The sequence below is a fragment of the Euwallacea fornicatus genome, chromosome 31 (assembly GCF_040115645.1).
Source record: "Euwallacea fornicatus isolate EFF26 chromosome 31, ASM4011564v1, whole genome shotgun sequence".
Classification (NCBI taxonomy): Eukaryota; Metazoa; Arthropoda; class Insecta; order Coleoptera; family Curculionidae; genus Euwallacea; species Euwallacea fornicatus.
In genome coordinates this window covers 534,957-667,739 of record NC_089571.1, presented here as the reverse complement: position 1 = coordinate 667,739, position 132,783 = coordinate 534,957, and the positions used below count along the sequence as shown (strand labels likewise).

The 132,783-nt window shown below is 35.3% G+C and overlaps 14 protein-coding genes across 25 annotated transcripts; 8 read left to right on the top strand and 6 right to left on the bottom strand.

Annotated features, from left to right (window-relative positions):
• Positions 1-16,504: 16,504 nt before the first annotated feature.
• Vha44 (V-type proton ATPase subunit Vha44) lies at positions 16,505-25,768 on the top strand. 2 transcript variants are annotated; one of them, XM_066298671.1, is made up of 9 exons: positions 16,581-16,637; positions 17,108-17,145; positions 17,206-17,383; positions 17,437-17,590; positions 24,106-24,391; positions 24,450-24,705; positions 24,759-24,856; positions 24,905-25,040; positions 25,131-25,768. In XM_066298671.1, the coding sequence occupies exons 3-9, from the start codon at positions 17,252-17,254 to the stop codon at positions 25,227-25,229; spliced, it is 1,161 nt and encodes a 386-aa protein (XP_066154768.1). In that variant the 5' UTR covers positions 16,581-16,637; positions 17,108-17,145; positions 17,206-17,251; the 3' UTR covers positions 25,230-25,768. The 2 variants fall into 2 exon arrangements, with proteins under 2 accessions (XP_066154767.1, XP_066154768.1); XM_066298670.1 differs by lacking the exon at positions 17,108-17,145 and having other exon boundaries at positions 16,505-16,637.
• A 520-nt stretch (positions 25,769-26,288) lies between these two features.
• Positions 26,289-28,777, bottom strand: LOC136348098 (trafficking protein particle complex subunit 2-like protein). The gene is made up of 5 exons (XM_066298673.1): positions 28,625-28,777; positions 28,236-28,408; positions 28,093-28,180; positions 26,689-26,768; positions 26,289-26,627 (listed from the first exon to the last, which is right to left on the bottom strand). The coding sequence occupies exons 1-5, from the start codon at positions 28,655-28,657 to the stop codon at positions 26,582-26,584; spliced, it is 420 nt and encodes a 139-aa protein (XP_066154770.1). The 5' UTR covers positions 28,658-28,777; the 3' UTR covers positions 26,289-26,581.
• LOC136348097 (uncharacterized) lies at positions 27,053-28,091 on the top strand. The gene has a single exon (XM_066298672.1). It carries the CDS (start codon positions 27,240-27,242, stop codon positions 28,056-28,058), a length of 819 nt encoding a protein of 272 aa, XP_066154769.1. The 5' UTR covers positions 27,053-27,239; the 3' UTR covers positions 28,059-28,091.
• An 865-nt stretch (positions 28,778-29,642) lies between the features above and the next one.
• On the top strand, positions 29,643-32,833 carry LOC136348094 (stromal membrane-associated protein 1-like). The gene is made up of 4 exons (XM_066298669.1): positions 29,643-30,089; positions 30,645-30,849; positions 30,911-31,532; positions 31,583-32,833. The coding sequence occupies exons 1-4, from the start codon at positions 29,972-29,974 to the stop codon at positions 31,886-31,888; spliced, it is 1,251 nt and encodes a 416-aa protein (XP_066154766.1). The 5' UTR covers positions 29,643-29,971; the 3' UTR covers positions 31,889-32,833.
• Positions 32,834-34,351: 1,518 nt separating this feature from the next.
• Positions 34,352-40,066, bottom strand: l(1)G0007 (ATP-dependent RNA helicase l(1)G0007). The gene is made up of 7 exons (XM_066298726.1): positions 38,545-40,066; positions 38,262-38,393; positions 37,123-37,733; positions 35,913-36,161; positions 35,577-35,862; positions 34,872-35,519; positions 34,352-34,816 (listed from the first exon to the last, which is right to left on the bottom strand). Exons 1-7 carry the CDS (start codon positions 39,971-39,973, stop codon positions 34,614-34,616), a joined length of 3,558 nt encoding a protein of 1,185 aa, XP_066154823.1. The 5' UTR covers positions 39,974-40,066; the 3' UTR covers positions 34,352-34,613.
• A 128-nt stretch (positions 40,067-40,194) lies between these two features.
• LOC136348139 (uncharacterized) lies at positions 40,195-41,631 on the top strand. 2 transcript variants are annotated; one of them, XM_066298750.1, is made up of 5 exons: positions 40,195-40,258; positions 40,770-40,965; positions 41,018-41,180; positions 41,229-41,361; positions 41,452-41,631. In XM_066298750.1, exons 2-5 carry the CDS (start codon positions 40,826-40,828, stop codon positions 41,487-41,489), a joined length of 474 nt encoding a protein of 157 aa, XP_066154847.1. In that variant the 5' UTR covers positions 40,195-40,258; positions 40,770-40,825; the 3' UTR covers positions 41,490-41,631. The 2 variants fall into 2 exon arrangements, with proteins under 2 accessions (XP_066154847.1, XP_066154846.1); XM_066298749.1 differs by having other exon boundaries at positions 40,209-40,713; positions 41,229-41,383.
• Positions 41,369-61,456, bottom strand: DNApol-alpha73 (DNA polymerase alpha subunit B). The gene is made up of 9 exons (XM_066298736.1): positions 61,258-61,456; positions 60,993-61,197; positions 60,824-60,899; positions 55,768-55,862; positions 54,087-54,366; positions 53,758-54,028; positions 42,319-42,751; positions 41,670-41,865; positions 41,369-41,570 (listed from the first exon to the last, which is right to left on the bottom strand). The coding sequence occupies exons 1-9, from the start codon at positions 61,334-61,336 to the stop codon at positions 41,430-41,432; spliced, it is 1,776 nt and encodes a 591-aa protein (XP_066154833.1). The 5' UTR covers positions 61,337-61,456; the 3' UTR covers positions 41,369-41,429.
• On the top strand, positions 49,867-51,770 carry LOC136348137 (uncharacterized). The gene is made up of 2 exons (XM_066298745.1): positions 49,867-50,170; positions 50,732-51,770. The coding sequence occupies exons 1-2, from the start codon at positions 50,038-50,040 to the stop codon at positions 51,619-51,621; spliced, it is 1,023 nt and encodes a 340-aa protein (XP_066154842.1). The 5' UTR covers positions 49,867-50,037; the 3' UTR covers positions 51,622-51,770.
• A 632-nt stretch (positions 61,457-62,088) lies between the features above and the next one.
• Positions 62,089-67,593, bottom strand: LOC136348129 (probable ATP-dependent RNA helicase DDX43). The gene is made up of 4 exons (XM_066298733.1): positions 67,340-67,593; positions 64,016-65,768; positions 63,762-63,924; positions 62,089-63,710 (listed from the first exon to the last, which is right to left on the bottom strand). Exons 1-4 carry the CDS (start codon positions 67,419-67,421, stop codon positions 63,576-63,578), a joined length of 2,133 nt encoding a protein of 710 aa, XP_066154830.1. The 5' UTR covers positions 67,422-67,593; the 3' UTR covers positions 62,089-63,575.
• A 353-nt stretch (positions 67,594-67,946) lies between these two features.
• On the top strand, positions 67,947-77,493 carry LOC136348100 (PX domain-containing protein kinase-like protein). Of its 2 annotated transcripts, none has more exons than XM_066298679.1 (9): positions 67,947-68,045; positions 68,097-68,277; positions 68,387-68,672; positions 68,738-68,964; positions 73,509-73,752; positions 73,810-74,055; positions 74,105-74,397; positions 74,850-74,991; positions 75,057-77,493. In XM_066298679.1, exons 2-9 carry the CDS (start codon positions 68,176-68,178, stop codon positions 75,221-75,223), a joined length of 1,707 nt encoding a protein of 568 aa, XP_066154776.1. In that variant the 5' UTR covers positions 67,947-68,045; positions 68,097-68,175; the 3' UTR covers positions 75,224-77,493. The 2 variants fall into 2 exon arrangements, with proteins under 2 accessions (XP_066154776.1, XP_066154777.1); XM_066298680.1 differs by lacking the exon at positions 67,947-68,045 and having other exon boundaries at positions 68,054-68,277; positions 75,057-75,263; positions 75,318-77,493.
• A 3,045-nt stretch (positions 77,494-80,538) lies between these two features.
• Positions 80,539-96,816, bottom strand: Klp3A (kinesin-like protein 3A). 4 transcript variants are annotated; one of them, XM_066298674.1, is made up of 14 exons: positions 96,596-96,816; positions 94,241-94,510; positions 93,528-94,187; positions 91,934-92,143; positions 90,955-91,850; positions 90,494-90,860; positions 88,516-88,667; positions 87,642-87,786; positions 87,422-87,543; positions 87,037-87,138; positions 86,841-86,940; positions 85,163-85,341; positions 83,549-83,607; positions 80,539-81,110 (listed from the first exon to the last, which is right to left on the bottom strand). In XM_066298674.1, exons 1-14 carry the CDS (start codon positions 96,648-96,650, stop codon positions 81,041-81,043), a joined length of 3,387 nt encoding a protein of 1,128 aa, XP_066154771.1. In that variant the 5' UTR covers positions 96,651-96,816; the 3' UTR covers positions 80,539-81,040. The 4 variants fall into 4 exon arrangements, with proteins under 4 accessions (XP_066154771.1, XP_066154773.1, XP_066154774.1 ...); XM_066298676.1 differs by having other exon boundaries at positions 87,422-87,540; XM_066298677.1 differs by having other exon boundaries at positions 96,569-96,812.
• Positions 96,817-97,283: 467 nt separating this feature from the next.
• Positions 97,284-100,327, top strand: ReepB (Receptor expression enhancing protein B). 2 transcript variants are annotated; one of them, XM_066298681.1, is made up of 4 exons: positions 97,284-97,516; positions 99,093-99,325; positions 99,420-99,555; positions 99,612-100,327. In XM_066298681.1, the coding sequence occupies exons 1-4, from the start codon at positions 97,390-97,392 to the stop codon at positions 99,638-99,640; spliced, it is 525 nt and encodes a 174-aa protein (XP_066154778.1). In that variant the 5' UTR covers positions 97,284-97,389; the 3' UTR covers positions 99,641-100,327. The 2 variants fall into 2 exon arrangements, with proteins under 2 accessions (XP_066154778.1, XP_066154779.1); XM_066298682.1 differs by lacking the exon at positions 97,284-97,516 and adding an exon at positions 97,614-97,852.
• A 3,451-nt stretch (positions 100,328-103,778) lies between these two features.
• On the bottom strand, positions 103,779-131,275 carry lig (lingerer). 5 transcript variants are annotated; one of them, XM_066298659.1, is made up of 18 exons: positions 131,225-131,275; positions 130,528-130,645; positions 130,181-130,371; positions 127,407-127,571; positions 125,259-125,422; positions 124,641-124,961; positions 124,381-124,585; positions 123,602-123,955; positions 119,930-120,075; positions 119,584-119,734; positions 119,223-119,528; positions 116,970-117,375; positions 116,512-116,663; positions 114,128-114,421; positions 112,353-112,634; positions 107,001-107,153; positions 106,461-106,490; positions 103,779-104,922 (listed from the first exon to the last, which is right to left on the bottom strand). In XM_066298659.1, exons 2-18 carry the CDS (start codon positions 130,601-130,603, stop codon positions 104,821-104,823), a joined length of 3,498 nt encoding a protein of 1,165 aa, XP_066154756.1. In that variant the 5' UTR covers positions 130,604-130,645; positions 131,225-131,275; the 3' UTR covers positions 103,779-104,820. The 5 variants fall into 5 exon arrangements, with proteins under 5 accessions (XP_066154756.1, XP_066154754.1, XP_066154758.1 ...); XM_066298657.1 differs by having other exon boundaries at positions 131,163-131,266; XM_066298661.1 differs by having other exon boundaries at positions 114,128-114,391; positions 131,163-131,266.
• Positions 131,276-131,647: 372 nt separating this feature from the next.
• On the top strand, positions 131,648-132,531 carry mRpS16 (mitochondrial ribosomal protein S16). The gene is made up of 2 exons (XM_066298638.1): positions 131,648-131,878; positions 131,937-132,531. Exons 1-2 carry the CDS (start codon positions 131,765-131,767, stop codon positions 132,222-132,224), a joined length of 402 nt encoding a protein of 133 aa, XP_066154735.1. The 5' UTR covers positions 131,648-131,764; the 3' UTR covers positions 132,225-132,531.
• Positions 132,532-132,783: the final 252 nt, after the last annotated feature.

The window sequence follows — 132,783 nt, the reverse complement described above, 5'->3', positions numbered from 1 at the left end:
TTGGCGACAACGCGCGGTCGGCAGCAGAAGCTGCGGCAAAATGCAGAATTCAACATCAGACATCCAAATAGACCAGTGAGTAGCAAGGCAAAATGGACGTCGTGGACCGTTTCTAAATAACAACGAAATTTTGCAATATTTCAACGGCAATCCCCGAAATAGTATTAAAATGGCGAGTTGGGGCCTTAATATACCCAGAGAAAGTATAAGAAGGTGCAAGTAAGTACCCAGTGTGCATTTTTAATTCTTCTACAAAATCGTTATTACTCAAAAATTTTCATTAAAATTTTGCATAAGCCCGTCTTGAAGAGTGGTCGATCCAGTGGCGTGCACGGATTTTTTCTAAAAAAATTGCTAATATGATTTATTAAAAACTGTCACAGTAGGCCTTGAATTTTATGTCAACGAGGCCATTTTTGATGAAAATGTGCAGTTTATCAAGCTCTATAATTTTTAAAAAATTCGGGCTAAATCGCACAATCAATAAATATTTTACAAATTGAGCCCAAAAGAAATGGGTCACACTGTATATATATTTTGTTAACATTGAAATCCTCAAGGTCTCCCCTTATGGTTGGTATTAAAATAGTTCCATTTCCGACTACGGGTTTTGGTATTTAAGTTGCCTATTTCCGCCATTTTCGCTGAACAACTCAGAAGATTTTGAATTTCTGAGTAAGTTTTGCCCTCATTACGCGATTTTTTTTAAAATTAAATATTGATTTTCTGCAGAACAATGCTTTTTTCTTCTCATCATCTTTTTGAAAACAGAAATGCTTGCTCATAATTTTGGACATAATACAAAAATAAGAATCGCTTAAGAATAAACAAAATAAAACTTGTACAAATCCCAGAAAATTTCGAATATTGCTCGTATTTTGTCCATTTAAAATTGGGCATCACTATGGTATACTATTGGAGTTTTGTTTATTCATATTTTTTTTTAATAGTTTTTTTGGGTGATATTTGAAATGTATCTTGATAAATTTAAATATTGTACTTTTTTGCATTGAGAGAATTTTTAAATGCAAAACCTACATGTTTTGCAACTTCATTGAGGTACTGCTATTATTTTTACCACAACCGTAAATCGACGCTGGTACTATCACTATCATTTTTCTTGTACCGCATTTTCAATATTCCTTTTGTGTACTATCAAATAATGTCTTTTGATATTATCTGGCCTTCTTCCACTTAATCGTTTCCCACAATTTTCAAATAAACATGTTGATTTATCTTCAATTTGATTGTAAATGACAAAGTCGTTTATATTCATATTTTATCGCTTAAACGTTTTTCAAAGCAGAACTTAACAAACAGACAAAACGGAACACTAATAAACACACCTACGTTTTATTTTACAATTATGTAGATTCACTTCACGATAGCCGCACTAAATATTTGCGCTCTACTAACAGCGGGATGACAAGAACAAACCTGTACGGACGATGGTTACTATGTCCGTGCGGAAACGAGTCGACTCGGAGCGGCTCAAGTGTGCTTTTAAGGACACTTTTAACTCTCGTTCGTGAGACGTACGTTTTAAGTTTTGAGCAAGTGCGTTGATACAGCACACGAATAGTTTGGAAAATGCTCGCTGTCCCGAGAAGAAAACGACACGCGAGTAGGCATGCGGGTAGACACGCGAGTAGGTATGCGGGTAGACACGCGAGTATTTCCGACCCCTGATTACAAGTTTAGAGGCACTAATTTTTAGATTATATTTAACTTGTGTCAATATCTCATCTTGCGCTGTTAACTTCTTTTACGACTGACTCGAACCTTATTGAATATGAAATGAAAGCTTTTATACCGTTCTATTATTGACTGAATAGTAGTATTGCTCTTGTTCAGTATGTCGCTTTTCTTTGACTTTTTCCTTGATTATAATGAAAAATTACAAGCTTTCTTTCTTCGATAGTACTCTGCTTTTTTCCAATTATTATTTAGAATTTCTTAACAAATCTTAAACAAAATTATCAACGATTGACACCTAATAAAGTAATTTAATTAAATCTGTAAGTAGAACAAAAATATCCATAATTTAATCACCGAACACTGCACGATTTCGACTGAGAGCTAACACCAACCGGTAACATGTTTTTTTATGCCTAAGGTACCTTAATGTTTACGGATTTAGTTGATATTTTTGAAAACATAATAAAAGGTCACCAATAATCATGAAAATAAGCATTGTTTATTTGAAGGTTCAAAATTTTAATTAAAATGCATATAATTTAAATGAGCGCACGATTTTGAATGTGACTCACTGCCAGTGCAAATCTGTCCACTGCTTTTCAGTCCACACGTGTTGTTTTGTCATCAAACCACAAGCAATTCTGCAGAAACTAAAATCAGCATCTCGTTATTGTGTAACTAAATATTTCTATATCAATTTTTTCTGGCCACATATCTTCCAGGGAAAGATGTGCGTCTTTCAGAACTCCATTAAAATAATAAAGAAGTCTCAACAAAGCCATAAGCTCTTCTCTATTTGTTTCTTGCAGGTATCGCTGTTCCGAATTCTATCTGGATTGCGCGCAGTTATATTTCTTTATCTGTATCACTCCCTATTGTAACTAAAATCTGGTTCGTAAAAAGTTTTCATATTTCTTTCAAGCTTACAGTGCATTTGGCTTTTTCTTTTGGACTATGTACATGTCCAAAAATATTTTTGGAAAAAATCCTTGTTCTTTTTGAAGTTAATGGCTATGAATACCATTTCAAGTTATTACGACCAAAAAATTCAGCACCATCCTCTGAAATTATGGTATCCGTGGCGTCTTCACATTTTTTTAATTTCCTCTTGTAGTTCTTGCGCGCAATATTCATCATATATAAAAAAGTAATTTATTAAAACATCATCTTCGTTTTCACTATCTTTTTCGCTACAAAGTTTCATGTCTTGTGTATCGTCATCTGGTTCCTCCTCTTTGTATAGCTGTTCTAAAAGTTCCTCCAGCTTAAAAGAGCGCATTATTCCTTGCCTTACTAGTTTTTTAGCAGCTTCTAACGTTTTACCACTCATTTTACTACAACAATAATAATAATGAGAACCTGCCAAAAAAAGGGCTGAACTTACCGTCAAAAGTTAAAACGTAAAGCACAACATGGACTCGAAATACAATGAACAACTTATTATTGGAGATTGCGAAAATCTATCCAATTGACACATACGAATTTCACAAGCTATCAATAAGCATTAAAGCTACATAGAAGGTATGATGCGGTGTGTTACCTGCGTGCAGGCGTACTTAAGGAAAACCAAACTGCTGGGTCGCAGGCGAGGGTTAAAGGGTTGCAGGGTTAAATACTTTTAGCTCAAATTGAAAGGGCACCTGATAATTGTCGTTAACTACAACCCTAATAACTATTTTTCATTTTACTAAAGAACTAATTTACAATAATTGCATAGGCGCCATAAGTGCTCACGGAAAATTATGAGGAAGAATGATGCGGTTAGAACGGTTAAGGGCGGCGTTATCTTGTCTTTCCTCTCTGGACATCATATATGCGTCTTTGCATAAGATGATGCAATAGGATGATATAGAATGAAGTGCAGATGATCACAGAATAACACAAATGGCCCATGACGGTACAGATGGCTACATAACTCCATTTGTCCAAACTTTTAAAGTATTTTCGCCTGAAAATGATTTTAACATTAACTTGTCATATATTATTAAATATCAAAAAATATTTTTAATCAAAAAATTCAAAAAAAAGTTGTTACAGTGTATTTTAAATTATGAAGTCGACACCTGAAACAGAAGAAATTGAGCTAAAAAAAATAAATTTTGACGTTCCTTAGCAGTCTGAAAAATATCGTTTCATTTGGTTTTTATTTAATTAAAGTCTGTTCATAAATAACTGAGTTACAGCTTCGCCCGCTTTTTTTGGGACACCCTGTATATTTACCCATTTTTTTATAGCACAAGGAGCTACAATTTGTAAATTACTTGAGATAAAGATTAGCGGTTTGCACTTTTGCATCTTATGGCGAATTGGGAAACCTGACGCAGCGCGAAATTAGTGCGGTAATGAGACGGATAAAAATATCCGTGCTTGTCTAACATGTTAACGAACGTTGCATTAACACAAGGCCAGTCGAAAATGTTGGCTATATTACTGCGCTCAGTGTCCACAAGTTTCGTCATCTTAAAATAAAATAAAAATACGAGTGTCACTCTTTTTTGAGACATCCCTTGCATATTTACATGTAATTTTAAAATATAGGCAGCATTCCTTTGTATTGGTCTCGTTGCTGTAATCTGATGGGTCCCAGATAAGGGATTCTGTCAGCCAACAATTTAGGCCGAATCAGAATTCGTAATGATATAAATGTGTTTATCGGCCGTTTTAACATCTGTGAATGTGTATGTTCATTTTCACATATGTTGTTATGCAAATTGTCAACGAAGCAATCAATTAAACTGCCAACCAAAAAAAAAAAGTCTGCGGGGACCCTAAAGCTGAAAGGTAATAGCAATTAATTGCTCATTTTCGAAACTAGCAATCTGGCAGGACTGGATGTAGTTAACAATTCTTGACATTCTACTAAAGTTGGTCCTAGTTTGTTTAAACGGAAAGCCTGCCTGTATTGGTACCCTACGATCGCCTTTTAGCGCCAGAAGTGTTTCATATATCGACGCAATCGGCCCATATAGAGAGTGTTCCCTAACCATATGACACAATTTTAAGGAGATATTTCCTTGGTTAAAATAAGAAAAAAAAGGACCTAGAAGCGTATGTCCGTAGTCGCTTAATTCCCGTAATAGAAGGTGTTAAAAAAGTTAAAAAGGATCGAGTATGTGGATTCTTTTACTTTTAATGCCTGAACAGTAAAAAACTAAAACTTTTACTGCTATTTATCCATTAAATTTGTAGTTATTGAAAAATCGTTTAATACCAAAGCAATAAAGAGGTTATTTTAAAGGTCAGCATTAAAAGTGCCGCCTGCGTTGCGTCATTAAAAATGCTCTATTTTTTTCAAAATCGAACGAAAATAGAATTTCCATGTTAAAATCTACAATTTTTATTTTCTTTAATAACTAGCACTAACGAGGCTACATCAATTCATGCTTCTTCTAAGTGGTTACTAAATTCTTTCAAAAACACTAAGGTTTTTTTAACACCCTATATTTCAGAAATTATATTATAGAAATTTCTTATTTTGTCCCAGGATATTGCGCCATATATTAAATCTGTGTCGTACACTTATTAACATCCTGTGTATGTACAAGTCTCTAAGACGCCACGGAGACGTCACTTTTTCCGATTTCATTGCCATAGATTTGCAACAAATTTGCCCAAATTGGAAGATAAAACTGTAAAAAAAAACCAGTGCTACTGTCCCTAGATGGTTAGTTGGGACATCTTCTAGTAGGTACAATACAAAGCTAACATCAACAAAAGGTAATCCATCTACATTAATCCTGTGAACGTGACCGGTTGTAAACATTTGTGTGACTTTATACTGTTAAGGGTGAAGTGCCTCAACGTAAAAAAAAACCAAAAAAGGCCTGTTTTGTACTTTTGTAATATTTGCGCCCTTCCTATCGAAAATACGTACCTAGAATCTAGTTTATAAGAATAATTAGCTGTCACCACCCTCTTAATAATAAACTAAACCACTTCACCTAATCTAGCAACAAAATTAGATATATGTTGTTTTTAATGAGCTCAGATTCGGCAAAATGATAAACAGTGTCCCGGAACAATATTTTGGGAGGGATGCTAAGGTCAAAATAAGAAAAAAATCAACATAGGTCCGACAGTACCTCCCGAACAAGCTGCAGCCATTTGGATCTGGCACCCAACGTGTTTTCTCCCTCAATATTTTCTGCAAATTTCATTCGCACCCATTCTGCACTTAAATTGAATAATTTCGTTATCAGGTACCAATTATAACCACATTAATCGACAATCGTAGAAATTTTATTGCCACAAAATTTCTCTCGTCGTCTACGACTCAAACAATCTACAAATACGTAGTATTTGATTTATGAAATTCTTCTCCGAATATCACTCTTATATTAAAAATTATATACAGGGTAGCCGCTTAAAACTGAAATATTCGTAGGACTGAACTACTACGAGTATTTACGAAAAAACGCTGAGACAAGTAAAACTTATTTTTAGGAGGAACATTTTTGGCCAATTAGGATTGCCCTATCTGCAACCCCTTAAGCGGAAGGATGTTCGCCGCAAAATCTTAAATGGAAAAGGGGATCGACTGCCACCTAATTTTTAAGATATTTTAATGTACTTTAAAACCCCCCGAGTTTCAAGTCTGCTCTCAGCACAGCCAAGATGGAGGCTTCACAAAAATTTCATGTTTAATTCGAGTTAATAATAATTTTTCAAATTTCTGTTGGGGTGACATATTTGATAGGAAAATCCATTGGCGGTGGACTGTCGAGGAAATTGTTTATTTCAATTTGGAATTCATTTTCATTATCCGGGACCATATCGTGTGGTATGTTGGTCGAGTGGGTAGCAAATACCTCGGCTTTATCCATCATCTTTCCTGGCCCACCCTGCGTCGGTTCTGATGGGTGACAAAAACTAGACAAACATTGCTTGAAAAGGATTGGTAATAAACCTAATTCTATTAGAGGTCACGGTGAATCACCGGCATTTGGTATTGCTAGCTACGTAGAATATAATTTTGTGTTTCTCGATCGATAAATATTTAGTATGAAAACGTTTCTTAATAAGCATGATTTATAAAATGACTAGATGGCGCTTTTTAGCAAAAAAAAATCCGGGAAAATACCGGGATTAACAATCCGCAATTTTTCTGCGGAATCCCGGGATTTGATCCCTACTACCGACCTAATTTTCTTTTTTTTTTTAGCGTAATAAAAACAATGCAAAGAAGATAACACTCAATTTACTATGGTGAAGTAAAAGTACTATAGTAAGGGAAAACACGAACGTAAAAAACTCAATTTGCGCATCTTTGAGAAGCCGCCATCTTGCTTCTGTTGATACCAGAGACTTGAAACTCGGTATAAAGTACATTAAATTATCTTCAAAATGAGATGTCCCTCGACCCGCTTTTCCATTTGAGATTTTGTTAGATGAACATCCTCCCGCTTAACGGGTTGCAGATAGGGGAACCTGAATTAGCACAAAAGTTTCCCCCTCAGAAACAAAAATTACGTAACCGAGCGTCTTTTCATACATTTTTAGCTGTTCAGAACTGTATGAGTTTAACGGTCATCCTGTATATAATCCAGAGCAACATACGTTTATGAAATCTGCATCACAAAAAAAACACTTGTGCAGTATGTGCAGAAATGCTTTTTTCATCTCAACTCCATTGTTCTAAAATTTATCGATAATATTCAAAGCACTTGTTACATTTCATATGATCATCTCTCATTATAGTTAATACTACATAAAACAAATTTTGCACTGGAAGACTATTTTTACTATAAGTCCATTGTCGGTACTAGGAAATTTGTAACTGACGCAGTATTCAAAATACAGAATGCTTTGACATACAAAATTGTAATTATTCTCGATAAAATTATATATTTTTGCATAAAAATTTTCGTAGAATTGTTTTTTTGTATCAAAATATGCGTTACTTCCCATACACAAGAAAACTGCGATTTTTCAGTCCTTTGATTCTATGTCATTAGTGACTAATTTGCAATTTTTACTATAAACAAGTTTATGTATAAACCTTTTTTATATTGACCTATGAAATCACTTCATGATGCACGTTACTTCCGGGTACACTCTACGTATGTATATGTTGTTGCAATTTATTACAAATCAAGCATCGCCATGAAATCAACTGTTTTCCAGCTGTATTAGTAAGAAACAGCGACAGTAATAGAATTTGACACATAAATCAGTTTAGACATATATGAAATATTATATTTTATTACGGTTGTTCTGAATTTCTAACCTCACTATGTGAAATATTAATACAAAAATTTGGCACGTCCCTAGTAAAATTTGACATTCCTTAAACTTCTAATTTCTACCTATAAAAACTGCCTTGATGCATTACGGATTCCCTGAAATAGGTGAAAATCAATCTTGCATGGTTCTGATTTTGTCAAAATTTTATTGAAATCAAGGCGAAAATAGAAGGATGCGTACTTGCTAAATGTCAGAGAATTTGAAAAACACTTCACACAAGAAAAAGTTGTCGAACAAATTTCTTCAGTTATAAAACTTTTAGAAAGTAGAAAATTCACGTTTCCCATAAAAAATTTAGCAGGCTATATCGATAAGTTTTATCAGCAAAAAAGTCATCAAAGGAATGTAGCTCAAATAATCTGTAATGAACATTTAAATAAGTGAAATTCAGCGTAAAAAAAAAAAAATTAATAAAAAAATTAAAAAACTTAACTTGACGCTTTCACATGTTCATAGAGACAAAGTCTTTTCATTAGCTGTTATTTATCGTGGCAAAACGATTTCCATTGCACAGCTGAATTTTTAATATATATTGGAACAGCATATACAGGGTGTCCCGAAAATAATGGGACAAACAGCAATGGCAAATTGCTGTCATTAAAATATTAAAACCCAGAGCGACTGTATTCCGAGAGTTAATATTAAGAAAAATGCGATGTTAAAGTTTAATTTTTTTAAATATTTTATTTCATATTTTCAGACTTTTGACTTATGGCATTGAAGAAAAAATATTGATAGTGACTTTGACAAGCTACGGCTCTGTCATTGACAAAGCGGTATTCAGTTTAAAAATGGCGCTCATGTAAACAAGACAAACACCTACTTACTTCGTTTGACCTCGGCAGCTCTCGGCTCTATTCGAGAATACATACATACGAACAAACATGAGGCATTAAACCAGCAAATATCTCGAAAACGGTAACGTTTTAAAGCTACCAATAGGTATATATTGTTTATTCGGAATGATAAACATAATGATATTTTTTACTAATAGGGGTAGGCGAACTACCTAAAAAACAAATTAAAGCTCTTTTGACTAGCCAAGACGGTTTCAAGTGGAACTCCCTATTAGTTGCAATAATATATATAACAGTACTCTGTTTGCCACAGCCGAAAACCCCGGTATACCAAATTCCAGTACCATGGGCCAAAAGACTGTGCAGATACGAAATAAAATATTTTAAAAAATTAAACTTTAACACTCTGGATCTTTATTAATATTAACTTACGGAGTTCAACAATTGCGCCGAATCTCAATATTTTGATGGCAGAACCTGCCATTGCTATCTATTCCATTAGTTTTGGGACACCTCGTACATCTGTGTGTGACATGTAGTTTTGCTGCTAAGAGGGTGTTAACTTAATATAACCAATATAATGATGAAATTATGTATTTATTTATTATGTAACTAAATAATATACTTATTGTTTTCCAGTTTTAAATTTTGTATATTGTAAATAATAAAATAGTTTTCCAATAAATTAGACGGTTTTGACTGTTCACTGTCCATTTCCAGTGTTGATTAATAATTTTCTGGAAAACTTGCCTCAACCGTCTACTCCCATTGTCCTGACCTGTACATGGAACCATCTAATCTCTCTTCGCTTAGAGCAGTTCCAACCCCGTAACACCTTAGCCCTTACATCCTATCGCCCTTCCCTATATTAAATCGTGGTTTCTTGTGAGAGCAAACGTGAAAAAGTTCTACTTTGCACTCACGGAAGAATGAGCCATAATTTGCGACAAAAGGTTTTAAAGGAATCAATCAGCTGGATAGATTATTGCGTTCACAATATGTGTCCATAGAACTTCAATCCCTTTTTTTTAACCAAGAAGTACCAGTAAAAAGGCTGCTTCGCAGAGTTTAGTTCTGAAATGCTCTAAAAAGTGCAGAGAAATTCCATTGTTAAACTCTCTAATTTTCTACTCTCTATTTTCTTGATGATGGCATACCTAATGTTTAGGCCAGGAGCTTCCTGAGTTCCTGCCTAACAGTAGTGACGGCCTCACTAGGCACCCACAGAGGAATCCAAATACGCTGGCGAGGTTTCGTAGTTGAGTCGAAGGACCAGACGGGCTACCGTCATAAAATAATGGGGTTCCAAAGGTTCGAGAAGCTATATAAACTCTGTTACACAAATTACATTAAATTTAATTACAGACTAGTTGAATTACAGGGTGAGTTGTGATTAACTTATTAACAATGATGCCCGTGTATAGGGTTCTATGGCAACGAGATCGAGAGAAGTTTGCTGTCGACGCGACGGGGTGAAAAAAGGTTCTACTCGTCTCCTCCAAGAGGGTTCGTGCCCCTTCCCGAAAAACGCAGGTTCCCGAGTTTGGTTTCCCACGATTTCATGAGAAAATCACCACCTTGATGCTTTCACACCATTACCTTATCGCTAACACCCTCTGGTTCATGACCACTTGCGAGTTTGTTGCTACATTTTATCCTAATTTACTGCTGCCCTTAATCTGTTTGGGCAATTTGCACTTCATAAATCAGGGTGGATGTGCACCAGACGAGAGGTGATTAGCGCGGTACCCATGGTTTGGCACCCAGTGGTATGTCGAGCTTTGGTTTCTGATTTCTCTCTTTACCAGATTTATTTCCCAGATGTTAGAGCAATGCGTGAGAGCGATCTTTATGTTGGAGTTTTTCCAACACCTAGCAAACACAAAATTCGTGCCTTTCCAGGCAGAAACCTACCTTCTTAAACGATTTTATTTCGAAACAACAAGGAGTTATGAAGTTATTTATTTCGTGTATTCCAACTTCTACATCTTTAGAAAGAGAATGACAGCAAAAAATCGGATTCTTTGTTTCATGATATTGGATATTATAAAATCAAAAACGCTGAAAAAGTCTTGAAAATACAAAAAAACTTCGATTTTGTACATACCTGACGAACAGGTTTTTTGTACTCTTTCCAGATATGTGCACCCTACTTTTTGCCAGTTTATTTCCCAGGATAGGGAGGTTCTGTGTTCGATATTATTTCTGGATTTTACGTTGTAAAGCAATCGAAAAGGTGTTTCCCTAGCGTTAATGGCGGATTATGTAGTAATTAGCCATGGATTCGTTAATACCATGTCAGTTTTCTAGCCGGTTAATATCAACTTTACAGTATTTCTGTCACTGCAAATTCCCCCCAAAACTTCACTCGTCGATTAATTGAGACCTTACACTATTCATTCATTTCATCCATCTACAAGAAAAATATCCAAATTTATTTTTATATTAAATATGTATATCTATTATGAATGTGGGAAAATTAGACAAAAGAGAGTTTGATGGTAGCTATTGCCGCTGAAAAAGGTTTATTTGTTTAGGACCAATAGATTGAAGTCCTGAAAATATTATACCAAAGATAATCCCCACGCAAATTGACCAGGACCCTGTATTTTCATTTACCGTTTGCATGGAAATAATTAACCTTCTGATGAAGTTAGTAACGTGATCTGCAAGGTTACTTGAACGTCGTGGGCGCGGCGTCGGTGCTTCCCGGGGCCTTTCTGCCTCTGCTTCCCGGGTGGTACTAGGGGAATCAATCCCCTCTAACAATAACTGGAATAGTTCCAGCCTGTTTCCAATCTCATTCCCGTACGCCATTTCAAACGCAAGAATTCAAAAAACTTGATAGCGTTGAAAAAAGAATTCAATGATCTTTAAAATGAGGCATCGCTTTACCCCTAACCCCTTTAAATTTTAAGGGTTGCACCTTCCCCCGCCAAGGGGTTGAAAGTGGCAAGGTTGACAATGGTAGCAAAAGATTTCCCCCTCGAAATAAAAATCGACGGGTCTCAGCGATTTTTTTTTAGTGGCAAATATGAGAAATCAACTTCGTTTCATTGGCCCACCCTGTATATTTTTGTTTCGCTACGGTCTTCTGGACCACCCTCCAATTTCGAAAATATTAAAAAATAAAAATTCATGGGAAACTGAATAACTTTTATATTAAACTCTTTTTTGTAAACCTTAAGGTTTTTGAAATAAGGCAAAGGACCGTCCTACCTGAATGACCCTGTGCCTGAAAGCTTCCTGGTGACAGGTGTTTCGGAAATCAGAGATATCCACTTTCTTGTACTTGTGACCATTAGAAATATATACAGGGTGTTTCCTAGCTACGTGTAAAAAATTTAAAGGCGTAATCCTCGACTGATTTTGAGTAAAAAATGTCTAATAAACATATGTCCGCAAATGCCTTGTTTCCAAGATACAGGGTGTTGACTGAAAGACGTTGAAAAAGGTTTTAAAGGTTTCTAAAGGTTTGGTGGTATTTACTAACTTGTTTATTGTTAGTTTTTTTTGCTACTTCCACTACTATAAACAAAATAGTCAGTGTTATTTTGGTGTTTTACTCTCTAAAGTGAAAAAATTTAGTTCTGTGTCCCAAAAATCAGATTATACCTCAGTTTTGAAAATTTTTCAAATGCCTAATTACACTAATCAAGAAATGGCCAATATGGTTTTTGTTTACGGCCTTGCTGATGGTAAGTGTTTGGCAGCGAGGCGCATTTACATGGAAAGGTTTCCAAACCACCAAGCTCCCAACCACCAAACCTTTAAAAACCTCTTTCAGCATCTTTGTGATACAGGATCTCTTATGAAAACTCCAGGAGGAGGAAAGCCAATAACACGTCGAACACCAAAAGTGGAGGAAGAAATCTTAAGACGTATTGAAGAAAACCCCGGAACCCCCGGAATTGTTTTTTCTAAAATTCAAACACCCAAATTGAGTCATTTTGGAAATAAAATCTTTTTCTTGTCACATTTCAACACCCTGTATCTTGGAAACAAGGCATTTGCGGACATATATTTATTAGACATTTTTTACTCAAAATCAGTCGAGGATTACGCCTTTAAATTTTTTTCACGTAGTTAGGAAACACCCTATATATGCACAAATATTTTGGGAACCAGTCTGATTGGAGATAGTAGGCAAGTCATAGAAATTTAATTTTACCCATCTTAAGTAATAAAACCTACAATAATTCTCTGGAAGTTCTCATATATATTTGTGTGAATAGATTGGGGAAGTTCTCTATAATTGATAAATGTGAATTTATTAACAAAATATCGAAAGACAAATTAACGAATTTAGTATTACTCGACTACACCTCCTCCTTTCTATATATTGACTGCCCATTTGCTGAAAACCAAAAGGGGATTCATCGACACTTAGCCATCTAGTAACAACAGTAGTAACGTTCTCATTCGACAATTCATCCAAAAGATGGCTCTACCAGTTTGCTTGTCATCATTTTATTGCCAACGGTAATACCTTAATATTAAAACTTATGAACTACTAAATCTCTGAGATATTCATGAAAAATAAGGACAATTTTCAAAAATTTTCAGGTACCTGATTAGGAGAGATTTCCTAACGTGACCGCAATAATTGTTGTGTATTTAGACAGCGTCATAGATGATGTGTGCAATAAAGAAAAACTTCAATTAAATATCGTCAAATTCAAAATTCACGTTAAAAATTTAAAAACATTTTAACGGCTCTAAAGCGGCAATAATTCAACATGAGTTGTTCGGAGAGGGACTTTAACAAGGAATATCCATCAGCCGGGACGAAGCCAACCTCGGACCCTCTAGGACTAAAACCTGAACATAAAAAGAAAACTAAAAGTCATGAGTAAGTGAAAACTGAAACTTTCCCATTTAGGTACGTAGCATTGTGCAGGATGTCCGAAGTAAGATGTCCCCTCCTTTTCCATCCACGTTGGTAAATATAAAAAATTGCCAGGTTTTAGTGCAAAGTTTGTTATATTTTTACATACATATAGAGGGTGTCTCAGGAAAGCGTCCACCATGACTGTACAGTAATAGGAAGGGCGGTGTCATTTGGTGAAAAAGTTGCTTTCAAAATGTCATCCCTCTACCACTGGGACCACCCCTTTGAAATTTTCAAATTGGAAAGCGGCTATATTGTGCCTCGTTTGAAAGGCAATTTTATGCTCTACATGATCAAGCTTTTACTTATTACTTTTGTACGTCGGTCTGGTAGAAATTAAACAAAAACCAAACAACTCGCTTTTAACCATGAATGTTATTGTGATGAACGCTGAAAGTGTACAGTTAGATTCAAAACGTCACCACGCCCCAAATGCATGTATAACATTCCATTTAAAATTGATAAATCTTCATTTTTTTGGAGAAATAATTTATTGATATTCTCCTCTATTTAAAAGTTTTAGTACTTCCTGGCAAGACATCACTTTCCAGATAGTTCAATTTTCAATTTGATTAAAACGATTTACACTTTATAAGAGAGAATCGATATTGCGAGTGTATATTATAAAAACAATAATTCTGCAAGAGCAGCAATTCGTATCTTCAATTCAAATCATCCTGAGAAACTGATGTGCCATCCTTACGTATCGGAGTTATCAAAGAAATTCAACGAGACTGATTCGGTCCAGAGTAAAAAATAAGAAATTGACCGTCCAATGAAAGGTAATGAACAATCCAAATTGCGGTTTTGGGACAATCTCAAATGGACAACCGAACATTTGTACGAAAGATTGCTGAGGTATCCGGTGTTTCAGAAAGATACTGTTCATAGAATTTTAAAAAAAGTAAAATTTAATCCTTATATAGTAAATCTAAGACTGGAATTAAATGAGAATGATTTCGACCGTTAATTAGAATTCTGCGAGTCCTTTAGTACCACGTTACATTTAAACAGAAATTTGTTGTATAATACAACATTTTTCGATGAATGTTTGTTCTTTTTAAATGGAGAAGTTAACAGGCACAACTGTCGTTAGTTGTGTGACGTCATTCCTCATTTCTTTTGAAAAATCCATATTCAACAACTTCAAAAATTGAATATTTGGACAGGAATTTTAGGTGATCACATTGTCAGACCATTTTTCATTCCAGGATAACTAAAATACTTGAACGCTTCTTAGAACAAGGCTTAGTTTTTCAACAAATGAAGCTCCCCCATACTAGAGAACAGCAGTCAGAAAATTTTTAGATGAAGATTTCCCTGGAAGATGAATTCACAGAAAAGGTTAATTGGAGTGGCCCCCGAGATCCTCTTACCCTAGTCCCCTACATTTTTTATGAGGACATTTACAGACCAATAAATTATGACACAATAAATCAGACCAAAAAATCTATGACACACAATCTGATTCCTTCGAGGAGTTATGTATGTGCGCAAATCGTCGAAGGGTGCAGATCAATAACATCAGAAATATTAGATAATGTGCAATGACGTTTTGAGGAAGAACTGTACATGTGCATGGAAGCCAATGGAGGTCACTTTTAGCATTTCTTACGACAAAATAAATATCAGTAAAAAAAAATTAAAATCAAGTTATTTGGTTTTTGTTTAATTTCTACAAAGCCGATGTACAAAAATAACAAATAAAAGCTTAACCATATAGAGAATAAAATTACCTTTCAAACAATGTATAAAACGATCTCTCTGTCAATTAAAAAATTTCAAAAAAATAGTTTTCATGGGTAGAGAGATAATATTTCCAAAACAACTTTTTTTTATCAAATGGTGCCTCCCTTCAATAATAGTTTTTTTTAAGAAACAATAGAAAAGATATTCAGCATGGACACCTTTCCTTAGGACACACTGTATAATTTAAGATACAAACACGCTCTATTTGGGACTTGCAATTATAGTTTAAGGAAAATGTACGAAAATGTATATTTTTTATTTGAAAAGGAAACTATTTCTTTTACACATTCACCTTATATGGCAACTACAAGCCTCCTACCGAGCGTAATATAATTATTACTTACAAAAATTTTAATGGAACGGGGGATTAGGTGATACCTTATTATTTTTACAGCTCTTTTCATCTATAAATATAGATTCTAATCACGAGTTTTATTATTCGAGTAATACTTTTGGGGCACAACTAATATCTTCCTCCCTTATCACACCAACATCCAGTCAGCGTCTTCTCAGAGATTCAACAACTTAGAGACAAAAAATTGAGGCTATAAAACAAGCACGACGGTCAATTTCAGTTTTTGCCAAGTAAAATATATATTTTCTCTGATTGATACTAATTGAACCGTTTTCCTGCGATTAATCAAATAAGTAATTGTGTAAAAAAGTGCAAATGACACAAAATATCAGGAGGTACAATGTAACTTGTATGGCCAAGGTAATAAAAGTGCTACTTTACTGCCAGGGCATTAAAAGTAAAAAAATTCAGACTGTTAAAACTTCACAGTCTCTTATATAATTAAAGACTAACTTTTTTTGTCAATTAAAAAACAAATTTATAGTCCTACACGGTTTCTGATTTATTGCTCTGGAATTACTCAAAAATAGACTGTTTAAGGTCATTTATCGACTTAAAATCGCTCGCGTTTGGGTTTGCACTTAATATCTTTATATCGCTGCGATTGTAAAGTCAAACACGTTTTAATAAATGATTAGATTTGCAATTTTAAATTTGATCACGCGACAATGTTGCCAATTCAAATATTACGGCTTATTCAATTATGTGCATGTTCTGTGTCGATAAACGCCGCGACTGTTGAAGACCATGTAGTGCCATCTTCTGGAGAATTATCGCCGAGAAACCGTTTATGATTGTATGTCAATTATGACAGTCACGTGAAAATAACGATCAGCTGTGTCCGCGGGAGTGGTTTCGGTGGTGAATATTTGGGGTTTTTTTCGTAATATCATCCCCTAAAAAGGTAAGTAATTAATCCTTTAGGCTCTTTACCATTCCGTATATAAAATGGTATATTGTGTAAAATCTTTCATCATGAAGATTTGCATATTAACGAGTTTATTGATTTTGATGCGTCAAGGGTCTTCTCACCCCTGTTTTGACCTAAATAGGGCGTTAAATTATTGGAGGGTTGAGAAAAGTTAAATAAAAATGGTATGGCGTTGACGATTACAGTTTATTTTAGCTCGATATGTTTGTATTTGCCTCTAACATTAGTGTAATGTTTAAGTGCTTGTTTTTTGTAGGGTGGTTGGCATTAGACCCTTGGCACATATAAAACCGAAAGCCTAAAGAGCCTTAAATTTATCGTTACAACTTCCCTTCAACGAACTGTTTCACACCTTACATTTATCTTGCCAAACAACTTATAATTCAACAGTCATGTGACTGAAAAGTGTGACTACATGAGTTCATGTTTAACATTTATTTTAGGCTAATTTTATTAATATTGGAGTGATTGAAGACCTGTCGTAAGCCTCATTTACTATGTCTTCCTTATTTTTGCTCTAATATAATAAATATTTCTTTAGAAGAGACACTATCAGCTTAGTGTCAAGATCTGAAGGCAACTTCAGCATGACGGAATATTGGCTGATATCGGCCCCTGGTGACAAAACTTGCCAGCAGACATGGGAGACCATGAATAATGTAACTGCTAAGCAGAATGGCTTGTGCACAAATTACAAATTTCAAATTCCAGATCTTAAGGTATTAATTTGAAAGTTTTTTACTTTGAAGGTTTGTCAAGTGGCTAACTTTAGGTGGGTACCTTAGATCAGCTGGTGGGACTGTCTGATGATTTGGGCAAGTTGGATGCTTTTGTTGAACAGGTGACTCGTAAAGTAGCCTCGTACTTGGGTGAAGTATTGGAAGACCAGCGTGACAAGTTGCAGGAGAACTTGACAGCAAACAACAGTAAGTTTTTACTTTCATTAATTGTCCAGAAATAATGGTTCTTGAACTCTGCCCAGTGAGGCATGTCTACTGGACTTGTAGCAGTATGTGTGTGAGAGTTAGTGTAGGATTTAATAGGTGGCTTGATATGGACTAATTTGGAGGATGTATTTTCAATAACTTATTAGTTTCTTTTTGTTTCAATTTGGGGGAAAACAAAAACTTTAAAAGGCAAGTGTCTTAGATCTTTTTAGAGAATGTACAAAACTGGATTTTAGACAGTTTTACCAAGTTACAATGTTATGGGAATGGTTTTTTTGTAATAATAATTGATTTATGAGACATGCACACCTTCCAACACAAAAATAAGTACTTACTTTGCAAAGTACTTTAGTAACTTTGAAGATGGAAAAAGACTTCTCAAAGCATTTTTTTTAATTAGCAAAATTTTATAACCTTTGTGGTTTGAATAAGTATTTATTTGTTAAAAAATTATATTAGAATTTTAACTAATGTCTAATTTTATTAGGTATGTGTTAAATTTCTTACCTCATTTGTTCATGACAGTCTGAGGTAGTGAACTTGCCCAATAAAATCAGACATCTTTTATTTTTGATAACTTTTATTACTTGTAGTTTAACCAAAAATTACATCAACTTAATTATTTTTCTTGTTAAGAATGACCTGAAAATTGTCCTAGGAATGATTTCAAGTTGTTTGGAGAATAGCAGCATAGAACACTTTAAAATATCAAATTTTCAAAATGGCCACAAATAGGGTAGAGGTACTATTATAGTTTGGCCACATTAAGAAAGATTTTAGTTTGGTAGTTGGTATTAAAACAAAATTTCAAGTTTTCTATATTACAAAACGTTTTTAACATTTTACATGATAAAAATGTTACTGAAAAAGTATGTGTTTTTGACTTGTGGTCGTAACATTTCTCTAGTAATAGTTAAATAGTTATTTGATTAAAAAAACATGAAAGACAAAAAAATTAAATATTAAAAACTTTTATGAATTTTTTAATGCAGAATAATAAATTTAAAAAATTCTGTTTCTAGAATTATGTGCTACCTGCATAACTGCCTACTAACCATTTTTTATCAATATCAGTAGATGTGAAAAAAAAACATTTTCGATTTTGTCCGTTTTGAACTTTTTAAAGTCTAACAATTTGTTGATAATAATATGGGATTCATGCAAAATTGAAATGTCTTTTCTGTATATGGTCTCCCATTTATCATTGCAAATTTAAAGAAATATTTCTTCAGTAAAAAAAAGTTTCTATTAATGTATGGTCGACGTCTTTTCATTTCTGAAATAGAGGGTATTGAAGTGTAGAAAAAAAATCACTTATTTGAACCTAAATAACTTCTAAACTTATTTTCCAATTTGAAAAAAATCCATCATGTCTATATTTGCTGAATGGTTTTTTTGTCTGCATTTTTTCCCAAATATTTCAATATTTAATAAATAATGGTGACTTAAACAAAGTAAGAAACTGTGCTAATTTTGTTTAGAGGTTCATAACTCTTTCACTATTAGAGATATTGAAGTGAACCAAAAAATAAATTGCTGACAAAATTGCGCCTTGAATTTGGTTTAAAATGCAAATTATGGAAGACGCTATAATAATCCACAGAAGTCTTCAAAATTTAGGAAAAAATATGGAATGTTTGGTTCACTCAGTATACAATCACTTTAACTAAAAATGTAATGATATGATGTGATTCATAAAGAGTGGACCTACTATTGAATCGAAATATTACTCAAATCAAATAATAAATGTTAAAAGATGTTACATCAAAGTATTGATCAATAACATCTCGTATCTTTAACGGATTTAATCATCAGAATTGTATTTTTTATATGGCTTATGGCTTATAGAGAAAATTGTCAATAACTTCAATGCTATTTTCTTTCTTTTTCGATTCCCTTCTTTCAGAACTTGACTCAATCGAGATCTGTTTAGGTATCTTTCCTGATTTTTTTTAGGTCTATTTGCTATTTTGCTTCCTCTCTCAACGGCCTTTCTTGTTTTGTTCTGACTTTGTCTATGCTTTTATGTTTCTCTCTTCCTCCAGTTCTTCTTTTTCATTAAGATTATGACGCTGTATCTAAAAATTAGATTAGATCTCACAATTCTGGGTGGTGTTTTTTCCATTGATTTAAAGGGATTTTTTGCTGGAACTGTGTCATTCAAAATATTTGCTTAAAATCGTAAAAGGACAGTCTTTGAGGACGTTTATTTGCCTGATCGTGAAAATACCGGTTCGTCCTTTAATCAACTAAACATCGGTGACCAATTATTATGTATTTATCTTTAAAAGTAAATGATGTTTAACAACCTTCAAAAACAAATGATTTAATTTCCACTGTTTTTTAACAACACTTTGAACAATAACGGGCATTTCAAAGTTAATTGAATTCCGAAATGACAGTTTCAACTTTTTCATATCGCTGGGGCATCCTCTGATGATTGAATGCTAAAGTAGCAGAACACGAAGGATCCTGTAACAGTGAAAGCCATTGAATTGAAAGATTAATAGAACAAAATCTGTGTAAAAATAGTAATGTAACGACCACAAATGAGGTGATGGTCATAACTGGTGCCGCTACCCTACATGTGATCAGTTTCACGTTAATTCCATGTACCAACACCTCATTAAAGAGGACATAAGAAAGAAATTTTCAGTTGTGTAATGACATGATAACGTTAATTTTTGATAGTTTTGTAATATAAAATTTATGGTATATACAAATATATTAAAGCTTTCACTTAAAATAGTGAAGGTAAATGTCACTTGCTGCAAAACCAAGGGCCGGTGGGCATTGGACATACCTTATATCGTAAAATAGCAAACTTTTTGTTTGAACAAATTTTCAACATTTGGAGGCCCATCACTTTCCAACAACACGTGGTATTGATTTAACTCATTTATACTTATACTAGAAGTCCTAGAGAAAAGAAAAATAATAAATACTGGTGTTTCACTAGTAGTTATGAAATTGGTGTAGTATGCCCAGTCTTAGTTTCTTTTTGACATAATATATCTAAAGAAAGAAAATGTAATCCAATATCTGGATCTAAATCCGACTCATTCATTAAACATTTCCCGACCAACAAATATATCGCCAAAGCACTCACTTTTGAATACGTTAAAACAATGCATTAAATTCGATCGTCTCAGACGGTCAACGGCGACCGAAACAACACCCCCGCAAACGTTTCTCGTTGAAACGGCAGCAGCACAGTGCCACCCGCCGGCATATGCGCGTTCTTGGGTGTGGTGGTGCCTGCGACGGCTGCCTGGGGCTGTTGAGCAGCGGAGGTCGACCCCCCGATCCAAAAAATTCCCGCTGTTCATCCAATGATAATAAAAAAACCAGCAGTAGCTCTGGAGATGAGGACGATGACAACCAGGAGGAGAAGGATGAGGAGGATGTAGGAGAAGAGGAGGAGGTAGAAGAGGATCTGGACACCAGAACAATCCGCAACCACCTGCTGGTTGGGCCAGGTCAGTCGGTGGCCGTGTCGAGGACCGACTACTCTGCGTTGAGCGCACCTTGTAGGGCTTGTTATTTTTTCACGCTGTTGTGCGAAGAGGAGGAACGAGGCACCCTTTCCACGTGCGGTAATATTGATTTTAAATCACAAGGACAAATTATCCCCTAATTATTTGTTTTGAAGCAGATGCTCTCGAGTCTTGAGTGTAAGTCAAACATTAGTAGAGACGTCATTGCCCCTGTGCGTGAGCTGGAAGGGTGTTTGCGTTGTCCATCCGAAAAAGTCCTATTTATTAGTTTCTTATCTATGGCCTTTTGTTTTGTCCTGACTGACTGAAGGCTGTGGCGATGTTCACTTATTGTTCACAACGATCCAGACAGTGTTTTCGGACCATATAATAATTTAATTCGCGAGAACTTTTTTATCGACATATCCACACCTACACATACCACACCTTTAATGTATTAGCTTCTACCATGTTTCCTTTTTTTTTTTAGTTTGGTCCTTTGAATGCGACTTTTATTATTTTTCCGTTAACTGAGCGAAATCAGCCTTTTAAGTGGTTTGTTTTAATCAACATCTGTCTGGCAGTGCGCCCTAAAGGCTGATTTTTAGTTGGAGAGGTCTTGTCAGCTTGTTGCCTATTCTTGCCAAAAATAATGGTCTGGTGGTAAAAACTTGGCTAACCCTGCTCTTCGGTCAGGTTGTACTCAATGACAATTTGGACAACGCGTCTTATCTCTGCCGTCTAGGGCGGCTCCAATCAAAGAGTTCCTGTTAGGTGACGCAGAGGCTGTTTATAGAGGCTTATTTTACTTGTAGTAGGCGTTATCAAGCACTATTTTTTGTTCCTTTAGTTTGATGTAAACGATCTCCTAATGATTGACCACTGGCATGTGGTAAAGGTATACCTATGTACCAATTCTCCGTAAGATAAGAAACGAAAGATTTTTATGGTTGTTTCCTAAACTCGTATTTGCTAGTTCACTAACTTCCTACAGTAACGGTCCACAATCCTTAGGAGATTGTTTACCCATGCTACTTACCTATATTTCGTAGAATGTAGAGAGGAGACGGTTGCCTGAAGCATAGTCTTAAGGCAAGTGGCTCTCGAATTCATCCAAATTACAACTCAGAATCCACTTTAAACTCCGTTGTTTTTTTATCGTTTTGTGTTCAAACGTACACCCAAATCCCAGTGCACATTAAAAAAAAAATGAGTTTTGGGTCCATGACACAGTCATCACACTCGCCTGGTTCAACCAGAACGTGTTGTCCCTTTGGTCAGACCGAAGGTCCATCTCTGTCTAGCTAGCATTTTCATTGGTCCGTCGAATGTTCTGTCATGAGTTTTTAGCGTTTTTCGTTTAGGTCATAAGCGGACGATCTTCGGACAGTTTCGGGTGAGTATGTTGTGCAGCGTCCATTTCCGATTCAATTATGTATGTATTATTATTCGCTTCTATTATTTTGTCCAAAGTGCTTTGTCTCGTTTGCCAGTGAATCGCCAGTTGCGTGGCATAACACTGACAGCAAACGAGGAGGAGGCAGAAGAGTGTAGCTTTACTGAGTAGTATCAGGCATAATATTTAGTGTGCATGATAAGGGTACATCTGGCAGGAACTTGTACTTGCCGTTTGGGTGATTCTATTGACTTCCAGTTTAATGCAAAGTTTTCCCCCAGTCTGTTACTGTTGAGCGCACTATGCGATTATTAATTTTTTGCAGTATGATGGCAATGTCCTAGGTTTTTGTGTTCATAGCGTTTGCTTAGCTGTATGGAGGAGACAAATTCTCCGTACAGTTGAAACCCATATTTAGGTCTAATAGGGGTTGGTGGTCATTGCAGGAAAATTGGCGATTAAGTGAGCGCTGCCTGGAAAGATATTATATGAAGTTCTGATAATAAAATTAGTTCTCGATGGATTCTGCTTAAATTTCACAGATATTTTCAATGACATTTGGCTAGCGGCTCAATAATTGCTTAGCGAACAACAGCATTAATGATGGCGATTAACGAATACGTTTAAGTCGAAATTACGTGATTCCAGTAGAGGAGCATTGTATTGAAAGAGTTAATTAAATTCTGCTTCAACTTTGCCTCGATCTGGTCCTTTCGTCCTAATATTGTCAAATGGGTCGTTCCATTCTATTTTAGATGCTACTTAATAGCTTGACATATAAGAAGCTTTGAGCTTAGTATCATTAATGACCATTATCAACCACAATTATTTAACTCACTGTTGTTGAAGTTACGCAGAATAATCTTAGATATGGCTGTGAGGAATGGGTGATCATTAAAGAAACCTCTGTAGACTGAAAACGTAAGGCGGTGATTAAACCATTTACTATTACAAACAAATATCTGACATTAACAATCAATAATTGAAGAATAAATAAGATGAATTTATTCAAGACATATATGCCTTTGGTATTTCAACGCCTAATTGAGCTTTTGTAATGTAATTGTTCTTTATAATGAGTGTTAAGTAAAAACTTGTCCATAGTTGGAGCTAACATCCAGTACTAAGCGTTTAATTGAACGCACGTCGCCTTTTGAAGTAATAAATGCCTCCCTTTTGTTTCTACTTATTACTCACCTGCCACTAAAGGCGTGAGTACATTTTCAAAGAGCTCTAGTCTGCTGAGAAGCAATATTCTAGAGAACTCTCCTAGTGCTTCTTTAGCATGTTTTATTCATATGATATTACAATACAGCAGTTCTTGTGGCTACTAATATTTTTAACACATGTTTAAAAAAAGCGCATGACCCCACGCAGCAATCCACCAACACTTACTGACCGTATACACAGGGTGTCCCTGATTCGAATCTCATTACGGAGATCTCAAAAACTATTAAAGATACTGGATTGGTTAAACAAAAAAAAAATATTTTGTTTCCATTATCAGACCCGGCATCTCTAACGGTTTCGAAGATCTTCATATTGAGTCAAATTGGAGACATCATGTACGTACCTACATCCAACCTTCCAACGCTTGAAGTCTCTCACTCTTTCCCTTATAGCCGATCTTCCCAGCTACTTGATGAGGTTCCAGTGGGACATTGCCAAGTACCCGATCAAGCAATCGTTACGTAACATTGCCGATATAATTAGCAAGCAAGTCGGCCAGATTGACGCCGATTTAAAAACGAAGTCAACGTCGTACAATAACTTGAAGGGCAGCCTGCAAAGCTTGGAGAAGAAACAAACCGGAAGCCTGCTGACAAGGAATCTAGCTGACTTGGTCAAGAAGGAGCACTTCATTTTGGACTCGGAGTACTTGCAGACTCTGCTGGTGATTGTGCCAAAGTGAGTGTGCTTGAGTATGCAACGAAGATATTTTTACGAGGGTGGTTCGGTAATTTAGAGCTCAGTTCAACGAGTGGAACGCCACTTACGAGAAGATCACCGATATGATCGTACCTCGGTCTTCGCAGATGGTCACGCAAGATAATGAATATGGCCTGTTCACTGTAACATTGTTCAAGAAAGTGATTGACGAGTTTAAGCACCACGCCAGAGAAAAGAAGTTCATCGTAAGAGATTTCACTTACGACGAGGAGCAGCTGGCAGCCGGCAAAAATGAGATTACAAAACTGGCCACTGATAAGAAGAAGCAGTTTGTAAGTGCCTCCAATACTTTAAAAAAGATCGTTAGAGTACAGCCTTTGTTTAGGGTCCGTTGGTTAGATGGTTGAAAGTTAACTTCAGTGAATGCTTCTGTGCCTGGATCCACGTGAAAGCACTTAGAGTATTTGTTGAGTCAGTCCTGAGGTAATCAGTTTATAAAAATTGTGTTGTTTTTTAACCATGTCTCTATAGATACGGTCTACCTGTAAATTTCCAAGCTATTTTGATCCATCCGCATAAGAAGACCATGAAACGTTTGCGGGATGTGTTGAACCAGCTGTATGGTCATTTAGACGGCAGCGTGGGTCATCAAGGCTCTCATGTTGAGGTAAGTTGAACATACAAAATATTCCAAAGTATAACATAGTGATTATTTCAGAAACTTTTTTCGCACTTTGTTTTTTTTTATAATTTTTAGAACGTTGACATTCCTGGATTGGGTTTCGGCCAGTCCGAGTACTACCCGTACGTCTATTACAAGCTTAATGTGGATATGATCGAAACCAAACAGCTCTAATGCTCTTTAATACTTCAAGTGCACCATAAGACGACGATTTATTATTTTCTGTATTAATTGTGTAGATCCAAAACAAGTCATAACTTAATGATATTTTTCTGAACGTTTAATAGGTTCCAATTATGTCGTATCACATAATTTAATTAGTACAAGGAGAGTCAGTTTTGGCGAAATAAGCGCGGACATATTTGAATTCCCGTTTTAATTCCATTTGGTTTGTTAATAATACATCAGTATTGCGCTCATTGTAAATACCATGTAAATATTTTTGCCAGTGAAAAGTTTTCAAATTACTATCTATTACAATAAATGAAGGCATTTTTGTGAAACATCCTTCGCAATGTTGCCGTTTGCTGGTTGAGGCAAAGTGCAATTTCCTGAAAATACCCGGCTTAAAAGAAGTAAAGAATAGAAATTTTTCCAATATATGGAGCTTACTGAATTATTCAGCGTGACGTCCAATTTGTTGATGGACGTTTGGTTAAAAAAAATAAAATGTATTTGTTAGTTGAAATAAAACGTTATTTTAGGAGATTAAATTGATTTTTCCCCGTATTTCTTAAAGCAAATTAAATTTAGCAACATCGTGTCCAAATGTTAAGGTTAAATTTAGCAAATTTTGCCTGATTTAACCGACATTCTAACTCTACGGGTCTGGAGTACGACATTAGGGAGCCACGGTAAGTGCATCATTTTGGAGAGATATAATGAATGTGTATAGGGTATGAGAAATATTAAACGATACGAAAATAATTAAAATTAGTTCTTGCGTCGTATAAAAATATTCAGTGACCAGCCGTATGAAAACGTAACTTCTAGTAAAGGTATAAGGGCCAAGTTATAGTCAACTTTAACCGCGCGCTAGTTGCTATAGAAAGGATGAAATGCTGCCTAGGTGTCGGTCATACTCTTAGATTCTTTACAAAGTAGGTCAATGTTAAAGTTAACAGCACATTAATAATTTGACTCTAATTCAATTAAATATTTAGACATCGCGTTACTTTTACGTGAATATAACTGAATTAAGTTGAATTGGATTCTGTAATTGTCTACTACAAGTTGAATCACTACTAAGTATAATATTTTATTTGCATATACAAATTTAAAAACAAAAGGATTATGCTCGAATAAGCAATCTTCGGCTACGCTGGTGACTTTCTTTCCGCTCTCAGCAGGAAATGACTATTATTTTGCTCTAAATAGTTGGTAATCGTAATTGAGTTACTTCCTGAAAATAGCTGCGACAACTTTGAGCGTTGGGCCGGGTTTATTGAATCCTGGAACACTGAGGTCGATTGAATAAAGAACAGTTTTCCGTTGAAAATAGGAGGTATTAAATCAAAACTAGCTTATTAAACAGTTCCCGTAATAATGCTTTTAATACTTGTATCGAAGGACCTAAAAGTAACCAAGAAACGAGATTAATATTGCTTCCACCTGCCAGTAATTTAAAACTTACTTTGAAGTAATGGGCTCTCCAGGAATGTAAAAAGGATTACTAACCATGTCAACATATTCCGCGTGAATCTTCCGAAACATCTGTAAAACAAAAATTATTAAAATTGTGCAATTTTTTTCATGGGACTTTATTTTTGGTTTTGACTGATGTTTGGTTGAAACCAATAAATGGCCAATATTTAGCCTGGAAGATATTTCAGGATTGGTATGACCCTAACGTACTAGTTTCATAATTTTCTTGAGGTTGATCTGAACAACTGCTGATAACCCCATTCGCAGTGTTGCCACGTATTCAGTTCGGATGCATGGAAAAACAACAATTGTTTTGTTCAATCCATCATCTGTCAATACCCCAAAAACTGACATTGAGTAGAATCATGTGATTTGAAACTGTTTTGGTTTTAGCTTAGGAATAAACTTTTGTTGCAAAATTCCTTCGTATTGAGTGTTAGAACGTGTTTTAGATCTCCCTCATCTGGAATACTTGTCTTAATCTTCTGAATTCGTAGCATAAGAATGTATGCAATATAAGTTAACTTCAAAAACAAAACCATGAGTTCCAAGGGCCAAATAAAACATACTGAAATATTTGTCAAACCTTCGGAAAACGTCCTGCAATACATTAAAGGAATTAGAACCATCGAAGAAGCTCCCACTGGAATAAAGAATCTAATTCTTAAAAACGGATCCAAGGACAACACTGCATCAAAAAGGTCACCAAAAATCAACTACTTGGTAACTAAGGAAGATAAAGCTTTTATTGCTTGCTTAAACTTGAAAAACGCACACATAAAACTGAAGAACTCCACTGAGCAACCTAAAAGTACTAACGCAGATCATCCTTTGTTATCTTTACCAGACCTGCACTGGCTGTATACATACATTAAAGCTGAAAACCAGAACAATGTAAACAACAAAATATATCTACATGAGCTTATGGAAGGCTCAGAAGTGGTTCTGCCTAAAAATGAAGAGATTGCTCGTAATCCTGAACTGGAAAGAAGATGTCAGAAGTTGAAAGCTGAGCAACAAAACAGAGAGTACCAGCATATGACTAGAAATGTGGACGGTTTTCGAAAAAGACTACCAGAAGACACCATTAGTTATCAGCTTAAGATGATGAATTCACACCTAATAGCAGTGTTCCAATTTATAGCCTCTGTAATAGCAGGGTTTGCTTTTGGCTTTATAGGCATTGAGCTTTTAAGTGGTGAATTAGACTTTGGATTCCGACTAATGCTTGGCATTGCATGTGCTTTAATTGTTGCAATAGCAGAGCTGTACTTTTTGGCAAAAAAGTTAAATGAAGATTTAGAGTTTGAGAACAAGTCTAAGCAACAGTGGCAACCCGAAGAGAAGAAAGTAAAGTAGTGTTTTTCAATTAATAAATAATTGTACAACTTACCGATCGTATTTCATTGTCCCTTAAAGCCATATTACTTGAGTCAACTACAATAATTAATTTTACTTTTGTGTTGGTTACATAGCCATATCTAAAATTAAATCAGCTCAGTTTATGAAATGAGAAAAAAGCTCTGAAAATGGTACATTTTGCATGTCTCTAATGCATAAAGTTGCCCCAGATAGAGCTCTCGGTTCTCACTGGCTGACTTGTTACTGGGGTTGAGTTTCTCATCAATTATATCAAGGGAGGAGAGAACTTTGTACTGGAAATTCAGTTCTTCATCTGGATTTATGCAGCAGAAGAATTTTGGGGAGTTCTAATGAAAATTAAATAATTAGTACAAGTTAAAATGTTATTCAGATTTTAATCTTATTCGAGTTAAAGTTTAAGATGGTAATTTGGAAACGTTGTAATATTCCTTGGAAAAAATAAATCCTCATTATGGAAAGTAAGATTAACACCAACGAGTATTATGATTTCGAGTAGCAAATCACAATTTCAATTTTTGAAATAAAGTTAATATTTTACTCACATTTTTTCCCACTATTGCAGCGCATACAGCCATTTTTTACCACTAATTTTTGAGTTTCAATTTTGAGACAAAAATGTTTTGTATATTTATAGCATTTTCGGCTTGCGACTCTTCATTTGAACTGTGTCCAATTCCGAATTATGAATGGTAATTTAGCAAACCTTATGGACGCCGAATCACTCCATATCCAGTGTATGACGTTTATATACTACACCAAACATTAGCTTATTTGAAATCCCGTATCAACCGATCAGCTGTCTTTGACATTTTAGTTTAAGATTTTTAGAAAATAACTAAACAAACTTTCTCCGGCCCGTGGTGATATAACTTTGCGACTAAAAACAAATAATTTGTACTTTTTTCGAGAACCCCCAAAACTCGACGCTTACCATGTCCCAAACCATCTGCACTAGGAACATATCTCTCACCTCCAAATTGGGGCACAGACTGATTAAATTTCGCTACGGCCCTCAGAGAAATCAGCCAGCCTCTCCAGGGATTCAAGTAAAAACATTTTTGGGAATCCAATTTTGCATTATTACATAATCACATTTTGACAGGCCTCAGGACACCCCCAGACCTCCTCAAGAACCGCATCACAAACAAGCCAAGAGGTTATATGGGACTTCCAAATTCCTGCCCGCTGGAGACGAGCTCCATTAAGTGAAGAGGAGTGTGCTGTCATTAATAATGGGGGACGATTGTAGATACCAGTGTAGTATGTAATTATTTTAGTGTATTTATTGGTTTATTATTATAATGTTTGAGGTTGTATGATAATTCATTGAATTGCAATTACCTACATAGATTTAGAATCGTCGACTTCTATTTTATGCTTAATTTCGGTTCGTCACTGTGGATTTTAAGTAATATTTTCTTAATACTACACCTTGCTATCTAGTTGGCTATTAGGTGTTAACGTTAATATAAAATCAAACATTTAAATTAACTACATTGTTATAAATTGTCTTAAATTTCAAAGAAATAATATCTACTACTAAACAGAATAACTAACAATATTAATATGACTGCAGTTAATACAAATTTTAATTTTAACCTCCCTAAAAGCATAACATCTGTAAGTGTGAGGGCAACTGAGAAAATGGCCGCCAATTGCACTGTGGTCTATTTGCCACATTGCCACATTTTCATTCTAGCAGCTTATTAGGTACCAAAGGATAGAATTACATTTAATTTCTGACACGTCTCACTTTTGACAAATGAGCTTCCAATTGTTTGACTTTATGACTATGACGTTTATTGTTATGTTATAAATGGCAACCACCCCATTATTATCCTTTAAAAAGTTTGAATTTTAGTCAATTTTTTGAATAAATTCGTCCAGAAATGAGTTTGAAAACTGAAAAGGACAAATCAAAGCAACTACAGGACAAGTGCCAGTCTGTTCTTAACGCCCTGTTGCGTGACGACGACAACAAATATTGCGTTGATTGCGACTCCAAAGGTACGTTCAGCAAAATCGATGATTTTATGTAGTTACTTTTCTCTTCACGTCACCTAGATGATTTTTCGATATAGATGTAACTTACAATGCTATTAAATAATTAATATTCCACATTTTCTGTTATTGGTTATTTGAAACCTTCACACTTGAGTTGCCTAACAACAAAAAGTTTTCATAAGTAATTATGTAGTATTCATTAAGTCTTTATAAGTACCTACTTATCTTATTTTTAAACATTTGTATTTAGCCAAATATTTTGTCTGAATAATTTTAATTACTTTTATTACTATCCACTAACTACCAATTACAAGATAAACGTGAAATTATGACTTGCTCATGTTAAGGAAATGTACTTTGATATGATGCTGAATTCCACTGATAAGAACCAATACCAAAGCATATTTAGATCTCTTTCATAGATGATTTAAAATATGTCAAGGTTTATTAGAAGGGTTAAGAGTAACTAATTGTATTAATCAATTTTTTAATTTAAAACTAATTGATGTAAAGGTCAATTTTTTTCTAGTAGTATTGGTAATTGAAACCCTTTCTTAGGGCCTAGATGGGCGTCATGGAACATAGGAGTTTTCCTCTGCATAAGATGTGCTGGAATTCACAGAAACCTTGGAGTCCACATTTCCAAAGTGAAGTCTGTAAATTTAGATTCCTGGACGCCAGAACAGGTAGTCTCCTTGCAAAACATGGGCAACTCTCGTGCAAGGGCAGTGTATGAGGCCAATCTACCTGACAACTTTAGACGGTAAGTTTGCAAAATTTTATAGTTAGTGTCCTTTAATGAGGCTACTTTTTGTGCCCCCAAGACCGCAAAATGACTCAAACTTGGAGTCTTTTATAAGAGCTAAATATGAACATAAAAAGTACATAGCTAGAGAATGGGTGCCGCCACCTTTACCTAAGGTAAACTGGCAGAAGGAAATTGATGAGGAAATAGAAAAACAAAAACGTAAAAAGAAGACTATCCTTGAAAAGAAGGTGCTGACTAATGTGGAAGTTCCCCAACTGCCAAAACCTGCAAATCCCAGTCCCAAGCCTTCTCGTCCTGTTATAAACACTCCTGAACTTAAAGAAAAGCAGAAACATAATAATGGCAATAGCAAAGACTTATTGGGTACCAATGGCGAGGACTGTTTTAGTAGTTTCATCTCGGCCGTTCCTGCTCAAAATCCAGCTACAACAATTAAAGATTCGGCTAAAAAGGATATTGTTGTTAATTCAACAAAAAGTGAGGAAGAGAGCTTTTTCAATCAGACTTTGCCAGTGGAAAAGGAAAAGGTTAAATTGGACAAAGACAGCATTTTGGCTCTGTATGGGAGTGGGCCCACAATTCCTCAGTTTCAGCCTTTCCAAGGAGGATTCCAGTCAACAATAGGCCAGACTCAGGGTGGATTTGGGAGTTTTGGTGGATTTCCACAAACTGTGCATGTAAGAGTTTTTTTAATACTTTGAAGTTAAGTAAAGCAGCGGAGTCGCAGGTACCCAGCTTTTCAACCCAAAACGGTGCCTCCAATCAGTTTATGCAGACACCCAACGGTCTGTATTCAGCCGTAACCATAACGCCGACATCGGCGCAATTTCCTCAATCGCAAGTAGGTCAGCAGTCTCAATTCTTGCCGAACCAGTTCAATGCTGCTCCATTTTCGGCCGCGCCTCAAATCAACACGCAATATAACAATGCAGCCAACTCTAATTATGGTCCGCCTAATCAAGCGCTAGCGCAGCAATTTGGAAATTTGGCACTGAACAGCACCCCGGCAACTACGCCTAATTTGTGGCAGTAGCGCCACCCTTATTAGAATTTAAAGTGAAATTCTTAGTGTTTTTATGTGTCGCGGCACTAAATTTTCTGGTTTTGGTTTTGTTAATTTAAAGCGACTGAATCTGTCATCGACCTAAAAAATATTTTTAATTGCGGTACTTAAACGTTATATGGCATTCCCAGTGCTGGTTGCGACGATACACGACTTTACTGGAACTATTTTATTTGAAACCTTTAAAATGATCCAGTGACTGGAAGTAAATATTGTATGAACTAACCCGAAAATGGTTTAATTGGTTAGTTGGGTTTTAATAATAAAAAATAACGAATCTTGCCAAACCTGAAATTAGGAACTTTTTTATGATGCTCGCAGAAAAGTTTTTGTCCAAGTACAATATACGCCTGGCACGTTTTAATCTTGATGTGGTGATCTATAATAAACTGTAGATACTTATCTATACAAATATGTTAAGTAAAGGGAATAAAAGAATTTATGAAATTATTATTGAATAAGGAACAGAGTGTAAATTCACCTTTGCTTTCTCAACATTCTTTAGAGATTTATATATGAAAATGATATTACTAAAATTATTGTAATATACCACAAAAACTACAAGTATGTTAATCTATCAAAATACAGGGTGGCTCAATTTAAACTCCACTTACAATTAATGTGCAATTGACTTATTAAATGTTTTTTATTGCTCTTTATGTTTCCTACATTCTGTAATAAAGGCCCTTTCCTAGGGTTGTAAAACAGCAAATGAACGAATCTTATTATTATTTTTAGAGAAATGTTAGATTTAAGATTTATTTTAATTAGACAAAGTATTACATATTATTTATTAAGATGTTAGACATCTGCCTGCAAGACTCCTAATTAATTGAGAGATTCGCAAATTGTTTGATAATTATTGTACCTATAAACTGTCAAAAATGTATTAATAAAAAATTAAAAAACTTGCAATTTGCTTTTATTAGAAGTTATAAAAATAATTATATAAAGTATTAGGGAATCATAACACAATTTCCATATCTTTAGATGTGTGGTTTTCTTGAACTTCATTGATAGCAGACTTATTAATAAAATAGGACTTTGCAGTTTGTCTATAATCTTTCGAACTTTGAATTTGGAACTCTAACATAGAATTCACCTTGGACTAAATTCCAGAAGTTTAGTTGTTATTATATAGAAGTATTCTACTCCACAGGTTAATAAATTTCCAGCTTCAATTTTAATTTTATAATTTGTACACTATGTGATATTTGAAATTGGATTAGATTGTGCCCATTATAATAAATGACTTTCATTTGACTGCAGCCACTATAATAACCAAGATAATTTACACATTTTTATATTAATTTCTTAACTTTCTATTCAACACTAAAAGCTAAATGAATTATGTGCTATTAACTTTAGCATTGAGTCGGTTTTCATACAGATGAAGATTCACCAACACAAAGGCTGAATTTCAAAGTTTCAATAGAAATTACTGTGTAGTTAAAGTTAATAGCACAATAATAATTTGGTTATAAATAAAATCTCTAATATTTAGAGAATAGATTTTTAATAATTCAAAACTTTATATGCCTACTGCCTAATAATTTAATAAATACAAAAATCTTAAAAAGGATCTACATGAAAGACATTAAAAAATCAAACTATTACGATTATTTTTTTGTTTGATTACTTTTTTGACATCCTCTATCAAGTTTTTAGGCAACTCCAATTTATCCACATCCTGCACACAGTTTAAACAGTTCCTCAAAGATAATAAGCAGCCGTAATATAAGCTATACATAGGCAATGTTATGAAAACCTTGACACGCACCTCATGGTACTCTGGCACTGGCACATTTGGAAACCTTTCACTTAGTACTTCCTTAGATGTTCTTGGATAGTAAAAGTAATTGCCTCCAACATGCATCATATCCTTGGTGTCACTGTCTTTGGCAATAAAGGGATGTGTTTTGTATGTATTTATGTCGATGTATTGTCCAGGCATCATATCACTGTATTTTGTGTTTTCCCCTGAATAAGTGACCCATCGAAGCTCAATACGACGGGTAGTATTGTTGAAGAAACGAACATAACACATTTCGAGACTGTGGAGTGAGCGTGGAGGTGAATCTTGTTCAAAGAATTCGGCCATGTCGTGTGGCAATTAACACAATATAGCTAATACCAACGATTTATTGTTGTGGCAGTAGAGTAACAAGTAAAAACAGGACAAAATTTTACATTTGTCCCTTATTTCACTTTTAATGATGAACTTTTTGTAAAATTTATTTCTATTCGCTAAAATAATAAGTAAATAAATAGAGGTCAATGTAAACATGACATGAACGTCACACGTCACTGAAAAATTTAGACGATTTGATTTTAACCAAACTAATGAATCAAATATGGCCGCCAGTTTAGGTATATGCACAAAAATAGAATATTAAAAGTTAAATAAAATCGTTTAATGCACTTTATTTTGCATAACTGTGTACTATAAAACAAGCAGCGATTAGTACTCACTTTTTACTGAAATATAATAGAACTTTATATAACCAATAATTTTATTATAGCAAACACATCAAGAAACCATGACAGCCGCAGCCGCTAGAGCCGCCAGCGGAGTATCTTTTCCTGCTTTTTATTTAGGCAGTTTCATGGAAACTCAAGAACTTAGTTAGAATAACTTTGTTTTATACAGAAATATCATTATATATTACTAGAGTTTTTCATAGTTTCTACATGCTCAGAGGCCAAATCTGGCAGGAGTGCGCCTAGGGGTGGCCCCAGCCGAAATAATCTCCTGCCCCTTATTCAATGCCGCCTCCTTCTTATCCGCTGCCTCTTTCCGTGCTTTCATTTCTTCCTGGGCTAGCTGCATCTGACTCTCCATCTCGAGCAAATGTTCCGCCGTCAATTTTTTTTTCGCCCTTCCGGACTTCCCAGTCTCTGCAATCAAACCAACCCATTAGCAATACTAAAACGTTTCCGAATTATTCTATACCTTTCAAAGAAAAGAACATTGGTCCCAATTCGGCTAACCAATGACCGTCCACCGCAGTTACGCACTGCATATATTCACGAGCAGTCATTACCAACTCGTGGTAGACCACATAATCAGGCGTACTGCCTAATCCGAACAGTGCCGAAGTGGGATGTAAATGACAGGGCATTCCAGTACGACAGTTCACATATTCTCCAATACCCTTTAGTCGGGCCGCCTGATGGAAGTACGCTGAACAAATGCACTTCCTAACGATGTCCCAATCTGTGCCGCATGATTTTATTTCCAGCTTTTGTTGGACCACGATATCCTTCAGTTGTTGACGCACTTCGCGGACCTTACGCATGGCTTTGATGTGGATAAAGTGCTCGTTGCACCAATGAGCCGAGTAACTATTTTGTTTCCATTGATTGTAGACATTCAGCAGAGTTAAATGATCGCTTTCGGGTACTTGGAATTTTTCGCGCACGCCATCCGCCTCCTCTTCCCGCCCCTTCGGTCTGTAAAAAATTGATGGGACCGACAACATAGACACAATGATCAAGATTTCTGCGGTACAACCCATTTGGGTAGACACTATGAGCATCTGGCATTGCGGTGGGTCCAATGGAAATTCGGCCATCTGCCGGCCGAGCTTGGTTAAAACACCTAGAGAAAGATTAAATCAAGTCTGATCCCCAGCTAAAAGTAACGTCTATGTTCTACCAGTATGATCTAATGCTCCCAAAATCCACAACTGATACAGTGAATTCAAAATGTTGTCCTGCGGTGGCGGGTCCATAAAATGGAATTGCAACAGATCCTGCACTCCTAACGATTTTAAAAGCAGTACCGTATTGGCAAGATTTGTCCGTTGAATTTCAGGAACAGTGGTAACCAATAATTCATCCTTATACTGACGTTCCGTGTACAACCGGAAAGCTTGCCCCGGACCTGTACGTCCCGCACGTCCTGATCGCTGATTGGCGTTGGCTTGAGAAATAGGGTAAATCTATCTCTCAATTAAGCGGCCCTAAGACGATGCCAAAAAAAAACAGTTACCTGCAGGGCGTCCATACCAATGCGAGGATTATACACCTTGAGTTTGCAGTAACCGCTGTCTATGACGAAGATAATACCATCTACTGTTAGGGAGGTTTCGGCGATGTTAGTGGCGACTACGCATTTTCTGATGCCTTCGGGTGAGCGCTGGAATATCTTCGCTTGAAGATCTGACGGTAGTTGCGAGTAGATCGGTAGGATGGATAGTTCAGGGGCGTTTTCGATTTCTGTTAGACGTTCAGCCAACACCTATTGAATTAAGGTATAATATGTACTTTTTACGCAGACAAATGCACAACAGTGTATTCTACAAGTATCGAATAGAGGTATCACGAAAGAGCGAAAAGGTAAGACAAGTTCTACGATTTTACGAGTGCGAGAAATACCATCCCTATATCAACTATACTTTGTCTAATAGGTCTTTATGAAAATAAGAAATTTCGTTGCATAATTGTTTGCTGACACAAGTAAGTGACTATACAAAGAAAGGTGCATATTCATCTGATTTCGAAAAGAAATAAAGCAGAGAAACTGTCAGGATTCGTTTAATCCGCAAGGTGTTGAAACTTCAAAGTACTTATATTTAGAAGGCATTGTTCACTGCTGCATTTCTAAATGTATTCTCTTTAGGATACAGCATAAATTTAAGGAGACTTTTCTTGGATCAAAAATTTTTTAAAAAGTTATGGCCAACATATATCTGAAATTGCGTCATTTGCGAGATACAAGCTGATGAAGTTAAAAAAAAATTAATTTTTTATTCTTTTCCAAAAAAATTTTTGGGACAGTTTCATCACGATCTTTGCCGTTTAATAACAAAGTTATACTATCGTTTATACGGTATTCGAATACTTGCACTAGTGTATACTAAGTATGAATTTTTCTAGTTTTATTCATTTTACATTTATTGAAAAGTTTTATGTCATGAAAATTAGGCAATGAATATATTTGATCATGTTATGTGAATGAAAAGGTGAGTGAAAGAACAAAGTGCCAACAACTATTTTAAGCGAGATAACCAAAATGGCACAATTACTTTGACGCTTCAAAGTATTGATGCGTGAAAAAATCGCTGGATAACTGCAATAACAGCAGTGCTATTTGAGAGATGAATAATAAATGTGACTGGATGAACTCGTTTTGGTTTTCATATTTATTTTTCGTTGGTTTCACTAACCCACAATGTTGCAACTTTTCCATCCCCACTTACCTCACATGACACCTCAATATCTTCCTGTCCTGGCATGAAAATTAGAATATCTCCAGAGGGCGGTTGTAAATGGATTTGCAGCGCCTGTTTAACTGCCGCATCCACATAATCCTCCACCGGATTCTTGCTGAATAACACCTCCACCGGAAATGTTCGCCCAGGAATGGTAAAAGTTGGCACATTTCCAAAAAACATAGCAAATTTGCTACTATCCATTGTCGCCGATGTAACGATCAATTTCAAATCGTGTCTCCGTGCGACGATTTCCCTCAGCAAACCGAAGAGAACATCCGTGCTAAGAGACCGCTCGTGCGCCTCATCCATGATGACCGCACTATAATGGTCCAGGTCTGGTTCTCGCAGACTCTCTCTCAGCAGAATACCGTCAGTCATGTACTTTATAACAGTGTTTTCAGAGGTGCAATCTTCGAATCTAATTGCGTAACCCACTTCATCGCCCAGAGCGGTGCCCATTTCATCGCTTACTCTTTTAGCTACTGACATGGCGGCTACTCTACGGGGCTGAGTGCAGCCGATCATGCCATATTTGCTGTAGCCGTCCTCATGTAAGTATTGAGTGAGTTGGGTAGTCTTGCCACTTCCAGTTTCACCTTAGTTGATGGAAAAGATTTTTAAAATTAACCTTGAATTTAATAAAATATAATTATAAGGCTTAAGATTTTATTGATTTACAATGTAATTAACAATTACCACTGAAATGCTACTAGAGCATTTCTGTGGAAATCAATTATTTTGCCACTATATAAATAATGGGCAGTAAGACCAGCTGAATTTGATATATGAGTGATGTTGAAATATTAATTAAAATGTTAATAATTTTTTTCATTTCATTTCAGTTCAGGTTAGTATATGATTAGTAAAGTAATACATACTTAATTTTAGTATCAATTTTTGGCATAATGAGATTAGAAATTCACCACATTCCTGCTAAAATTTGAACTTTGTTAGATAATCAAACTTATTTGTGTGTCAAATTTAACTTCTGTTAATGTCTCTTATTTAGGCAAGAACCAAATAATTGAAGTTTTGGGCACTATTTGATTCATAATAAGTTCAAAAAACATAACTTAAGATATATAGTATCTTAATAGCATACCCTAAAATGCAAATAAACTCACCCACAATAATCACTATATTATTCTCTCTTATTACATTTAGCAACTCCTGTCTGACAGCAAAAACTGGCAAATACCTTCTTTGCTCAGAAATGGACTTCCGTTTTGCAAATTCACTTGAAGCTTCACTAGAACCTTCAAAAACAAAAATGACAGTTATCAGGTCATGACCTTCTACATGCAAATGGGTCAAACATCATATATAATTGCTAAACTAGCAACTGTCAATCATAATGAATAATATGATCACACCATCCACTTATAAACTACAAATTAATAAACTCACCCTTCATATGTTCAGCAAATTTGTGATCAGCTTTATAGTCAGTACTGTCATCCTCTTTATTATACTTTTTATCCTCTTCATCCTCCTTTTTTTTAATCCTCATTATATTTCCAATCTTAGTGCCACCCAATTCCCAGTGTTTTTTCTGTGCCTTTCGGCGCTCCTTTTGTTCACGATAAACACGCACTAAATGTGAACCTTTTCGGGCCACCAGGGCCATGTCAGATGTAGGATCTCTTACTGGAATTACTGGCTCTGGTTGTTTGGTGAACACAATTCTTCCATCTAAGAAGGGAGGCACAATGTTATGCACTAATAGGTGAACACGGTCTATTGACTCTTCATCAAAATCTTCATTGTAGTCTATAGAGTGGACGACGCCTGAGGTGAGCATTCTATTACGTTCCCATAGCTCATTGTCTTTGTTAATTTGGCGCTGTTGAGCACTCAGACGTTTTTTTTTCCTTTGCTCTAGTTGCTCCTCTTTCTTTTTAGTATACTCATCACTGACACTGGAAAATGGGTTATTTTCATCATCATATCCCTCATCCATGTTGTACCACTCTCTGTCCAGTCTCTTCTGTTCTTCTTCCCAATGTTCTCTCTCTACAGTTCCATCCCACTTTATCTCTTTGTCTAACGCAGGTGTAGCACCAGTTTTCTTGCGATCTTTCATCCAAACATTGTATTTATGAGCAGGTGTGGCTCTCTCACTCTCATCAAAAACTTTTAGTCTATGACTCCTTTGAGATAATTCACCTTCACTTTTAGCTTTTGAGCTTCTCTCTGACCAGCTGCCATCATCCTTTTTGTACACATTTGGGGTAGGGTAATCCCACATTGATCTTTTCAAAGGAGGATGATCATCATCTTCATCCCATGAAGTTTTGGACACAGTATCTTTGACTCTAAAATCTGGGGTTTTAGGTTCGTCTCTAAACCTGGGAGTTTCACGTCTACGGGAATTGTGTCTCTCGCTGCGGTGCCTATCAAAGTCACGTCTCTGTCGAGACTCTCTCTTATTATGATCATGTCTGTGTCTATCTTTGGTGGTAGCATAAACACCCTTCTCCTTGTATCTATCCTTCTCTCGTTCTAGTAATCGCTCCCGGGCTTCACGTGTGACGCCTCCTGTGTATGTGGGAGTCTCTTCTGTGGTTGAACGAAATTTACGCTCATCTTTAGTTTTCTCAAATTGTAAGTGTGAACGCTCTGAAGAAGGTTCCATGGAGCCCTCCTCCTCCATCGAGAAAGACATTTTACGGGCAGCATCCTCCTTTTCTTTGCGTTTTTGAGCTGCCAAGCGATCAAGACCTAGCAGGGAGGGTTTGGGAACTTTGAAGGTCGGCTCTTTTTTCTTTTTCACTATGAGGCCTCCTTTCTCATTAGTGGAGGTGCCTTCAAGACGATGAACCCCATCTTCTTCCATTATACCTGTTTTTTTTCATTCACTTTAGAAAATCAAAAATAAAAAACCTAAATTAAATGTGTTTTTATTCACCTAACCTTATACTCAATGACAATACTATTAAGAGTGACAGCATAACTTGTACCTGACACATATTTTGGCAAGCTACGAAATTGATATTGGCAACAGTGTATAGTTAAGAAACTCAAATAAGATATGGCATCACACTTATACCTACGAATTTCACACACATGTATATCTCTAGACTGGTCTTATCACTAAAATTTGTCATGTAATTTTTGACAGGTACTTAAGTTTAGCAGTAAATTCGTGAAAGTTTGATATATTGTTGCTTTTGTACATATTAGATTTCTGTTGTATTATTTGCTTTTGGCTATTGTACTTTACAGTCCATGAATTTACTTAAAGCAATTTTATTGCTTTTATCGTCGCTTATATGACAAAAACTTCAATAAAATGCCAAGGAAAAATTTGTCATTACTTTTGTCACAAATCATCATGCGTTTTCGGATCTATCATGTTTAGTTTCCACATAAAACTGCTCATTTCCTATTTAACGTTTATCCACGTGAATGTGTGTCACGAAATTGGTACCAAGAATTTGTATCGAAACAATCACACATGCATACACCACCCCTATTTGGCATTTGAACCTTTTTATCGCAAAAGTGTATTCGAAAACACAGTGTATTTAGTGTTCATTATACTTTTGGGCATCCTTTTCGGTCTTATGCTCTTGGGCAAGTAGCTACACTGAAGTGAGATCCACGCACAAAACTATTCCTGATACTTTCAGGATGTTCAAAAGGATTGCTAGGCTTGCTTATTTCGAAAAAACTGAGAAGATATGGCATGTCGATGCTAATCGACCTTCCAAAACCTTTGGATAAATATCAAGAACCAGAATTGGCACATCGCATTGTATGCTACGATGCACTGGGCTGGCCTGTGCACCCAGATACTGGAGAACGTACTGTGCGGATACTCCCCATGTAAATTTGCCAAAAAATTGAATTTTTTGGTAATTCAGCATCTGTTTTTCAGCAAAACTGAATTTTTTCTGAATTTAATCTTTTTCCTTGCCTACCCATTGGCTGTTATGTTAAAAATGTGCGCCATTTGCTGTTGCACCGAGAACTATAAAGGAGAGAAAGACGCTTACTTTCGGGAAGTTAACAATATCAAATACGGGAAACTCAACAGAAAGGTGTATGGTATCATACAGAGATTCTGGATTTAACTGATTAATTTAAAGGAATTGGAAAAAGGACCTCGAATAGATGTGTACAAGGAAAATGACTTGCAAGAGGCCAAAGACACTAATTACGTCATCAGCTGCATGCAACAAAGTCAGATGTCCTTGGTGCAGCTGCAGCGCTCGAGAAATAGCATGTGAATTATTGGAAATGTGTAATATTAACGATTATGGTGGCTAACAATAGATAAACAATATTAGCTATATTTTTAACACCTGGCAGCTGCTGCGTCCGCAAATTGTCTCAGTGGTGCCAGCTGATATTTCCAAGAGGGCGAAGCAGCCGCCTCCGAAGCCTTTGGTTAGTCTCTCTGGGTTTATCACCAAACAACCATCGATTTCCTGGAATTTTTTTTCTATTTAATCTTCGTTTCGAAATAATAAATGTTTTTGATCGCCTGAATGTAGCGTTTACTTCTTTGGCAAGCTATCAACACTTACTTTGATAAGATGTTTCAAGTTGGATGGCAAAATCATAACGTGAGGTTTAACGGTCATAATTCCGTGCTCTTCCATCAGGCTATAATCTATGACAAAATCTTCACCGAGAAGATCTAATGGGTAGAAATTTTGCTGCTTGAAGAGATGGGAGATGAGGCGGCCCATTCTATCTGGACGGCTCGCACCTATCTTATCTCTACCAAAAAAAAGTGTTAACGATTAGCTCTCATATTCTCTTTAAATTCAGAAGCAACTTTAAAAGTATGGCTTAAATTGACACTTTTACATGCAGAACTATGAATTTAAGCCACGCTTAGACTATTGTGAAATGTGACTTCGTTAAAATTCTTGCAAACAGCCTTCAAATCTAAATTGAACGCGCCATCAATTTTTCATAGGCATGTTGCTATTCCCTAGAGAATCCTCCATTAGTTCAAGTAAATGTGAAGGTATGTATGACCATGTGCATGACCATTTATGCGTTCTTTATGCCAAATTGTCTTACGAACTGTCCAATAACTTAGTCGAAGGGCCATTCATTTTTAATTCGTTCACATTAAACACAAAATCAATTTTTTTGGCTTGTACAGCAACTGGATCTTATGGAACATAAAAGTCACAATTTTGGGCGACGCGTGTCACTACTTACACGTGAAGTTCAACTCTTCCCAGATCGAAGAGCACGTCAGCACTGGTAGTTCCAATCAACACTCCATTGACCTTCACCAAACATGGATCCGGCATAAAAGTCAAATTATCGTACTGTGTGGCAATCTCGTAAGGAAGTGTGGGGTAGACAGGGAAATGATGGGGTTCCCGTGAGGATGACACGACGATTACGTGAGTTTCAGCAGGAACTACTTTCATTATAGAGTCGATTATGTCCACGAAGTGGTTGTCGAAAGTCTGTAGCAGCTCATTGTTGTAGATCCCAGAATGACTAGTCTCGTAGAAGGGCCCTACTAGCAGAAGGACATTAGGTTTGCACTTGGAGACATACTGGAGGAGGTCTTTGAGGGGATCGAAAGAAAGATTGTCTTGACAGGTAAAGGGGCCACAGGCAATGACCATCTGGAGAGTACCTGTAAGAAGGGAGAAAAATTTAAAAAGTAAATCGCTTGTTTAATAGGGAGAAAATGTGACAGGTAAAGAAAGTTAAGGAGGTAAATTTGTACATTCGATAAGTAATCCACATAACTTTATCGTTGTTTCATGCTAATTAAATATTCACAGGTTTTGTTTCGATTAAAGCTATGAACAATGATCAGTCAATATTTCCAAAATATTCGTTAGTATTAGGAGAGAATATTTGAAAAAACGCTGAATATTTAAACGAACTGAGAAAATTCGCAATTATTTAATTAACTTTACACAAATTCTAGTGTGTCAAGTTTTACAGTGCACAGTAAAAATTTATATTTTTGGCAAACAAGTCCAAATCCTGTATTAGAATATTTATTTTAATAAATGCTAATGCTGGTGCTGGTGGGTCCGTATTATTTATTTTAATTTTAAATTTATTTTTTCGAATCATATAATAAGTCACCGTTTTGGATTTAAAAAATAGCAATTCTTGTGAGAACCACTTCTATGCCCACGGAGAGAATGATATTGATGGCTAAAATGAAACGCAGCCAAGATTCAATCAGTTTAACGAAAATTATTCGCAAATTTGGACCTCACGTGCTAGAAACCATGGAGCGATTCTTCTTTTTAGATCCAAAAAACAGCAATTTTTGAGACAACGCCTATGAACTGATAGATTAGATAGCAAAATAGTTAGAAAAAATTAAGCGCCAAAGATTCAGGCATGTCAGCGAACAACACATTAAAAATGCCGAAAAACAGGAGTTCCCTTTAGAATTACTTTACGATAAGTGACAGATTGTAAAGACTGTTTCTTCAATGTCCAGTTAGCAAGCAACATTGGTCAGTTAATACGTAACTGGCAGATCAAGTGTTTCTTAAATTGAAGTGGAAGCTTAACGAACAGCGGATGGAAGGACAGCTATTTGAAGCACTTCCCTAAGCAAAAGGGATACTTTTACTGGTGGTTACCATTGACTGTTGCTGCATATGCAGCCTCCAAATTTAGCAGGAGATTGAGGAACTAGTCCTAAAAAATTTAAAGAGAGTTATTTGGGACCTTATAATGTGTATCATGTAAAGATTTTACTTATTTTCACTAAAGTTTTAAAATATTTTAAAACATTTACAAAAGTTACCATCACTAGCTTCCGTTACACGCATTAGAAATTCTAGATTGGCATCATAACTAGGTCACGTATCATTTTTTTCCACTTTACACAGCTTCAGTAGCTTCATAACTTTAAAAGACACTATTTTTAGGTGCTCCGAACGACATGAACCGTAAATTTTCTCGCCTTGTTTCTAAAACAAATCAATAATGAGTTAATAATGAGACATATATGACTCATTATCTACCTAACAAGCTAATTGTTAACGATGTAGTTATCATCTGCATTGTTGTTTTACTTGTAGTTCTAATGGAAATTGGTGTAAAAAAAAATCACTTTTGTTGTCGTGATTCAAGGCGCGTGGTACTGTTGTGTAGAATTTAATTGGTGAGTAATTTAAGTAAGTTTGAAGTGATTTTATAAAATTTACTAATGCACAAAGTCGTAAATGTATCAAGGGTGTGAAGATGCAATTTAAACTTGATGTTCGTGTTATAAGGATGCACGTCACAACTTTAGTACATAACATAGTATCATTCACTCAAATTTGAGACATTTTACGTAAGTTCAGTAATGTTAAACTTTTACACGTAAGCACATGAAAGTTTCTTAAGAACAGACAATGAAAATTGAGAAATGACAAAATAACTTCTCACAACATTCGAAACTCATATGACGATTCTATACAGGGTGTCCCATTTAAAGCTGTGATTGAAGATTACTAAAAAATGGTACGCTGCATGAAAAGAAGGTTTCAGATAAAAGTTACCCGGTAAAGAGGTGGATATGTCATAAAAATAGTGACATTTACCTAAAACATCATTTGAAGGTCATTTCAAGGACAACTTTTTTTTTTCCAAAGGGCAAGCCGATATTTTTGTTTAGTTCTTTGTAGACGTTCAAAATATGAATATATTTTATTTGAAAAAAATGTTTATTAGACGTTTTGCTGCTGTTATCCTTGATTTCCGTCCAATTTTCAACAGTCGAAATGATTGCATTTTTTTTCTAGAAAAATTTTACAATGTATATTCTGTTTAAAACTCATAAAAATCCTTCAACCTAATAAAAGAAAATATTTCCATAAAAAAAAAATTTGGTGAATTAATTTAAAATCCTGATTTGAGAAATATTATGAAAGCTCTTATTCGAAAAAAAAAATGGTTTGCGCTGCGCAACATCTCCCCGTTTATCAATTGACACGCATTTTCAATTTTCATTTTCATGTCGTCTGTGATTGTTGATACCTCTGTATAAACTTTGCCCTTTAAAAAACACCAGAGGAAAAAATCTGGTGAAATCAGATCAGGCGACCGAGGAGGTCAGTGCACGGGACCGGACCGTCCAATCCATCGATCTGGATGCATTTCATTTAGAATCTTACAAGACATTCTAGAAAAATCGGCTGGACAGCCATCATACTGACACCATATGATCCGTCTAATCGCAAGTGGAACATTTTCTAACAATTCCGCAATATTATTACGCAAGAAATTGCGGTACGTTTCTGTATTCAAGTTTCCTTCAATGAAGAAAGGTCCAATTAATAATACAGCACCATACATTCATTGACCATGATCTTTGATGTCCAACTTCTCTAAGCCACTGTGGATGTACAGCACACCAAAAATACGGATTATGACGATCCGCTGCACTATGGTTTGTGAATGTGAATTCGTCTGAAAACAAAACATTGGAGAAGAAATTTGCATTATGATTTAATTGCTGCCTTGCCAAATTACAAATATTGACTCGGTTTTCAAAGTCAATTCCATGAAGTTCCTGATGTAAAGAAATGTGGTAAGGATGGTATTTATTCACCTTCAAAATTCTTTGTATTTGATATTCCTTAGGCAACGGCAATTTGACGATAACTTACATGGACATCGAAGGCAACAGCTGCAAGAACTGCTATTTGACTGCCTTTATGTGTTGCACTTCGGTAGCGACTGCGTTTTTTGTTTCTAACGTTTTCGCTTCTTTGAAATTTTTAATGACACCGTTGAAAGTCGTCCAATGGGGAACATTTCTTCCTGCCTCTCCATAAATAAAAACAATTTCTAATTTTCCATTAAAAGAGTAACGATTCAGTCAAATTATTGAACTTTAAAATAAAAAAAAATGTTTGATTAGTTTTACACAAAACAATTAAAATTACTGTCAAAAAAACGATATGGATTTCCTGTAAACCTTATTATAAAATAGACTTTAAAATCAGAAAATTTAAGAAACAATTTTTTTTCATAGATATGATGTTTTTTATTGGATAGGAAGATTGTTACAAGTTTCAAACAGAATATGCATTGCAAAACTTTTTTAGAAAAAATCCAATAATTTTGACTATCTCAAAAATTGGACAAAAATCAAGGATAACTCTGCAGCAAAACGTCTAATAACTTTTTTTTTCAGTTAAAAGATATTGATTTTTTGAAGGTCTTCAAGGATATATAAAAAAATACAGGGTTGCCGTTTGGGAAAAAAGTTGCCCTTGAAATGACCTTAAAATGACGTTTTGGCTTAAGGCCACTATCTTCGAGACATGTCCCCTTTTTTACGGGACAACTTTTATTTGAAACTTTTTTCATGCAACGTACCGTACGTTTTTGAGTAATCTTCAATCACAGCTTTGATTGGGGGGGGGTATGGGACACCCTGTATAGCGTACCCATTTAAAAGCGTCTCGGACTCCTATCAGTTCATTTGTAATTTCATTAAAAAAATCGATGATGGGGATGCATATGGGACAAATTAAGGAAAATATTGAAAACAGTAACAATCCAATGGGGGACCGAAAAGAGAAGGGCGTCATAAAGTGTCATTGTTTGAAATGGCACTACCTGCATTTTTTCCACGTGATAGAATTTTTTCTTAGACCTGTGTTAGTTCTTAATGTTTTTTTTACCCTTGAATACAGGGACATGAAGTTATAACGTTTTAAAAGAAATTTTAGACATTTGCAGTACCTCATTAAAAACTTAAAGTCCCTGTTAGTTACAATTAGATTTTGATCATTTCAGGGTGGTCTCTCATACAAGATCACCTTAAAAAACACAAAAACTTATTTAGCTAAAAACACACACAGATTTTCCGCAATAGAGACTTTAATTTTCAACTTTTCATCTTAAATTTTTTAGAGTTTTTCAAATAATGGGGTATGTCTTTTACGACAAAGGAGGAAAGAAAATAAAATTTTATTCATTTTGGTATCATTTTTCATGTTTTTCACTAATCTTAAACGGTAATGGAATTATTCCTTATTTCAGGGAATTCATAGGTAAGTGCCTTAGTATTAATCATGAGTTTCCACGGTTTTGGTGTTATTTTATTTTAAGTTTTGGCAGCTCATGCACAGTTTTCCGTTCCTTCGAAATCTGTTTATTTTAAAACTAACCATCAACATGAACTACACTCAACGAGAACTTATCAGCATGATTTATGTAATTAGTTCATATAATGGAAATCGGTTATTAGCACATCGGCATAGCGATTCCTAATAGAGCATAACGATTTTCTAATAGAGGGCAACCTAATGTAAGGAGCCCAGAAAGCCTAAAATTGCATTGTGAACGAGCAGGAACTGTCAATTATGAAAAAGAAAGTCGAAAAAAAAGGATCTTAGGAAAAGAATATGAACTCAACATCACTTTATCATTAGTAGAAAATCCGAGCATTAGCGTAAAAGAAATTAGTTACTAGGACAAGAGTTACTTAACTTAATACAAAAAAAAACATCGAAAACATGGCAACGTATGATCAGGTACTTAACCATTAATGGAAATTTTCCAAAAATAATTGTTAATTCCATTAATATCTAAAATACATATTAGTGGAATTATTAATTATATTTTATACTAAAATGAGGAAAATTGAATTTTATTTCGTCCTACGTCATAAAAACTATATCACTACATATTTGGAAAACTAAAAAAGATTTAGGTTTAAAAGTTGAAAATTAAAATTGTTATTGTGAACACTCTATGTGTATATTTTAGGTTAAATGAGTATTCGCGTCTGTTAAGGTTATCTTATATTAGAATCTATCCTAAAATTATCAAAATTTGGCTTTAGCTAATGATTTTAATTCTTTTACGAGTTATTGCGTCCAAGGATAAAAAAAAACCTGGAAACTAACACAGGATCCAGACACAATTTTATCACGTGAAAAAAAGGCAGGTGATCCCATTTCAAGAAATGATACTTTATGACGTCCCGTTTTTTGGAGGACCTTGCATGGTTGTTACTAATTTCAAATATTATTTTCATTAGTCTTATGCACATCCCCACAATTGAGTTTTTTCTGAAATCACAAATAAACTCATAGGCGCCTGAAAGACTATTAAACGAACACCCTGTATACTCGCGACTCACTGAAAACTCCGCAACTAAAAGAAATAACTGAGAATTGCGGATGGAAACAAGACACCGTTTACCTTTTTTCAAAATTAGAGATTGATCTCTCAAGAAAAATTGAGCTTTTAACGATATGCTACGTGACTATGCAAAACCTGCTTTGATTCTTAAACCAGTACTTTTCATTCCGGTGAAATACAAGAGAATTGTCGTGCGTTAAGCCACATACACTTAAACAGTAGACTTATCATCATCCGTTTATTGTTTAAATTATGGTTTGCCATGAAAATGAATATTAAATGAAACGGCACCGTTGATGTTAAAATTCAAGACGTGTTGTCACATTATACTTCGGAATTAATTTAAGCTTATTTTTATGTAATTTTTATAATTTTTTATAATATGGTTAAATCCGGTAGTAAAAAAAATCGTATATACACCGCGCCTATAAAATATTTAGGACAGTCACATTTTGTATCAAAACTCTACGACACAATGAAACGACTAAGAACTTGAGGATAAAGATAAAAAGGCCTTTCGTTTTTAATTCAGCAATCCTTCCATCCTTCATACCAACTGTCTTTAACGAAGAACTTGGATATAGATATAAAACTTATTTTACTTTCCATGAAATATAAGAAAGAGGTGAAGACACTTACTGCCGATTTAGGAATTACGGCCCGCTAAAATTTCAAAGTCAACTGAAGTAATTGATCGGAATAGTGTTGTCGCCATGGTCATAAATCCCTTAGAACCATAGTTCTAAATATCTCAGGCTTTAGCCACAAACATACATCGATTAATAAATCAAAATTGTAATTTACTGTTTAAATTTAAATATTTATACATATACAGGGTGTTAATTAAGCGCGCAGGCACATTTTAAGAGATAAGTCTATGAGGAATTTTAATACGAAAAGTTTATACATATTAGTATGGTTTGGCAACGGCTAAGCGTCGAGACATAGACAAAAACATGGCATTCTGGAGAATTTTTTGCATACATTTACTGTTTACCGATCCAGTGCGTCCCTATGGAAATTGCACTGACCATCATGTTCTACAATCTCATCTCACCTCTGAAAATGACTTGAATGGAAGAAAAGAAAATTCTAAAAAATAGAGAAGAAAAACCAGAGAATTGCGTCCCTTAGATTCGTGTCAGCGTTCCGCATTTCCATTTGACGAAGCTACGAAATAGCAAAATATTTAACGGCAGCTAACACTACCGAGTAGATTAAAATTATGAGCGAAATGAAAAATTCTGAGACTCCACTCAGCTTTATATTTCTCTTTTAAACAGGCCATTAACCTTCTATGGCCACTTGCAAAGTAATTGAATAACTTTTTAACCGACATTTTCTGTGCTCTGACCCTTCAACACAAGCACATTTACATGAATATTCCCCATCCTGCCTCGCCTCTCTAAACCTCGGCAATAATCTAATCAGCATTGAACATTTTTACTAAAAATACTCGGGCTAATTAGAAACAGAAAGCTTTTCGTCATAATTATGCGACTAATTCGTCCATACTTCAAGTTAATTAATCAAGTAAAACGAGCAAACAAGGACGAAGCGCTCGACGGAATGCGCACGACAGAGACGACTGATAAGCGCACGCCCATGGAGGAACGAAATTCAATTAACTTTAATTAGTTTTCAGTTCGACCGGGGCAAGCAGCAGACACGAATCAATACGATATAATATCCCGGTACGAGGCAGTTTCGAAGCGGGAATTTGCTTTTGTTATTTCGTCGTGGTTCGTCTTGTGAATGCTTGAAGATTTGGGCCAAGCTCACTTTATTTACTGAATAGTGATGGATCACAAAAAGTTGGTGGAGGTGGTAAAACAAATGCCGCACTTGTGGGATCGCAATTGTTCGACGTTCAGGGACAAGGAGGCCAAGGAACGAGCCTGGGAGGAAGTAGGACGGAGAATCGACCGGCCAGGTAAGATAAATTATATTCTTCCAAGAAATCCTTGATTTAAGTTGCACGAAGGCGCAATTAACTCAAACTGTTCAATTGGAATATTGAAACAATGGAGGATAATTGATTTGAATTAAGTAGGTTTTAATTAATATGAACTGGTATGTCAATAATTAGAAGAGTTGCAAGGCGGCGTTGTCGGATGTTTAATTTTAATTAAGTAAGCATTAGCACATACGGTCGCTACAGGGTGTAAGTTTTTCAGCGCGACATTAAAAAACCTTCGGAAATTCTGAAAAAAAAAATAGTGGAAGATTAGCAATGATGATGATGATGTCATTTTTTTGTAACACGGTTCTTCGCTAAAAACCTCGTTAACTATACTAATACTTTATTTAAAATATTTTCCTCTAGACTCTCCAAGGTAATACTCAACAACGCATTACAAAACTTGAGCGACATTTCGTGTACACAGGCGGCATTTAACGATTCCACAGCTTTGCCCGCCTTGGTACAGCCCTCTTCACAACTCCTCCCTACTTCTTGCTTGGAGACTCCAATTATAACCATCCTTTATTTCAGCTTACACTTGCAAAGAGACCTTCAAATCCCTACGCGAAAAGTACCTGAGAGAACGCGCCAAAAGCCATCATCCAGATCCGTACCAGCACTGGGACCTACTCGATGACCTCAAATTTCTCGAACCCCACATCGTGCCCCGTTCCGCTAGGTCGAGCAATTGCCCCTACGACGACGACATGTCGCTGAGCTCCGATTCAGATCCCACTGACTTCGACAGACTACTGATCGATATGGTTAGAAAAGCAACTCCCATTTGGGACCGAAATTCCAACACCTACCCTAACCGAACCTCCAAGTTCCAACTCTGGGATCAGATAGGAAGCGCGCTAAATCGCGACATAAATTCCTGCCAATTGAGGTGGAAGGCTTTGCGGGAGAAATACATCAGACAAAAGGCGAAATTCATGGAAGGAGATGCCAAGTGGGAACTTTTGGACGACATGGAGTTCTTGGATAAGGTTATCCAGTATCGAAAAAAGCAAAACGATCTCCCGAGCCATTGCAACAGCAGTAGGCCAACAAGAGGCAGCTACCAGGATAGTTCGTACATCAAATGCAGTATCGACGGGGAGGACTATAGCTACACCGACTCCTCAAACGACTTTCTAAGCATCGTCAAAGAGGAAAGTGCGGTGCAGCAAGTGGCGGACAGTTCCTTTGGGTGTAAGAGACCGAGGCAGACCTCGGTGAGCAGCTACGGGGGAGAACAGAGTTCGGAGAAACAGAGTCGGTTTGAAGAGGGCGAGAGCACCAAAGTGAGAACAGAGCCGAGTAGCGAAAAGACCCCGGAGCAGTTATTCGGCGATTTAGTGGCTAGTTTGTTGAGCAAGAAACCAGAGAACCAGAGGAACTTATATATGATCGAAATAATGACGTTGCTCTCCAAATAATTTCGTGTTTTCACAGTGATTTGGTATAGTTTTCGTAAATAGAAAATAGTATTTTTGTATTAAGAGTAACTGGATTGCCGGAAAAATATACCGATTCTCCTTTATATATTAATTTAAAAAATAAATAAATATCTTACTAGTAAAAAAGACGCAGTAGTCTTTATCACAAAACGCAGAGTGTTTTCCTTTGGGCTCTAAGGAACGTTTTTTCTCCACAAATGTTTAAATGCTTTAGTTTGGTCGAGTACATTATTGTTATAGTGCCAAAAATAACAGCTCAGGGCGATTCGGACGTTTTACAGCTGACACAAGTAATTTTTGCTCGTGTTACACGTTACCCTTTCTATACAGCTGTGCAAACTATGAAAGATTTCTTCTTGAATCCGTTTAAATTTATTCAAACGTGTGTCAAAATGTGACAGAAATAATACTCAATATTGACGGAATATTTAAATATGTATATGCTGAAAAGATGCCTAAACTCCTAAGCAAAGACTGCAAGGGTATTGTAAACATCTTCATGACACGATACAACCTGGAAAAGGATGAAGAGACAATATTTTAAAAATGTTTTAGATTCCTGATGTTTTGCGCGTTTTTAGGTAGTCGTTTCAGGCAAACATATACCAGGTCTGTAAATATGAAACCGGAATTTGCCTCCGAATATCCCTAGTGGTCAATAAACGTAATATTATCGTGTTATTAGGATACTATATCTCTTATTTACATCTGAGAATGATTTTCAAATCATAACAATACAGGTTCAATACTGCAGGACAGTTTGCAATAGCTTTGAGTATGTCGAATTTTGTGCCTACAAATTACGATTTGCGGACAGCATTGATTTTCTGTTACCACTTGGAAAAAACGGCTGCAGATTCACATCACATGCTTGTTGAAGCTTACGGTGAGCACGCCCTTGGAAAATCACAGTGCTATGAGCGGTTTAAAAAATTCAAAAGTGGCAATTTTGACGTCAATAACGAAGAGCGCGGAAAACCACCGAAAAAGTTTGAAGACGGCAAGTTGCGAGCTTTGTTAGATGAGGGCGATGCTCAAACGCAACAACAATTAGCGAACCAATTAAATGTGACACGAGAAGCCATTTCCATTCGTTTGAAAGCTACGGGAAAAATTCAGAAGATAGGAAAATGGGTTCCACATGAACTCGATGAAAGACAGCAAGAAAATCGAAAAAACACTTGCCAATTGTTGCTTACCAGGTATAACAGAAAGTTATTTCTTCATCGAATTGTGACTGGTGACGAAAAATGGATCTATTTTGAGAATCCCAAACGTAAAAAATCATGGGTAACTCCCGGCGAACCATCAGCATCGTCAGCAAGACCAAATCGATACGGACGGAAAACAATGCTCTGTGTTTGGTGGGATCAAACAGGCGTAATTTATTATGAGCTGCTAAAACCTGGAGAAACTGAACGTTACCGACAACAAATGATGGACTTGCATCGAGCTTTGCGTGAAAGACGACCAGAATATCAAGAACGGTAACACAAGGTGATATCGCTTCATGATAACGCACCATCACACACTGCAAAACTGGTGAAGGAAACGATTGGGACGTTTCATTGGGAAGTACCATCGCACGCGGCTTATTCACCCGACTTAGCACCATCCGATTATCACTTATTTCCATCGATGGGACACGCTCTTGCAGAACGGCACTTCACCTCTTACGAAACAGTTCAAAAACGGCTCGATGAATGGTTTGCCTCAAAAGAACGACAGTTCTTTTGGTGTAGCATCCACAAGTTGCCAGAGAGATGGGAAAAATGTACATGTAACGATGGGAAATATTTCGAATAAAATATTTTTTATAATTATTGCGCAGCTAAGTTATATTTTTTGTTAAAAGATTCCGGTTTCATATTTACAGACCTGGTATTACTAGTGGAAAAGTGTGACGTAAGTTATGATTTCCAGGTTACTTCCGAAAACATATTATTATTTATGATTATTTGTTAGATTTCGCTCGCAACGCAGACAACGTGGTCGAGCTTATTGACTTTCTTGTTGACTACTTGTCAAACGTTGTTATTCTTTCTTCAAACATATTACGCAATAGTGAAGATATTCAAATAATAATATATAAATACACAACATTCTTCCAGTTACCTTCAGTTAAAGGTGGCTCCGGCGCAAATTTGAAATCCGTGTCAGCAAAAATCTCCTCTGCCACCAATTTATCGCCCTTCGGACCGCCCTTCACATAGGTCCCCTTGACGGCAACCACTTGCCCGGGATACAGGGAATACTTGCTCATTTTTGACATGTTCAAAGCCACCACCTGTCCTTTGAATGCCTGAGTTTGTTCTAGGCGCACGGTCTCGGGGGTCGGCCTTCCTCCCGCCTCAGATAGGATGCGACCGTACAGAACGACGTTGTTCTTCAACATAACGGAAATATGCTCTTAGCCACAGTTTTCACTCTAAGACGAAACATACTCCGAAAATGTCGTCCTGATTGACCTCACCCGGTACAGCTAAATTGTACTTGCAGCGTACAGCAGCAAAGAACTCCTCTACTAAAGAGTTGATCGACGCAGCTCTATTCTGCAGAATTTCAAACATAATTGGCTGACTCGCGCTCAAAACGTCTTCGTACAGAGGTTTAACTGTGAGGTCTAACTTTGACGACTGGAAGTTTGTTCTCGATGTACCGTAGGAGCAACATACTGAAAGAGCGTCGGAGCGGTGCGAGTAGGCCTGGGACTGTGAGGCAGGGCTGCGAATTTATTTGTTCAATAATGGCAAATTAGTGCATTCCAACGATCTAGAAGCACTAGATATAGCAAAAAATTGGCATTCCATTAAAATCGAATCAACTTTTTGACGGATAGGTGCCACGTATCAGAACCATTGTGACATTATTTTGACGCTAGAGGTGGTTGCCATGCTGACGTCAGTTCTTCCGATTTCCTCGCCATGGGTTAGTGTCTAATTTACCAAAAACGACGGTCAGAACTGCAAAAATCAATCTTACATCTACTTCTTCTAGATCGCTGGTGGATTAAAAATACGGTTAATTGTCAACGTTTCTCGCTATGATCTACTTTATTATAATACTTTATAACGTGTCAATGATGTTTTCCTTCCACGTGTAGTTCTGGTTACGGTCGACAGGCGGTGACTTTAGGCATGCACGCCACTGCCCACTCAGTGCGACAATACGACTTTTTATTGAAGTTGCCTTATTTTATTATGACGTTAAATAATATATTAAACAGGAGCAAATAACATTCGTCAGTCATATTGTCATACTCTCTCAGGACCGAATTCACCACCTGTCCATTATTCCTTAGGGGTAATCATGTTTCAATTTGATGTGACAACAGCGTAACCCCTCTTTCAATATTACTGAATGGCTTTGAGTGTTTTCAATTTGCCGAGACTATGAATCATGGAAAAAAACGTTACATATCTAAGACACGATTACGTTAGGTTTTCGGCGTCCTATGTGATCATTGACTAATTAAAAAAAAAAACAAGTACAAATAGCCAATACCCGTACAGAACAGCAAAAAATTGATTTTTGTTCATTAGCCGTTTACTGTGCATTGGTATGAAACCGGTTTCAGACTGATGCAGATAGGTTTGTGGCGGTCATTTTTCATAATTTGTATGAATTTTTTGTATGACTGAATTGTTTATGAGAAAAAGGATCAACAATAGATTACTAGGACTCCTAATAAAAAAAGCATACATATCGCGAATCGACAAAAAGTTTGACCGTTTCAATTGTCTCTATATCACTGGTCCCCAATCGTACAGCAGAGACGCATCAGAGATATGCATTAATATTGCTTGTAGAAATCTTCCAGAACAACATTTGCATGTAATGTTGTGATGGGCGATCCTTCGTGCAACATCCATTTAAATTCAATTGATTTGCACCATATGTCTCTAAGCAGCACTCCAAGTAACACCGTGTACTGTAAACCTTATGTTGTATACCTTGTCTCATGCATATCTCGTGTGCGGTTCGGCTTAAGATATTTACAATGTGTAAAATTCACGCAGATCTAGGATTGCACATAATATTCATCGGCCAATTTGCTCGATTTTTTTCTACGACCAAATTCGCTCTTGGTTTGAGACCCTTAAGTTGACTAATAACCAATCTTACCAGGGCGTATAGGTATTTATGGTAACATCCATGGGTTCATCCAGGGCTTTAGCTCGTAAAGGGGTATTTGTTTGAGCGGTTGGCACATCTTTGCCCTGTAACAGAGGAATACTCTTCTATAAGTCTGCAGATTTAAAACTTTTAGCGTTTTCAATGTAGGAAACTAGTAAAGAATAGTTACGGTTGTATTCTTGTAAAAATATATTATATATTAATATAATAATGTATTCTCATTCATGTTCTGTACTGAATATCAGTGTCATAGTACTCATCACTAGTTCAGCACTAAACTTGCCAATACAAAATGTCATAAGATTTATTCTATAAAACTGACAAAAGTTTGATGTCTTAAAGGTGATAAAGGAACAATGACATAACTGCTGAACGCCATCGCTCAAAAAAATTACTCAGATTTCCGCTCATTTTTTGTAAACCACCCCGTATGTACATACAAGGTGTTTCAAATTTGTTTTCCAACATAAGGATCTCAGTAACCGCGAAAGATAGAGGTTCGATCAAATAGAGGCAAAGTTGCGAAGTAGCAAAACTAAGAAGACTTACCTAGAGCACCAATAAAGAGTGACCATTAAAAACCCACAAATAGGCATCGGAATATCAAAAGTATGTCTGAGATCAATTCGGCTGTTAGTCAGCTGATTGATGAGAAAAATAAATTGCTTAATTTACAATTTTCTTATTATATTTTTTTAACTGATCGCTCGTTATGTATACCTGCATAATATCTTAAAATAATCTTAATTATCTTATCTTCATTTCTGCTTTTTTTCTATAATTCGAATTCGGGTAGATTTTTTTACAAATAGGTATAACGTACCGATTTTCACTAGTAAATAAACCAGTAATTATTCTTTGGGACTTCTCTGAAATTCCCATTTTAAATTATTCCAACCGGTCAGAAATCAGGATGAATGATTTTAGTGATTTTTTCCGAAACTGAAGATTTTCTATTAGTTTTTCCCTCAAATTCAACAATTCCCGCAATTTCACAAAATGAAAAAAAATATATTTTGCGAAAATTTCTTGAAGTTCCTTTTTCCGCATTTCATTTTCCTACAAAATTTATTTTTTTTTTATAATTAACGTCTCAGTTTCGAAGTAATTATTATTTTTCTCAATCCTCATATAATACGAAACTTCTACAGGACAGAAAGTATAATGGAAACAATGGAGACCATGAGAAAGCCTTTTGCAATACAAAACAATGACAACTAACATAAACCTATAGTTGGAAATGCAATAATGATGGCCAGTTAAGGAAAAATTTTACCGAATTAATGTCTCGAAAGGGAAGTTGAGACGTTATGGTAAACGACAATCAAGAATAGGAGCTTCAAATAAATATTGCAAACAGGACAGTAGTGATTAGTGTTGGTATTGAAGATATAAATATAGATATAAAGATTGAAAAAGTATCTAAAATAGATGTTTGTGTTCGTGACTTATTTGCAAATTTACTGTTTGTGATGGTTGTGACTAAAAAGCGCCCAATATCTGGTCTGTGCCATCTAGATAGATAGATAGGCAAGACAGGATTGAGCAGGAAAAAGCTTCATGCAGATAGTAAATGTATCACGTATAAACCGGGTAAACCTACGTTTAGTTAAAAATTGTTTTTTATTTGGTACATATTTTGAGGGAAATGTTACCGACACTCCAAAATCAGTGTTTTGCATGTATTTAAGGCATTCAAGGTTGTATATTTTTTTGTTAATATCACAGATAAAATTTGATTAAGCATTAAATTAGATCTCAAACATTCAGATGTGTACAAATCAATTTTCATTTTTTCTAGCGACAACAAAAGGAACTCACGATTATAGATGACCACACAAGAGGATTTGCTCATTCTTTAAGTTAAAAGAGAGAAGTGGGAAGGGAAGTATCGGGCTTGTGACTATCGCCGAGCTGGAGGACGCCAGAAAAGCGAAAATTATGAAGAGAGACAATGGTACTGGCTATTGCAAATGGCTAAGTTTCATGAATTGTGAGGGATGAAACACTTAGAGACCACAATATATTTGCCTCAATAGAAACGACGTATCTAAGTTGATAAATTGAAGACTAGTGGACAAAACCAGGTCAATGTTAAAGAGCACTAACTATGATAACACAATGTGGGCTGAAACAAACTAACACAGCGGTATACTTAATTGATTGTTCTTCGACAAAGTTGTCTGCATACTCCACAAAAAAATTTAATAGAAAGAGTAGGATACAACGGATATGTGCATACTCTAAAATAGAAGAGTTAACTTTCAAAGTAAGAGTAAGCTTAAGATTTTTATTGCATATGCAGAGAAGAGCAACGGTTCAAGAATACTCCATTTTAACACCAAACGAATTGTTGGACGTATTGTTTCTTAAACACGATACTTTCACTGCGAAAATATTCACCGATTCCAATGAAAAATTTTTTTGGTGATGAGTGTCCTATTTATAACAAAGAAGAGTTTACACAAACGTTACCTGATGAATTTGGAAGTGCTCAATCTGATCTAGAACAAGCAATTATACTACAGGAAGAACTTTCGGACAATTAACTCACCTGAATGTCCTTGTAACATACGCTCTGATAAAATTTCGGAATTTGATTAGTCTGATAACGTAACTGAACAATCTGTGCTTGATTTTCTTTCATTCCCACAGAGATAAAGCGTAAAAATACAGCTTCCTCATTTTGTGACTTCTCACAAAGCTGCTCATATTGAAGACCCAGTAATCGTGGATGATGCACTGTTCAATGATGAAAAACTAATGTGAAAAAAAGCAATGAAACAAGAACTGAATTCTTTGAAAGGTAATTATTCTTGGGAATTAGCCCGTATATGTGAGCATGATTGAAGCATTGTTAAGAATAAATGGACTTATAAGACTAGTAAAAAGCTACCATTTCATCTTCTTTTGTAAGTTTACATGGTTTTCTCAATATTGAATTTTTGACACATTTTTTCAACTTATTTTGTAAAGAGTTATATTGAGATTTAGTCAAAGCCATATGGTAACAAGCATCCAACATTATTCTCATTTATTAAGAATTTTAATGATGAAATATACATTTTTGAAAAGATGCATACACGGAAGCATCTACTTAATACTGAATAATGTGATAACTTGCCGATTTTCAATTTTTTTTAATTTAATTAGTTTTAGAAAATTCAGTTGGGTCAGATTGTTTTATTCAGAACATCAAGGACTTTTACAAAATGAAATAAAAATAACAAGTCCGAATTAGAAAAAAGCGACTGTAAAGATGTGAAATTTCTTTTAAGAAACATTTTCAAATATGCTCAGGAAAAAATGTAAATTATTACAAGTATCAGATTTTTTTTATATTCCTGCAACAACTTGGAATTTTCTTAATTAAAAAAAAATTGGTAGCCCATAAAAATGTGCAAGTTTATTACAATTTACCAGATTTTACAGCAAGATTTGTAATTGAATAACTCTGTATAAAAATAAAAAAGCATTCCAAAAATAATTCCTTAAGGGATTCTTGAAATATTCTAGATTAGTGAAAATTGTAATGAGCAATTTAAATTATGCCCTGCCTTAAGCTGAGTTTCAACAGTGCAAAACACATAATATACATAGTTGGCTTTATTACTGTTTATATGCATTTTTAACCCTCTGCGCATTATGTTATCTATTATGGCCTAAATCAACTCAGAATAGGAGTGATTTCTAATCTTTTAAATTGGTGAACATATAAATTGTACAAGAAATCAATTAAAGCAGCTCAAGATATCAGTCACCCTAGAAATATTCAATGTGCATATCCTAACATCGGGTTTGGCAGCAGTTGCAGAGCTCTAACACTTGACAAACTATTAGTAAATCGACAAATTACTTGTCCAAAGAGCACAGCAAATACCCAAAACCAGTCACAGTTTTGGCTATTCACTATCGAAACCTCAAATATGGACAGCACCAGTCTTCGAGAATTTGTCAAAGTTGCTGAGCTTTGTAAAAAAATATAACTATTATATCTATTAGGTAGATGTTTTCAATCTTGGTACTTTTTGATGAGGCAGACACCCCTATAGACGAGTATGGATCTAGTCACGATTGAAGTAGACGTGGACCAAACCCAAAATCGCCGACACAGGGATAGAAGGATATTGATATAACAGTGGTAAAATTATGTTGCAGATTAATTTAAACAAGGTATTAACTTGCTTCTTTGGTCATCTCAAAGGGGTTACAACAGTTCTTAATGAGTGTGGATCTAGTCACAATTTCAGAACTACGTGAAGGCTGGACCCAAACTCACTCAGAAATATTGCTTAAAATTTCTTCACTAGGATGGTATTGATCATATTTTTATCTTCTATGGAAACTAGCTTGATGATAATGTTAACAGCAGATTAATAAATTGGTCCTAAACTTAGTTCACTGCTACGCCACTGGAACTGAAAACAAAGGCGGCAATTGTCTTTTTTTCTCCCTAATTTACTTTGATGTAAAAACTCAATTACAGCTAAGATGAAAACCTTCACTGCTCGCTCGAACAAAGCAGCTTCCATTGAAAATTATTTGACTTATCAAGCAATAATGCAGATGAACCAGAGAAAAATGCTACTAAACTCCATGTACCACTGTATAACTAACCAAGAATCGACAAACCGTAAAACAAAAACGCGCCGTTAATAGAAACGCAACAGGTGGGAAAATCGCCGGCATAGATTTTCCGCGGAAAACGCGAAGAAATCGCCGAAATTCTTGGACGACCCTGCACAAACAAAAGCCAAGCGTCTTTACGGACACAACAATGGCCGCTCCGAAGGATCGAGTAGCCTTGAAAGTTCTAGGAAAACTTCAAAGTCATTTACGCAAATGTCGAGCTACGAAGCACCGCCGATTAGTCGCGTTTGTTGCACGCATGGGCAAGAGTCGGGGACGTACGTGGGAATTCGCGGGGTCAATCAAGCGGAGCTAAGTCAAGAAAAAATGGTGGCTGGCAAAGTTTGCACGCACTGGAGGCTGAGATTATACGTTGATCTTATGATTTATGTTTGTAAGAAAGAGCTGTTCTTACCTTCGGAGTAGCGGAAAGATCTGCCGGGCATATACCGGTAAATTGGTCGGGGGATCCGAGGGCAACGTTTTTAGATCTGATTTATGTTTAGTTAAGGAAGGCGCATTTTATTTTAACTGTGTTAACTTTAATACTTGTATTATTTATATTCTAACAAAAAAAAGGATACTCTTCCAATTCCTCTAGTAGAAGTTCTTCTGCTTCTAACGCCCTCCTTTTATCTTCACCAGTTTTTTTCACAATTTTTTTTCTTTCTAAACTTTCCAAATGAGCCACTGTCGGTGCGGCGCCCCCCAGTTCTGAGGATGAATAGGCAAACCATTGGTCGACCATGTCTTCGCCACTGACATTGTGTCTTGTACAAATTTGTAAACCTTTTTAAAATTTTTATAGAAAAGCAAGATAATGAAAATAATAAGGTTATGTTAACTTACATTTGGAAATCTCTGCCTCCGAGGGTTTAATATTAAAAAGTTCAAATTGGCCTACAATATCGTCTCTTAACGAGGCCATTAGCGTAATCGCGGGAATGTAATGAATAAATAAAGTATGACTTAAACTATAAAACGGTTAGAATTATCTGAAGAATTGGAAAAAGGGAAACTCAGACAGAAAACATGTAAACAACTTGTAAATGGCGGGAATTTTGACGTTGATGGGCATATTAATATTGACATTGACATATATTCTTTAAGAATCTACTGGAATACTAAATATACTATATGTAGACTATGTATTTTTGTATTTTAACATGGATTTCAGACAATATTAATAACCAATATTATTTAATATTCAATTTAATTTAACTGTTGGCCGACACATTAATCTCTTATTAATTGAAAGATAAGGTGAAGGTAAGTAAATAATCAATTAACTTATCCTAAATATTAAATAGCTAAACTTTTCTTCGCCTATTTTCAGTACAACTTAATGTTACAATGCGTCAAGAATTTATATTTAATAGAACTTCTTCACTTTCAACCAGAATATAAATAGGATCTCATCAAAATCAAAAAAATAAAATGAACATAAATATAAAAAATACATTTCGATGATATATACAGATAAATATGCAAAAAAGCCATGAAGCCCCATTACGTATATTTTTTTTTATAAAACGACGAATGTCATCGATAAATAGAATACTTTGATGCTACGCAGTGCCTTCTATACTTATTTCGATATTAAGTTTTGGTACTTATCGGTACGTGACACTAAAAACAAATATTAATTATTCCCTTCTTAATGGCAACAAATAAAACAAATCTGTATAAATGGACTTTTATTTAAATGAACTTAATTTATGGTATAAAAATAAATCATATTCAAACTAAAATATCAATACAGTTCTGCTTAAATAAACTCAATGTTGCATTCCTTTCTATAAATTAATATTTCTATATCTGAGATCGAAAACCTCTAATTTTTGCAAGTGGAAAAAAATTAGATATGGTAGTATAAATCTAATAATACTTGAAGTGATACAACTTGTCTGGAAAGGTCATGACATAACTTCTAGGGATAAAAGAAGAGGCTAAAATAATGCTAGTATTTCATATAAAAAAAATTCCGGGTGACGTTCGTTCCCAGGTAATTTGTTCTCAAAGTAAGAACTAAACAAAAAGTATTTTTGTTGTAAATTTCAAACAATTATCATGGTGACAAAAGTTGGCCAATTTCAATAACTTATAGTCGTACTTTTTCTCATATGTAAACAAATGTTTTATTTGTCTTTTTTATATAGGGAAAGTCAAAATTCTTATTTAAACTCATTGATTTTTTTAGCGAGTTAATGAAATCGTTTTTATTTCGTAATTATTTTTTGAAAAAAAGGTATACCTTGCGTTCATCGATATCTTGTACTGTTTTTGAGAAAATCGTATTTTATTATCAATATGCACCAAATATGCCAACAATTTGAAATTAAATAAAATAGCAGTTGATTATAAAAATTGGTATGTATTATAGATAAATAATTTTGGTCTACAACACAGCAGATTCGACAGCATTACCTTCTGCAAGTTCGAACATTAGACGGATGTCTGCATACTGCTCGTTGCTAAACTCCGAGATGTTAAAATAACTCATGTTGATAACAGTGAATGTTAACATGAAATTTTTTGATAACTTTAGCTGTAGTACATACTATTTTTTTAAATAATAAATTACTATTTATTTGATTTCGAATTGCTGGCATGTATGGTGCCTTTTGATATTGAAATGCCAGTTTTTGAAAAATGGTACAAGATATCGATTAATTAAAGCAAGATATACCTTTTTTGTAGAAGAATAATGAAAAAAAAAAAAAAAAAAGATTTCGTCAACACACTAGAAAAATAAATGCGTCTAAATGAGAAATTTTGACTTCCCTTGTTTAAGGAATACATAGGAAACATCTGTTTACGTATAAAAATAGGCAGGACTACGGATTATTTAAACCGCCCAATTTTCATTCTCGCCATGACAACTGAAAGTTACAGTAATTTTTTTCAACTTGTTATTTTGAAAATGAATAACTTAATAACGAAGCCCGCTAAGAATTTTTGTTAATATAAAGTACTAGCATTGTTTTAGCCACCTCTACAATCTCTAGACTTTATGACATGACCTTTCCGGAGATCCTATATAAATAACACTGGATTTCTAAAGAAATTATAGAAATATTTAACACTAAAAAAAATTCATGAAAACAACTATTTTCATAAATTTTTTTTGGTGGTACTAACCACCAAAAATTGGATTTTGGTTTTTATCAGTAGCGCCTGACTCCTCCAATTCCAAATCGACCACCTCCCCTTCTTCCTCCTAAAGGCTCTCCCGATTTCTCCCTCCTTTCCTTCATGGCCTCATATCGCCTGGCCATGTCGTGAACCTCTTCAGGTATGAACTACAAAATCAATATTTTTAAATTTATCCAGAAAGGTCCAACGCAATTTACCTGATCCGCTTCTTCAAGAATCTTGATCAGCTCTGCCGCTTGACCCCAATCATTCCGCGTAAAATAGCTAATACTTTCTCCAGTTTTGCCCGCTCGTCCGGTCCTACCTACTCGGTGCACATATTCCTCGATATTCTTCGGGAAATCATAATTTAGCACATGCCTGCAAAAGCAAAATATTCAGCATTTAAACCCTAGTTAGTTTACAAAAGAAAATGTTATTGAGATTGTTGTAATAAAAAAGGAACACTTACGTGATGTCATCAATGTCCAATCCTCTGGACGCCACATCGGTGGCGATCAAGATCTTGACGACGCCGCTCGTAATATCGGCCACCGCTTGTTCCCGGTCCGCCTGATCCCTGTTGCCATGCAAAGCAGTGCTCGAGATGTTCTGAAGAGCACATTCGACTGAAAGATGATCGGCCTTTGCTTTGGTGCCGCAGAACACTATAATCTTATCGTCCGGACCCAAATTCCGGGCGAAATTCAAAAAAGTTTCTTCTTTTTCACGTTCATCTATTAACTGAATTATTTGAGTAACGCTGTGCGTGGCCGCCAAATCCAGAGAGCCCACATAAACCTGTACGGGGTCTTTCATGTATGATTGGGCGAGACGACGTACTCCTGGGGGCCATGTGGCACTAGTCATAATACTTTGCCTTGTAGGTCTCAACGAGTACATGACTTTGCGTATCTGAGGTTCAAAACCCATATCCAACATGCGATCGGCTTCGTCTAGCACCACGTAAGTCACCGTACGCACGTTCAAATGACCAGCTTCATTAAGATCGTTCATTCTTCCAGGTGTAGCTATGACTATGTCCACTCCTTGGCTTACTACATCTACCTGCGCCTTGCGATCGCCACCTCCGTATACGCAGACCGAAGTGATACCTCTATAATAGTATTTTTTCACTTCTTTATCGATTTGCAACGCTAACTCTCTAGTGGGCGCCATTATTAGTACTGCCGGTCCTCCTCGTTTCTCTCTAGGAACTGTCTGGCCATCAATATGTATCAAAGCAGGCAAAAGAAAAGCCAACGTTTTACCAGTGCCAGTTTGAGCTATTCCTATGAGATCTTCACCGCTTAGTAGTACTGGCCATGCCTGACATTGAATTGGCGAAGGTTTCTCAAAACCTGCTTTCTTAATTTCATCTAAAATCTCTGGATAATTATGAAAAGCCTGCTCAAAGGTGAACACAGGTTTCGGTACAGGCTTGCTGTCTTCTTTTTCAAAAGTTCTATTCACTACAATGTTATTATTTTCTAATCTAAAAGCCTCTATTTGTGGCTTACTCATTGTACTGACTTCTGGGTGCTCCCGATAAAAATTCTTAATTATTGGAGGGAGTTTATTCCACTCTTCTTCAGCCCGCGCGTCACATTCCTTCAGGAACTTAAACCAGTTATAGCCTGGCTGCAACTTAGCTTGCTCAAAAGCTTCATTTGATGAAGTTGGAGGAGGAACTGTGGGAGTGTCCTGTTCTTCTGGAGCAGGTTTGGGTTTTTCTTCAATAACTCCATCTATCAATTCTTTAGCCTTTGCTATATTAGAATCATTTCCGAAAATTTTAACAACAGTCTCCGAACCATCCGTTTCCTTGGTCACCTGAATTCTTGCAGATGATCGTATTTGCAATTCCTCTATTTGCAAGCCCCCTCTACCAATAACTTTTCCCACCATTCTTGTGGGAATTTTTATGATCTCATATTTGTCATTAGCGCCTCGTCGATGATCTCTACTATTCTGATTGCAGTTGTCCCACCGCTCATTACTCCAACTGTCACTTGAATCCTTGTTAGTCTGGTCTATATTGCCCCAGTTATCACTAATATCATTCGGAGTGTTGTTGCCCCATCCCTCATTGGTGTTTTTATTCTTCCAACCATGGTCTTTGTTGCGCCTGCCTCGACGGCTCTCGTTCCAATCACCTTCTTTGCGGCTTCCACCTCCTCGCCTCGTGGAATTAGTAAATTTCTGAGTTTTATTTTCGCGCCAGTCTGGAAAATTTAAAGAGCATGTTTTATTTATATATATATTTGTGATTTGAATTGAAATTAAATAAAATAAAAAAGTGAATTGTTTTGTGCGACTTATATTAAAACATGTTACACAAATTGGGTGGGCGAAAGTATGAAGTTCTTCTTCCTAATTCAATGTTCTCTAAAATCATCATATAAAAGGTCCGTTGTAATTCTGGGGTTATGTGGAGGGCAACTATCTTGTTGATAGTAGATATTTCTATACAGCTTCCAAAAATGGTACAACATAAATGTGCAAAAATTTACATTTAAGTTTCCTTGATAAAAATGGGGTTCCAAATATCTTCCTCGAAATAATCCTACTGATATATTAAATCCACACAGACCTTGCCGATTTTGTGGAACAGATACATCTAAATTTTTTCTTTTCCTTTTCTTTCTGATTTTGAGACAATTATTTTAAATGAATATATGACATAATGATTCATCAACACGTGGAAATTACCGAACTTCTTAATGATATTGACATTGTTCAAATAAATGCCAAAGATCAATATGAAAACGTTTAGAGTGATAAGTAGAAAGTTAAGAGAAATGATAAAATATTAATCTCTAAAGTTCGAGAGACTCTTTCTGCTCTGAAAATTGTAGCATTTTATGCACCGATGACTTATTCAGAAAGTGAAAAGTTTTTAAATGCGGCATATCTTTTGCAGAACAAAATAATTGAAGAGATATTGAAAAATCACAAGGTGCAGAGTCAAATTGCGGTCTCTTGTTCTACCTAAACTTCGACATTATTTAAGATTTTTGTTTTTTTTCTCATTTAATACACATATACCTATTTATTACAACCAGAAATTGTATAATTTGGCATATGGTTAAAATAGAAATTTTGAAAAAACCAGTTTTTTGTCTTGTTCACGTATAATGAACCTCCCTTGAAGGTTCATTGTAGCCGTTTTCTACTGGATCAGAATTAGAAAAAATCTCAAAAAATGTATAGGATATTTCGTTAGGAATTTGTCATTTCTATTGTTTCTTATGAGTATGCGGTAAAAGTGGTGGTAAAACTCCAAGCGTCTTGTAGGTATTTGTAATCTGTATAGTAATACAGATTAGCGCACGTGTTCGTGTGGATATCTCCCTACACGTGGGTGTATATCTTACCGTAACCTAATTGTACTTACAGAAGACAATAAAGTTGAAGGACAAGAACTTCTAGGAAATGTATGTACCACGTGCGAAAGTATTTCGCCGCACCGCATTGTTGACCAAACTTCGCTTCACGTTGTTTGGTCAACTGCAGACAGAGGGATGTAAGGTATCACGTGGCTCATTCGTTAGATAAAAACTATTTCTTAAATTTTCCATGATCTTTCATCCAACAACATTTTGGAGCGCCATAGAAGTAATTCTACATAGTACGAACGTACTACAGTTTTACACGTTTTTAGATTTTAGTTAAAATCAAGTTTATTGGCGAAAAGCATAAAGAAAACAACAAATTTCGCAACTGCAGGTGTTTTTACGAGTAGAATATAAATAAAAAACATCAGAAATGAAATCTTTCTTACACATATACTTACTATCGAAATTCGTTGGCAGTTGAGGAGTAGTGAACTGAGTTGGACCACTATCCCAAGGGGCATCCCAGCTATCGTCAGTCATTATATTGTGATTTAAGTTAAAAAATATTACTTTTTCAGTGAAAATATTTAAATAAAATTACTTAAACGAAAATATCGCACTTTATTGCTTTTCAACCTTAAAAATGACGAACACAACCTGCCTACAAACACGAGTGACACATACTGGACAGAAAAACTAAAACAACTGAACGACGAGAGGGTATGCTTGTCTGTTCTTTCTACCAATTAGAAGTAGCACTTTCTTTTATTTTTTCGGAATACACCCACCAGTGGGGGCTGTTGGAGTAGTGGGATTGCACTCTATTCCGACTTATACCCCACTAATATTATTATCAGTTAGTTTTAATTCAAAATAGTTAAATAAAATTAGAGCCTTTAGTGAAGTGCACGATATTATTCCCCAACATGAAAAGGAAGAATGAAAAAATTTAACTACAATAAATTTAAAATAATGTGAATGGCTCTATACGGCTCTGAATATGTTCTAACTGCACTTTTAAAATGTCATCCGCATTATTTGTCAAACTCCTGCGTTGAACAAATGATCCGCATCCTGGTGATCAACTCTCTTTATCTTGCACATAGAGAAATAAATATTTCGCAGATCGTGGTTCTCTCATCTAATGGCAAAAGTCAATTAAAGGTAGAAAACGTAAAAAGAAAAGATCGAATTAAAATGTCGGATTTGTTGCAGGTGTAAACAAGAAAGTTTATCAATAAAAGGTCATTCTAATGGATTTTCAAGGAAATTTTCGGCGGATGGTGGGAATCAAATGGCTATTTTCGAAAGAGATATCAGCAATAAAGTGTTATTAGACGATACTGAGCCAATTACTTGTCACATTGAGAACTGGCAGAACGTAAATGGGCATACAGTGAGTACCAATTATTTGGTAACAATTTTGCTCTTAATGAAGGGGCGTATCTCTGAAATGTACACAACGAGTTTTAAAGACCAACCTTGAAATTATTCTTTTTCGTTAGGAGTTTGTAATTCGAGTCCACAGAGGGCCCTTCTCAGATCAGACTTGGAAAGTTCATAAACGCTATAATGACTTCCTTAAACTCCACCAAACCCTTCAGATCTCCAAAATCCCACTTGAATTGCCACCTAAAAAGCTCATTGGCAACTTGGACCCCAAGTTTATCACCGAGCGGCAACAAGCTTTGCAGAAATATTTAGACAGCATTCTGATGAATCCTATTTTAGTGTCCTCGCTACCGGCTAGGTCTTTTGTAGATCCAGCCAACTACTGTCAGCCTTTTGGAGGTAATTTTCTTTAATAATGGTCATTTTAGTTGTATATGCTAACAGTAAGTTTTGGTTAATTAAAGAAATTGCATTGCAACATGTATCTCTTGCACTAAGAGGTGAATTTGGCTGGGAAGTAGCAGGGCCTTTGGCAGATATTGGCTGGAGGCTCCGGAAACACTTCTATACAATCAAAAGCAAGTCTCGATCCAAGGATGAGCTTATAGGGAGCTGGACTGATTATGGGCCTGACAAATATTTAGATGACAAAGACATGCACTCTGTTTTTAAGAGCTTACATCAAATTAAAGTGAGTTGCTTGGCCCTTCTGGTAGAGATAGTAAATATGTTTATAATGAAGAATATTTTTTTAAAGTATATAGAATGATTAATATTATTGGTCAAGTAACAGGCAAGTCTAATATTCCAACCTTCATCTATGGAAAGAAAGAAAAAACTTAAAGTAAATTCCAAAATTATCATACAAAATTTTCTTATAAAATTCAGTGTTTTTAAAATATTTATCTTTATTCTCATAGTATGTATGTACAAGGTGTAACATTTAAGCTAGAATACTGAAATATGTTGAATACTAGGCATCATATAAAGGAATGTTTAGTATCTGACTTGAACCCCTCTGGGAAAGAAATGTATTGGTGCTAAAGTTGATCCCCCTATCGCTTGTGAGGACAGGGGGGGTAGAGTCCACTTTTTACTTTTAAATGGCAACCCCTATTTTTTTAGAAATTAGGATAATAAAGTTAAAAATAAAAAAAATTGTCAAAAATATTTTCTTTCATCATACACAAAATTCAATTTCTCTTTCGCTTACTATTTACTGAAATGTTTGATGATATCTGCTTTACAATTAATGAAAACTTCAATTTTTGCACAGCTTTTATTTAAAGTAAATGTTCAAAATGGTGTCCCCAAATTTCAATGCATTTATTTATCTGTGTTTTAAAGGGCTCTTCATATCTGCAAAGTGTGTCTTTTGTAATATTGGCACAAGTGTTTAAAATTCGTAGAATTATATCCTCATGTGTCATTGGTATTTCTTTATAAACTTGATCTTTGAAATATCTTTAAAAAAAAAAAAATCTGGTGAATTAAGATCTGGAGATGTAGCAGGCCAATTTACCGGATCAACTTTGCCCATCTATCAATCGTTAAAATTATGATTAAGAATTTCCCGTGCCACTGCTAAAGAGTGAACCCGACAACCGTCTTATTGAAACATGTTTTGACGCATTTCTAATTTTAAGTAATATAGGCAGCTCATTTTCCAAAATGTTCCAGTGCATTTCATCCTATTTTCATCATTCAAGTTGCCTTCAATTATGTGGGGACCAATAAGTTTATTGCTAATGATTCCACTCTATACGTTAACAGTCTAAAGTCGATAGTGTGCAACTTGTCGAATCATATGCTGCTTTGCTACATTCCAGTAATGCCTGTTATACCTATTGGATGTACCATGATTTGTAAACAATGATTCATGAAAAAAATAATATACAACACAAAAAATTAGGATATCTTTCCATCTGTCTAGATGCTCCATCATAAAAGTCTAAAGGATTTTGAAAATCTTCTTCGTGGAGTTCTTGGTGTAAAGAGATATGATAACGGTGAAACTTGTACATACTCAGTATTCTTCATGCACTCATTTGAGAAATTCCTGGTAGTCCTGATATTTCTTTTGTACTCACTTGGGGATTAAAAGTCACAGTACCTAGAATTGAAATTTGATTGTTTTCTCCGTACACAGTAACTGGGCGACTTTTTCTTCTAATTTACAATCCCCTCATTAATAAATTTATTAATCACACGATAAGAAGAAGTCCGTGATCGTGGTCTTTTAAGAAAACGCTGCGCGTAAAGATTTAACGGCATTATCTAAATGCTTACCAGTGTCTTCACACACCACAACCATTTCGATATTCTCTTCTACAGTCAAACACTCCATCGTGAAACAGTTTTAACAACAAAATGTTTAAAAGTAGATGTTTTATTTGTTTGCTTTATTGTTTATTTATCACATTTTATTATCGTAGATGTATTTATCTCACAGAATTTTGCTAAAAATGAACGTTGCCATTTAAGTTGTGAATTTACTTTCTTTAATTACAGTATTTTCTAGCATGAATCTAAAAATGTATTTCAGACGATTTTTTTCAATTTTTTAGCTGTATCGTTTAAATCTGTAAAAAAATTAGAGTTTCTGTTTGAAAACCATTACTTACTGCTACTTACTACTTACTATTACGCCCACACAGAGTGTGGAGTGAAATTAATTTTAGGACCTATACATTTCCTTCTTAGAGTGATTAAAGTTTAATTTTAAACATTTCCCTGTAGGTTACTTAGCATTGGAGATATTTCAATACTCCATCTTAAATGTTAGAAACTATACACACATATCACCAGTTTAAGTGGAAACATAGGGATTGTGCTAATGGGAGATGGGCCATATTTGCCTCTGACAAAGACCCATAAAGCCGCTTGCGAGGCTAGCGGTTGAAGTAGGCGGAATCAGTCCGGCCGACGCCTCCACTTCAATGTTTAGATTAGTATCAATAACGTTACTTTCGCAACGATGGAAGTTTTTTTAACAATATGTATCAGAGCAAAATACAGCAATGGAAATAAACAAAAAAAAAAGATCAATCCATCACTAGAACTTATATTAGCTAAAATTCTGCAACGGTGCTAGATCTGGATAGTGGACTAATTTCGCTCAATTCAATCGCTACTTTCGCGATCCACTTCGTTGGTCTTTATTGGAACTTTGTGCGATTCTCTTACTTGCACATTCCTTATGTTTCCAGTTGAAATGACAAAAGGCTAGGTGAGATACCGCTCAGCAAAATATGGAAAAAGTTTGTGATGAACATGAGTCCGAAAAAATACCATTTTCGAGGTAGAAGGCGTTAAATAAAAAAAAAAACTTGGTTTTTTAATAATAGTAGAAAATCTTTATTCACTTAAGAAAGAGCTATCAGTCTAATTGGCCTTTCTGCCCGTGACTAATGCTTTACCTTTCTTTTTTACAATTCAATCAAATATACAAAAAAAAGAGATTAGGAAAAAAATAACAATTCTTGAAAATATTCCAACGGTGTAGTGAGAAGGAAGAGGAAGCAGGATTGTCTTCTTAATCTTGTAAGGCAAAGGGGGTTGAGTATAGTTCAATTGTAGTGGTTGTCTGTCCATTTGGATTGTAGTTGTAATAATCTTTTTGTTATTATAGTCATTAGTCTCCGTTTATATAAACGTGCCTTGGATGGATTATGAAGGAGGTTCTTGGGGTGTCTTATCTTGATGATTAGTCTCAATGCTAAATGTTTTGCAGTTTATATATGCTGCCTTGTTCTCTCTGTAGCGTTTATTCTATGTGCATAGTCCAGTAGCGGTTTGCAGACGGATTTGAAAATTTTGGTGGCTGTTTTGGTACTAACTCTTGTTTTTGCATGCCGGAGTTCTAAAGTGTTTGGTTCTTTTAATGATTTCCATTCTTGTATTTTGTACGTGTTTGGTGAATTTTCATTTATTATCAATTGTTATGCCTAGGTATTTCACTTCTAGTTTTGGTTTCGTTTGGTGACCGTCTGCTACTATTGTCGGGAAGTTGTTTTTTATCTGATGATTTGGAAGTAGCAGTTAATTTTTAGTGGCGTTTGGTGTTAGTCTCCATCTGTAAAACCAAATCAGTGTGTTGTCCGTTAGTGTTTGCAGTTTTTTCACTGCTTTCGTCGTAGTTTTGTCGTGCGTGATAAGTGTAGTGTCGTCAGCGTATTGCAGTATATATGCTGTTTTGTGTAAATGGTTTATCTTGTCGGTTATAGTTGTACATGGCGGGAGTGGCGATCTTTGTGGGAGTCCCTGATTAGGGGAGAAGATAAAGGAAAGGGTGTTCTTTATGCGTACCTCTAGGTGTCGGTTTTCTATTGGATCCTTTATAATATGTACTAAATAATTCGGTCTGTTGTCGGTTTTTTATTAATAGCTTAAAAATGCTTTAGCCGATTTGAATAAAATTGTTACGGTTTATTAAAACAATTATCTGATATCTATTGAACTAATTAGATTTAATTCAGAATTTTCAAGGATATATCCAGCGAGCATTTTGGTTGTTTTTTTGTCGAAAAAATATCATCGTGTAGCGTTTTTATGGTTTTCACGTAATATATAGATAAATCTACTAAAAATACATTTTTTCTTTTGAGTTTTTCTAGTGTCCTCCTTGGTTTTCGAGAAAAAATTTCAATATGGTCCTCGGTACGTGTTTAAACGTCATAAGGAAAATGAAAATGCTTAGAAATTGCTCAAAAATTTATTTCAGTGTGTTTATTTTATGGGAAAAAAAAATTGAAAATTCTGGATCAAATATAATTGGTCTAATAGATGTTTGACAATTGGTTCAATAATTCTTAAAAATTTAATTAAAATCGGCTAAAGCATTTTTAAGCTATTACTAGAAAATACTAAAAAAAATTTACACTCTGATCTCTGAAACGAAGTTTTTTCGGATCCAAGTTTACTTGAACCTTTGTTCATATTTTGCTGAGTAGAATCTCTACTAGACTTTTGCCACTTCAACTATGAAACACCCTGTATAAATAATGTATACAATGTTTGAATGATGATGTTCACGATTCACATGTTTACAATAATTCTTTGTTATTCTCCCTGAGCATTTTTAATATTGTGACACAATATAAGGCCTAGTTGCATTTCCAAAATACATAGGGAATTTGTATGTATTTCTTATGTGTTTCTTACGAACTTTAAAATTTACGTAGATCTGGTTTAGGTGTACCAAATTTATAAATCAATTATGCCTTTCATATGCAGCATCCCTACATTGGCCATATAGACTTGTGCTTGTGCACTGAAGTAGGGGGCCTAGTAGTTCGGGAGATGAGCAAAGATGGGTCTTTAAGAGATTACTTATGCGGAGCCAAGCCTAAGTTGTCATTTCTTAAGAAGTATGGCAACCCACAGGGACACAAACAGTTAACAGTAGAGGAGATTGCCATGCACGGAAGACAGATTTTGGAGGCCTTGAAATTTTTACATGAAAAGGGATTTCCTTATGGTACCGCTTTATTTGAACAAATGATTTTGGAGATGGTTTTAAAATGAAATCTTTCAGGGCATCTGCACAGTGGCAATATTTTAATTGAAAATGAGAGGGTTAAGTTGATCGATATAGAGAATGGGGTGTTGGGAGTTCCTTCCTACTATCGTCCCTACTTCATGCAGCACAAAAAAATTAGCACCCTGGAAGCCATTGATGTTTATTGTTTTGGGCACGTGCTCTATGAAATGGCCGTAGGCTCTCCCTTGCATGAAAGCTACATTGCAGATGATAACTTCGACTGTCCGTCGCCACAAATTAGTAAGCAAGATTCTTCTTTTTTTATTGCTTGATATCATTGTGTACTTAGGGAAGATTATTGAATCCATTTTATCACACGAGGCATGCAAGAACGGCCTGCCCACCATCGGGGCCCTCTTAATTGACCAGTTCTTCTCCCAAGTACAACTGACTTTAAGTGATAGTGATAAAGCGCACTTTAAGCTTCCCAGTGCCGCCAAAGAGCATTTGAAATCCGTGGTAATCAAGATTGAGGAGAGACTGAAAGGGGAGCAGAAGGTGGTGAGGAGTCAGAAAAGGCTGACTAAGGTGCAGGAGATGATGAGCAGTGAGGAGGAGCGCAAGAAGCATAGAAATCGAATGGTAAGTTTCATGTATTCTGAGAATTCGTTTGAAAACAAACCATCCCAAATATCTCTTGATCCAGTGAAAAATTTGCGTATGTGTTTAATGTCTAAAGTAACTTGAATATTTGATAATCGCTCCTTTTACTAAGTTAATTAGACACATTCCTCACTAATTTGTGAACGCATGAATTAATATCACATTTTTGATGGTATTGAATAGAGAATGTTATGCTCTTTGCAACCGTGTAAACTCTTGGAGACTTTAAGGAACAGAAAGAAACGAACTGCGTCTCTCTATTTTACAGAAAAAAACACATGAGAATTCTTTTTTACTTTCTCGATATTATTATATGGGATAAATAAAACACAAAAGGGATCCCAAAATATAGTTTGTCAAACGTCTCATATCTCAAAACCAAGATGGGCCAGTATTGTTTGTTTAACGTTCTTGATGTTATTTGTGTTTAGAAGCAGCTAAGGGAACAGAAGAGTAAAGAGGGATCGAGTAAAAACGAGAGCAAGAAGAACGGCAATCATTTGGAGAGATGCGACAGCGTCAGCAGCAGTGCTGCCACTTCTGTGGGCACTGCCACTCCCCCTTTAGCTGCTGGTGAGCTTAAACCTTCATCTTTTATTAAAAAAAAATTGAAATCACCCCTTCTTCGTGTGTCATAGTGCCGTCGCCGCCCCCACCTCCACCACCGCCACCTGCAATATCTAATGGCACCAATTCGACCCCCGCACCGACCAAAGACAGATCAGCCCTGTTGGGGGCTATCACGGGTTTCAATAAATCCACGTTGAAGAGAGTGGAGACTGCCGTCAAGGATCTGCACACCTAAGTTTTCTTCATTTTATTGCTGTGATTAATTTGTGTGAATTGTGAGTGATGATGATAAGTAGATATGTGTTTTCAGTAATTTTTTAATCTTTAAGATCTGTTTTGTTGACTGCAACCGAGGAACAACGGTCCTATTGTGTGGTCGATGCATTTAATTCGAATGAGATGTTTGTCGGGCGTTTTGTACAATATAATTTCAACTCTTTGGGGCCATTCTGATATAGAGTAGAGTTTCACTTTAAGCAAGTTGAATGTTCGCTGTTGTGCGTAAACGGTTCTATATTTGATTTAAGAATTTCCCTTTAGCAACGTTCGATTCGATAGGTTTATTCACATATGGTAGTGTTGACACTATCACTAAACAGTTCTTTTTTGTTGTTACAAAAGACCAATATGGCATTTGCCTAACAAATAGAAAAATTGAGAAGTTTTTACGTCTGGTTTAACAGACAATTCCTCAATTCTTTTAAAATTGATATTATTTTGGTCTATTTATTTATTAGAGTGGTATATATGAATATTAATGTCTTGAATAATATTGCCAGTAGCTGGTGTTCCTTATTATCGCTTTATAATCTGGAGGGCGTTTCCCAATATGAAAGGTTTTGAAATTTATTTAGTTGACAACTGGATTTCCAAATCAAAAGGTCAATGGCCATTATTATATTTTTTGATTGATCAGTTTGTTTTCTGCAGTGATGAATCTAAAGATATTCAGATGGGCGTATTACCAACGTTTTAAGACCCTTTAAGACCCAGCACTTTTTCAACATTTTTTCTTATTTTAATCATGATTTTTATCTCAACATTATTTGGCGAGACGCATTGTTTTCTGCGTTAATTCATTTTGGTACGACTCTGATTTTTTAAATTTTTTGTTGCTTTTTAATTAAAAATTTGGTTTAAATCTCTAAACTTTGTTGGCTTGAAATACATCTTTTTATTCATTGTTTTGCGTTTAATAATCGTGACAGGCTACTGTTTTTGCTGTGCGTAAATTGAAAATGTGAAATATTATATAGGGTCTATAACATCCAGCAAGCACACAATGAAAAAATCATTGGCCTACGACAGCATTTTTTGATTCATCAATTTTCTTAATTATTTCTGTTTATTGGTTTGTCGCCTGATGTTTTGGTTGTCTGGTTGGCATAGACCATTATTTTTCTAATCAGTGTGGAAAGTCACTTGCTGGAAAAGTTAGGAAGAACATTTTTCTACGAGCTTTTTGTGATCTCAGATACTTTGTCTGGTAAAGAGATGTCACAGGCTGGAAAATTAGGACTCGAGAAATCAGTGCGGACAAATAACTTTTTAACGGAAAGTGCGCTTTCCTCCACGGAATAAGAAAGATAATTATTATAATTTATGCAAATAAGTGGCAGATCTTGCTAATCGGTGACAGATTGAAACCGATGTCTGCTATTTCGCAACTAGTTGTGCAGTAAAGGCAGATGCCTTCATTTTGCATCTCACTTAATAAACAGAACCACTAACAACATCGATTTGCTTTGTTCGCGTCAGTGAAGAATCTCATTAATAGCGTAAATTGCATGCACTTACACACATGTAAATTGTTGTTATGAGCCTAAGTTGTTCCAAAACTTTTTTCTAAATCTATGTGAAGTATGCTTCTGCGGAAAATAAATTGTACTTGAAACTAAAATCAAAATTCGCCTTAAACTTAGAATGAAACGTCCCTCCTTAACAATCTTTTAAGTGTACCGAGAAATAACCTTCCAAAAGGCTTCATAGAATCCAATGTTTTTAAGGAAACAAATATAAAGAAGAAAAGTATTGAAACGTGTATATTTTTCTCTAAATTTTAATCGTACTATGCACAGAAATATAAAAAAAACTAGTCATACGTTTAATCATTCTAAATAAGTTCATGCGTTAATATAAGTATACAAATACAATGGGGAATGCAGTGAAACCTTCTTTTCATGTATCTTAAAACAGAACTTCACAACATTAACTAGTCGATAGAACAAAGAAGTAAATTCATTCCGGATCGTCAGAAATATGCGGAGTACACAGGTAGAGACTGCTACCTCCAGAATTGGTTTTTTACCCTGTTAAAACGAAGCTCGTGGTTTCAAAAAGTATCTTCTGAGACTTTATTTGGACCGCGCTCAGAAAATTACTTGAAGGAAAGATTCATTGCGTTCTCAAGAACTATCAATACCTAAATCTGTACATGCAGTATAAATAGATTGAGACATGACGAATTCTATAATTTACTGTCATGAATAAAAAAATATACTCTAACTAGCATTGTAAATGTTACCATCAGTAGATATAGAAACCAAAACCAAAGCAGTTCCTTGGCCGTGTCCTTACGAAGCGTAATTCCTCCCAACAAGGGTAACTAGTTGCTTCGCTTTGTGGCAAATCTTGCCAGAAAACCTTGGACTCTACGTTAGTTAATATACTGCTTGGCATAGAAAAGAGAACACCCCATGAAAATGGTTTGATTTAAATAATTTTTGCTGTTCATGTCTCCTATATTAACATAAACACATCGTCAAAAAATTAAACAAATTTAACAGTTAAAACTCGAAAAAACTGAATAACTGCGTCCTCCACGTTGCCTTATACACTCCTGAACCCATCAAGGTATTGATTCGATCATCCATGTCTTCTTAAAGAATATAATTTCAGGTTATCTATACAGTATTACAGACCGCTACTGGGGTTTGGGGGTAAGTTTCTACCCACTGTATCCCAGACATGTTCGATTGGTGATAGGGATGGCGAAGGTAAAAAATTGATTTCATTTTGTTGGAAGAAATACCTAGTAACCCGAACCACATATAGATGTATATTATCTTGTTGAAAAACTAGGTTTCAGTGATCTGAAATAGGGCAGAAGATGCTGCTGCAAGACTTCTTGGATGTACCGTCTCTATTGAAAGCCAAAGGTGATTCGCTACTACGAGCTATGGCATCTCTCACTATTATTCCCACAGTCTGGTGCACATCGTCGTGGACTGAAAATTAAATATCCCGTCTTTGGCTTCGTTGTCGTTTCACTCTTGCCTGATCATCATGCATACCCAGAAAAAATCTATATTCGTCGCCTAAAACCACAATATCTCAGCCCAGGTCCCTTTTCACCCATTCTTTGCGCCACTGCAATCCATTTTGAGGATAAGACGGCAGGTCAAAACTCCTGATTTAGGGATGAATGGTTCGTACCCCAAAAGGGCGCCCATGTTTAGCAAATCACGAGTTTATTATAAAATACAAAACGTACTTTTGATATAAGTCAAAAGTACGTTTTGTTATACACGTTTTCAAGTGTAAGTCATGTTATTAACAGTTACTGAGAGACGATTTATCAAGAAAGGCCTATGAGATAATTAGGACTTCCAATTCGTATAATTCAAAACACAAAATTTGATTGTTTAGTATTCTCGTAACTGAAACTTTGTCGCAAGTAAAACTCTCACGTCTCATAAGTAAAACTGCAAGCCTTATTAGACCATGCTGGCTGACTTACCTGGAATAGTGCAACCAAGTGTGCAACAGTGTTCCCGGCCAAGTTCAAGAAAAAAGAGTCGGTTTGGATTTATTGTACAAGTGAGAATTATAAATAGAATTTCCAAAATGAACGTGATTCCGACATAAAAGTGTTTGATAGCTCTTTGATCCCTACAAGAATATGTCATAAAAAGGGCAGTTATTTAGCAACGCCCTTTGCCATCTTCACCACGCTGTGGCTGAGTTTTACGAATTGAAGGAGTAAAAGAATTTAGTGATAATGTCTAGCAATGTGATCATATCAAAAATCAAACCAGTGTGATCGAGAGAACCTATTTAATTCACGACTTTTTCTTGTTACGCATGAATTACTTACCACGGCGGACAGAAAAATGTGTAATACGGGAACATTAATGAAATCAATCACAAGATTCTATACAGGGTGAGTCGGGAGGATCGTGCCAAACTTCAGGAGCGTGTTGTACATGAAAAATAAATGTAAAAAAACTCAAATGTTGTTATCCGATTTTCGTTTGTTTACAAGTTATAGCATAAATAAAATTAAAACTTGAAGCTTAAGCAACATTTAGACGAAACGTTCCCTGGACGTTGGATTGGTCGTGGTGGCCCTATTAGTTGGCCTCCAAGATCTCCAGACCTCACACCACTAGACTATTGTTTGTGGGGTTGGTTTCAAACTGAAGTGTACAGAGTAAAAGTGGACACTCAAGATGCACTAATTCAACGCATTACAAATGCTGCATTAAAGGAAGACATGAAACAATCAGGAGCGCAACTAATGCTCTTCATAGACGAAGCCGAAAATGTTTAGAAGTTAATGGCAATATTTTTGAACATTTACTATGATATCCAAACGTTCATTTATGGAATTTCTTATGAAATTTATAAATTTTTTTAATTTTATGTTTTAATTTTATTTACGCTATAACTTGTAAACAAACGAAAATCCGATAACAACATTTGAGTTTTTTTACATTTATTTTTCATGTCCAACACGCTCCTGAAGTTTGGCACGATCCTCCCGACTCACCCTGTATTTGCGGAACAAGGTCAATGGATTTCAATACTTTGTTAATTGAAAAGATGTCAATACAGAACTTTTTCGATTTGGCATTGTTCATATTGCACGTTAAAATTCCGATATTTAAGGACTCTCTGTACTCGCCATACAGGTTTGTGAGTGAAAAATGGCAGGTGATTTTTAACGTGAGTAAAGAACTCGTTAGATTTGGTAAACAAATTTAGTTTGCTAGGGGACGATCCAGAGCCTGGACTCGGCATCAGAACCATTTGTGGTGGTACCAGCGGATGGCAGTCGTTCGCATACCGACGGGAGTTTCTTCTGACCGAGTATAGGCAAAAAGCCCAGTAAGAACCTTACGACCTGTACTAGAAAGAAATGTGTAAATTAGACGGCTATTATGATGCTTCTAATCGTTGTTATAGCTCTCTAATTTATTTTAAAATAAGTTTAATGCGAGGGATCATCCCTGCAGGTGCCTTATTAAGAATGTTTAATATTCGGAATTTTGGGACATTCCAAGTTCCACCGAGGTATCGCGGGTGTAAAATTTAACACAGCAGAAATACCATGGTTTGATGGCCATCTTGAATGCTGCCAGAGAGATTACCCATGCTAGCATTTTTTATAACAAATTCTTAAGAGACATTTATTTAAGGACTAACTCAAATGAAGTTAACACGAAAACGCCCCTTTAGAAGATGGACGTACAACCGTTAGAACGTTTAGAAACCAAAACAAAAACAGCTGTTAGCACCGTTGAGAGGAATTGAGGAACTGGCAGCAAATTTCACACATAATTAAAGGTATATTGAATAGTTTTTAAATTTTAGATTTTTAATCTGTTTTAACTAATCTCTAACGAAGGTTGTTGATTTTTGTTATTTGAAACACATTAAAATTAACAATAAAATTCAGCACGATTTGTTATATCGATTATGAAATACCTGACAGTACTCTTTCTAATATAAAATTGATCAAAAACGTATAATACATAAAAAAAATAAATGTCAAGAAAAAAATCTCGTCCAATCACTTCAACATGGACATTTTGACCGCAATGAAATTGATAAATAAATACCGCTCAGTTAATATCACAGATACCTTTCTCTCACTTAAAATCTTGATATTCTTAAGAAACCATATTTAGCCACAAAATAAATACTTATTGCTTTAATCGATATGTATTTATTTTGTTTGATTGGCTAGATTGGTCGCCTAATATAAATTCGTCTAAAAAGTTAAATCATTATTTGATGAAAAGCAGCTTTTTTTCCTTCCCCATACAGATCATTGCGAAAAGTCTAGACGATTTCTGGGAAACAGCTTCTTCTGGTCTTGAACGGAAATATCATTGAATCTGAAACAAAACAAAACACTGGTAAGTGGTTCTCCTGACTAGAAAAAGGGTTAAAATTACATGGGTGTGGATAAAGTGTTCGACCATGGAAATACCAAAATTGATCGGACTTGACGGAAATGGGGGAAAACCGGGTCAACAAAACTCGTTCCTATATAGGACTATTCACATAAGTCTATTCACGTTAGTAGAAGTTCTGGAAAATTACAAAAAGATAACTCTCACAAATTGCATTCAAATCCATAGTAGTTAATGTTTTATTTTTTTTTTGCAAAATATATACATACACCATTAAAGAGTTAGTAACTGTAACAGAAAATAATAGAAAATGTTTAAAAGATACTATTTTCTTACAAAGTCGTTTTATTACATAATTTTCTACTATTCTTTAACAAAACACAAATTAAAATTTAAACATATTACATATACAATTGCGCTTTGGGGTGGAAAAAAGTTAATCAGACCATTCACACTTGTCCGGGGAGATTTGTGTAATAATATAAGACAATAAGCATATTAGTTATAAATTGTTTTAGTTGAAGATTAACTGCCTAAGAAGGTGCAGAGCCTTAAACAGTGATAATTTGGAATAATAGTTAAACCGAGCATTCACAGAAACCGATTTATTTTAGTACACTTTGTCCATATTACAATCTAAAGGAGAGAAAAACTAAGAATGTCAATTCTGGCGCTTTTGTCTACGTCTTCCGTAAGCCAAACTAGGTGTAATTAAATACCTTACAACACAAAAATACGTCTAATTTGCATATATTAGGTCGTGTACTATGAAATGAGTAGATTCTCGAAATGCCACATTCAACTGCGAATGACTTCACTCTAAATCTATATTTGGACTTGACCTTTTTATGTGGAAAAGGCACATTCTTCCTCTTTCGATCAGAGTTTAAAGTGTTAAAAATTATTGAAAACTTTTATTTTTATAAAAATTTTTGTGCAGCCATGCAAAATAGTGAAATTCGTGTGTTAATGAAACATGAGTTCCACCGTGGAACCACAACAGCTCAGACGGCTCGCAATATTAATGATGTGTTTGGTACTGAAGTCACTTCACAGCAAACAATATCTCGTTGGTTCATGGAATTTCGTTCTGGCAATTTTGACCTAACAAATGAACCACGTGGACGACCTGAAACTCAAGTGGATAACGATCATCTGAAAGCTGTGGTGGAAGCGAATCCACGTCAAAGTGCGTTCGAATTTTCGTTAATATTCAGTGTAACCAAAAAAACAATATTTACTCATTTGGCTAAGATTGGTAAGGTGGAAAAGCTGGACAAGTGGGTATCGCATGAGTTGAGGGACATATAGAAAGAACGACGTCTCGAAGCTTGTGTTTCTTTGTTGTGCCGGTATAATAACGATCCATTTTTGAAACGGATTGTTACTTGTGATGAGAAATGGATCCTATATGACAACACCAGACATTCATCGCAGTGGTTGAATCAAATTGAACCACCAAAACATTGTGCGAAAAAAAATCTTCATCAAAAGAAGCTTATGGTGTCCGTTTGGTGGTCCAACGCAGGTGTCATCCATCACAGCTTCATGAAACCTGGTGAATCGATTACGGCTGATGTCTACTGCCGACAACTGACCGAAATGATGAGGCTAACTGACTGTTAAGCAGCCAAGATTAGTCAATCGAAGCGCACCGCTGTTGTTGCACGACAATGCGCGGCCACACACCGCACAAGTCGCCTTGGCCAAGCTACAGGAGTTGGAATTGGAAACTCTTCGTCATCCACCGTATTCACCCGACTTAGCACCCACTGATTACCGCTTCTTTCAAAATTTGGATAACTTCTTGGTAGGGAAAACATTCAACTCCGACGAGGCTGTCAAAGCTGCCTTCCACGAGTTTGTCGACTCCCGGCCTGCAGGCTTTTACAGCAGGGGAATCAATGAACTTCCCGTTAAATGGCAGAAGTGTATTGATAATGGCGATGCATATTTCGATTGACAATAAAAACATTTCATATGAAAAAAAAATGACTAAAGTTTCAATTCAATTCTACTCATTTCATACTACACGACCTAATAGATGATCAAGTGAGACAAGTGAATTATGTCGCAATTAAATACATATTTCAATATTCTAGGATTAAATGTAAGTAACACTACACAAATTATGTCCAAAATTCTATACAGAATTCAATTAAAAACGAAAAGTGAGGTGGCTCCCTTTGAAAAATCAAAACTGACAGTTATTCAATATTTAAAGAATAATCTTTTTGACCCACCTCTATAATTTGGAGCACTTAAAATGGGCTTAGCGAACAAATTAAAATTAAATCGATATCTTATCGATTTTATTAAAAGCACTCGATTCTGAAGATTGTAACAAAACAAACTACTATGTTGTACACACTTAACTATAGCACATCGGTTATCAAAAACTTAAAACAATCCGAACTCACCTTGGTTTTTTTGCAGAATATTTCGTGTCCAATTCTGATTCGTCGTTATTGGATGTTTTCTGCAAATACCAAATAATAATTTAAGTATCTGTAGAATATAAGGTATCGTTAGGTTGAATGTACAGGAGGAAAAACTTTGACACTTGTAGATCTAGAAGAAAGTTACTATACTCATAAAAATAACCGCTTCTCTTAAATCTACGATTGAAGATAACATAGGTCCGATTGTCATGTAGAAAACATAAAAAATTACATTGTTTATTTATACATATTTTTTTAGAAGTATTTTCTGAAGTGTCCTGTATAATAACAACTAACAGTTTCAAGACATGTACTTATCTTTATTGACAATGGAGTTTTCTTCTAAGCATACATAAAAGAAAGTTTTTCCTTTCAGGAACTCTACCCGTGGACAAATTATATGTATTATTCCAACTGTTTCTAAATTGGAAAATTTTTAAACTTGGATACTAATATTCTCTGTCCATTATTTATACGGGAGAAAAACATCTGTGTTCCTGACAGCTAGCACGCTCAGATATTTAACTTCGAATAACATACACATGCATACGGAAGAGGGTAATTCTTTAGCTTATTTTCTAACTAAAAGTTCGTATAAATATAGATCCGCAAACGTTCACTTACCTATCTACAGGGCGTTCAAATTTCAGAAAGTTTTCAATTTTTCCTTCATAACTCCTGCAGTTTTTGAGACATTTAGTTAAAATTTGGAATAGAGTTTATAGGCTGCAGGACTTACATGCATCATTGGACTTGTCAAATAGATGGGTGGGTGATATATTTTCAGTGATCAAATGCATTTAATATTTGATTTCGTAACTCATCAACAATATTTACGGTGTCTAGTGCACTAAACATTTTACATGCCCCCTTAAGAAAAAATCTAGGTTATTTAAGTCAAGGGACCTTGGGGGTCATGACTGATCCATCTCGTTCTCATACACTTTATCCAAACACTCCCGTAAAGTTCAACATTATGAGATTATAAGGAAAACTTAAAACACAACTACACGAGACAATAAATTTTTAAACAAAAAAAAGCTATTTTATATTTTAGAATGTACCGGCGGCGCTTTGCGAAAAAATTAAGGGGAAGGAAAGGGGCGAGGCCGCCGACAAATATCACCCTGTATATTATCAAAATCATTTAATATGCCTAACGATTTTGGCCCTACAGCGTAAACTATATTCATAATTTTAGTTAAATATCTCAAAAACTCCAACGGCTATAAAGAAGAAACTGAACGTTTTCTGAAATTTAAACATCATATAGATAGGTAACTAAGCGTTTGCAGACCACGTTTATATGAATTTTTAGTCATAAAATAAGCTGACGAAATGCCCCCTTCCGTGTGTACATGATAGTTAGAAACACTCTGCATATGTACAGTTAATTGATCCCTGAAACTGGGATTAGAAGTCAGAGCAACGTGAACGTAAAAGAGGTTAAACTGGTTCAAACGCACCAAGATAATATTTACGTAAATAGCGAAAGAGTTCGTAAAAAAGTTGCTCAGCGCACGGTTTTTATATTACGTTAACTTTACGCAACGTTACCGAAATTTATAACTTGAGCTTTAAAGTCGAACTTACAGTATCAGTGCCACAGTTCTCAGTTGGTTCGTTTTTGTTTTCGCAATCTGTCGTAACACATTTGCATAACTCCGTGCAAGGTCTGCCCAGCTTACGGCATTTGCACCTCAAAGTGCTGCATTTCTTGCAACTGCATCCCCCGTCTGAAGATCTTTTCGATCCTAGGGGCATCGAAGACTCTAGAAAAATATCGGTGTTATTATCTTACTGTTTCTGTATTTAACATATTGGCCTTATTTCAATTTTCAATGTTAAGTGCTTCAATGACAATTTATATTGCTAAGAAAATAAAAATTTACACAAAGATATAAATTTACTTCAACTTGGACAACGAGTTCCCAAAGTAGTCGAAGGCTTCAACTTTGAAATCACACAATTTAATAGAAAAATTTTAACTCGTAGACTTCTGACAACGAACACAAAACTCAATGAAATAATAGAAAACTCGACGGGAAAACTAAGCACCTCATCATCACAAAACTTAGTGGTGCAGGTTAAAATGTGGGTGGTAATGAATCGAGCAGGTTAATCTATCTGAAATGAGAGAAAAAGTAATGCGAGTTTCTATATTTTCATATAAAGAAAATTGCTACCCGGCAAAAATGGTTCCATGGAGAACGAGAACCAATAGTGAAACTCCCACATTGAAAATTAGAAGATGTATTCCAACTAATTATTTATCCTTCTAATTAGTGTATTATTTATTAATTTACACATGGCTAGCAGCATCGCTAGCTTCAAATACCTAAACCCGTTTAAAATACAGGGTGGTTCACGATAACGAAAAAAATTCTTATATTCTTTGTTCAGTTTTAGAGGGAGACGCTTTACATAAACTTTTTTGTTAAGGCGTCTTTTTAAACACATATATAGTGTGATTAACTTTACAACCAAAGGGAGAAACACGTAATTTAGAATTTGACTTGGAGAATCATTTGGGTTTCCTTAGCACGACCGTTTTTGGAACGAACTTTTTGAACTTTAGAATATTTGTGAATTAAATGAGGAGAACGTGAAAGCCTTATTGATCTGAATCAACGCCTATTTTGAACTAGTTTTGCAAGGTTGAGTATCCTCAGTGATATTTTTAACACATTGTGCTCGTGATTTAGTTTTGGTTTCATGCTTTTTTAGTTGAATTACCTCAACTAACTAGGCCTGATTTTGACTTTTTCGGTTAGTTTTTCAACACGACTGTCTGTCGAATAAAACTTATTAGAATTTCTGACGTAAAAAACTCTTACTAATCCGAATTTAATAACTACATAAAAATACTTTTTGTGTTGAAAGGGTCGATAAACGGTTACTTAAAAATTAGTTAAAAAGGACATAACCATTTAACCGTTGTTTTGGTTATCTGGGACACTGCTCTTGAGGCGCCTTCGCGACGTCTTGCATTATTTTAACCATCGTTGATTTTGTTTAATACATTTTTATGGAGTTATGCAGTGGTGTAATATGAACAATTAAATTTTTAAATCTATTAATTAAATTTTTTAGAGCGCAACCGCGCATTGAAAAAACGTTTGGGCAGTGTCAGTGTATTTGAGACATCAATGTTAGGGTAATGGCCTTTCAAACCTTAAAATAGATGAAAGTTGTTTTTGGTGTCTAGTTTTTAATTGCGAAAATAACCCATTAAATGGTCGACCTAAAAATATCCTTCTTTATAACTTACCACGCATCCCCACCTTTGACTCAATCTTAAGGACCTTCAAACGCTTCGCTAAGGGAGTTTTTCGCCAATCCGGATCCTTGTCAACATCGTCAGAATCAATCTGCGATCAATCAAATAATTTACCAACAAAATTCTCGTTTTAAATTCAATCAGTTGATCACATAAATTATGCAATCAAATATCCTTTTTTTCTTACCTCCTCAAGCGTTTGCGTTGTATCAAGGAAGGGAACGCTCAAGTATTGCACCGGCTTCTGGAAATTGGGGCGTGGGGGTGTTTTTGCGCTTAGAGCCTTTTCCTGAATGTAGAAATCACATACTTTAGTTTTTGTTATTGCGCAATAACCTTCTTCGTCTTGCCAGAAAAAATAAATGATAAGAAGCGTCGCGTTTTTAAAGCCCACATCTAAATCGGTGGTTTTCTTAGCGGTTCCGACAACGGTACAAGATTATATTTATTTTGATGAAAGTTATTGCTATATAACTCTCGACGTCATACGTAAAATTTCTAAATTTTGATAATTACTATTACTTGATTTCAAAAATAGTTGGCAACCTGACCCTCAGATTTCCGTTTCTTACCTCAATTTCTTTAAGGCGCTGCTCCAACGCACCGATTTTCTGAGCTTGTTCTTCAATCACGTTCTCCTGATGTTTAATGTGCTCAATTTGCAAAGACAATTCATTCTGTGAATCGGCATCTGCTGATTAAAAATCAATTAAATTAATTCTTGATCTTTTCAAGGGGTTCAATAAAGGATTTATATTTATGTCAAGATTTTTTTTACGTAAATCAACCCACCAGTACAATTTCCACCGAGTCTCGTTTGCGTCGATGGCAATTCCATTTTGTTTTGATGGATTTGTTGTTCTTGGGCCATCTGTTCGAGAAAACGATCCTGTAGAGCTTTGTTTTCTTCAGTCAAATGCGTCAGTTTTTCTTGCAACTGCAGAGATAAAGCCACATTTATTAAAACATAAAATTATACCAATTTTTATTGTTCTTTTTGTATATAATGACATTTTTCGATTGAACATATTTTCTATTATTTTCTCAACATATTTATATTTTTTTTTGTTTAAAATTTGTGGAAACAGCGTACAACTGACCAACTCTATTAACCACAGGTAAAGCATAAATCCTTTTTTTTTCATTTTCCTCCATTTTCCCCCATTTTCAAATGACAGTTTAGTAACATATGTTTTATTAATCGAAAATAGAAAGTATTATATATCGACGTAACACTGGAATTTATAACAAAAAAAAATGTAATGCGATTCACGAATACAATTTTCGCGAATACATAACAGAATTTAACAACCAGAGTGCTTTTCCAGAGCTTGTATTTCTAAAATGCGACCTGAGCAATTCCGTTTGTAATTAAAAAAAATCTGTTTTCAAAGAATACTTATGATGAATTGGGACAACCGCACCACTGTATAGTTAATACGATCATATGGTTAACGCGAGCTATCGGCGCTTGTCTAAAATGTTACTAAATATCATAATTGAAACAAGACTATGTGGCTAGCCAATCGTGATAATTTCTTGTAATTTTTGACGCCATTCAATTAAAAATTGTTGTATTGTAACAATTTAACTACTTTGCAGCGTAAAATGGATGCCTTTTCCGAGAGGTAAAGTAAAATTAAACCAAAGGCAAATGTGTATTTACTTCTTTCTCCCTCTCCTGGTACTCTGCCATCTCCCTTTTTGTATGGACGTGACTCCTCTGATACTCAGCGGCCTGTTCAAAAAGATTACTAAGAGCATACTTGGCTTCCACCATCGTCTGCACAACATCGAACCTCGGCTTCCCCCGGTTTTCTGAAATGGGACATTAATTAATACCTAAATTAGCGAAGTTTTATATGGGATAACATTTAAATGATAGTATGTTGACTTAAAAATGTGTTCACAAGACGTGTCTTTAGAAGTAAGGAATACTGTATGTCTGACAGTTCATGCCCAAGAATCCAGACGCGACACCGGATGTCTCATTTTGAACAAGGAATCTTAAAAATAAAACAATCAATATAACCTTCATCAATGAATTTGGATCTGATTACATGACTGTGACCTTTGAAATTGACCTACAAACACAAATTTTGTCTCCTATAAAACGTAATGCGAAATATATATATATATATAAATCGACATGCACATGGTCAGAAGGCACAAGCACGAAAATATTAAGTAGATCTCTATAGAAAACACACAAGAGCAAGTGCTATCGGCAATAAAAAAGTTTCCCCTCGAAGGGAAAAGGCCTTTACTAATATACCTTAACTAAATTCATATCGAGACCCATCGAACGTAAAATGTTGAGGATACTGCACTTATTGTACGTGGCAAAACGACTCAGAAACCCGTAGGTAAGAACTCGGACATTAACAAGACAATGACGCGTTTCTATAAATGGAAACTAACACGCTATAACCAGTTCCTCAACATTAATAGCAGACTGTTACACAACTAAACCAAACAAAAAACCTCGTAAAGTACTTAGGAGTAACAATCGATATAAAAATTTAATTATTAAAAAATAGGTACAGTGTGTCTTTTGGGGAAAGGTAGCGGAATACAGTTTAGAAAATGTAATTTAAGACACCTCGTACATATTTGTACAGGAGCAGAGCAACTAGATCATTTAAATTTGACGCCTTGAAGCAATGATTGCTCCCAGGAAGGTGAGGGTAGGCACAATCAAGAGGACAGGGTGTAAAGTTGTAGCTCCGTTTGGTTTAGTTAGCATCATGGAGTAGTCAAAGGTAGACTGTGCCTTTGCTGTTGAAGTGTATTTTTTTAACGGTCGCTCAACCATCATCGCGTAACGTACACTCTGTATCCAAGTCAATATTGGACGTGTTCTTAGCCTGCACTCGATTGTTTTATTGATAAACGATTTCAGAGAAACTCATGACGCAAAGTAAAAAAAACTAAGCTTCCACGAATAGTAAGGTCACCCCGAAACGGTAACATGGTAAGGCTTTCCGTTTTGCGATCCTCTCAGCACTGTGCTGGCAAACATGCAGTTGCAGTTGGATCAGATCCTCATGAGTCATAAACAAACGTGTTTCGTGGCAACATTTCCTAGGACGCTTCATCTACTTGAGAGGCGATCTGCACTGACCAAAACGGTCGTCTGATTTAGCTCCTTGCAGCTCGTTTTTATAGGGCTATCTAAAATCACCTATTTGCAACGATCGTCCTAAAACCCTGACCCACCTGAAGAACATTCATCAAGCTGTCGTCGATCAATACGCGGGAAAAAATTGGATGAAATTTTCAAGTTCGATCAAGGCAATTTATTCAAGATAATAGACACCACCTGCCTGATGTAACTTTTAGAAGTGTATAAGATAAGCAAATAAATAAGTATAAGATTTAAATGTCATACTTGAAGCTATTCGAATAATTAAATATTGATTCGCATTTTTTTTTAAATTCAATTTCTAAATAAGCAAGTTGCTCTACCCCAACCTGTACATACACGTCAGAGGAAAGTAGCACGAAAAGAAATACGTGATGACAGGTTGCCCCACATTCACAAACCTCAAAAGTTAAGATCCGGCCGTCGGAAGGTGTTAATCCACGAAATAAAATGGCTGATCTCCAAGTTACAATTCCATTCAAATATAAGTAAATCTCACCTTCCCCCGTATCTAAAATTTTTTGTTGCAAGTCCTGGATCTGTACCGACCGCAACACAATGTCCTCCTCGATGTTTTTGGCCTCTACGCTTTCAGCAGTGTCCGGATTGCTCTTCAGATCATCTAGCTGTCGTTGCAAAGTGGCCCGGTCCTCTATCAAGCCAGACAGGGTGGCGTCCACCTCCGCCAGATTTACATACATTTCCAGTTCTTCTTTGAGCCACGAGCTAACCTTTTCAATTTTGCCCGTGAAGGACATTTGCTGAGCATTTTTTCGCTTTATGATGGTGCTCTGAAGTCGTTTGTTCAACGCGGCAGCCTCTTCGAATTTTCGCTTGAGGACATTTTTCTGCTTTTCGTAAGCCATCTGAATGGAAAAAAATGCTATTCACAGACGAAATTTGTGGACAATGTAACACACATTTATAAATAGAATTTAGTGTTGATAATGTTGATTTTACCTTCATTTTCACCATTTCGTACTCCTTTTTCCGGTCCTGCTGTACAGCCTTTGCCAGTTCTCTTTGGTGCAGCTGCTTGAATGCCTTGAATTGCTCATTCTCCTGACGCATTTGCTTCAACAACATCACTTTCGTAGATTTCATGCTGATGATCTCCTGATTCAGTTTCTTCATCTTTAGCTCATCCCGCTCTCGCAGCTTGAGGAGCTTGGCATAGTCCAGTAATTTTTTTTTAAGGTCTCGGAGTTGATCCTCCAGCTCCAACACGCGTTTGCGTCTCTGCTCCGCAAGTTTGCCCGTATTCTCCTGGGATTTGATTATACGTAGCTGCCGCGAAAGTTCTTCTTTCTCCTTTACCAAGGCTTCGATCTTTTTTTCTGTTTCTACAAGGACATGATGGTCCAACAACATGTGCTGAGTATTCAAAGCCAGCTGTGCGGCCAGTCGTTCCTTAACGGCTAGTTGCTTAGAAACTTCCTGGAATTCGGTGGTCAAAACCATTTGCCTATCAGTGTGAGATGTTGCCTCTTCCAAATCCTTAGAAGTGTTGAATCCTTTGGAGACGTTGAGCAATATCCCGAATGTCTCTTCGTGTGCCTTAATGTCGTTCTCAGCCTTCGTCTGTTCCTTCTGTATATCTTCCAACTGATTCTGCATCTGATGCAATTTCTCCAAGCCCTCTTTGATATACATCCAGTCGTCGCTTGCAAGACCGGTGCTGATACGATCCTCGATGTCGTTGCACGCCGATTTCAGATCCCGCAGTTTCTGACTAAGCGTTTTATTGACATTTTGAAGAATGATGAGCTTCTCCTGCAGATCAGCCTTATCCAGGAGAGTATTGGATAGTTGCACCTTCAGCTTGTTGAATTCGGATGCCGATAGCATGGAGCCTTCTGTAGAGGATTAAATGTTAAACAGAATACATGCTACATAATATATAACCACAGTGGCAATGGTGATTTGTTACTAAACTTACCTTGTCCTGCAATCTCTAACTTCATCAATTGAATCTCCTTTTTCAGCCGGTTAATCTCGGCAGTTTTTGGATCTTGATTGACTATTGGCTTATTTTTTATTCTCCTCGCTCTATCTGCGTAGCGCAATGTGGACAACGTCTCTTCCAAATTCGAGTCCGCTGGACTAATGCACGCGATCATTAGTGTCATGCTATTGCCACCCAAGGAATCTAAAAGGCAAACCAACCCAAGGTAACTACCACTTACACACGTTTTAAGAATAGCCTGCAAAATTTTAGACTTTCCCTGGTATTGTATGGCAATTCTAAGATAACACTTCAAGAATAACTTAAATTAATCTGAGTTTCTCAATTTAAAATACCAAGGTTCAGTTGCGGAGCAAACGAGGTAACTTCAAAAATAATGGGACCAGTTTGACGGTTTTTTTTTAAATAACCTATCCTATTATAATCGTTTGAAATTACTTAATTCGAAAAAATCACGAGAAAACTCGCCGAAACACTAAATTGAGAGGTATACAAACCAACACTTAAAACAGATTTATGTTGGAGATTTTTTTTTAATCGTTCTGATGATGCCCGAAACATAAAAAACATGAGGCGGTATTTAAATTCACAATAAAAGAAAAAATAAACGATCTGCCTCAAATAGTGGTAGATTTACACTACGGCCTGGACTTTTCAAGCCAAAAGTTTTGAAAAATACTAATTTTAAAAATATATGAAAAATGCAAAATTCAGAGGTGTAATGATGGGAGTAAAAAAGCGCTAAATTATTAAAAACTGAGATTTTGATTTTTATAAAGAAAAAAAAAACTTGTATTACAGATGAACTCGTCTATTACGGTCAACTTTTGATTCCTTTCTAGTCCATTTTAACCAATGTAATTTAGTTCGGATATAATGAACTCGGATATAATGGACCTAAAATACATTAAATTTCATTATAAACGAGGATTATTTTAAGAAAAATTGAAATTTCAGAATGTGTCTGCGTTTATATTTGGCATACAGGGTGTCTTAGAATAGTATATCATAAATTTAAGTGATGATTCTATGAGTGATTTTGAGAAAAAAAGTTTATCTTAGGTCCGTTTTCGCTTTTTTCTGAAATACAGGGTGTTAAAATTTGCTATATATATATTTTTTAATAAGTCCGGGCCTGCATTAAATATTTTTATTAAACCTGATGGGCGTAAATTAAGTGTAGAAACGCATCTTTTAGGAGAAAAATGAATGTTTAAATGTAAGCAATGGCCCTCCCAAGGCCATGAACCTGATTATTTTTTGTGAAACAAAATGTTACGCCGCTGTTTTTTCAAAAAATAAAAATCGTTTTCTTAACGAAAGACATTTGCAGCAGCTTATTTATTATTTTTTTGTCTGAATAGTCGTTATAAATTGCTACAAATTGCGTATTATTATAACTAGTTTGGTCGTTATTATAACTTACAATGTTAACTAATCCGTTTGTTGGAAAATGCTTGATGTTACGAAAAAAATTTAAGTGACCGTTTTTTTTTAACAAAAAGAACTAGAATAAAGAAAATTATTTTTATTTTTTGAATGAACACCTTAGGTGCGTCGCTCTTACCTTTTAACAGCCTGGTAAGGTTGCTATCTCTATAAGGTATAAACAAGTTCTGACTCTTCTCGTCTCCCAGGGCGCTGATGACGTTTCCCAATACAAAAAGGCCTTTATTAATGTCCACCCCTTCTTTGAAGGTGGTGCCCTGCGCCCCCGTTTTTTTGGGCCTTTCTGACCCAGCCAAATCAACCAAACAGAGTTTTGCTGTCTTATTCTGTGTTTTATCTGATTTGTGTTGCATAGCCATGTTAATGGCAAATATTGAATGACTTCTAGAACTACGTGAATTCATGTTTGTTGCAGCGGTTGATCTTCCTAGAGAACCCTGCACCAAAATTTTTAATACGTCATCAGCTGTTTGTACGGACTTCTCTGTGACATTTGGTATATACACGCCTTTAGAGTTGTCCTCTCGGATCTCAAGAACACATTGATCTCGAGGTCTTTCTGCTAGCAAGTCATACAGTACTTCTCTATACAGCTCGGTAAATGATACAGACATTGTAAAATCAACAGAAAATTGGTCCTTTATGTAGTTAAAGATTTCACGGACCGCACGAGGAATTACTCCCATATTAGGGGTGTCGGTTTCACTAAAGGCAGTTCCCATTGAATGAGTTTTTCCAGAGCCTGTCTGACCATAGGCAAAGATGGTCACATTGAAACCTTGAAACAAATAATATTTAACATCTTGTAAATTTTAAAAGTGTCAAACCAACCTTGGAATAAGTTTTTGAGCAGAGGAGCCACGCACCTGTCGTAGAGCTCCTCTTGGGGGCTATCAGCACCAAGAACATAATTAAAGGTGAAGGCTTTTTCAATGCTTTTTATTACGACTTGTTCGTTTTGGGGGATAGTGTCGATGATGTTTTGAAAGCCCTTATCAATTTCATTTGGTACCAAAGGACGGACACGCACAGCAACTTTTACTGATGATGGTTCCGTCATCTCTTCTTGCTTTTCGGAAACGTAAGTAAGCAGGTGACAAACTAACAGAAATAAATTTCCTTTTTAATATATTTGTTATATTTTTTGAGCTTGATTTTTGAGAAACAAATGTTGAGAGTGACCCATAGAATGATACCTTAGAGTTCCATAGGGTGTTTGATTTATCGATACACATCCGAAAGAGCGTGGTAGGTAAGATGATTTTGAACGTATTTGACCATATATACTATTATACAAAGTGTCACGCATTTCCAGATATCGCCATTTTTCCGAATTTTACCAAATTCGCTGTTTACTTTCTTGTAAGTTACAATAAAAATTTAATAGAACATTTGTTGTGACTCTATCGGTTTTCGCATCAACTTTAATATGTATTATAAAAACTACTAAAAGACTATCGACCTATAACACTCCTTAACGTAATTTATGAGCACTGTGAAAATCCTAATAAAATGAGTTAAGGAACAATACATCCCACTATATATTACGTTTATCGACTTAAAAAAAAAGCTTTTTATAGTTTTGGATATTGGGCAGTGAAAAGCGCTCTAATTAATAACATAATAGACTACAGGTGCACAGACCTAATAATCAACATGTATGTATAGTGAAGCAACAGCAACAATTAAAATCCACGAGGAAACAAGACCAATACACATAAGAAAAAGTGTCAGACAGAGCAATACAATATTAGCTAAACTTTTCAACCAAGCTCTGAAAGATGTTTTTGAAAAACTGGACTGGGAAGAAATAGGTATAAAAATATGTGGAAAACATCTAATGAACCAAAGATACACGGACGATATCGCCTTAATAATGGATGAAAAAGAACTGATGGGAATGCTAGAAGAAGAACATATAGTATCTAATATAGGTCTTAATGTGAACTACACTAAAACCAAAACCATAACAAACAGAAATCAATATATGTATATCTCTGGGGCAAATTAACTCAACTCACTAAAGAAAATCAAACGGCAGAAATCAAGAGATGAGTTAGACTGGTTTTCGGTAAATTAAGCTACATCCTAAAAAAATATCCACAATAACTCAAAACCAAAGGATACAATCAATGTGTATTCCCTCTCCTCACATATAGATCCCAAACATGCCCATTTTCAATATTAAACATAAAATAGTTAAACAGGAAGAGAAATGAGTTGATAAGAAATAAAACAAACGTAAGAGACATTAGAGAAGTAGCAAAATTAAAATGGAAATTGACCAGTCACAATATTAGACAAGAAGATGACCGATAGAATAAAAGTATTACAAACTGGAGTCCTTGAGAAAATAAAAGGTAGAGCAATACCCCAAATAAGATGGAAAGATGACCTGACGAAGTACGCGGGAACTAGATAGATGAACTTGGTAACAAACAGAAAAAAATGAGAAAAGCCTATGTCCTTTTGGACATGGAGCAAAGAAGATTAAATAGATAGATATTCCTGTATTATCTTATAAATAATTTTGGCAAAAGTAAACTTTTATTAATATGTTTTGCATTAATTACTTCAATTATTGTGGTTAATCAATAAAGCATAGAAAAAGATGAGGAACATCAAGCTCTATGTCACAAAATCTTATTGATAACATTTTGACTTGTTTGAAAACAAAATTCTGATAAATTTGTATTTTAAAATCTCCCTGTATACTAAAAGTGAATAAAATTACCCATGAAACAAGTATTCCATAAAATGTTACATGAAAATTGAATTTGAGTGTGGCATTATATTTTATTTAGCTACTATCATTTTGCCTATCCTCATATAAATTCATTGAAAACTCTGTTCATGCTGAGTATTAAAGATTCTATTCGCCTGTGAGTTTTTTTAGTGTTAAAGATCTTTCCTAAACCAAAAGAGATACAGAAGAAACATATACGCTGAATAAAGTTTTTATTTTAAATTGCTATTTTTATTGCTTTTTTGCGGAATATCGACTTTGATCACCATTAACTTCGACCACAATAGTAATTTTTGCAATATTACTTTGCCCACTTACCTTTCAATTTAAAACTTGCAATTTTTTTTTATTTGTATAATTTGTTCGTCTATGTAAAATGATAATTTAGTCTTACATGGCAACTTTTCACTCACCTGGTCATGCAGCTAGCTCTTACCTGCCTTTAAAAAAACTAGGACTACGTTTTCTTCTTGTTTTCCGATTAATTTTTATCATTCAACACATTAAAACAAGTAAAGTAAAATGATACACAAGTTTACATATAACTTTCCACTTCACTGTAATAGGGAGAGATGTTTTTCATTCAAAACTGACGTTATTTTTATTGAAAATTATTATTGTTACTTCTCCGCAGAGAGTGAAGAACGAAATGACCGTTAAATATGAAAATTTAAATGTATGTTAAAAATCAGTCAAAATGAATGACAGATCCTATGTCAAGTTTGATTTTTGTCATGTGTGTCAATAAGGTGTTTTGTCTTTCTATTCACTTTAAAGCATTGTTCGGAACTCGAAGTTACACAGTGGAGTACACAATGTCAACAATTTAAGACTAATCCAGGTAGAATCGTGAAAGCTTGCTTAGTACTAAACCACATGAATTTATATATGATGTTTAGAGAAGTGAAATGCCTGTAGATGAAATTTAAAATCAACGTTAGCCTATATCACATAATCTAAGAAGAGAATGACTTGCATAAAACATTCCTCAAATTTAAATTATCTTGACCTTTTACATAGTCTACATTAATAACATCACTCCGGTGCTCGTTCGTTTTAAGTGCTTCAATCTTTTTCCATTTCAGTCAATTGTCATCTGTCAAAAATAACTTCAAAATCAACCTTGACCACTTTTTTAAGCATTCTATTTTTTCATTCTCAAAAATCGACATCTGCTTCTGTCATTCCATTTCAAATACTTCGAAATTCCCATACGAAACTCTCTTCGATAACGATGGCCCAAAGACTGCAAGAAATTAGAGATAAACTGGGTAAGGCCCTACGGGACCCCAGCAAGCCCTGGACCCCTCTATTGGATAAGGCCGAGCGCTCCGGTGTCGACAGAGTCTACATTTTCGTAGGTGAGTCCTCCGCGCTCCAATTACATACTACCCAGAACAGGTTTTATAAGACTGGTTATCTGATAAAACCAACGTGGTTTTGGTTCCCATATTTCATGTTGAAAGGTTCGTGTAATTATCATCAGGTTGCAAGGTGGTTGTTAGACAAAGGATTATGAGGTTGAGACTTATCAACTCTAAATTGTTTTACTTTGAGGCTTTGTATTGAGTAGAGATAGTTTGTAGAAAATTTAATTTGTTGAGTCAAGTGAGTGCCAGTCATGGATACCAGTGAGATTATAAGACGAACCCAGGATTTCTTTCTTGATAAGAATGATACGAGAAGATACTTAAAAGGTGATGTTTTCTGGACTACAGGATTAGCGCATGGTCTAACATATGTTAGCCACCATAGTTCAGGTCAAGAGGTTAAAGGGCTAATGCCAACCTTACATATATATATTGCATATACTAGAAACTGTTTTTAAACACCTGACTAATCACCAATCAATGCTGAGCAAACATATAAAGCTTATCTAAATGGAATTTGATCACTGTTTATTAAAAATATAGAAGTCATTCTGGGGTCATAAATAATGGCTGATGATCCTCATTAATGATTCAATCAGTTTCAATGACTCATTAGGACTGAGTTAACAAATTATAATTGGTGTAGTGTTATTATAGAATATAAAATCTAAATATGAGGGATTGGGTTACATGAAAGTTTATCAATTATTTAAGTTCCAAAAACAGATACCTGCCCTGTTTCAAATCTGATGATTTTGCAGAATATTTAGGTTATTGTTGGACTTAGAGAGATGGAACTTTTCTCAATTCTGTGCCCAATTTTTATGAAATATAAGTTACAGTGATTATATGTGTGTATAGTTACTTAAGTATAACAATAAAGGAAAAGTTATTGCCTTGGATTCATAGATACAGGGTGTTATAAATAAACTCTATATTTTAAAATGCCCTCTGTATTTTATTTATCTAACAAGATTACCAGAAAATTAAAATTGAGAGTTTTTATTGGATAACTATAATGTAATTATAATAATATTAATATATTAACCATAATTATGTTTTTTTTTTCACGGGACACCTTAGACAATACTGCAAAACCTTGTGTGTCTACAATTAATAATATCTTTGATCCTGGTAAAAAGCATCAAATTTGGGAGACATTTTATATAGTTTTAATAGAAATATTGATATTTTCAAGATATTTAAAAATTATCATTAAATTTGTTTTAATAGTTGAGTGCTTAAAATTATAGCTTCATTATTAATTTTTCATTTAAATGCTGTATCCCGGTTGGAGCCTATAAAATCAAGATTTACTTTTCTCATGATAAAAAGATTTAAGTACTTGACGATTTTCGTAATTTCAAATATAGAGGAAAAAACTACAGAGCCACAATAATTACTAGACAATTTTTTAAACTTCAATTTTTGATGCCTAAAAAGTGAATCCAAACTATTCAAAATTAACTTTAAATTGTATTTTTAAAAAGCGTTATGAATAATTTTAAAATGTGTAGCAAGCAACCCAAGAGGTACTAAAACTAATAGTTAAACCCCCAATCTTCAGGTGGTTTAGCGTTGGTGGGCCTGTGGCTGGTATTTGGCTTTGCCGCTCAATTAGTGTGCAACTCTGTGGGCTTCCTCTATCCCGCGTACATGTCCGTACATGCCATTGAGAGCCACAAGAAGGATGATGATACCAAATGGCTCACTTATTGGGTGGTTTTCGCACTATTCTCGGTCATTGAGTACTTTGCCGACCTCATCGTTGGCTGGTTTCCACTGTATTGGCTCATCAAGGTGAATTTTTTTTTCAAATTCTTAAATTTTGTCAAAATCAACTATAAAATAATTTGTTTCAAAGAATAATCTAACATTTTTTGGTTTTTTGTAGTGCGTTTTTATGGTGTGGTTAATGATCCCCTCTGATTTTAACGGATCTTTGGCGATCTATAACAAGATCGTGAGGCCGTACTTCCTGAAGCATCACAATACCATTGATGAAACCCTGAATAAGGTTAAAGAACAAGGTAGGCCTTTGTGCAAATTTCTTCTCTTTGAAGTTTCTCAATTATGTAATTTTCAGTGAATAAAGTGACAGAGAAGTCCGACTAAGACGTCGCCCGAGAATGCCACTGTATTTCGTAGCTTGTGTGTGTTACCAAGGAGTGTTAATTTCGTCTTTCAATTTCCAAAAGTCATGGCTGATTATATCTCGTCGCGTTAGCCTTATAGCAATTCACTATTTTTGTACTTCTTATATTCTGGTAGTGCATGTATGTTTAAAAGGAAAAGAGGAATAAAACATGGAGGAGATATTATTAGTCTTTTATCGAGTAATGCAATCAAGAAATGCAATTTATTATTATAGTATTACGTGGCTATCGAGCATTTTTGTAACTGTCTTAAATGTAACCCTTAGATTTACTTTTATCATTAAACTCTAGTGTGAGTTTTGTTGTTTTTTTTTTAGCTTATAGTGTGCTTATTTACATGTTTATTAAGGGCTTTCCGGGACTGATTCTTGCACGTGACTGCGAAGCAGCTTAGGTTGTAATTTTGAGATTTTAAAGTTTGAAGTTACTTAAGTGTCATCGATTTTAATATGAAAATTTAATATAATCTTGTATAGGTATTACTTTTACTCCCGCGATATACGAGTAGCATAATAATAGCCATTTCCTGATTAATATGATTGTAAATGTTTGTTTATAGATTCGAAAAGTTTATATACTTATTGTCATAACATCTTATACATCTGCTTAGGCACGCACAAATTGAAATAAATGTTTCTCAAAAATGTTGCTGGCCTTTACTATTATATTAAGGTGAATAATGCACAGCTCAGTTTAAGAAAACTACGCGAAGAACGAAAATTTGCCAAAAAAATAGCTAAACCGGCAGTATAATGAATACGCACGTGAGCATTCCCTGTCCATGTTAAAACTATTAATCAATTATCTGAAAATGTCACGGGGTTCTGGTTCTAAATTCCTTCCAAGATAAGTGCGAGAAAATGGTAAAAGGGCAGTCACGAATCCCCTCGCATTTCTTGTTTATGTTAAGATCATTAATTGGCATTACCTGAAAGTGGTACAGGCTTTTGGTACCAAGCTCTTCCTCAGATTAGCGTGGGAAGAGAGGGTTGTTTATAAATTCCTTTAGCGTAGGTGAGAATGATGTTTAGGGGTTTGGTACCCGTGGGAAAAAGGGTGGACAGCCCTTCCATCCTATCGGTTTTCTCAAGAAGAGGGGATGTGTTCTGTGTATGGATACCGGGTTGTATTGTGATTTTATTTTTGGATCACGGAGAATAAAGAAGTGCTCTGAGAATTGTGTCGTTTCTCTCTACCCTTGAATCGCAAATCTTACATCTATGTGTACGAACAAGATTGTTAGATACTGTAAGTTTATGTCCATCTGAACCAAACATTTGTATTTACTTTCATCAGCAAATATCTTATTATTCCACCAGATTCTTTGGAAATGTATTGATTTACGAACAATAATCTTTTCTTGCGATTAATATCGTTAATACATGACTTTTTCCGGGGAATTCTACCATGGTATCCATTTTCATTAATCATACGACGTACTGCAGATGCACGAACTTTTTTTCCAGTTTCTTGAAACAACTCTGGTGTAGTGTACCTACCAACAATACATTGTTAGTTTAAGCTAAAGTTCATTAAGTAGATAAGCAAATGTACTTATGTTCTTGTTAGTCTATGTAGAGTCAATAGTAATTAAGTCAGTCCAAGGGTCCCTCTCCGAATCTTTCCAGAGAACTTAACGTATCAGTGGAGCCACCCCTTAATTGATAAAAATAACATATAAATACAGACCCCGGGGATAAGAAGGTACTTCTTCTTTTCACCGAACAGTAGCAATAGATCTAAAGCATTACTTATTTCTCTCCCTAACATCGTGATACATTACACTGGTGCTAATGTCGGAGTGCTTAACGTAGCATCAATCTTTACTTTCTTCATACTATCGCGCTTATCACGATCGTCCAATAACGTTGGATGGCCTTTTTGGGGGACAGATGGTATTCTATCTTCATGTTTATACCTTTTCGTGATATCAGCTACAGTGCTCTTGCTCAATTGTAATATCTACCAATTTCTCTATATGATTCTCTTTTCTCGTTATTGTAAATGACTCGTTGGCGTATATAAAACGTCTTTCTTTTGCCCTTACGTGACACTTTCACAGCTAAAGAAATTCTGCGAGGTAGCGCTTAAAGATACAGTGCGACCCATTTGTTTCGGGATCAGTCTGTAAAAAAATTAGTTTTTTACGGACTTTTACTGAAAATGTGCAGTTTATCAAGCTCTATAATTAAAATAAAATCCGGGCTAAATCGCACAGCCAATAAACTTTTTACAGACTGACCCCAAAGCAAATGGGTCACTCTGTATGTTTACAAATGTTGCAACCCGGCAAAAATTACAGCAACAGAATAGGACGGTCGAATTGCATAACGGGTGACGTGTCCGAATACTTTTGCTCTGTTAAATTCAAGCAATATTTCACTTAATATTGATTAATAAAAAATGTGTGCAAATTAGGTAAATAAAAGCTATCTTTTGAGTATCTTTTTTTTATAGAGGTTGAGGGGAACCTGCAAGCAAGACATTGGGGGCTTGGCACTCGTCGATCTTATTTGCCCCCTTTGTGTCGAGTTAACGTTTCAATCCAGGGCACGCTGACCGACTAAACCCCCTGTTCTCTCTTCACCGTTGTTCCTCCCGGAACCACTGCAAGGCATTACTTCGCGGAGTGGTGGGATCTCTCCCTAGTCTAATCCGCGGAGAACTCTTCCTTACATCACACGTCTCTCATTCGCTCTCAATCTCTTTGCTTCCGTAATCGCTTCAATCATTCTCACCAACGCATCCCATTTACTTCGCTCTCTACTATCTTTCTGCCAAACGTGTTTCGATCCAGGTTGAGGCCGCTCTCCCTGGCTTCCGCTCGAGCGGTCTCCCATTCAGGACACTCTCACAACGTGTGCTCAGGAGTGTCACTCATGCCCAATGTCTCGTTCCCGCAGAACCAGCAATGGTCGCTGCGTTCTATCCCTATTTGCTGCAGGTATCTTTTGAGTATCTGATTTAACTTATTATAAAGCAGGGTATTTATTAATTTCATAAACAGCTTAGTTTGAATGCAATAAATGCTTAATTACTATGGTTTCCGAACATTAACGCGGCCCACTGTATCTCTAAAGGGCCTAAAAACTAAATCGGTTGAAGAAAATCAAATGTTACAGGAAAGAAAACGACCACATTATCCAGAACCCCCAATTTGGAAAGAAATAACGAACCTCTTCACATTCCTAAGGATTTTTCAAGTTCTTTAGATGCTCCAGATTTTGTAAAGAACCTTTTAATGATCAATCTCCAGGGTCATTATTTCAAATTTTTTTTACATAAGATTTTATTGAATGCAGCGTTTCAAACTAATTTATACGTGCGGCAAATAGGTAAACCGTATAAACCTATTGATAAAGAGAAAATGAAAACATTTGTCATAAACTTACTGATGGGGATAAAAACAGCACCAAGCTAAAGAGATTACTAGTCTTCTAATAAGTTACTGAATGATCCGTTTATATCATCACTAATAAAGTAAAAAGACTTAGCTGAATATTAACTAATTTGCGCGCGATCGACAACTTGTTATAGCCAGAAAGCAATGAGATGTTAACTTCGACAAGGAGTGTAAAACGCGACCCTTCATCACTCATCTGCAGACACGTTTTTTTTGGGTTTTCTTCTTTCCAAAAATGTAAGCACTAACGAATCAGTGATTAAATATGAGGACAAATTCGCATTAAAACAATATATGGCGAAAATAAAACATACAGCGTGAGTATAAAGTATGGATGTTGGCAGGCCAAAGCGGATACTGCGCAAACTTTTATATAAATGTTGGTAAGGCAAGTAAAACTATTGATAAAGGAACCCGGGAAGCAGAAAGTGTCAAATCGCTTTGTCAAAGACTCGAAAATAAGGGACATTTGTTATGTAGCGATTAGACGCAGCGACAAAAGCTGACCGGACAGAAACGGATAACAGAAAAGACATGAGAATGTAAAGTAGTGGTTTGAGAGATAATTGTATTCAAGTAAACCACATGTTGAGCCGTTACAATTCAAATAAAAGTATTTGCTTTTAAAAAGGCCTTTCACCGATCCCGTTAACTCGTATGTAATAGTTTACAGCTGTAAATTAAACGCATACCATCAAGTTTTACTCATGTGTATTCTCTCAAATGTCTCATAAGTTAGCAAATACAAAACAAAACTACACATATACAGTGTCTACAATAATTGTGGGGGAGGGGGTATTTTATACAAATTAGCGGTAGGTACACAGGATAATTTAGTTTTATTATTATCATTTAAACTCTATCTAAAATATTATCATAATAAAATAAAAAATAGTCCGATGGGACCAAGGACAGTGCCGTCGTCCTATCACCGGAAAACCTGCGCTCCTTAACGTTTCGACTGACGGCTTCCTTACTTTCAATGTAAGTGCGGTGGCACCGCCCCAGGACCCCTCGGAAGTCAGTCGTACGAGACCGCGTTAATATAGGCAAGTCAATTTACCTAATATCTGGCAGAGACAAAGGGGTTCGCTAGAGACTAATTTTTTATTAACAGGCGCTTTCTAGTTACAGAGCGAAATCGGACCTAAAGCGTTTTATATTTGTTCTATATGTACACGTTTGTGGAGAGACAGAAAAAAGTGCCTCCGTATAAAAGAAATGTGTGTGTGATTCTCGTAAATTGACTTTTACTATTTGTCGCAGGCGAAACTGCCGCACCTCTTCGCGCGGTAAACTAAAAAAATCCACTTAACCAAACAAATCAGAACAGTACCGCAAAGTCTTGTACCTCGGTTAAAGAACATTCGTTGCCCCCTTTGAATAAAAAAAAAACCGTATTCTAGTAGTTCTCAACAACATGAACTGAAAAAACATTCTGGGTGGCTCACTAAAACAACAAACTTATACGTAATTACCATTATAAAAAATCAATACAATAATAATAAAACGATTAATAATATATCGGGTGGCGTGATGAAAGGTCCTCGGGGGCCGCACTGCTTTAGAGGTGCACCTCTAAGATTTGCACAATCCGGAACTATTATTTCTTCCGCGAAACTAAATAATAATTATCACTATCTATAACAGAATTCTTAAAGTACGTGCGGGGGACTCGGAGGGTGGCTGCGGGAAGAACGAAGGGTGAGCAGTTTGCGTTTCCTTATAAGCCACGTTTAGTTCTGATTCCAATAAGAGGCGCCATAGCCCCCCTGTTTTGAGCCGCCCTTGGCCTGGTTTGATCCCTGCGCACGCTGACCACTCGAATTACCCGAATCCTGCAAAAGAAAAACTCACCACTTTTACATCCCCCCTCAAATTAGATCGAATGTTGCGGGGTGCCTTTAACAGGACAACATCATCTTGACAGGTTATTGTTAACCTAACGACATCCTATGAAAGGCAGTTGCCCTGTTTTTGGCGATTGAGGAGAGGATACTTGTGTTACTTCTTCAGCTGAATGAATAATGAATAAATCGATAAAGATGAAGCAGCATATAAAACGAAAAATTAGGTGTAAAATAGTTATTTTTGGAAATAACATTGATTTCAGTAAAGGAAAACAAGTCGAAGACCACATTAAAGGCATTACACTAAAATTGATACCAATTTTCTGGCCCGAAGGCTCTTATACCGGGGGTTTAAAAGACGCAGAAATATTTAACGGGGCGATTGCTCAGGTCATTTTATGGAAAAAAGTTCCTATAAACATAAATCTGAAAATATATTGCTGCCAAGATACAGGATGTTATTTTTTTTTAAATAACGGTCTTTCAAAAATAACTCAAAAAACTGTCAAAAATATCTTTTGACATAATTTTTGAACTTTAAAAATCATCAAAACACAAATTGTTGATAGGGAATAAGGGGATAAACTCTTGAATTAAAAAAAAAAATGTTTTTGTATGATAAATGGTCATGCAATAAAATGTTTTAATTTTTTTATCTCGCAAATAAAGCGAGATATGACGAAAGGGTTAAGAGACATAAAAGTTGTATTTTTAGTTGTTTCACCTCAAAAAATATCAGAATTTAGCTAAAATCAGTGCCGTACATTCTTGTCAATAAATTTGGTTAAGGTGTCCGCCCTGACGCAATTGGACATAATAATTTTAATCTAGTTAACGCCAAATCAGCCTCTTTTTACTTCAAACAACGCTATCAAATTAAAAAAAATATTTTAATAATTTTTTGAAAGTCGTTATTAAAAGAAAATTAACACCCTATATCTTGGAAGCTATACATTTCCGGATCTATGCTCGCAGGAATTTTTTTCCATAAAATAACCACTTAAATATTACCGCATCTTTTTTAAACACTCTATATAATAGTGTGCGAATGACATCATTTCCTATTATTTTTGTCAAATACCAAAATTTTTCAGGAATTGGTGAATCGAAAGGGACCCGAACTAACTGGTATTAGTTCTCTTATTTGTTTAATGAGTCAACTTCAGACATATCTATCTAGGGCCGAATCCTTTTAATCCTGCGTTTAAGTTTTCTGCTATTTAATTTTTATGTTTTACGTTGTGTTTATTAATACTGCATTAATTTTACTGGTCGCGCTAGGGCGGGTGTGAAGTAAAGGAAACGTTATCATTCGCTTGTGTGATGCAATTATCGACAGCGCCTTGCGGAAATGTGGGACATTTTGAATAGTCCGCAGGGATTTCTTCCGTAATTTTTGTGATGATATTTAGTAACGTGTCAGGCTGATCCAGATATTTTCTAGCAAACGCAAAATGCGACGCGATAATGAAACATGCAAAATGAAATGTACAAAAGCGGATGCGGTGCGTCGTGATGTGACTTACCGCGCGTCTGCTTTGGTGCCGCACATCCATCTACAAGCAAAACAAAAATCTAAGTAACCAAGATGGCAATGTGTCACGCGTCACACTACCAGCCGAGACCTCACTAAAACTTTTTCAGCCGACAATGTGACACATACACAGTGACCCACATGCAATGTACTTTCTATGCTAAATTATGTATTTCAGTCTAATTGCAACCTTTACCAAGAAGAGTTTCTTCTCACTATCAACAGCGGAAAGAACGACGAAGCTATAGTAGAACCAATAATTGAAGCAAAAACACGTGACCTACGCGTTTTAAATCATTCGATTATGTTTCTTCCTTTTTTTTTACTTCGTTAGGAGACACAATTTCGGATTAAAACCATGTTTCACCTCAATTATCAATATCAGGATTTATTCTTGAGAATTCGAAGTATTTATCATGCAAATACATCCAGGCACACCCATAATCAAAGCGTAGTAAATCCTACATGTATCGCGCTGATTTAAACATGCTCGGGAAGACATTTTAAAGATTTAAATGTGGAAGAATCTCACCTGGTGCATAGGCTGATGCTGATGCATGGCCATCGTAGGAATATAAACTTGTGAGGGGTAGCCGGCGCCGCTGGGAGGCAGTCCCCCGCTCTGACTTAGGGTTCCTGTGAAGGGGGGTGGCGTGCCCGAGTGAAAGCCTTGTTTCTCGTACGACTAGTTAACGAAAGATTTTTTTTTAATCGTTGACATAGTAGTGAAAAAATAATTGCCAAACTATACAGGGTGTTTCCTAAGTACGGTACATAACTTCAGGAGCGTATTCTACAGCTAAAATAAAGGCAACTTTGTTATCTAAACTTTATCCCAAAAATGCTTCGTTGCGGAAATACAGGGTGTGAAAATTTGTTTAAAAAATTACAATTTTTTTAATATTTCCGAAACTACTCGAGACATTTTAATGAAATTTTACAGGGTTTTAGAGTTAGCAACGGTGCGTATTTTACGCCAAAAACAGTGGCTGTTGTGTAACCAGTGGCGTGCGGGCGGGATAACTGCTGGATATTTTAAAGGAAAAATGCGGTACGCCACTGTTCTTTTTTAAATTGTGTTCGATTTGGAAGAAAAAAGGTCTCCTGACTTTTTTTCGTAGGACGCACCGTTTTCAAATAAATAAATAAAAAACATTGTAGCTACATTTTTTTATTGTTTTTTATTATTCTTAAGAGAAGAAATACTTGTACGAAGATATGAATTTTTTTCGTTGTGTTTGATAGTGAATTTGTCGACATTTTACTAGTCACCAACACCGTTTATTTATCTATGCGTGAGACATTAAATTTCAGACAATAAAATTTTCACACCCTGTATTTCCGCAACGAAGCATTTTTGGGATACGGTTTATATAACAAAATTACCTTCATTTTAGCTGTAGAATACGCTCCCGAAGTTATGTACCGTACTTAGGAAACACCCTGTACAATTTTCTTTTACGGGGTTTAACCAAATTATCAGGGAAACTCAATAGAACTATCACAGGAAAGGAATAAAGAAATTTTATGTCACTGTAGTTTATTAGGACTATGTTAAAAATTTAAACTATAATAATATTTACGTCGCCTCGTCGTCACCAATACACTGATAGCAAATCTATTTTTAATAAGGTGCGTATACTAAACATAAATAACTATGCTATGGCGGAACCTTCTCTATTTGATGAGCTATATCAAACTGAAAATGCGGCAACATCGCAGACCACAGAGTCGGACACGATTTTATTTATTATTAAATGTTTTTTTATTAGCTTTAAATGTGCGTTTACAAAAAAATCTACGCATAGGAGATGCAAGAAATGATAACACTATCTGGTACAAAAGAGAAATATCAAAATGCGGGGTGTTCTGCGAAACAATAGTTCTCCTAGGGTATAGGAGATCGTTTTGCTAGATAGAAAATGATGTAGTAAAAGAGCTTTATCAAATTTGGGCTGTATATGCAGCGTCACACAGATCGCATTTTAAATTTAGTAAGACTTATACAGTGTTCCAAAACAGGAATAACTTTTTTTTTTTATTAATTATTTTATAAGACATATTGTATACAAGGTGTCCCAGAAATAAGAGCCATAATTTGACCAAGTAACAGAATTCAGCGAAAGAAACAACTTTTGCCAAATAATTTTTTTAACTCACATTTACTCCCGCTATTTTTACTTTTTAAAACCACTTTGTGGAACAGCCCATAGATTAAAAAAAAATCGAAGTACACATTTTATGGATGTTTAATTATCATGTTTTTTTCTTTGCTTATCGTGATTCAAACGAGATGCACAAAAGGCCTTGTTTCGATTATTGTGACAGCGTTTAAAATTATTGAGAATTTTTTAATGTAAAATGTCACGTTTTACAAACAATAAGTACACTCATGCGGTGTTAGCTTATGGGAAAATCCGTGGAAACTCTACTTGGACTTGTAGGACTTATACATATAGTTTCCCGCATCCTACCCTCAAATAAGCGCACGTTTGTTCGTGTTACTCAAGGACTTCGAAATAGCGGAACTTGTCCGTGTGCATGTCAAAGTCGCGGCAGACACCGGCCAAATGGTTTTGCAAATGTTGAAAATGCAATTTTGGAAAATATTGTGAATAATGCTGCGACTAACAATCGCAGACTGGCAACAGAGTGCAATGGGTCAAAAAGTTCAGTTTGGAGGATTTTAAAACAGTTATACCCATATTATATGCAAAAAGTATGGTGTTTACAACCGCAAGATTTTCGTCATCGACAGCGTTTCTGTAACTGGGTTTCAAAAAAACTAGGGCGGGTTCCAAACTTCCTTAGCTATGTATTAGCCACCGATGAAGCGGTACTCGCTAGGGAAAGAATATTTAATACGGGCAATATTAACATTTGAGAACATGAAAATTCCCTATGCTATAAGGTCTTGAAACTTCCAATAAAGAGTGTATATGAAAAAGGGGCAAAGAGCTATAACTCAGAAATTTATTAACTAAAAACAAAAAAAAAAAAAATGCTTGAGACTACTAAGTAACGTAAAAGATGATATTTTTTAAACTCTATTTCTTCAGTCCACTTCAGTATTTCGAATAAATCTCCACATTTTAAAAATATTTTTTATAGAAAATATTTTTCTGAATTTAATGATGTGTAACAACTTAATTCCCCACCAAATTTTAACTGAAAAAAATTGAAGAACTTGAACAATACGTGTGATCTGTATCTGTATCATCGTGGGACCATCCGCATTATCCTGTGATCATCTGCATTTCATTCCATCTTTTCCTACTGTATTATCCTGCACAAAGTCGTCTAGCACCATGGAGAAGTGGGGTCCATATGCTACCCATCGAGAAAGGACAAGATAACACCGCTTCAATGCCCTAAGAATTTCTCTTAATCATGTTTTTGGAGTGTCTTAAACACTAAGCAATACGTTGAGTTCTACATTTTCATCAGTCTTCCAATTATTCTTTTGGCTTTTTAAAAGATGTAAGGTGTCGTAACTCGTCTTCTAAATGTATAAACTTATTACGATTAACTATTTCTCTGTTAGAAAAACGGGTTGAATGAAGACGTACTGAGTCATCGGAGTTCTTATTGCTTTGGAAATATGATTCAACGATATCCATAAATTCGCTGTTCATTTTTAAATAATTTCAACTGATATTGGCATTTGATAATTGTCGCCAATAACAACACTAATACTTAACAATTTTTATTGCACTACAGAACTACTTTATAATAATCACATTTGTAGCATAACTACTCACAGAAAATTATGAGGAAGAATGTGGTTCCCACGGTTAAGAGCGATTTTATCTTGTCCTTTATCGCTGAATATTATGGACGCTGCTTACTCATAGCGGCAGGCGCCTTTGTAGAAAAGAATACAATAAGATGAGATGGAACAAAATGCAGAAGACTGTAAGATAACGCAGAATTTCCCATGAAGATACATCTAGTTTTACATGACTTATCGTTCAAATTTGTCATTTTTTTCAGTTAAAAACTGTTTTAACACAACTTGTTTTACATCATTAAATTAAAAAAAATATTTGTTATAAAAATTTAAAAAAAGTTCTATTTCAAATTCTGAAGATGATATCTAAAGCACAAGTTGAGTACAAAAAAATAAACTTTGCCGTTACTTAGTAGTGTGAAAAATATAATTTTATTTTGTTTTTAGTTAATCAAAATCCGTCCATAATTAATTGAGTTATAAATTCGCCTTTTTTTAAGGCACCCTGTATATGGGATGGAATAGAAAATGGCCTATTCATCGGACCTTAAGTGTTACCAAATCGATTGATGATATTCCATCGGAAATTCGTCGAAACATATGGTATCTTCATGATGATGCTTCTTGCCATAACCTTCGAATCATGCGAGAATGGTTAAATAAGCATTTTCCTAGGCGGTATATTTATTGAAATGGTCCTGGTGCATGGCTCGCTCGATCCCCAGATTTAAATCATTGCAAAAATTATTTATGGGACCAGATGAGAGAGGTAGTATATTCCATTTCAGTTAATATAGTTGAGGTACTACGAGGACGTGTTGAAAATGCCGCTAGAATGATGCGAAATGATAATAATGGCAGACATTTTGAACACTTAATGTAATCTTTTATGTAGGTAAGATAAAACATTTGGATTATTTTAATAGTAATTAACGTAACTCTTAATATTCAGTACACTCCTCTTACTTAGCTGTACGCGTCTATTGATTATTCGAAAAAAACTCTGCCGGCCAGGAAGCCGAAAAGAGTTCAGTAGTACTTATACGAAGGATCCGAAATAGAATAACAATGTTAGATGTGATAGATGGGCAGCGGAACTGTGATAAATCGTTTAATGAATTGAACTGGAAAATTATACCTTTTACACAAAAAATGTATTTAAAAAAAACTGTTGGTCTATGGCACTTGGTTCTGAGACACCCTGTATAATTCTACAGAGTGCTTACTAAATGATGGTATTGATTTCGAGGAGTGATTTCTTGTCACGTTTTATGAAAAAGTCCTAATAAACGTATGTCCTATCTTGCGTCGTTTCCATGATAAAGGGTACCAAAGTTTTTTTTTGGTTTTTCATAAATATTTTCGGACGTAAGAGCAATATTTCAATGAAATTCAGTATTCAGATGTTTTCGGAGACGCGAAATTCAAATATGATGTCGGTTTTACCGCAATATTTAGAGGACACCATCTGCATTAATGTTATTGTGTTAAATTCGCCCTAACGTTTTTAGGGCTCTGTATATGGACTTTTATGAGATTGCGACTTGTTTTCCTGTCAATTCTAAACGAAAATGGTACACTTGGTCGAAAATTATCAGAGCAATAATTTTCGGGATATCGACGATTAAAAATTTCTTTACAAATTATTTTGTCAAAACATTAATTTATTAATAATCATTTAAAAATAGCCTCTTATATACTGCGGTAAAACCGATATCATATTTGAATTCCGCCTCTCGGAAAAACCCTGAATGCTGAATTTCATCGAGACATTGCTCTTATGTCCACAAATACATATGAAAAACCGAAAAAAAAGACATCTTGTATCACGAAAACGAAGCAAGATATGATATGCTTTTATCGAGATTTTTTTAAAATAAAATGTGACAAGGGATCACCCCTTGAAATCATTAATACCATCATTCAGCAGACACTCTGTATAATTGTAATTAGAGGTTCTAAGTATTATTGTATGTATATTAGTACGCATTATAAAGGGTGTCTTAATTGCCATAGTTCACTATAGCTATCTTCTAAACTATCAGAGTTAACAAGTCAGTTAAATAAAGCAAAAACTAAGGATTTTAGTGGCGTTTGAAAGTGTCAACATTTTAAGAGAAATAATCCAAAAAGTGTAACATAATTAGGACTTACGTTAACTTTGCCGAGAGCCGCGTGCGACTTGCCGTACATGGCGCTGATGTCATTTGTCGCCGACGCTCCGCCCGTCGAATTTTGTCCTTTTTGGGCGGCCTGGTGCGCTACCGCCGCAGCTGTACCCACTGCATAGCCGCTCTTGGCGTAGTCCTGTGCAGCGGCTGCCGACTGACCCAACGCCTCGTATGCCCCGTACCCGGCCGAGCCGTAAGTTGCCGGTTTTGGACCGTACTGACTGTTGGCGCTGGAGCCGTGCGCATTCGTCACCGCAGGCAATTGCTACAAATCAACCAAGAAACTAATAATAACTGAAACAATCACAAAATTAAAAGAGAAGACGAAAGTCGACAGGTTTTTAATTAAGGATTTAAACAAATTAAATAAAAAATATATCAGAAAGCATTAAACGCAGACTCATAAATTTGTATATACTATAAGACGTGATTGCGTCCTATAAATTAATCATATAGGCACTGTTTGATGTATTCACGTTATTTTAGATATAAACGGCTATATAAACTATGAAGTAACAACTGATGGTGGAACGGTTTAGTCACTTCATTTAATTTCTCCAGCTAAGTTTATTTCAAGTTTAGTATCTTTAGCAAAAACGCGCCTATTCCGCTCCCTCATTTTTGCGCGAGTACAATTTAAATTTTTCAGGTGAAATAAAGAATATAAATTTGAATTTTTCTTTAATTTCTAACACTACCTAAATTGACTAGAAATTTATTATGCTCTATTAAGAACATGCATCTGTTCCGCCTTTATTTTTTGGGAGGTTAAATTTTAGATTACCACAATATACAAATATAAATAATACAAATTAAATGCAAATATTTTAAGAGTATTTTTGAGGTTAAAATACGATTTTTTCTCTATAAATCTGTGTCTTAAAATACACCCCTTCATAGATGGAGCTATCGAAAGTTAGGCGAAAAATATTGATTATGTAAAATTATGACCCTAGTTACGGATCAAATTTCATAAAAACTTGTAATTCTTTGTTTCTTTAGACGGTCTATTTTTTTTTGCTTCAAAAATGATGTAAATCTAATTTTAGAAGAAAATAAACAAAAATATCAGGAGTCTAAACCCAATTTTTGTTTTATTTGTCATTTTGATAATTCTATCTTTTCGTTTAACAACGATTTTCTTGTAAATGGTTAATTACATAAAAAAAACGCAAGATATCAAAATTAAATTTTTTTTATGGCCTAAACGATGATAATTAAATTTAGGGTTTTTTGGTGGAAACACAAAATGTAGGGTGTGCAAAGCGTACAGCTCCCTTCAACCCTTCTGAGGTTAAGTTCACATAATTTTTGAAACAAAAAACGAATAGAGAGTTTAAGAAAACAAGGGCTTGCACATTGTCATAAAATTTGATGGGTAACTGTAACCACAATTTGACAAAATATATTTTTTCCGTCCAACTTTTAATGATTCTAGCTTCAACGGATACATTTTACGAAACAGATTTATAGGAAGAAACAGTCTTATTTTGATCTCAAAAACATTTTCTTAAAATACTTGCACTCAATTTTGAATCATCCTGTATAAATAATCAGTATTTTATTTAGATTTGTTTACATTTTCTGAATTAAAATTTTCCAGACACCTAGTTTCGTTCGAACTATCTGACATGAAGTTTTTTTCTGAATACTTTTTCGACCACGTTTTGGCTAATTTAAAAACATTTATGAATGCACATTTTTCTTTAAACCATAATTATTTCCCTTTCGACAAAACCAATTTTAGTTTGAACTTACCGTGTACATCGTCCCGAACTGAGCGTAATTCGGAGGCGGCGCCGGTATCGTGTTGAAAGCGGTGAAAAAGTAGGGCTGCGGCGTACCCGCTGCTGCCGCCAAAATGGGCCCCTGCTGTTGTTGCTGCTGCTGGGAGGCGGCGGGCACCGGCGACGTGGTGCCGTCGCCCGCCCGTCCTGCTGCCGCTTGAAAGCGGGCGTCGGCCGTGGCCGCCCCGTAACCGCCCAACGCGGCTGCCGTAGGATCCCGCACCGTCGTCGGCGTCTGGTAACCCATGTCGTAGTAAGGTGTGGTCTAGGCAGGGCATATAGGAATACACATGACCGCGTTTTCACTCGATAACTTTTGCTTGCTTAAATGGTGGTTATGTAACGACAACGACATAGGTGACGTTGCCCGTTAGTATTCCAAGCTATTAGACATAAAAGCGCTCCTGCGCACTGAACAAATTCAAAGGCGACATGCGTGTAGGTTAGTTCTCACCCGTCACTCGAATCTGAATTTGCTGAATCTTCAAAGTGGAGGTATTATCACAAGGAGAAATTGTTTACAGTGAAACTTAAAACAAATTTTGTTGGTGCATAATTGGTTCCCTAGCCAAGCGTCTCTTTTAGCCGAAAAATATATTAAGACAATTTGAAAGGTTAAACTACAACTAAAACATCATTAAATTGAATCAGAGTTTGCTCTTCTGCCTATCCATGTTCAAATATTGCTATCAAGAATCTGTTCACTACTTTTAGGTTCTACTTCTATGTTTTTATGGATATTAGCCTGTAATCAAAATTGACCGCCGATTAAAAATTTTGCTCTTATCACACTTAAAGTTAATGTAGGAAACTCTTGGAATTTTGTCAACAAAACTCCAATAGATACAATAAAATAACAAACCATTAGTTGATTTTCACATTCGTGGAAATTATCTTTTTCAAAAAGTTAACATCATATTGACCATTAAAGTAAGCCGCGTTTCGTTGATTACTTTAATAGAGACTAACACAAACTCTCAAATCACTTCTTGGTTTATCCCAGAAAAGTACCAGCTCAATTACTGAAGTTCTGGTAGGATTATCGCGATTATAGGGAAAGTAACAAAACAACGGCGCGAATCTACCATTTTCAACACAATAGGAGCTTCTTCAATTAAACTTCAATAAAACCGGAACTTTCATAACTTAACCGTCAATTATAAACTGATTGATGGGTCTTAAATTAATGACTTAATTGTAGAAATTTTACTCGATTTTTCAGATATCAAAATATCGATACACAATGATTTCAACACAATTCACATAAAATTTGACAATTAATCAATTCTCTCCACTTTAAAAGATTCAACAGTTTCAATCGATTCTAGCGAATTTCGGCGATAGTACCCAGGAATGAACATGAAAGACGCTATATTACATTGTGCACTAAACGGGGATACACAGAAGGACTGTCGGGTCAGGTTAGTTACTGATGCTAAGCGAGTGAAGAGGGGTTATATGCATCGCTACAAAGGCTCCTTTTCGGTTGCCGACTTTTACAACTTAAAAATTCTTTAAAAACAACCGAGAAGGCGAAAGAAACGTTGGTTGTTTCTTTGTGCAATTTTGAAGACGTTGAAGTAAATATGTTTTTTTTTTAATGTAAAATGAAACAACTAACGATCCCTTAAAAAGTATAGACATAAATTCCCACATGAGCCACTGTCAATATTAGATTCACCCAGACGAAATTACAGGAAACTGGTTCAAATTTATCTCGTGAAAGAGCCATAAAAATATGTAATAATTATAACTAAAGTCAATTTGAGATGAATCATTTTCAGTCTACGATGATGAGCGAAGAGACTCAAAACCGGCCTTAAGGATGCTCCAGTCATTCAAGCACAAAATGTGAAGACATTTTTTTATCTACATTTTAAAAAATGTAGATATTAAAGTCAAAAAGTAGATTTTAAAAACCAAATTATTAATATCTGCTGAACTTTGATATTACGCTAATTTACATAGAACTTTTTTTTTGCGAGGAGGTGGAAATCTTCCCAAAAACACCCGGCCTGTTGTTTGGTGACCGGGTAGTGTGGGATTCGAGTTGCCACCGCAATCCGTCTACCCACTAAAACCACCTCCCCTCTTCCGCCCCTCGGGACCGCCTTTCGACGTAACTTCGGGGGAATTTCCATAGAACTAGTTTGATGTTAGCTGCACCATTGATAATTTGGTTCTAATCTTGAAAATTTTGATTATTTTCTAATTTATTTACGATATTTATAGTGTTGACAAAACGTTTAGATCACTGTATATTAATTCACAAAAGTAGCACTTTCCAAGAACGTAATATTGACAGAGACATGAAAACCGGCCCCAGGAATATTTACATTATAAATCAAGACTCACCATGTGTGGCAATCTTTGCTGTAATAGCTGCATCTCCTCGTAAGAGTAAACTGGCTGCTGGAAATAGGGCATTTGGCCCATGATATAAGGCGTGCTCATTACTGGAGGCACACCTGGCGGGATGTTGGACATCACGCCGGTTGAGTTCTTAGCTAAAACGTTTCATGATGGTAAGCATTTTATCATATTTTTATACGGCAGTTAGAAGCGCTAAAAGCGATCAGATTGCCAAGATCATCTAAACGACTAATGCATTGAAAACTGTTCGTGATAAACTTCGAAAGACTCGTAGTAAATCGGAACAAAATTCTTAGCAATAGATGCTCAGTCTCGTCATCGTATCATCATGTGGAATTTGGTAAATGACATGTCAATTATCGAAATTTGAAGCTTTCAGGTCAGTTAACAAATAACTTTCAAAGACAAATTTTCAATCATTTCAGCACCTCTTGACTTACCCAACGCGGTCGTAGTTTTACTACTGCTAATTGTCGGCTGACTCAACGATAGCGTGGCCCCACTGGACGCCGGTACGCCACTGTTCGCTGTACTGGTAGCCGCAACTCCCGTAGTGTTTTCGTAAGAGTTTTCTTTGCCTAATTTGTGTCCTGCGCTACCCGTCGTCGAGTTGTAGCTGTTATACTGGTTGCTTGTCGACGTGTAATTGGGATTGTTGCTCAGGCCGCTACTGGCGCCATATGCAGACGCATTTTGAGCGGAGGCCGCGTAGCTCTGCTGCGCGCCCGTGGGGTAGGAAGTGGCACTTTGGTAAGCTTGAGCTGCGATCCCTGTCGACGAGTAGGAGTTGCCGTACGAGTTAGCAACCGTGGACGGGTTTTGGACCCCCGACGCATAGGAATTGGTCTTAAAATTGTATGAAATAAATACTACATCTAATAACAAAGCAAGAATAACATCACAGACAAACATTGAGATAGGCTATTCGAATTCCAATCTCATGTTTCGGAAATAAATGCTGATGGGCAAAGAAATACCCATCTTTTTTGTTCTTCTGGGACAACGTAACGGATCCCAACCAAGCCATCATATAGAATGATCACATAGCATAACAAGGGATGCCAAAATTGACGTATTTATGTAAATATCACTCTCTATATTTGTAAGTTCAATACAAAAACTAACTTCATGTACATGCGTGTGAATTGAAATAGCCGTGCACAATTTTTCTCTTATCAAACACAAAAAAATCCTCTGTTTTATCAAAAAAATTTGCTTTTACATATTAATTATGATAAATTTACTCAGCTAAAATAACTTACATTTGAACATATGGAATAATTAGTTTAAAATAGAAAAAAAAACAGAAATTAACTATAATATATACATGCTTTTTACACTAATAGCGTGTTGAGTAACTTTTTCGCTGTGAAATTTGCCAGTATTGATTGGGTCTAGAATCTACAAGTTTTTGACATGTCCGATACCGACGATCTTCCATGCTAGTTCTATTTCGTGACATAACTCTACGTTATTGCTAGGATTTTCTTGGCAACTGTTTTTTCAATAGCATTAAAGTTTGGAAATTGTGGTAACCAGACGAAAACATCCAATTTCTCTTCTACGAACAAGAACGTTACAATCCGCGGCGTATTTCAGATCGTCATCCTGTTGTAAAGTCCATTTTAACGATATATCTCATTTGGCTAAAGATAACATTACATTTTTGAGGAAGTATAAATAAATGTTGGCAGTCATGGTCTTTTTTTAACCAAAAAAATGGACCCGGACGCTATCTTCGCCGTGTTTTATGGTTTTGGTGGTGCGCTTTGGATTGAAGAATTGTAGCGGAGAATATTTCACATGGCTTCGTGGTATTACCGGAGTACATAGCATAACTTTCGTTTCATCAGTCCATAATACATTGCGCCATTTTGCTCTGGGCTAGCATACACGGTTTTTTGCAAATGCTAATATTTTACAAACCTATCGTCTATTCAGCAAAGGAGTCTTTCTAGGCCTAGTTAATTTCAAAGAGGCCTATTAACTATTTTCTTATAAACAATGTAAAAACTAAAAATTATTTTTTTTATTTTGCTAAACGTTAAAAAAGATTGTCCTGTGACCAGCCTCAGTAATTGTTTTATATAGGACTCATTTTACAGTTTTTTTCTATATTTTTAATGCCATTTGCGAATTTTTTAGCATTGTCTATAATTTATGCCGAAGAGTGCAAAGTATTTTGGAATAATTAGTAAGTACTTCCTTCTTTTAATATTTTCAAAATTATTTTTCGCTTCTCTAGAATAGAATATTTATTTCGATCCATTTTAGTTTTCTAAACCGATAAAAATAGAAATTTACAGCTGAAAAATAATTAAAAGAATCTTACAGTTTAGAGATTTTACAAATTCGTTGACAGTTCTTTGTTCCATACCTTGCAAACCGAATGGCACTGCTATTTTAAGTAAGAGCCTATATATGATCATATTTATGAATAACTAAAATATCAAATGAAATGCATGAAATCGAACTTAGAGTTCAGACATTTGTTGTTCTAATCATTTCAGTATTCTTTTGTATTGTAACAGAATGTACGTTTTTTTAAATGCTGACAAAGAATAACAAGTTGAATTTGTGAATTTAAAACACTGCACATTTCAAATCATACGACTATAGGTGTATAGTTAATAAATACGCGGAATTTTTGGCTCTCCCTCCACATTTAAATTTAGCTATTTTTAGTTATTCACCTGATTATTGACGTAACTGGCCGCCGAAGGATTGACGTAGGAACTGGCTGTAGTCGGTGTGGACCCATAAGCGGACGAGCTGTAACTGTTCCCCTTCGGTTGGTACGAGTTGTAGGCGGTTGTCTGCGAGTTGTACGAGTGGCTTTCCGTCGACTGTTTGCTTAAATCGACGCCGGAGGCAGTAGTCACTTGCGGCACAGACGCGCTCGCGCCAGTGCTCTGTTGCGACGTGTTCCTACCAGAGCTCGCGTTGCTGTAGTTCAAATGCTCCGAGGAGGCTTGTGGAATGCTGTCTGAGTTTGTTAGCTACACAAACAATCATTTACGTTTTACGAAAAGATTATGAAAAAAACGCACTTACGCCCTGTGTCAAGGCAGAGCTAATACTGCTTTGCGCCCCATTTTTGCTCGCTGGGACGGAAGCACTATAATCTGTCCCAGAGCGCTGCCCTGAGGAGTCTAGCTCAATCCCGCTGGTAGGGGTCGACCGCGAATTGTCCAAACCCGTTGTACTAAAAAGTGTAGGATTAGAGCCCCAGAAAAATTTTATAGAATAGAATAAAAATCTGTAATTGGAATACACATATAGGAAATAAATAGATAATTGCTTTTATAATATATCTAAATTGATAGCAGTCCTATTCCAACCACAGTTGTATGTGTGAAAACATTACTAAATATGAGCAAGCAATGCTCCAAACAAGTACCTTCTGTTCTCAGTTCCGTACTTGGCGTCGTTGCCGGAATTAGAATCAAAGGAACCGTCAATGAGATCCATCGCTCCAAACTGTACGTCAAGATAGGTAATACTGCTGTTTAGATCACCCGGCATTTCAACCGCGCTGGCAGGAATCTGCAAATAAATTATGTTTCATGTATTTAAGTTGATTAAAATTTGTACGTTTTTTTACTATTGGGTTAGCGAAGAAGTTTTTAGATTTTTTTTAAAGAGTTTGGTTCAATAAGAGAATAATTATAACAACAAATTAATCGAGAATGTCTTTTTGTTGTCATTGTTCACGATTTGTTTCCATCCCTCGACCAATTTATGCCGTTTTACCAATCATTGCCCGATCTGGTATCGAGGAAGTTATTGAATTAATTTTTACAGTTCTCTTTGTTGTCGAAGATAATGCCCTTTATTTGGTTCGACAAGGAGCGGGGAAGATGATAATCGGTTGACGCACGATCTGAAGAATACGGTAGATGATGAAAAATCTCACATTCAAGCCCCTGGAGAGCAAATTTTAGAACTTGTGCAGCGTGGGGCCTGGCATTGTTGTGAAACAATATGATTTGACGTCGTCAATTGGGATTTTTCAACTAAATTGCTTTGTTCACTCTTTGTAAGTAATGAAAAGTTTCTTATTAACCGTATTTTTGTTCATGAGACCTTCTTTGCTCCACCAAATGCAAACATGGTGTTTTTTGAATAAAGGATCTTGTTTGGTTTACGGCTTCAACGTATATCTTGCGACCACCCACTCTCTTCTTTGCTTCATATTCACGCATATTCACTATTTCTCATCTCCAATATGATATAGAAAGTGTTGATTGCCTTCATTTGTTGTTCAGTGTCGGGTAAGATATTGAGCAAATTTGAAAGATTTTCTTTGTTGCTCTCAGTAAATTCGTGAGATATACAGGCTTCTAGTTTTTCAGCAAATTCCATCGAGTGAAAATGACATAATTGCAGTTCATTTTTTTGGCCAATTGACAACTTGTTTGACGAGCGCCCCTCTTGAAAAAAGCCTTGAGCTGCTACTTGTCGAATTCTGAAGGTTTTCCATTGCGAGCCATGCTGTCGAGTCCAAAGTTGCCATTCTTAAATTTTGCAAACCATTTCTGTATAGTAGACATCTTTATGACACGTTGTCTGTATATGTCGTAAATGTTCGTTGCGGCTGCAGTAGCTTTTTGCCCTAGATAAAAAAGGAAGAAAAGCAGGTGTCTAAAATGCTCCTTTTTGCCTCCTGAATATTCAAATTTCTAAGCTTAGAAATTAATGAAAGATTAAATTATTCAAAACAACAATTGTGACAATTTTCTAGAATATAAAGAACTCTTTTAAGTGAACATACACACTTTGTTAAATAGTAAAGAAATCGTTTTAAAATATACAAAAATCTAAAATTCTACGAATTTATGCGTTAACCCAATACAAACTTGTGTAACCCTAACTTAATATTAAGCTCGTTATGATAAGTTTTTGTGGAACTTTCAAAATAATATACAGGATTTATTGAATTCTAAATAAAACATGACTATAAAAAAACAAAACTGTTATAAACCATCTGTGGAGAGTCAAAGTCGGTTATAACCAAAGTGAGGGGACCGAGTAAAAAGGGTCAGTATCTGCGGTCGTCGATACGTCGAGTTGGATTTTTTTATGTTAAAAAAAAATCAAACAAAAAACACAAATTATTAAAAAAATAATAACTATAACAGATAAATAATAATATGTAAGTAATTTAATGTCATTTTTAACTTCTTTACATTTACATATGTATGGTAAAAACCCATTATTTATTTAAGTATTCTGTAATTTTTGTTTGCTTTTTGCAACGTAAATTAAAAAACATCAATTCAACTTTTTTTTACGGGGCTGAGTCCATTCAGAAGCCTTTTGGTGCTGGAATAACTGTATAAAATTGTCAGAGTTTTTACAGCTTGTAGCGCTTCTACAATCAATGGTCGCTTAAAATCTTCATTATCTTCAAAGTCTTCATCATTTTCATCTTGAATTTCTTGAATAGTGAGCACTTCGTTTGCAATTTACTCAGGCAACATTTACAAAATAGTTCATAATTCGTCTGACAATATAAAGTTTTCTTTTATCATAGCAAGAGGCACATCATCTTCTTCAAAATCATTATTTACCCTTCTTGCCATTTCAGCTAAAGGAAGATCGTTCCCCTCTTCAAAGTCGTCAGCTACTGATGCTAGTTGCAAACCTGCATATCTAAAACAATTCGTGATTGTTTGAGGTCATACCCTGTTCCAGGCTTTAGAAATAATTGATAATAAATCCGAAAGATTAATTACAAGCTCTTTGTTTTGCTAATTATTTTCAATAATATTCAAAAGTTCAAGCTTTTAAAAATTAATTTTTATTGATCTTATCATATCCTAGTCAACTGGCTGCAGAACTGAGGTACTATTTGATGGGAGATATTGAATGTTGATATTCTCTAAATTGGACAGTTTTGAGCGGGCTGGACAAATGTCTATCAAAAGAATTTTTTTTTTTCCTTTAATTCAGTGTCGTAGTATTGTAAAAAATTTATAAACAGGCCTGACGTCATCTAGACTTTTTTTTATTGGACGTGCAGGACACAGGTAACGACTTACTATTTTTGAAAGAGTAAGGATTTTTTGATTTTTCAATAACAATAAAAACAATAACTCTTTCCAAAAGTATTTTTCCACCGGTGCATTTCTCTTCATTAGATTTTTGTGTTTTGTTTGGATTCATTTTGTCGAATTTCTGGTTATACATCTTTGAGCCAGTTTTTTGTCATTGCAATTATACATTAGGCAACTGGTACATCAGCGGCTTCACCAATTATTTTTCCATACACAATGTTAAGTCCTAAAATAACGCAAATAAACTGAATATATACAATGAACACAGCCCTTAATTTATATAGTGTTCATTTATAAATCAGGAATTTGTTTCGTAATTTCTATTTTCTCTACATTCTTCTAAAAAAATTAATTTCTTTGAGTCGTTTACAGACACCAAGCGTAAATGAACAAATCCGTTTGTCACAGTTCTGGTTGCTTAGTGTCTGTAAATGTCTTAAAGCAATTTATTTTTTGTGTATTTATAGTAATTACAATATATTCAATATATAAATATATTTATTCTACTGTCAGCATTCAATTAGAAATTCCGTAAAAAAGGCCGAAACTTATAAAGAAAGTGGCGTTTAGTTTTACAAAGAAATAACAGAAAACCCACAACAATACATACATATATGTGCCAAATATAATAAATATGTAAATTAAAAAGAAATTTTGTGAAATTTGTCTATAAAGCTGCTAAAGGCACTGTTAAAAAAACTGTCACTTTTTAAATATCCTTTTAAAGAATACCGGCCATATCGATTTCGTATTATAATTACTACACTATATCTCGTAGCGTCTTTACACCCAGTTATCAAACCATCAAAAATGTATTTTTTGTTGACGTTAAAAGCGACTTTTTTACAACGGAATAAATGGAATTGCAACCAAATATTCGAATATCTGTGGCTATGTTATTTATAATAACCGACGTTGTTATTGGCGACTTTTACTGTATTTGGAAAATTTAATTCAATCTAATATTTTTCTTCCAGTTTTTTTTTTATTTACAACTTTTGCGTTCAGTTTACCTTCGACGGTGGCGGCACCCGAGCCCGTTGCGTCTTCGTCCTCTGCGGCTGCTGTTGCACTTCTTGTCCCGATACGTAAGCCGTCGCCCCGCTCTGGAAATTCCCACCGTAGTTATTCGCTGCGGGGGCGTTTCCGTAACTCTGCTGTGCATTCCCGTAACTCTGCGAAACTGCGTTGTTGTACGATTGCGCCGATTGATTGCCGTACGCGCCTTGCGTTGCTGCATTGCCGTACGTGCCCTGTTGTGCCGTCGATGAATTGTAGGGCTGCGCTGCATTGCTGTACGACTGCTGAGAGGCGTTGCTGTAGCCTTGCGAGGAGGCGGGGTAGGCTGGAGACGAACTGTTGTAGACCTGCTCAAATAATACTATACGTATACTGTATAAAAAACAATTTTTAGGGAGCAGTTAATAGATGGCGTAGTTAAAGGTTTTAAATTTGAAAGTTAAGCGGCAAAATTAAAATCAAAGGTTACTAATTATTGCAACATTCTTCATATAAAAGAAATTTTAAACTTAAAAATCCCCACATAAAACACAGTGGACATCTAAACATTAAAGATCAAAATATGAGAATACTAACAGATTTATTTAGAACATAATTTCTGTAGAAACCCAGAAACTAACCAACAGAGAACCTCACAAAAGTTTTAAATCTTCAGGAAATGCTTATGAAATTTAGTTATCTTCGAAGTTACCTTGAAGCAATGCAATTTTTAAAAATTTGCTGAATTATTAAAATCGATCTAAAAAACAACGGAATTTCGAAGGTAACATACCTGTTGCACATTAGTTTTAGTATCATAGGTGTTAGGTTGCGTCTGATACGCAGTGTTGCCATACTGCTTGCCAAGGGCATCGCTGTTCTGTTGCGACAGTTGCGAAAAGTACTGAGTCTGCGCTGCCGTTAATGTCCCGACCATCGGCGGAACCGGGCTCTGCTGTTGTGGCACCGTTTGATTGTAGCTCTGGTTCAGCGATTGGCTATCAAATCAAATTAAAATTTACTCTGAAAAACATCCCAGAGAATAAAACTAACCTGTAAGAGTTGTCTTGATGCTGCGATGAACCGCTGAGACTCTGGTCCAGTCCTTGACTGCTAGAATTCAACGCATTTTCCGGCAATGGCTGGACACTGGGAGTGAAAACTTTGGTCTCCACGAGGCTCCCAGTATACTCCTCGGTCGACCACTCGTCCGTGTGAAAGTCGTCCCAGTCGTCTCCGGCCGGAGTGTGGTTGGTGACCGTTGTGGTTGCAGTGTTGTTGTCCCAAGTGTTCGAATTGGAATTGTCCCAGGTATCAATGGGTTGTTTATTGTAGTCTCTACCCGCCCCACCGCGAGAACCCCTGGGTGGATACCTAAAGTCAAAGATAATTTAAGAGCACATACTATAGTTACAGAAGGCGAATATGGTGTTGGAAAAGTCCAACCGCAAAATTGTTGACTGAATTATATGTACATCAAAAGAGTCAATTGTCACTGGAATTTACGCCTCATGTGTTACTCAATATGTCATTACTGAAATATGATGGGAAAATGTCCAAACAAAACTATATTGTCATGCGCTTATCCGGTCCTGTCAATCCTCTTACTGGTATTTATTTATTAAAGGGACAATACTAAATGTTCAACAATTCTATCGAAATATCACTTACCGCCCTCCGATTCTGCCTCCTCCGCGGCCTCGGCCACCGCCTCTGGTGGTACCACGGCCGTTGCCCCTTCGGTCACCTCCTCGACCGGCGCCATCTTCACGCCAGCGTCGTGGCGGACCTCCCGGCCCACCCGATCTATTGTTCCGACGCCCGCCACCACGTTCCTGACAGATTAATGGTACAATTAGCAACAAACCAAAACCATTTTATGATGTGAAATTTATTCACCGAATTTGTCGCTTTTATGTTTACATTTGGTTGATTAGGTGTTGCATTAATAATGCCTTCACCTGTACATTGTCTGCATTATGGTTTCATTTACAGCTAACATACATATGAATGTTTTGACAATTTTACCACATGTTAATATCTATAAAAATATTAACAAGGCATAGTACTGCTCAGTTTCGTGGTTAGAGCGAAAATTATCTTCTAGGTATAGGTGCAAGTACATTGATCTAGTAACACCTAATGTTTTATTATTTAGTAAGTAAAACAAGTATAACAACGCTGCAATTTTACAGGTGGAAATTTTGTCTTTTGTACATACAATGTGAAAAGAATATGCTCCCTTTCAAAACATTATTTAATTGCGAACTGAGGTCATTTTTTTGAGAATTTCAAACAGTTTCATAACTGGAATCTCTGCCAAATAAGGCTAAATACTGTTTAGTTTGATAGTTCAGGGACCGACTCTATAGGAATATGTGAGAGTGAGAAAGAAAATCTTGTCCATACTAAATGGGTGAATTAAAATTTTTGACCAATCAACATCGACAAAAATTTCATTTTCACTCCGACACATTCCTATAAAACTCGGCAACTCAAAAATTTATTTGGGTATACTATCAGAAATGTTATAGACTGTTTGTGATTTTCTTTTCGTAAGAAAAACCTATTGGTAGACTATTGAAATATACAGAGTACTTCATAAAGATGCAGCAAGTTTAAGTTTAGATATAATGGTTCTAGCTGGCATGTTTTCAATGGATTTATTTGAGAATTGGTAAAATAGTAATAGATCGATGAACGATTCACGGATCCGATTTTTGTGAAAATAAAATTTTATGGTATTATTTCATGGTTAACTTTATCAAGTGAAATAAAATTATTTAATAAATTTTGTTGTTAGTTCTGTTTACAACATTGGCAGATTTTCCTTTCAAGGGGCCATGTGAAATTCAAGATATTAATATCAATTCAATATTTGAAATAAAGATCTACAATTTTTTTACTTGATATTTTGAAACCACTTGCTATCAATGAAAGATCAATGTATCATTTGTGAATGTTTTTCCTCCCAACATGCCTCCAATGCATTTTTTCATTTGGAGAATAAAAGAACTATCAAACACTATGTGTGCAAAATACCATCAAAAACATGATGATATTAACATAATACTGATTAAAAAGAGAATGATACATTGATCTTTATGCAATGAAAAACGCTTTTGTGATAAGAAATAAATATGCCAGGCCTGTACTTAAGCTCACGATTTTATAGATATTAATAGCAGGCAAATAAGACACCCAATACGGGGCGATTTTGGCATTACACATTTTTTGGCAGTTGATTGCTTTTTCACTAACACAATTATTTTATGTGAAAGATTTTGTGAGTTAGAATTAAACAAATTTATTGAATATTAATAATGGAAAAACATAAAAAATAAAAAAAATATATTCACTTTTATAAAAAATTATTAAGGAGACCATTTATGATAAGAATATTATGTAGTGTTATACTTAAAAAAAAAAAGCTTAACATTGTAACAAAAGTTAGCTGCAAAACAATGAAATTAAATGTTCTCTTAGAAATTGAATCTGAAAATGTGCAGTTAACATAGTGTTACTCATGAATTGGAATCTTAGATATTCACCAAGTGGAAAATTGACACAATTATTGATTTTTCAATTATTGTGTGATATTTAAAGTATGGGCGACGTAAAAATGTGAGTAAAATACTCAAATTTGACAAAAGAAAAACATTGTTCTTTATATCACTCTACAGGTTTTGTGTGAAGGATGATACCTTTTACACACTATAGTAATTATTGGAACTTTATTTTTGTTACAAAGGATGATTGTCTTTCTTGATTACCATTTACATGTTAGATATCACTATTCTCAAGACCCTTTGTACATACCTTCCAATCCTTCACATCTCCACCACCACTGTTGTTCCCCGGAGGAGGCGGCGGCACACTGTCATCCCAGTCACTAGAGCCTCCTGTGCCCTCTTCCGGCTTTTTATCTTTGCCCGCGGAGGCCTGGCGTTTCTTTTTCTTTTTATCTTTCGTTTCCCACTCGCCCTGAAAAGAAAACCAACTTAAGAGAACGTTTTTACGTGTTCAAATTATAGAGGATCTCATAGTGAAGTCAGATTGCCAAAAATCATCTACGAAACATGCTTATTGATGTCGCATCCATGGGTGAACTGCAAAAAACTTGCGGTAAACCGAGACGCGACATTATAAGCTGTGTCTCAGTCTCGTCATCGGTTCATCATTCAGATTATTATAATACGGGTTTAATATAAAATGAAATTATATATATAGATTAAAAATAAATGTGCCTCAAAATAACACTCATTTTAATAGTTAAACGCAATGTTAAATGAGGCTGAGAAGATATATAACTATTCTAAGAACTGGAACATTGGACGTGTTTATAATTTAATTCTTTTGTTCTAAAATTTCCAATGCACTAGCTCCTAGTAACATATACAGACATGTGCAAAATAATAGCAGTATACAGTTACTTTTTAAGAAATTCCTTCAGTTTTGAACAAATTTCAATAATTTATTGTTTTTTCTAAGAAACATAAAACTCCCCTAATTATGTAACAAAAAGCAAAACTGGTTGTCAAAAAAACCCTTGGTGAAATAATAAAATTTTAAAAAATGAATTTTTCTAAAAAATAAAAGTTTACAAAAAATGTAGTATTTATAAAAAGTTGGAAACAATGAAAAGAAAAGTATTGAAATTGGAAAAAAAAGAAGCATTTAAGTAAACTAATGGTAATACTTTGTATTGTGTCTCTTTTGGGCAATAACAGTCAAACATCTCAACATTGAGTCAACTAAGCGTCAAAACCTTTTAATTGAAATTGCATTCTAAGTATCCTGAACAATTTTCCACAGATCTTCATTATTGGTTAGTTTTGCTGCAAAAACTCTTTTTTAACACTCCTTAACAAATCTTCAATAGGGTTGAAGCCTGGAGATTGAACAGGTCACTTCAAAATCTTAACTCTATTATCGGCAAAGCATAGCTTGCCTCTTCTGTTTGTACGTTTAGGATCATTATCCTGCATAAAGATCCATCTGATGGATATATTCTTATTGGCATAAGGAAATATTACATTTTCCAGAATATCAACATACACAACTCAATCCATGGTCCCTTCAATATGATGTATTGAACCTATGCCATAATATAAAAAACAACTCTATATCATTATGGAAGACGCACCATGTTTTAGTTTTCAGGATATGTTTTGGGTTATATTCAGATTGTGGGGGCTTCTAGCATAATCTTTCTGTTCATCAGAACCCAAAAGAACAATTTTTGATTCACCTGACCCAAGACTATTTTTCCATCTAAACAGGGTCCAAGAGGTATGCTTACTAGTACATTTTAGGCAGTTGGACATCGGTTTGTCATTTTTGTTTAGAAACTTTCCTTGGGCTTTTCTCTTGTAAATTTGCTTCAGCCAATCGCCTCCCTACTGTAGAAGTACTCATGTTAATTTCAATTTGGGTTTTTATTTGTTAGATGTTAAGAAAGGAGACATATTTTTGACACCCTCTGTGTTTATTTATCATATATGGAACTGGTTCTTCTTTTTGTACCACGCGTTTTCAATTTTCTATGAATTGTACAACATTACTAATCATTTTGGCAGAACTTTTTAAAAGATTTTGAATAAATTTACAACTTTTCTCTCCACTTCTAATTGTTAAAATCCTGTTTTGCATATCTATTATACAATAAGTTTCTATGCCCATAGTATTTTAACTAAAAATTATCTATGTACAATCCAACCTTACCATTAAGTTATATTTACCTTAAATGAAAACTTTAAAACATTTAATTAACTATTGAATGAAATTATATAGTACTTTAATGTTTAGCACTGTCAACACTGCTATTTTTTTGCACAAGTCTATACCTATAACATTTATATAAATAGGGGAATTCCAAAAAGGTTTCATTATAAGATGTATGTAAATTGTACCCACTCAAGATTTGCTATAATATTGTGAAAACCCTTAAAATTTATTATTCCCAAAAAACATTACTCAAGTTAATAATCAATGCTTTGTAAAACTGCTGTTAGCATAGCTATTATTTTGTACACCACTATACATGCTATCATGATTGACTCCATATGAAGAATAGTATCCAACTATTTAGTGCCAAATTTATGATAGTTTGCCATAAGACAAAAAATAAGATTGCCTCTAAATGAATTCACAAATTTAACAATTGTAACTCAGAAACAATAAATTAGTTCTTGATATGGTTTCATAAGTTTGACAAAAGTCCCTTAATAATGTTTGATTTCCAAAAACTAGAGCAAAATTTAAAATTTAAAGTTTCAATGTTTAAAAAATCAGAGCAAACAAACTAAGATAAAAAATAAATAAGTTTTTTAATTAAGACGAATTTCTTATAAAATTTTCCAAAACTATCTGTACCTCTTACAATTTTCAAGATTTTAATATATGCATCAATTAAGGTCACACAATTTTTGCAAAAAATGTGGAATTTTAATTGTGTAAATTCTACTTCTACTACAGTAGTTTAGAGATATTATTGTTCCTATTTCCCAGATTGATATTTTATTCATATAAAAAAATGTTAGTAAATCCAAAGTAACAAAATAAAAAAATTTTAGCTAATAAAAAAAACTTACAGTTTGCATTTCCTCATAAAGTAAATTTATAGCCATATTCATGTCATTGTTGCTCTCATGAAGGGCCAAACACACTTCATCTTCAGAGCGACATGTCAAATCCATAAGCTGTTTCACTTTGTCTTTAATACCCAATTCTTCTGTTTTCATGGCGTTCTCTTTGTTGTGTACCTTCTCTCCACCACTTTTACCTAATATATAAAAACAAATTTATTAAATTTTACAGAAGCACTATGATAATCTGCTGCTGTATTAATATAAAAATAAATATCAATTAGTAAGAATTATAAGAATGTGTGGAATAAAAATTTCTAAAGAAGCAAAACTGAGAGTTGCAATGGCCTTACCTCCATCTGTTTTGTGAGATTTATCAGCTTTCACCCCCTTACCACCCTTAGAAGTGGTTCGACCAGCCGAACTCATCTTTTTTTGTACAGTATGTACAGTGATTCTATTTACAACTATCTGCAATTAAAAGAAATTATTTAGCCTGTGGTTATCTAGCTGGAGGCAATTAATTTCAAAGCAACAGGAAAAATTTGATATTAATAAATTGGGAAGACTGACTGATGTGTGATCAAAACGCCTGAGCCTTGGTAGGCCTGAAAACGAACGAGAAGGGTGATTAATTACAAGGCTTTGGCCCCGATTTCCCGAAACGTTTGCGGACAATAACAAAGATAATAACTGTATTTTCCACGTGGAATGTTAGTCATCCCCTCTGATAAGGAAAAAAACCTTTGTTCTGGAGCATTTTCATATTAACTAAGGAGAAACTATAAAAAGAATCGAATTTCACCGTGGGAATAATACCGTTTCACCATGTGGGACGACCGCGGACGCCATTTCAAGGCTTGTTACGGCCTTGTGTGAACTGGATGACACAAATCGACTGAATCTCGGGAAATACGGAACCGTGGATCACGGAATTTGAGTGGGGTGACTTTGGGGCCACCTCAGCTAGGGTCTAAATCAGTTTTACCTTCTACAACACACCTAAAACACGGTCTTTCTCGTAAATAAATGCCCTCCGAATGACCATACCTGAATATTACTTTCCCCGCAACGCACTTTTGTGGGGTCACGTGACCCAATAAAGATGGCGGTAAAGTTTGACAACGGTGACAGGGCGGTATATTTAAATTTGGTAAAGAAAATACTGATATTAAACGTAAGATAGTATGTGAGAACGTAACATTGTTTGATGTAATTAACTTAAACAGTTTAAATTATATATAATATAATTTGGTTGGATGGGTTAAAGCAAATTAAAATTTATTCTTTCTTTGGCAGATGCCGATTATGTCGACCGAGACAACAACGTAATTAGAAACTAAATAACGGATAATATTCTAGAAACTGTGATCGAATTCGTTTCTTCCCTCTTGAATTAATAGCAACAAACAAAGATAAATATATATCAAACGTACATTTCATTTTTAATAATATAATCAAATTAAATATGTCAAAAATTTATTAAAGCTTAACCTCAAACCTCGAAGAATTTCATTTTTTTATTTTTTGAGTTCTTAAATAAAAAAAAAATAAAATTACTAACATCATAAACCAAAAGAAATCTGTAAAATGTTTCCTCCTGCCAGCGGCTTAGGAATTTATAGTAAAACTTCCCCGAAAGTAATCCGACTACTTCTACAGGGTTGTACAAACAGACCTTTTTACCATATAGTACTTGCAATTGTAAGTAGGACCATTATAGCCTTATTTACTTATTCTTATATTGCATATTCTTCTACAGAATAGAGCCCACCAAAGTAGGCCTGTAATCGAGCAACTAGGCTCTTATGACCCAATGCCTAATCAACACAATGAACAATTGGTAGCATTAAATTTTGAACGAATACAATACTGGATAGGAAACGGTGCTGAAGTATCGCAAGCAGTGAAACAGTTGTTAGGCCTCTCAGGGTTTTACCCAGTGCATCCTACGAGCTTTATGCATGCATGGAGAAATAGACAGAAATTAGCTGAGGAAAAGAAATGTCAAAATGTAGCAGATAGTCAATCAGATAGTGTTAGCCAGTAGTTTTAGCATACCCAGTCAGTCACAGGAGTATTTATACCTCATTAATAGTTTACTTTAAATGGCAGATAATCGTTTATTAATTATTAATAAGAAGACTAATTAATATCAATGTGTAATAAAATTACAGTGCTTTAAATTCATCTAAAGTTTTATACCAATAGATATGCAAATATTCAAAAATATAATTTTATAACACCAATACCAACAATTGTAAATGTGGAATATTCAATATAAAAATAGTTTGTGTTATGATCAATGGACTAACTTGTAAAAAACAATATACAATTATATAGAACATAATAACACTGATTATTGCATATTTCTAGAAACTAAAACCAAATTAGGGCAAACATTGACATGGAGGAACTGGCACTATATCTGTAAACATGGCAACACCTTAAATAATGCCAAAAGAACAACAGTGTTACTTGAAATAAAAAAAAGGCTAGGTAAAGCAAACTTCTCCCTTTAACAATCTGTTGAATAACTATCTTCACTATGTTATTTCTTATCTAAATGACCAATTTCATATTTTCCTAATCTACATACATGCACGTTT

Excerpts from the sequence above, each read along its gene's own strand:
- Vha44 (XM_066298670.1), top strand. The coding sequence starts at position 17,252 with ATGACGGAATATTGGCTGATATCGGCCCCTGGTGACAAAACTTGCCAG. Across the intron at positions 24,706-24,758 it reads CTGATAAGAAGAAGCAGTTT|GGTCCGTTGGTTAGATGGTT; the intron begins GTAAGTGCCTCC and ends GCCTTTGTTTAG. Across the intron at positions 24,857-24,904 it reads TTTGTTGAGTCAGTCCTGAG|ATACGGTCTACCTGTAAATT; the intron begins GTAATCAGTTTA and ends ATGTCTCTATAG.
- LOC136348097 (XM_066298672.1), top strand. The coding sequence starts at position 27,240 with ATGAGTTCCAAGGGCCAAATAAAACATACTGAAATATTTGTCAAACCT.
- LOC136348098 (XM_066298673.1), bottom strand. The coding sequence starts at position 28,657 with ATGGCTGTATGCGCTGCAATAGTGGGAAAAAAT. Across the intron at positions 28,181-28,235 it reads GCATTAGAGACATGCAAAAT|ATATGGCTATGTAACCAACA; the intron begins GTACCATTTTCA and ends ATTTAATTTTAG. Across the intron at positions 26,628-26,688 it reads GGAGAGCCCATTACTTCAAA|GTCCTTCGATACAAGTATTA; the intron begins GTAAGTTTTAAA and ends GGTTACTTTTAG.
- LOC136348094 (XM_066298669.1), top strand. The coding sequence starts at position 29,972 with ATGAGTTTGAAAACTGAAAAGGACAAATCAAAGCAACTACAGGACAAG. Across the intron at positions 30,850-30,910 it reads CTACCTGACAACTTTAGACG|ACCGCAAAATGACTCAAACT; the intron begins GTAAGTTTGCAA and ends TGTGCCCCCAAG. Across the intron at positions 31,533-31,582 it reads GATTTCCACAAACTGTGCAT|GTACCCAGCTTTTCAACCCA; the intron begins GTAAGAGTTTTT and ends GCGGAGTCGCAG.
- LOC136348139 (XM_066298749.1), top strand. The coding sequence starts at position 40,410 with ATGACAAAAACTTCAATAAAATGCCAAGGAAAAATTTGTCATTACTTT. Across the intron at positions 40,714-40,769 it reads TTTCGGTCTTATGCTCTTGG|GATGTTCAAAAGGATTGCTA; the intron begins GCAAGTAGCTAC and ends TGATACTTTCAG. Across the intron at positions 40,966-41,017 it reads ACTGTGCGGATACTCCCCAT|CAAAACTGAATTTTTTCTGA; the intron begins GTAAATTTGCCA and ends TCTGTTTTTCAG.
- LOC136348137 (XM_066298745.1), top strand. The coding sequence starts at position 50,038 with ATGGATCACAAAAAGTTGGTGGAGGTGGTAAAACAAATGCCGCACTTG. Across the intron at positions 50,171-50,731 it reads ACGGAGAATCGACCGGCCAG|CTTACACTTGCAAAGAGACC; the intron begins GTAAGATAAATT and ends CCTTTATTTCAG.
- DNApol-alpha73 (XM_066298736.1), bottom strand. The coding sequence starts at position 61,336 with ATGGCCTCGTTAAGAGACGATATTGTAGGCCAATTTGAACTTTTTAAT. Across the intron at positions 54,029-54,086 it reads ATCAGGACGACATTTTCGGA|AACAACGTCGTTCTGTACGG; the intron begins GTATGTTTCGTC and ends GTTATGTTGAAG. Across the intron at positions 42,752-53,757 it reads GGAGCCACCTTTAACTGAAG|GTACTCTCCAGATGGTCATT; the intron begins GTAACTGGAAGA and ends CCCTTCTTACAG.
- LOC136348129 (XM_066298733.1), bottom strand. The coding sequence starts at position 67,421 with ATGACTGACGATAGCTGGGATGCCCCTTGGGATAGTGGTCCAACTCAG. Across the intron at positions 65,769-67,339 it reads ACTGCCAACGAATTTCGATA|ACTGGCGCGAAAATAAAACT; the intron begins GTAAGTATATGT and ends TAAATTTTCCAG. Across the intron at positions 63,925-64,015 it reads TTGGACATTGATGACATCAC|GCATGTGCTAAATTATGATT; the intron begins GTAAGTGTTCCT and ends TTGCTTTTGCAG.
- LOC136348100 (XM_066298679.1), top strand. The coding sequence starts at position 68,176 with ATGGCTATTTTCGAAAGAGATATCAGCAATAAAGTGTTATTAGACGAT. Across the intron at positions 68,673-68,737 it reads CTACTGTCAGCCTTTTGGAG|AAATTGCATTGCAACATGTA; the intron begins GTAATTTTCTTT and ends GGTTAATTAAAG. Across the intron at positions 74,056-74,104 it reads CTGTCCGTCGCCACAAATTA|GGAAGATTATTGAATCCATT; the intron begins GTAAGCAAGATT and ends TTGTGTACTTAG.
- Klp3A (XM_066298674.1), bottom strand. The coding sequence starts at position 96,650 with ATGATAAAAATTAATCGGAAAACAAGAAGAAAACGTAGTCCTAGTTTT. Across the intron at positions 94,511-96,595 it reads TAGTCCTAGTTTTTTTAAAG|TTTGTCACCTGCTTACTTAC; the intron begins GCAGGTAAGAGC and ends TATTTCTGTTAG. Across the intron at positions 87,139-87,421 it reads AGCGCCTTAAAGAAATTGAG|GAAAAGGCTCTAAGCGCAAA; the intron begins GTAAGAAACGGA and ends TTCTACATTCAG.
- ReepB (XM_066298681.1), top strand. The coding sequence starts at position 97,390 with ATGGCCCAAAGACTGCAAGAAATTAGAGATAAACTGGGTAAGGCCCTA. Across the intron at positions 97,517-99,092 it reads CAGAGTCTACATTTTCGTAG|GTGGTTTAGCGTTGGTGGGC; the intron begins GTGAGTCCTCCG and ends CCCAATCTTCAG. Across the intron at positions 99,556-99,611 it reads GAATAAGGTTAAAGAACAAG|TGAATAAAGTGACAGAGAAG; the intron begins GTAGGCCTTTGT and ends TGTAATTTTCAG.
- lig (XM_066298659.1), bottom strand. The coding sequence starts at position 130,603 with ATGAGTTCGGCTGGTCGAACCACTTCTAAGGGTGGTAAGGGGGTGAAA. Across the intron at positions 119,529-119,583 it reads GCTCTGCCTTGACACAGGGC|CTAACAAACTCAGACAGCAT; the intron begins GTAAGTGCGTTT and ends TTGTTTGTGTAG. Across the intron at positions 116,664-116,969 it reads TAAAACTACGACCGCGTTGG|CTAAGAACTCAACCGGCGTG; the intron begins GTAAGTCAAGAG and ends GAAACGTTTTAG.
- mRpS16 (XM_066298638.1), top strand. The coding sequence starts at position 131,765 with ATGTTTCCTCCTGCCAGCGGCTTAGGAATTTATAGTAAAACTTCCCCG. Across the intron at positions 131,879-131,936 it reads ACCATATAGTACTTGCAATT|AATAGAGCCCACCAAAGTAG; the intron begins GTAAGTAGGACC and ends ATTCTTCTACAG.